Raw genomic sequence first — 144,179 nt, forward strand, 5'->3', positions numbered from 1 at the left:
TATATACTTTTCTGCAACTGAACTCAATTGAATATGCAGAATACAGAACTGCAAAATATGTGGCGCTCTTTAAATATATGTTAATAATAATGCTGCCTCCCTGGAGGTCATCTTACTAGTACTGTCTCTACTTACTTCCACAAAGGCCTTCCTGTTGACACCAATTTACAAGGACCTTTCTACCCGTGATCCTGTATTGGTGGAATTCCCACCATGGTGCGGACCCCACTATGTCCTTGGTGGAGCCCAAGCTTGTCTGTCTCCATCTATTCTTAAAGCAAAGTGGCCTTGATAGTACAAATAATAGTCTGATCAGCTTTCCCCTATGCATATCCCATACCTCCCAACAATTTTTATCAATGCCCATTTTTGTGGCCACACCCCCTAATTACCATGTTCATTTTACACAATTTGGCAGGTTATGAAAGTTTGAACATATTCCTGTGGTTTTCTTTTCAGTTATTACAGTTTTGCTAATAAAGGTGAATTGCTCTTTAAGCTGTGAGTCTAACTTCTCCCAAGGGACCTGTTATCTTACATTGTTACAATTACTTATTTGCTTATCTCAAAACTTTTACAAAAGTATCTTATCTGCAGCTGTGGCAAGTTTTGGTTGCATTAAATCCAGGTGTACTGCCAAACAGAGCCTCCTGTAGTGTACCAGTTAACATAGGGGCCACCAAATATCCAATTACAGCCCTTATATGGCACCCCAGGAACTTTTTGCATGCCTGTGTTGCTCCCCAACTCTTTTTTTATTTTTGAATGTGGCTCACGGGTAAAAAAAGGTTGGGGACCCCTGCTCTAGAACCTTCTACTCTATGGTGGATTTTATGTCCCACACTGCCATCTAGTACTGACAGTTGTAACTACATTGAAATTTAAATCATACTAGTTGGTTATGGGTAGTGATGGGCGAATTTCGCGAAACGGCGAAAAATTCGCAAAACGTCGCCGACGTCTCGTTTTTGACGCCGGCGCCCGTTTTTTCGAAAAAAATTCACAAATTTATTCGCTGGCGGCGAAACGCGCAAATTCGCCGCGAATTCGCGCCTGGCGAATAAATTTGCCCATCACTAGTTATGGGCACAGATTTGGCACTGGGCCCCCTTCCCCAACATGCCAGAAATGTACCAATGCAGCATTAGGGAACTTGCATGGTTGTGGCTTTCTTTTGCACCAGTGCAGTCATGCCCCCCCGTGTGCAATTTTAATAGCACAAAATAAGAGTGAGTTTGGGTTTAATGTAGAGCCCAGGCTCAGGCCAGGGTTTATACCTTTGCTTTATGAATAATACAAAGGGCAATTGTTGTTGGGTCCAAGAGGCATTACTATTTAATTACTGTCTTGGCTGTATTTATGGGTGCAATACGGCCCTTACAGAACAGGGCAATATAGGGAGTGTTAACACTAATCATTATATAGTATAGCACTGCTGCCTGATATTTTCTGTTGAAGTACAACTCCTACCACCTACTATTGCCACCTACTGGCTCCTGCATGGAGTTGTTGTTCAAGGACACCTACAAGGCCATAGATTGGAAAGTCCTATTTTATACAAATTGATGATGCCCTTGTCACAGCTGCATGTAAAGAAAGCCACGAATGAACATGAACAGCCCCGTTGGTTGAACCAGCCTTTACTGTTAACTGCCACAGGTCACTAAAAGCAATTCCCTTAGAATAAGATTTCTATGCATATATTTAGAATTGCCCGGGTGTGTTATGGCAATGATAAATACAGGGTCATACTGTCCGACAAGGAGATGTTGGGAGTTCTAGTTCAACAACAGCTGAAGGGCCCCAACTTAGATGGTCTGATTGTTGTTATTCTTCCCTCCCCCCACAGATGGGGTCACAGCCTTTCCTTTCTACCTCTGTCTTTTTACAGCTGTACAAGATTGTATGTTTCTTAACCTTTGGGTCCCCAGATGTTGCAGATTTACAGCTCCCAGAATCCTACACAATATAATCAAACATTAACTACAGCAACATTCAGGAACCCATAGGGGCTATGGAGCTCTGTTGGAATATGGTTATAATAATATCACTGGTGTATTTTTTAAAATTGACCACAAGATGGGGGTGTGAGACTGGAATTTCACTTACAGTGAGGTTGTGCTATAAAATGCCAAAATATATTTATATAAACTTTTGCTCTAGCAATTTATTTTTCGACATGAAATATATTTGTTTGAATTACCATCGGAATAGCCATCAGGTGGAACTCTGACCCGCAGAATTGAGAAATAAAACACTGAAACCTATTTCAGTAAGTGAAAAACAAGAACGGAGATGGGTTTAAGCAATATTAATAAAAAGTAATTTACCAAGAAAATGGCCAATGAGCACAGGGCAACCTGAGTTCCTCTGTGATTTCAGATAGTTATTGGGCAGCCCTGCAATATCAATATGAGGCTTTTAATGAATAACTGCCCTACTTTGATAATAACAGTGATCATTTACCCGTGGCACAAGTGTGCACCCCTAAGTGCTCTTCTAACAGACTCTTGCACTTGTAGGAAAGCTACACTCCATCCCTGGTCAGGCACGAGGAGCAAGGCAGGATAGTTAGGGTTCATATGTAAGATCTTCGCCCAGGGCCCCCCAAGGTATTAAATGGCCCTGAGCTGAATAGGGAGCTCGAACACTCAATGATGAATGGAGAGGGCACATATATATATATATATATATATATATATATATATATATATATATATATATATATATATATATAAAAAAAAAATATATATATTATATATATATATATATATATATATATATATATATATATATATATATATATATATATATATATATATATATATATATATAGTTCACTGACAAAAAAACGCATCAACCAGGACTTAGTGTGAAAAATCAAATATCAAAATTTATTATCAACGTTTCGGCTCACCCCCCACACATGTCCCGAGGGGTCCTTTATTCCCAATTCCTGCGAGTTATTAGGAATAATTCTAACACAGAGACTGCAATCAAACAACTTGACGACTTGGCCTCCCAATTTGTATCCAGGGGCTATTCGCCAGGGCTCATACAAGAACAGCTACAGAAAGCGAAGTGGAAGTCCCAGAAGGAATTATTGACAGTAAATAAAGAAAAGAAACCAACTCCAGACATAATTTTCACGACTACTTGGACCACTATCAGTGGACAACTCAAGGACTCTCTGACTAACAGATGGGAGATTATTAATTCAGATCCACACCTCCCCTTTCTAAATAAAAAAAGGCCCTTACTAGCCTACAGACGAGGACGCAATCTTGGGGATTTGTTAGTAGTCAAGGATGTGCTCCCAGAACAAAAAACCAGGGGTACATGGCTGGACAGACCTTTGAAGGATGGCTGCTACAAGTGTGCAGGCTGCCTAACCTGCAGTGGGATGTCACAGGGAACTTTCTTCACCCATCCCAGGACAGGAAAAAAGTTTTTCATCAAGCACAGATTATCGTGCCTATCAGATCATGTAATTTACTTAGCATGGTGCCCTTGTGGTCTATACTATAAAGGCAAAGCCTCAACGACGACATATAGGGAACGTATGAATAATCACAGGTGTGCGATTCGAGCCGCCCTCTCTACGGGCAGAGCGGACCAACCTGTGGCGAAACATTGGTTAAAATTGGGACACTCGCTGCCCCAGTTTAGACATATGCTAATTGACCATATTCCAATCCCTAGAAGAGGGGGCAACAGGGGTTTACTGTTGTTACAAAGGGAATCCAGATGGATCTACAAATTGGATGTTCTAGCGCCAAAAGGACTAAATGAGACTCTTCCGATGTCGCCTTTTTTATAAACCTTCGGCTTTTTCTTAATAATGTATCTGTTTTCTCCCACGAAGAGCTTTGAATTGTTGGTTCTCTTGTCTTATCCTTAACCCCCCCCACCCGCCCCCTTCTTTTTTCCCCAACCAGGCAAGCCAATAAGGACAGGAGAGTGAATCTGGACTGCCAAATTGAAGTTTATTGTTGTACACACCATTGATGGAACTTTATAACCTTCTTGTGGCTGCAGTCAGCAAAACGATACAATTATGCTACTCTGCATGTTATTTCACCAATTAAGTGATTATGTATACATTTTCAGTTACATTTATGTAAAAGTGTCCTTCTATAAATACTCCCAAGAAAAATTGATATAGTAGTTTGTGAAGGGTGAACTGGCTTCCCTGTGAAGATTCAGCAACAGCAAGATCGAAGGACTTTTTACGATTGTGCTGAGCCTCCACTTTTCTGGCAACATCTCTAACCGTTTCTAATCTTTCTTCCCCTCTTTGATTTTTTTGTCATCCTTATTTTTTCCTTCATTTTTGGTTACAGTTCGTTGTTTTACTCCCAACTGTTCTCCTTCAGGCGTTTTGACACCGATGGCTGTGGGGAGCATCTGGCGCTAGGTAGGCTACGGGCCTCTTGCAGAAGGTCGGTCGGTGTGTGGCAGGATCTGTTGAAAAAGATTAACATGATTTACCTGTAGACAGGCTCAGAGTGCGCTAAGACAGTAACGGATACCACCCCTCTTATCCACTAACATACCAGGGTTAGGTATGCCCAGGTGATATCGCACAGCCGCACCACAAATAGAATATTGCCAAATAACCAGCTGACTGGTCTCCTCTTTTGGTGCGAGACTCGCCAAGCGGTTCGGGCATGAAATAACCCAGTAAGGGTTAATATGGGAGAAGTGTGCGGCGTGCCCAATGGGAAGCGGACAAGACTGATGCGGTCCAATGGGGTGCCGGTATTCCATGTGCGGCTGGTGCCGCAAGCGCTGGAATCTTTGGCTTGCGACAGGTTGGAAGGCACGGACAGGGTTCATCAGTACTGCCCTTCTCCTACACCTTCCGTATCTGCATAGAGAGGCGACATGGACTAAGGTAAGCGCCGATTAGATGCCTGACAGCCTGGTGTACGATTATTGCCCCACTTCCCTGGTTAGGGTAAGCTGGGGGCATGCGATGTTTTGATTTTATTTTCTGTATATGACAGCACAATTGATTACCACTAGCAGAACGCGGGGATTTCCCCGATCACACTGGTGCACATACTCTGCTCTGTAGAGAGCTAACTATGGTTGGGAATATGTTATTGTTTAAGCAGCAAAAAAGTACCTAATACGTCACCATGGGGGTTGCCACGAGCACATACGTCACTCTCACTTTTTGGCGGGCTCAGGGGGATTTAAATCTGTATGTTTGTACACAACTCTTTGTGTCCTGAAGACGGCTCAAGCTATGGAGCCGAAACGTTGATAATAAATTTTGATATTTGATTTTTCACACTAAGTCCTGGTTGATGCGTTTTTTTTGTCAGTGAACTATGTGATTGTTGTAAACCAGCACACGGGCATTGGATCGTTTGCCGTGTGCACCAGCTACAAAGTATATATATATATATATATATATATATATATATATATATATATATATATATATATATATATATATATATATATATATATATATATATATATATATATAATATATATATATATATATATATATATATATATATATATATATATATATATATATATATATATATATATATAGACAAATACAAGATTCCTCTGCACTCAACCCATTATCAATATATTTAAGACAGAGACATTTTGTGCATACTGCTACTGAAAATGCCTTACCCTTTAAACAAAACAGGGATTGTTTGTCCATATATTGCAATATATTTAAGCTGGCCAACTACGTCAAAGTCATCCCATATCTGGCCAGTCCTATGCTCAATTTTCATCTGATTCATTAAGAATTCTATGGTTTAATTATACATTTTATAAAAGGGACGAATACGTTTTACCTGCAACTTACTCGCTGCTTTCAAAGTAAAACTCCCAAACTTGGCTGCCCTTTTATTAGACACCAGTGGGATCACCTGACTATAGTTGGAGGGGGTGGGAGCTACAACATGGAGCTGGTCACTGCTCTTGTAGAACTATAACAAACAAGGGAAAGTTGTGCTCACCACTAGTTTTACTTTGAAAGCAGCTAGTAAGTTGCAGGTAAAACGTATTCGTCCCTTTTATAAAATGTATAATTAAACCATAGAATTCTTAATGAATCAGATGAAAATTGAGCATAGGACTGGCCAGATATGGGATGACTTTGACGTAGTTGGCCAGCTTAAATATATTGCAATATATGGACAAACAATCCCTGTTTTGTTTAAAGGGTAAGGCATTTTTCAGTAGCAGTATGCACAAAATGTCTCTGTCTTAAATATATTGATAATGGGTTGAGTGCAGAGGAATCTTGTATTTGTCTATATGTATTTTGTGGTCACACCCTCATTGCACCCCCGCCTAATGTTTTTTAAAAACTAGTGGTGAGCACAACTTTCCCTTGTTTGTTATATATATATATATATATATATATATATATACTGTATATATATATATATATATAAATGAACATTTGGACAGCACCACCTTCCATTAAGTTGCAAAGCTTAGGCTGCCCCTGTGCATGGAGAAGCAGTGCATGTGTATATATCTGGTGCTGGTATTCTCTCTCTCCTTCTAAATTCCACACAATAATAAAGCCACGGAGAGGTAGGGAAGTAGGGAAGCCAGACTTTTCCTCCAGTTGGTGTTACCCTTGCAAACTGTAAGATCCAGGCGTTCCAGTTCTAAGGATAAGAGCTGTCCTTCTAGTTCCATGGGAGTAAAAAGAAGTAAGACATGGAGCGGCCTGCAGAGTCTTTTTCTTTTGCATGTCAGACGGATGCAGTTGCACATGAAGAAATTCCTCAGTAGGGTTGGGGTTGGTCAGGAACACTTTTCCCACCATTGCAGGGCTCCTTGTACATTACTGACCACTTCACTTTGTCCATCCCCAGATGAGGTGAAACACTGTCCTTGTGATGGCTCTGCAGACTATGGCCAAGGAAGGTCAAGTCTGGGCCATACAGTACCAGTGTTTTCCACTTAATGGTAACATTGCTAAGGCTCCAAATCCCAGTCTTTTATCATACTTGTATCCCAGAATTTCAGGGTGTCACCCTCAACACTAAAACAAACTCCAACGATTTTGATGAAGTCCAACTTGATGCAGAAGGGGATGGTGTCCAAAGTCAGGTTCCATTCACCAGAGGGCAGGGTTTCAGCACAGAAGATGGTCAGATAGTCCATGTACACAAGCAGGGCCGCCATCAGGGGGGGGACAGGGGGGACAAGCGTACCGGGCCCGGGCATGAAGGGGGGCCCGGCAGCGCTGCATTTTTTGAAGATCCGGGCCCCCCTTACGAGCGTCCGAGCCGTACGTCTTGCCTCTTGCGGAAGTGCCGAAAAGCCGAAGCCGATGCGCCGAAAAGACCCGAAGTCACGGAAAAAGCCGAAGTCCCGAAGTCACGAAGCGCCGAAAAAACCCGAAGTCACGAAAACAGCCGAAGCCGAAGTCCTGAAGCGGTGAAAAGACCCGAAGTCACGAAGCGCCGAAAAGACCCGAAGTCACGAAAACAGCCGAAGCCGAAGTCCTGAAGCAGCGCAAAGACCCGAAGTCACGAAAACAGCCGAAATTGAAGTCCTGAAGCGGTGAAAAGACCCGAAGTCACGAAAGGAGGCGAAGTTGAAGTACTGAAGCCATGAGTTCAATTCTACTGAACACCAGTTTGTGGTTTTTTTTTTTTTTAATCCCCTGGCCACCAATGTATTATTTTAATATTCTATAGGCCCCTGCCACCAATCTTTGTTTTAAAACTTTTTTTTTGGGGCCCCAATTTTTTTTTTAACTCGTAATGGGCCCCTTGCCACCATTGTATTTTTTTGTTTTTTTTTTAAAAATAAAAATTAATTTTCTTTTTGGTGGCCCCAAATTTTTTTAACTTGTAAGGGGGCCCCTGCCACCAGTTTTTTTTTTTTTTTCAAAAAAAAAATTATTATTTTTACAAATTTTTTTTTGGGGCCCCAATTTGTTTTTAACTTATAAGGGGGCCCCTGCCACCAATGTTTGTTTATTTTTTTAGTTTTTTTTACATTTTTTTTGTTTGTTGGGGCCCCGAGTTTTTTTTAACTTATAAGGGGGCCCCTACCACCAATGTTTTTTTTTTAAAAAAAAACAAAAAAAATTTAATTTTTTTTTTTTTGGGCCCCAATTTTTTATAAGGGGGCCCTGACCATCAATAGCTTTTTACAACTTGTGTAGGGGGGGGTTACTTTTTTAGCGCTGATGTCTATGTGGTCTTTTAACTGCGATGTGGAGTGGGCGGGATATGGGTTGGAGCTTGGTCGTCAGTGTGGGCGGGGCCCAGGGGGCCCCAAAAATTTTGTTGTACGGGGCCCCGTGATTTCTAATGGCGGCCCTGTACACAAGCACTTGATTTGGGATCTGGCTGATCCTGGTGCGCTGATCCCTCTTATCTGTGGATTCCATATAATACACTCGTCAGAAAGCTTTATGCAACAGACAAAAAGCAGAGGTGAGAGAAGGCAGCTTGTCTGAACCCAGACAAAACACAAAGGGGTCAGTTTTCCAGCTGTTCACCAACACCAAATTGAAAAAAACTGACTGGGGCTGTGTGTAGAGAGCGATCTTGTGGACCGTATATCTAATGAGTGCAAGGCTAATCATGATCCTGCAGCCAGGGATGCTGCAAGGCTGGTCCAGGTTGACAATCTGTCTGTCTTCAGCTTGTTAGCTAGTACCTTGGCGAGGATTTTGTAGTCCCCATTTAAGAGAGACATGGCACACCAATTTTTTAAATCTAATACAAGATCATGATCATTCCTTTCCTCAGGGACTTGGGCATTCTACCCACCACAGCCATCTCCTCATACAGCTAGAGCAGGTCCAGGCCAATGAGGGCCCACAGTGCTACACAGAGCTCTACTGGGAGACCTTCACTGGCTGAGGTCCTGTCTTGCTTGAAGGATCTGGTGACAGAGTTGAGCTCCTCCACGGCCAAGGAAAGATTGATGGCTGACAGACCTGAGGGATAGTAATACCAGACAGAAACCTATCAGAAATTGTCTCAAGGCAAATAGAGCTGCACCCTGGTTGGGGGAAACAATACAATATTTGGCAGGAAATACTTCTAGTGAGTGCTATGCTGCCCGTGCCGCATTAGAGTATTAGAAGTCACTGAGGGGTTCTGTGACCATATAAAGGCACAAGGCTGCAGGCTGAGTTATACAGGGAACTCTGAGTATCACTCATGTATTTTAAGGGATAATGTACCCCCCTACTGTAAATGATAAGGATATTAGAAGTCACTGAGGGGTTCTGTGACCATATAAAGGCACAAGGCTGCAGACTGAGATATACAGGGAACTCTGAGTATCACTCATGTATTATAAGGGATAATGTACCCCCTACTGTAAATGATAAGGATATTAGAAGTCACTGAGGGGTTGTTCTGTGACCATATAAAGGCACAAGGCTGCAGGTTGAGTTATACAGGGAACTCGGAGTATCACTCATGTATTATAAGGGATAATGTACCCCCCACTGTAAATGATAAGGATATTAGAAGTCACTGAGGGGTTGTTCTGTGACCATATAAAGGCACAAGGCTGCAGGTTGAGTTATACAGGGAACTCGGAGTATCACTCATGTATTATAAGGGATAATGTAGCCCCACTGTAATATCAGAAATCACTGAGCAGTTACTGTACATGACCATATTAAGATACAAGACTGTATGCTAAGTGCTTTTATACAGGTCAGGGAACTCCGAGGTGACTTCTAATATCCTCATATTTTACAGAAGGGCTGCATTATTTATTTTATCACATCTGTTTTGGTGAGTCAGGTGACATTAATTATATCGCCAATTATAACTGATGACATCACCAATAACCATGTTATAAGGATAATATTTACAAGATATTCATTGCTCTTGTATATTACAAATATATATTTTACAGGTGCATTACATTATATCATATAGAAGAGTCTTTATTTAGGGTTTAGACTAGTGATGGGAACATTTATTCGCCGGGCATGGATTCGAGGCAAACGGTTTTGCGAAACTGCGGCAAAAATATGCAGTGGAAAATTTTCCTTGACTAGTTTTGACTTTTAACTGTGTAACATTTAGGAAGAATTACCATAAGGCCTATCATTAGTATATTCCATCTGAAAAAACACTAAAGGTAAAATGCAAGTGCGCCAAAGATAGAAATACTGTATATATTTATTATTTATTATATGTTCCAGGATAATAACTTTGATTTTGAGCCAGTAGAAATTTAGCATTGCCTGTGTGCAATAATATTTGACAATTATTAAGCTGTAGGTACACATCCAGTGCAAATGCTGTTTCTTACGTTTAATCATTTTACTGAACACAATAGTTGGCACAGGTAACAAATGTATATTTTTTTATGATCACATCTTAGAAGTTAAATATGAAACCATTCTGGAGACTCAGCGTTAGGAAGCCATACAGTACACAGTCTAACAGGGAGAATTAACAGAGGTTTCCCATCTGCTAGTGACAGTCAGAGATCTGTAATGTAACCAGGAATTAAAAGTTGAATTGTCAAAATAGAAAACAGTTCCGCAGACTTGCTGCAATTATGGCTGAGCCCTGCGGGGCCTGTGTAGCTATAGAAGCACAGCTCTGGGCAGCCGTTTCAGTTCATTGTGCTCTCCATAATTGCTTCTTTTACTAATAGCATCTCGTACTCTGCTATCCTCTCTCCCGAGACTCTGACCTCAGCTGTAAGGCACGGCGCTACCCCTAGCCAATTATTGTAATAAAAGGAATAGGTCCCCAGTGACATTAGCTGCTTTGCTACTGTTTATTCCTGATTCATCTTTAGAGAGTTGGGACAGGCCAGCCCTCGATAAGTCTCTGAGCTACGTGCATCTGTAATTTTCACTTTCCTTCATTAACGTTACATACAAACAGCAGAATTATCCAGTGTATTAATAAACCCAGGCACAAGTGGTAAACAAGTCACTGACATGATGCAATGTAAACTGAAGAACTTGTTGCCGTGTATTGTAGAAAGTTTTGGAACTAAAGGTCACATAGATGGTGGTGTAGAACAATTACCTTTATTATGTTGGTAATACAGTAAGCCATGAAATCATATATACCCCACATCCCATAAAGGCAAAAAATATATACAATCATAAAACGACAATAATGACAATAATACACAGTAGTTGTAATGCCAATAGCTTAGGGCCAACTGTATGTCATTACTTATGTCATCTCAGGAGCCAGAGGTTTGAAGAAGCCTTTTATTACCGCCAGCAAGTATAAGGGACCCTTGTTCCCAAGCAAATTTAGTATTTTGTCTCATGCATAATAGAAGGGAAAAGTGGTAGTCTGGTGCATGCCCCAAGGATCCATTTAGTGATGTAAAAACAGAATAGTCCTCTAGTATTTGGCCAACTTTGAGGGACTAATTAATGTTTGGACAGCTAAGGGAGTCCTTAGAAGGGAAGTACAGTAAGCCCTTGTTTCCTGGGTCTAATTATGACCCCAGAGTTCTCTATTTTGGCCTCTAGATGGCAATATGTCAAAGTATAAGATTTTGTTAGATCCTTTTCCTAAGCAGGCAGGATGGGTGCAGGGGAACCTAGACAGATCAGTTACAAAAAGGGATAGACTACTCACTCTAATAGATCAATCTAGGAGTGATAGATAGTCAGAGCTATTTAGCCAAGCAGCACAGGCTCAACTGAGGAGTGTGAATGGGATTAGATTCCAGGGTGTATCATTACCCAGAAGTAAGGACTAAGTGTTTACAACCAGGGACTAGAGATATACCCTTGGGGTTCCATTTAGGTTAAAGCCTGAAAGCTAGGCGTGCCTTTGTGTAAACTGTTTGTTCTCTATGCTTGCCCTGCAGGGATATACACTGACCATTGGTATTGTGTGTATATGCTTATCTGCAAATGTTCAATGTTCCTGATTTATTCCAATAAACTGCTGTGTGGACGGGTAAGAGCCACTGGCACCCATTTATTGGGTACTTCTATATAAGACCATGCCTCCATCCCATTGCGAGGGCTCACTTCTAAGAGTCTCATCCAGAGCAATTATATGGTAAAGCTCATAGTTCAAGAGAAAGGTGCCCCTCCATTTTACTATAGCATTACACATATATTATCTGTGGAGGAAATATCTTGGTTGTGCTATAGTAACATTTCAACCCAGTTCTGGGCTGTGATTGACTTAGAGCAATATAGCATTAGCATAATATAAGCAGTGGAGCCATTTATAATCTTTGCAGAAGGAATCTTGATGTCACAGTGACGGCTAAAGTCCTAGGACACTCAATAGAACCCGTGTGCACAGATAGTAAACATGGTGCACCATTCACTTCAAAGTGATAGAAACAAAGCTGGAGGCATTAAATAGTTACTTGATAATACTAGATCCAATATCAATGGCATGAACTCTAAGGAAGAATAATGTGGAAGGGTATAGCAGAAATACGTGCCTCTGAGAACCATATTATTATCCAAACCACTGCTAAAGGTGATTTTTTTTTATATTCAAACCAAATTAGAAATTTAGCTCTTGTGCTTAAGCCCCAAGCCTGGCACTTAAAATCACAGCCAATTCCTCAGCTCATGAAGTTTTGAAAATATATTTGAAATCTCTGAGACGCTCACAGGAGTTGTTGGTGACCTAGGTGCTGCAGCCCTGAGCCCGTAGCAAGGGCAGAATTCCAAAGTCTTATTTCAATGGACGAGCATTCACCAGACCACCATTCCTTGGAGCATCATATAAAACTTTCTTGAAGTATTTTGTGTCTTGCACTTAGTCATAAGCATCTGAGTTCCGTAATTTTGAGTTAGGCATAGCTTACCGTCTAAAAGGGAAGTGAGGCATAAGCTGTCTGATCCTGGTAGTCTAGATATTGGAAGTAACTGCGTACTGAAAGATGAGCACGTTTTTGAGCCTCAAGTGTCATCTATGTAGACAGAACCATGAGAAATCCTTATAGAGTTGGTTGACGATCCCTTCATGGCATGTTTACACTGTTAGAGTACTTGAAGACATCAGGAACTTTACCCTTTGCTCTTCTGCAACAACCAGCTTTGGCTCTATGATTAATCCTCTACTGCTCAGTACACTAATTACATGTCAGAATCCTAAACTGGGACTTGTAGACCTTTCATAACCACAAGTAGAAGATTAAGTGTTTTTTGGGCAAAACAGGTCTATTGGGTTAAAATAGAAAGACTAGCAAAGTTGCAACAAGGTTCTCAAGCCCAGGAAACAAGACAAGAGTCAACAGAAACAGTCAACTCTGGAACCAGTCAGGAATCATAACCAGAGATCATGGCTTTAGTGTACCCAAGAAGAAGAGCGAGGCTAATCTAGTGACAGTTCCATTGTCCTCATAATAGTTGACACCATTTATGGAACAGTACTGTGTTCTTTATTTCTTTGATTGGGACAGTTCTAGGAAGGAAAGGAATGGATTTTTTTCAGTAGCGATTGTCAGTGAATGAAGACATCAACTTCGAAAAGCAGAAGGGCAGTAGTTAATCATACTTGAGAAAATATCAGAAAACCCAACATATTTATTTTTGTGGAGCTTTCAATACCAGAATTTTGACAGGCCACTAGCAAAGAACGGCGACAGCAGAGAAAAACTGCTGATAAAAGTCACGACGAGGGGGACTATAGCAGGAGGACTTGAGCAGGAACCATAAAAGAGTTGGACAAGAATAGGGAAGAGGAACAGAACTAGAAGCTCATGTGCCAGAGCTGGGAGAAGAGAGCCAGGGACAATTCTTCAGTGCTCAAATAAGGCCAATGCCCAGGCACAGCATGTGAGGAGGGCTTGGCTTATATAGGGCAGGGTCCAGGCCCGAACTGGGTTCTGGCAAATGCCAGAGGTGCTGCTTTAAGATGCTGTAGAAAGTGACAAGTGGGCTGGTGGGGGCTGTTTGGGCCTCTGTGTACTTGGAATGCCATCAGTGGCAGAAGTACCGGGGGAGCAGGGGTTGCGAGCGGGCCAGGGCCCGCACCCCCTCAGGGCCCCCCGGCAGCGCCGCGCGCCACTAAAATCCCTGGAATTAGTGCCGTACCGAGGGGGGCGGGGCCCGGCTGTGCGTCACACACCAGGGCCCGCCCCCCTCTAGTTACGGTACTGAATGCCATGGCCTATTTCGAATCCCAGTCCAGTCCTGGCAGGGTCATCCCTGATTGGCTGACACCAACCCACCAATAAGAAACTGGGATGAAACAGCTAAGCTAGGGACCCAGACAAAAAGGAAACAAAAACTTTCCAGCTACTCTCCTGGCCTGGGGGTTAGAGAGAATGGACAGCAACCAGCAGGTCTCAAGATCAAACCCAGCAAAGCCTAACAACAGGAGATACTAACAGATAATATCACCAAATAGAGTGAAACCCCTTTTATATTCTTAAAATATCTAGGGTATTGACATATTGAGTGTGCCTCACAGCATTTTTTTTTCCACCACTCAGACCTCACCCATTATATCGTGTTCCTGCAGGCTTCATGTTGACAGTAACCATGCACTGACCTCCATCTGTAGATACCGAGAAATGTATGATTGACAAAAATCCTACATTGCAATATATTATAGATGGATGTGTGTATGAGGTTGGTCAGTAAACCATTAACATCTTTAAGTGAGCTATTAGAAAATCCTGTTCAACCATTATTAATTTACTGGAACTCTCTCAATAGTGAAGGAACCAACGGAAAAACTCAAAGACATAGAGTATGGGTAAGTTATTTAGAGCTAAGATGTTATTTGTAATATTATACAACATGTTTATTGTATGTCTACTGGTTTTCCTCTTTCCCCACCCCTTGGGTGTCGATCATCATTGATAGGCCAGAAACAATGGTCGCAGGAAAGAACGTATTTGTTACGTATATGGCCACTTTTAGCTTCGTCAGATTGTGTGGGGGGAACGTCTACAACCTCAGCACTTGTAGATGATGACTAGTAGATATTAAACTTTAGGACTAGAATAGGAAATGTAAGAACCCCAGGGCCCTATTTTTATACATAACAGACTCTGCTGCTGCTTGTTCCGCTGCCTCTATTTAATGTATCTTTTAGAGAAAAAGTTCATATTCTTCAAGGAACTGTCTGCAAACAGTGCCTGACGCGTTTTGGTTCGGTTTCAATTACCCAAGAGATTTCTTAAAGAAACATGTGAGTCAGGCACTTTTACAGAGAGACTTTATTCATTGAACAATATTTGAGATGCAGACTTTGTAGTGCACAAGTGGCATGGGGTGCAGGAATGCTGCTGTCTGTAAGTAGAGTTTGCAGGGCAGTCCTAAGTGAATGAGGGGTTTGCAGGGCCATATTTCTTGGCAGGGCGACCAGTGGCCGGCATCATCCACCCTCACCGTAAAGAACCCCCCCCCAATAGCATGCAAGTCCATCCTGCGTGCAATAAATCCAGCCTGGGGTCTTGGGGCAAGCTACACAGTGTGGGAGACCCATATGGAAAGAGCCCACTCCCTCCACTCTGAGTTGCCATCAGTGCAGGGACTTTTTTTATATCTCATTGTAGGGCCAATGGCAACATCCCCTATTTGCCTCCTTGTTTCCCAGAATAGATATGGATAGTATGGATGCACCGAATCCTGGATTCGGCCCAGATTCTGACTTTTTCAGCAGGATTCAGATTCGGCCGAATCCTTCTGCCCTGCCGAACCAAATTTGCATATGCAAATTAGGGGCAAAACAGGGAAGTAAAAATGTTTTCCCCTTCCAACCCCTAATTTGCATATGCAAATTAGGATTCGGATTTGGTATTTGGCCGAATCTTTCGTGAAGGGTTCGGGGATTTGGCCGAATCCAAAATAGTGGATTTGGTGCATCCCTAATGGATAGCATGTCACCTGAACACACAATGTTGTGCCAAGACCTGTTATGCCAAAACACACCTTTATACCCAGAATCCCACACACTTCTTGCCAACGCCTTTAGGATGGGGGGGCCACATGGGCAGGGTATGGGATAGGGCTGCAATACAAGACCTCTATACTCTAAAGAGATTTGAGCTAGAACTGAGTTAAATTACAAAGATTGCAGCATTCCCCTTCCAAAAGGATAAAACCACCTTTATTTACACATATGGCAATTCCGGCAAAGTTTCGGACCTTTTTGGTCCTTTTTCAAGCTGTCAATCCATACTTTAAAACACATACATATTCATATGTAGCACTGCCCTCTAGTGGTACTTACACAATTATACATGTAACGGGGAATGTAATAAAAGTCGGTAATGGAAAAAATATTTGCAAAGCGAAAAGTTATGCCTTTGTGGGAACAAGTTTGCCTTTGCACAAATTTAATATAGCTTTTGCAAACCTGGAAACTATTTAGCGACCACTTCCGACAGGGGAAGAAGGTTTGCGAAGTTTATAGTTTGCCCCAGTGTGCAGTGAATTTAATAAACTTCTTACTGAAAAAGTTGTTGGGGCTCATTTATAAACTTCGAGCAGGGCAGATTGGTTCGCAAAGTGAATATATTTGCCCTGCGCATGATTATATTTATAAAGCTGAAAAAGTGTGGTGCAAACAGAATTACAATTTATTTTCACAAGGCGAATGTCTATAAGAGCTTTTTAAATATGTAAAAAATTGTGAACATTTGGGTGCACACTCTGCGACTGAATTACGCCACAGAGAAAATATTTGCAGTTTCGCAAATTGCGAATTTTAGTTACTGTCAATGCTATTTTCACGCACAACAATCTCGCACCCATCTTATTTGCGAGCCATTTGTGAAAATTTATTTTGAATGCTAATTCGCAAAAACCGGAAAGACTGGCACAGCAGTGAAATTTTTTAGCGTTCAGGAAAAAAACATGGGCAATACAAAAATTTGCAAATAAATATGCGCTGTGCAAACTTTATAAATGACCCCCGTTATGTTTGCTCTGAAAGATTACAACTCCTTCAAGCACTTCTTAAAAGTATTTTAATGCACAATTAAAGTACGCAATTAAAATTCGCAAACCAATTAACAGTTTAAAGGGGAAGTAAAGTCTAAATAGAATAAGGCTAGAAATGCTGTATTTTGTACACTAAACATAAACATGAACTTAGTGCACCACAAGCCTAATCAAACAAATGATTTATGCTTTCAAAGTTGGCCACAGGGGTCATCATCTTGTAACTTTGTTAAACATCTTTGCAAGACTAAGACTGTGCACATGCTCAGTGTGGTCTGGGCTGCTTAGGGATCGTCATCAATTATCAAAACAGCACAAGTCAAATAATATCTGTCAGAAGCCGATACAGCAAGACTGATTAATAATCAGAATATACAGACTGCACTGGGTCCTGTGTTGTCATGTAATCTAATGTGGATTTTATAGTTTTTGTATTGTTTAATACAAACTTTCTCCAACTCCGCAGAACCAGTGGCTGCAGCAAAATAATCCTCTAAATAAAATCCCAGTTTATCTGTTTAAATCTGGCTCCATGATCTTTGTCCCTGCAGCTGGAGTTGGAAACAGTAAAGGGGATTTAAAGCTAAAATAAAATCCAATACAAATCTCTACACAGTCGCCGACTGCTCTACAGGGAAACAAACAAAGCTGCTTGAGTTCTGCATGGCTGGGAAGTAAGGCGGGGGCTCCCCCTGCTGTACATAAGTATGATTGTTTCCCTGCAGAGCAGTTAGGGACCGTCTGACAATTCCTATCCACAGCAGTAAATGAAGGGAGAATTTCACTATACAGTCAGGTTTCTTATAAAAACGGTACACATTTTTTAATTAAAGCATATTGGAGATAGGTTTCTTTTTCATTAAAGAAAGTAAAAATTGTATTTTATTTTTTTGCCTTTACATGCCCTTTAAGGAAGAGTATTACATTGCAAAATGTGAATTTTTATTATTATTTCTGCAAATTGTTTTTCTCTTTGCGACTTTTATTACATTCCACCAATACTGTATTATAAATACATGCTATAAGGTTCATCCAATAGTCACAGCGCATCCCTTTAATTGTTGCATTATATCATATTGCGCACACCCCTTGAAGAAAGCTTCTAATGTGTGCTGGAGAACTGTTGCAATTCTAGAACTACATTAACCCACATTTTCCCCAGGATGGAGAATGGGGTGCAGAATGGTGGACTGGCATGGATCAGTCCAGCGGGTGCAATGGATTCTACATTCTATGGCAGTTTGGTGGTTAATTCTTATTAATTTCACATGGCTGCAAATCGTGGCACATTAATATCCCCTTGATAGCCAGTGAATAAGAAAATTAAATATCTCTTCCTTCTCTTAAAAAAAAAGAAAGTTTTCTGATAGTTTGATAAATCAGAGCCCTAATCCCCATGAATCAATTCCCAAAGTGCCTCTTTTCCACCCAGCTCTAAATTATACGTCGCAGGAACAATTTATTACCGCCTGCAGTTTTTGTTATGGAGAGAATAGCCACCCTATTTATTACTCTTTCTGACACACCGCTGTATTTTAACCGATTCTCCTGATACACACTCTTCTCTGAGATTTCCAAGGCCTAAGGTTTATTTCCCGATAAACAAAAATTTAAAATAGAAAAGGCTAAAACATTAGCCAGGGATATTCAACAAAAGTGTTCTATTGCCATCTTGTGAGCAAATCTCATCACAGCAGCCTAATCTCAGTCATATACTGTACCTGCCTAAAGAACATACAGATGAGTGAGTTCCACTGGTTCTTGACGCATAGAGGAAAATAGGACTTCAAGGGGTTGTTCACCTTTAAATTAACTGTCTGTAGGATGTAGAGAGTGATATTCTGAGACAATTTACAGTTAGTTTTCATTTTTTATTATTTATGATTTTTGAGATATTTGTAGTGATGGGCCGAATCTCTCCCAAGAAAATTTGCGGAAAATTGTGAAATCAGAAACTTCAAGAAAAAATCGTGAAATTTGAACGTTTTCACGAAAAAATAGAACAATTCAAACGTTTTCACAAAAAATTCAGTTAATTCGAACCTTTTCACAAAAAAAATCTAGCAATTTGAACCTTTTCACAAAAAAATCCAGCATTTCGGACGGTTTCATGGAAAAATCGTGAAAAATCTGAAATTGACGCCGGCGAATTTTCGCGGGAGATTTGCGAATTTATATGCCAGTGGCGAAACGCGGAAATTCACCGCAAATTCGTGCCAGGCGAATTTATTCGCCCATCAGTAGTTAATTGTCTTTTTTATTCAGCACTTCTCCAGTTTGCAATTTCAGCTGTTGCTAGGGTCCAAATTACCCTATCAACAAAAAAGAAAAAAATGTGATGAGAGCTGCAGTTTAAAAACAGTTAGGGGCACAATTATCAAGGGTCGAATTTCGAATTGAAAAGACTTCGAAATTCCAATTCAAAAAGACCAACCGAAATGAAGTCGAAGTTTTTTTTTTGGTCGAATAGGTCAGTTTTTGATCGAATAGGTCCGTATTCGGCTGAATTCGATTCGTACAAATCGAAGGAATAGCACATTCGAGTCTAAGTTTTTCCCAAAAAATACTTAGATTTTTTCAAAGTCCACCAATTGACTCAAAATAGGTTCTAGGAGGTCCCCCATAGGCTAAAACAGCAATTCGGCAGGTTTTAGATGGCGAATGGTCGAAGTCAAATTTTTAAAGAGACAGTACATGATAAATTTTGATATTCAAATTTGTACTATTCTCTAGTCGAAGTACACAAAAAATAGCTCAAAATTAATATCAGTTATCCGGAAAACCCCAGGTCCTGAGCATTCTGGATAACAGGTCCAATACTTGTATCTCCTTTTCCTCTTTATTAATAAAACAGTAACTTGTAATTGATCCAAACTAAGATATAATTAATCTTTATTGGAAGCAAAACCAGCCTATTGGGTTTATTTAATATTTACATGATTTCCTTGAAATTAAGGAGACATTCGTTATCTGGAAAATCTCAGGTCCCGAGCATTCTGGAAAACAGGTCCAGATACCTGTATTCCCTGCCTGACCCAGTATTACAGAGTCAGGGACTGCTTTACAAACATTAGGCTCTAAAATGCTCAAATGGAATTGGCAGCAATCAGTTTAGAACAGTAAACTACAAGTTGGAAAATAAAAACAGATACCCGATTGGTGCTGGCAATTGCACTTAAAGGAGAACTAAACCGTATAAGAGTATATGGCTAAAAATGCCATATTTTATATACTGAACTTATTGCATGAGGCTAAAGTTTCAGCTTGTCAATAGCAGCAATGATCCAGGACTTCAAACTTGTCACAGGGGGTCACCATCTTGGAAAGTGTCTGTGACACTCACATGCTCAGTGGGCTCTGATTGGCTGTTGAGAAGCTAAGCTTAGGGGTCGTCACTAATTATCCAGCAGAAAATGAGGTTGGTCTGTAATATAAGCTGATGCTACAGGGCTGATTATTACATTCTGATGCTAATTGCACTGGTTTCTGTGCTGCCATGTAGTAATTATCTGTATTAATTACTAATCAGCCTTAGACATTTCTATTCTATGCGTACTGTATATTGTGAGTGGGTCCCTAAGCTCAGTAAGTGACAGCAGCACAGAGCATGTGCAGTGAATCAGCAGAAAAGAAGATGGGGAGCTACTGGGGCATCTTTGGAGACACAGATCTTTACTGCTAAAGTTGCCTTGGGCTGGTACAGAAGCCCCAAACATCATGTACAACATTTCTACCTACTTCTTAAGTTAAGCTTTAAAACCTATCCCCTCCCCCAATATGTAATAAAAGGAATAATCTTGGCCTAGGAGTAACTAGTAGAAACTATTTAGTTATTTTCTTTTAAACGGCAAAAGCCAGCTGCTGATTGGCTGCTATAAGTGACTAGACCTGGAGCAAACCTGTATCATTGTACAGAGAACTTGGGGCTGTATATTATTTATCCATGCAACTGCCATTGTTCTGGTTGGACACTAGATGCCAGAAGTGCACAAGGAATTAGGCCGGGACACAATACACCACTTTCTATTTCGTTTTTGCCTCTAGTAAAATAAATCATCTCGCCGTATCAGTTCTGCGCTATTCCATAGGATTTCTCCATGGCCAGACAATATATTCAGATTCAGGCTTTTAGCAGCTAATTCAATATTCTGTGCTGGGAATTGGTAACGGTGTAGCCGATATATTTCTCTGTGAATGTTCCGGCACAGACGGGGCTGCCGGCCATATTTACATTTGTTAAGTGGGGAGGAGGGTTCCCTTCATGCAAAGTTCCGCTTCCAATTGTAAATAATGGCTTGCGGGAGACTTTCTACTGACAAACAGGGGAGCGATCAATATGGGTAAAGAAATGAAAATTTTCTATCATTACAGTTTATTGGAGAAGTAACTCTAAGCTGAATTGTAGCCATGCAAACAAGTACCCTTGCATAATAAATGTAAGATGCTTTTGATTTTTACTTTAGATCAAGCGAGTAGTGATGGGCGAATAAATTCGTGAATCTCCCGGCGTCAATTTCCGATTTTCCTAATTTTTTTTAGTGAAAACTTTCGAACTGCTAGATTTTTTTTGTGAAAACGGTCAAATTGCTTGATTTTTTAGTGAAAACGTTTGAATTTCTCGATTTTAGTGAACACGTTTGAATTGCTCCATTTTATCGTGAAAACGTTCAAATTGCTTGCATTTTTAGTGAAACCGTTCGAATTCCACGTTTCCCCCCCCCGTGAACTTTCCGATTTCCCGGTGAAGCAAAACCGGAGAAATTCGCTCATCACTACAGGCGAGGCTTGCCTCTAATTCATCATTGGGCAAAGGAGTGGTGTGTGTGCCCCTGCCAATGGTTAGCCGTCCCATGACATTTACGTAGATCTCCATGAACAGCTGTCATGCACATGCACAGAATTTCAAGTCGAGGTAAAGCTGCATGGTGATTGGATGAGCTGGAGGGGAAGTTCAAACCTCAGCTATCCAATCCCTGAGCAGCTCAACCGGGACTTAAACTCTGTGACCATTAAGGGAAAGGTATGGTTAGAAGGTACCTCCCCCTGTGCTCCCACGCTGCATTCCCGAAGTCGGCAGCTCTCAGAAAGCAGGGGGGGCCCGGCTAATCAAGTAAGTGCTGCGCGGCTGGGACCCCCTTACCCTCCGGACCCCCTACAACTCTCCCCCCTGATGGCTGCCCTGAGTCTGTATATTCTAATAATCAGTCTTGCTGTATCGCTTCTGGCAGATATCATTTGACTGCTGTTTTGCTAATTTATGATGCTATTTATGCTGTTTTGCTAATTTATGATCTTATCCCAGACCACACTGAGCATGTGCACAGGTTTGGTCTTGCAAAGATGTTTAACAAAGTTACAAGATGATGACCCCCTGTGGCCAACTTTGAAAGCATAAATTATTTGTTTAATTAAGCTTGAGGTGCAGTAAGTTCATGTTTATATTTAGTATACAAAATACAGCATTTCTAGCCTTATTCTATTTTAGACTTTACTTAATGCAATTCTGTAAACAACAAGGTTGGAAAACTAAGTAGCTAGCATTAGGCCCATGGCAATTTTCTACATGGACCTTTTTAACGTACCCTCCACAGCAAGTGGCTGGCCCCCATCATCATGGCTCCTTCCATCATGAATTGCAAGAATAACATTATATACTAAAGCTGCCTTAAAGGGGTCGTTCATCTTAAAGTTAACTTTTAGTATGATGTAGAGAGGGATATTCTGAGACAATTTGCAATTGGTTTTCATTTTTTATTTTTTGTGGGGTTTTAGTTATTTAGCTTTTTATTCAGCAGCTCTTCGGTTTACAATATCAGGCATCTGGTTGCTAGGGTCCAAATTACCCTGATTTGAATAAGAGACTGAAATATGAATAGGAGAGGACTGAATAGAAAAATGAGTAATACAAAATAGCAATAACAATACATTTGAAGCTTTACAGAGCATTGTTTTTAGATGGGGGTCAGTGACCCCCCCATTTGAAAGTTGGAATGAGTCAGAAGAAGGCAAATCACTCGAAAACTATAAAAAAAAAGAAAAGATGAAGGCTGAAAAGTAGCTTTCTATAATTCTATAACATACTAAAAGTTAACTTAAAGGTAAACCACCCCTGAAATCACTGCCGGAATGCACCTAGAACCAGACCATTAAATCCCAAACTGGAAAGCTACAGAACAGATTCCAGAATTCAAGAGCAACTGCAGATCTTCACAGAATATCACGGTCAAAGGAAAAGGTAAAATTGTAGCATTCAGTTGTCCGGAGCTTTAAAAGCACATGACTTCAGATCCGGCTCAGCGGAACACTGGATCCTGATGGGTTCCAATAACACAATAGAGTTGATGGGTAACTAGTGATACCATGGATACTGTAAAAAGAAGAGGCCAGAGACCCTTATGAGCTACAGAATCATAAAAAGAAGACCTCAAATCATCTACAAGGGCACCAAGGATTCCACTAGAGAAGGGTGGTGCTCTGCCAACAGTTCTAGAAACCTAACGGAACTCCTTTGGCCTTTGTTCATGACGTCAACCAAAATGTTCCTGGTTTGATTCTCAGCAGTTCCGCTGCTCTCAATGACACTCAGTTCCTCTTGGTTGAAGATCCTCTCCGAGAAAAGAGCGGGCAAGATGGCACCGACATAAGGTCTGGCCGTGACGATGGTAGAGAAGTTCTTCTTTATGAATTCTGCCAATGAAGACCAAGCAGAGAGTCAGATCTCCAGGGGGAAGATATTTACTGTAACACTCACAGAATATGTACACACTTGATCATCCACAAAAACAGTATATGGCCAATATATAGATCAGGATTTACTCACCTTTAGCATTTTTGGGGGCATTAAACTGTATTTTCCTTATGGAGTTCACCTACAAAGAGGATAAAAATACAAATTACCCACTGTTGGATCTCGGAGATAAGGGTGAGTCTATCAAAAATGATCAGCAAGCTATTTAAAATGGAACTATTGCAAGCTGCAGCATACTGAAAGAAGAAACTTTCTTAATACAATCAATTAAATATTCTGCATTGTTTCTGAAATAATCAAGTTTATCTTCACTATCCCTCTCTCAACATCTGTTTCTCTTCATTCTGTCTTCATGCAGCAGTTGGGTGTCAGATATTCATCGACAGTTAGATCCAATATATCTTATAGGGGGGGCTTCCTTTCCTAGCAGATGAATTAGAGCTCACTCAAATAACTGATTCCAGTACAAACAAAATCTAAAAAAATAACTGCCTTTTGCAGAAATCCTGCATGTAGAGAGACATGATGGCTTTTCAACTTTATGATCATAACTTTGTAACTAAAAACCCCTGTTTTGTAAACTTACTTTTGAGACAGGGGCCCAGGGAATGTGCATTAAAACTAGCATTTCCTTTATACTTAAATATACTATTACTTAGCCTTTAGAGTGCTTCCACACCCCTATTTTTATACATTGTAGAGAGACATGATGACTGGTGAATTTAATAGAGTGAGCTCTAATACATCTTCTAGGCAAAAGGAGCCCCCCTATAAGATATATTGGATCTAACTGTCAATAATTATCTGACACCCAATTCCTGCATGAAGACAGAATGAAGAGAACCAGATGCTGAGAGAGGGATACTGAAGATAAACTTGATTATTTGAGAAACGGCACAGAAATTTAAATTTATTATATTTAGAAAACTTCTTATTTCAGTATGATGGAAGCTTATATTAAATTTTCATTTTCACGATAGTTCCCCTTTAAACTAAACAAAGGAAAACCCTTAAAATGGCAAAACACAGTCCCTCCAGACAAAGTCGGCTGCATATTGGCCCAATGACGAGCCTGTTTGACTAATAACAGGCCAAAAAACAGGCAGATATCAAGCAGCCAGGTAAGAAAATCCCATCTTACAAGGTACATATCAGCCTGTTGGTCATAGTCCAACAGGTCTGTAGGCCCTTTAGTTCGATGACGGATCAGCCAGATTTGACCCATCATGAGGATGGCCAAATCGGGGCCAGATCCGCTAATTTGGTGAAATCGACAAACTAGTGGATCCTATTTTAAATAACCAGTCTATCTCCAGATCTCTGTAAAAAGGGAAGATTTTAAAGGAAAAGTGCATTAATGTGTGTACAGGACTTGCCTCGTTTTTCACCTAAGCAGGATCTACCCTACGACAAAGGAATAGTCACACAGCTGATGAAACATGTGAGATAGGGGGGTCCTCAGTTCTTCTGACTTTCTTTTTTCTATGCTTTGTAGGAGGGTGTAAATCAAATCTCATTAGGCTAAGGCACACAGGCTGAAGGCTTTGGATGTTGTCAGCCTGTGATTTTTGCAGCCTGAGAGAAGCAGATCTGCTCAGTGCCCCCTCTCCAATGATTTGAATCCAATCAGCCTGGATGGGGTCACACCCAGCGGAAGCATCTGTGAAAGGAGGCAGCTCTGGGCTGAACTCAGCTTCAGTTCCACTGTGTGTGACCGCACACAAGCTGATTGGATTCAAATCAATGGAGCGGGGGCACAGTCTCAGCTTGCAAAAATACGCTGGCTGACAACAGCCGAAGCCTTCAGTCTGTGTGCCCATAGCTTTAAAGTAGCCACAACACCAAAAAATGTAAAGTGTTTTAAAGTAGGGATGCACCAAATCCACTATTTTGGATTCGGCTTAACCCCAGATTCATTCGCCAAAAGATTTGGCTGAATACCGAACGGAATCCGAATTTGCATATGCAAATTAGGGTTGGGAAGGGGAAAACATTTTGTTTACTCCCTTGTTTTGTGACAAAAAGTCATGCGATTTCCCTCCCCGCCCCTAATTTGCATATTCTAATTATTTGGATTTGGTTCGGCCAGGCAGAAGGATTAGCCAAATCCGAATCCTGCTGAAAAAGGCAGAATCCTGGCCGAATCCCAAACCGAATCCTGGATTCGGTGCATCCGTATATTAAAGTAATGAAAATATAATGTATTGCTTGGGCTGGTGTGTTTGCTTCAGAAACACTACTATAGTTTATATAAACAAGCTGCTGTGTAGCCATGGGGAGAAAAGGAACAGGATACACAGCAGATAACAGATACGCTCAGTAGTATACAATGGGATTCTTAACTTATCTGTTATCTACTGTGTATCCTGTGCTTGAATGGCTGCCCCCATGGCTACACAGCAGCTTGTTTATATAAACCATAGTAGTACTTATCTGTTATCTATCTACTGTGTATCCTGTGCTTGAATGGCTGCCCCCATGGCTACACAGCAGCTTGTTTATATAAACCATAGTAGTACTTATCTGTTATCTATCTACTGTGTATCCTGTGCTTGAATGGCTGCCCTCATGGCTACACAGCAGCTTCTTTATATAAACTATAGTAGTACTTATCTGTTGTCTACTCCATATCCTGTGCTTGAATGGCTGCCCTCATGGCTACACAGCAGCTTGTTTATATAAACTATAGTAGTACGTATCTGTTATCTACTGTGTATCCTGTGCTTGATTGGCTGCCCCCATGGCTACACAGCAGCGTCTTTATATAAACTATAGTAGTTTTTCTGAAGCAGTTTTGCCAGTGCAGGACAACACTACATTATATTGTCATTCCTTTAAAACCCTTTAATTTTTTGGTGTTACTGTTCCTTTAAGCTGGGACTAAAATTCAGCTGAAGGCTTCCCCTTTCTTTCTGATTACTCTTCTCTCTCATACGGCAGTATTTTTATAGAACAGATGGAAGCAGTTTGGGTTGAATACTTATATGGAAATAACCAGAAATAGGACCTAGCCTGATGACACCCTCCTACAGAGCAGAGATGTGGCATAAGAGGTGCAGGTCCCTTTCATGGTCTTATCTGGAAATATGAGATTAAAGTGACCTACCTGCCCTGCAGTGCGCTCTACATTGTTGGAGACATCGGGAGAAGCAGAACTTACAATCGGGGGTGGCCCATCAATTGTATCATTCAGCATGCGGAGACAATGACGGAAGCCTAAATCCAGAATGAAAATGAAAGTTTAGGAAAAATACAAATGCCAGATAAAGTATTACAATAAAAGATGTTGCCGACTGACCTCCAGAAGTGCCAGTAGTTACGTTGGCAGCGCTCAAGCCCACAAAGCTGGGTCCCTGCTTCTCCTACAGAATAGAATACAGTATCTGCCATGAACATTTTATATCCATTTGCACAAACCTTTAGCATCCCTGTAACAGTATATTTGTGACTTTCCTAAACCTAACCTTATAGGATATGGGATCCATTATGCAGAAACCCATTATCCAGAAAGCACCGAATTACAGGAAGGTCTTCTCCCATAGACTCAGTTATAATCAAATCTTTAAAAAAATATTTTTTTTTTCTCTTTTTCTCTGTAATAATAAAACAGTACGTTGTACTTGATCCAAACTAAGATATAATTAATTCTTATTGGAAGCAAAACCAGCCTATTGGGATTTTCTAGTAGACTTAAGGTATGAAGATCCAAGTTCCGGAAAGATTTCATATCCAGGTTCTGAGCATTCAACTCCAGGTCCTTAGCATTCTGGATAACAGGTCCCATACCTGTACACAAATCCGCTTACCCCTGAATGCCGCGGTTATTGCTCTAATGCAAATGAATAGCAATGTGAACGTTTTATTTTCCTATTCTTTTTCATGCAAAATATATAGTTTTTGTTATTTCTTGAGCTTAGCAGGGAAACAATCAATGGAATTGTATTGGAGCAGGGTTATTTTATGAGATATATAGTTTTAAGGGTTAAATGTGTGGTTCAGTTTTAAGATAACTGAGTATGTTATTGCAACTTTTCAATTGGTCTTCATTTTTTCTTTTTTTATTATTTGCCTACAGCTTTCAAATGGGCGTCACTGACTCCTATCTAAAATCAAATGCTCTGTAAAGGTGGCCATACACGGGCCGATAAAAGCTGCCGACAGATTGGCCTGTGTATGGGGCCCTCCGACGAGCTTCCCCGATTGATATCTGGCTGAAAATCGGTCAGATGTCTATCAGGCGGGACTATAAATCCAGTCAGATCGTGGACCGCATCTGTTCCTTGATGTGGTCCCGTGATCCGACCACCCATTTACCCATCATTATGATCTGATCGTTGGGCCCTAGGGACCACGATCGGATCAGTCCGATATGTCCACCGTTTGTTTGGCGACATCGCCAAATGAGCAGATCTCTCAGTGTATGGCCATCTTTAGGGTAGAACTAAACGGATGACTTCTAGGAGTTTTCGGCAGATCAGACGTGCTGCGCCAAAATGCAGGAGTCAAATCGGATGCGACAGAGAATAAGGTAAGCAATAGCAATGTTGGATGGTGTCTTAGCGTTTATCCGACACAACACGACTTTCGGATGCAGACTCTGCAAGCTGCGTCTGCATCCGACAGTCATGTCAGAACGCTGCGACAAGATCCAATATATGTATTCTTATTTTCCATTGCATCCGATTTGACGCCTGCGTTTTGGCGCAGCGAGTAGGATCCCCCAGAGACGCATTGAAGTCGCCCATGGAGTTCTAACCTTAGGCTATAAACGTATTGTTATTGCTACTTTTATTACTCATCTTTCTATTCAGACCTCCTATTCATATTCCAGTCTCTTATTCAAATCACTGCATGAGATTGCTGACATTGCAAACTGGAGAGCTGGTGAATAAAAAGCTAAATAACTACAAAGTATAAAAAATGAAACACAATTGCAAATTGTCTCAGAATATCACTCTCTATACTAAAAGTCAATTTAAAGGTGGACATCCCCTTTAATGCTAGCGAACTGAACCATGAGTTGTGGGGAAGGTGTGGATACCAGCATGTCCCCCCTTTTACAACCTCAAGATCTGAGTATGTGTTTTAGGCTTATGAGTCTGTGCAAGACACAAAACATAGTAACAGTTTGTTAGGTTGAAAGAACACACGTCCATCAAGTTCAACCTATTATATGTCTATATATAACCTGCCTAACTGCCAGTTGATCCAGAGGAAGGCAAAAAATCCCCATTTGAATCCTCTCCAATTTGCCTCAGAGGGAGAAAAAAATCCTTCCCGACTCCAAGATGAAAATCAGACCAGTCCCTGGATCAACTTGTACTATGAGCTATCTTCCATAACCCTGCATTTGCCTTGGTGGTTCCCATACATAGGCAAATAAGCTGCTGACTTTTATCAGCCCGTGCATGGCGACCTAAATGCTTTTGCCAAACAAATTAACATTATTATTATTAACATGTATTTATAGAGCGCCACCATATTGCGCAGCGCTTACTACGCATAACATGCCATTGGAGTAAAGGTGGCCATAGACACACAGATCCTATCGTACGAATCGAGGATTCATACGATTTTCGGATCTTGTGTGGCGTTTGCCGACATCTTTCGTCCGGCGGAGATCGGTCGCCTGGTCGATCGGTCAGGTTTGATTTTGACCCGACCATTCCCGCCGGAGCCCATGGCACATCGTAATTGAATCGTTCGGCCATATGGCCGATCAGATTACCCCCGATATAGCCATGCTATATGTTAATGGCATATCGGGGAAAAATCCACTCGTTTGGCAATGTTGCCAAACGAGCGGATCTTTGCGTCTATGGCCACCATTAGGGTCAGGTGACTATTGACTTATGTCTGTCATCCTTGGTTTGCAAATCAACAAAAACAAATTAACATAAAACTGTTTAGAGTAACATCATCCACACAGTTGGGGGTTTACTAAGGTTCTGACTATGAAGACAGTGTAAACAAGTCAGCATTACACAGTAAAGATAATGTGCCTAAAGTTGTGGGCAGTAGCAACAGATAATATTATGTACAGGACAATTAAATGGCATGATATCCAGTTTACTAGCAGAACCTCCCTGTTATGTTACTGTAAGAAGAAGCGGCATGTTTAAATTAACTGGTAAAGATCCAATTAGCATTCCGGCAGGGCAGATTTATTCTACTTCACTTTTGTATATAAAGGATTTAGAAATGACTTTTTTTTTCATGACAGAAACAAGGGCAAGCGGGTGAACTGTGTATTTATTAAGCTGCCATTATAGCTAAATTTAAAGGGGCCCGTCACCCAAAAAAAATGATTCAAAATCCTATTTTATCACATTAGTCAAGCAAAATAAACTTTAATTACACTATATAAATTATTTGAATCTTGTTTCCATCAGTCTGGGGACTCATAATTATAGCAAGCAGGCAGGAGCCATTTTGTGGACACTATTATTAAGATAAGCCTTGTATCATCTCAGAATCTTGTTTGTGAACCAGAATGTGGGACCTGATGTCCATCCCCATGCCCTGGATACACAATTAAATGGTGAAGAGAACGGGGGGAATGTGGGGGAGAGCAGTGACTTCTAGGAAGTGCTGAATGGAAAGTGAAAGTAATTGTCTGCCCCGCCTCTATGACTAAGGCATAGAGGAATGGCAGACAATATTTGATTGACAGCTGATATTTTTAAATGAGCTTACAACAGCTATGAATGCTTTAATAAAAAATAGAATTTGGATTTCATGTTTAATTTGAAAAGGAATTTTATCATACAGATTTGTGTGTCTGGATGACAGGTCCACTTTAAATAAGGCATAATAATTTTAGTTAACTGAGAGGAAACATCAGCAGCCGAACAAGGAAAGTTTTCTTGGAATACCTGTGTATTGAGGTCCTTAAGTCGGCTCAACGCATCTTCTACAGCCAAATCTATTTGCCCCGCGTATTCCTTTAACATGGACTGTGTCACCTGTATACAGTCTGACGTGAAAACAGATACCGTTAAAGCATGAGTAACGAAGATTCAAAAGAGAAATCTATAATAAATGTTATGTATTGTGATTTCAATTAGAATTGAAGTTCTCGCCATAGAGTAGTCACCTATGCATATAAACATAGGCCAGATGTCCAAAGTGACATGATTTTCAGACTAGTTTATTATTTAAAGGTCAAGTAAAAACATTAACCTTCCACCAGGGGTGTAACTACAGAGGAAGCAGACCCTGCGGCTGCAGGGGGGCCCAGGAGGTATAGGTGCCCCATGAGGCCCTAATTAATGTGCTATTGCAATATATATTGGTAAAACATCTGGATATTTAGGGGGGACCTAAAAATAATTTTCTGTGAGGTCCCATAACATCTGGTTATGCCGCTGCCTTCTACCCTGATCTAGGGGAGGTTAACTTTTAGTATGTTATAGAATGGACACTTCTAAGCTACTTTCTAATTGTTTTTCAGAATTAATTTTTTATTGTTCATGAATTATTTGCCTTCTTCTTCTGGCTCTTTCCAGCTTTCAAATGGGGGTCACTGGCCCCTTCTAAAAACGAATACAATTAAGGTTACACATGTAGGGGGTTATTTATCAAAGTCTGAATTTATCTCAATATTTTCTGCTACAAACTCCTACCAATCCGCTCAGATTTTTCCGCTTATTTATTATTACATCTTCCCGCAAATTTGCGGGGAAAAAAAACAACAAGATTTTCAATTTTTTTTTCCGGATTTTTGCATCTGATTTTCACGATTTTTTGGGTATTTTCACCCAAAAACTCCGAAAACTTCGGGGTATTGCATGAAACCCAGCGCAATCCTTGGGACTTCTCCCATTGACTTATATGCAACCTCGACAGGTCTGAGATGCCGGATTTTCAGATTCAGACTTTTCCCATCCTCGGGGTTTAATAAATTCTGAAAAGTTTTTTTTTTTTTTTAAAAGTAGGGAGCTAATTCACCTGCTAGGAAAGGAGACCCCCCCTCATAATATATATTGGATCTAACTGTCAAAGAATATCTGACACCCAATTGCTGCATGAAGACAGAATGACGAGAATCAGATTCTGAGAGAGAGACAGTGAAGATAAACTTAATTATTTCAGAAACAATGCAGAATTTTAAATTGATTGCATTTACAAAGTTTCTTATTTCAGTATGATAAAGCTTATATTAAATTTTCACTTTCGCGATAGTTCCCCTTTAAGGAAGTTGTCATTTCTAGGATGTGAACCTATGATTAAGGGAGTCAATCCTGAAACACATCAGGTGTGGTTGTCTTACAGCCTGTTGTAATAAACCACCGTTTGTTTTTTAATCAGGAGCACTGACTAGTAAATGCTACCTCCACTGACTGGTTGCTACAGGCTACTAGAGTAGCAACAAACATTACTTAGCAGTACATTACCCTATTCCCTTCTAAATAATGAACAGATTCAAAGCTACAGACCTTACCACTGAAGCTTGGTCGCTTTTCTGCCTGGCCATCCCAGCATTTTTTCATTAGATTGCTAGCTTGTGGGACCATCTTCTCAGCTGCCCACTTTTCCACCTCGCTCACTGGAGGCCTATGACCCCGAGGTATAAGCTTCATAATCAGGATGCTATTTACGTCTGAAATAAGAGTTCAGGTTCATAAGAAGAGATTTAAAATAAAAAAAAAAGAAAAGAAAAACAAATTCAAGTACACGGATATTTGTTACAGTGACTTTTCCCATAACAGTTCCAGAGTCTATGGGAAAACTGGCATTTAAATGGGTGGTTCAGCTTTAAGATAACCTTTAGTATGTGATAGAGTGGTCAATTCTAAGCAACTTTCCAGTAGGGATGCACCGAATTCACTATTTTGGATTCTGCCGAACCTTTGAATCCTTTGCAAAAGATTCGGCCGAAATCCTATTTTGCATATGCAAATTAGGGGTGGGAAGGGGAAAAATTTTTTTTTTTTACTTCTTTGTTTTAAGACAAAAAGTCACGTGATTTTCCTCCCTGCCCCTAATTTACATAGTCAAATTAGGATTCGGATTGGGTTTGGCCGAGCTGAAGGATCCGAATCCTGCTGAAAAAGGCAGAATCCAGAACAGAATCCTGGATTCGGTGTATCCCTACTTTCCAGTTGTTCTATATTATTTATTTTTTTATAGTTTTATTTTTTTTTTTAATTATTCGCCTTTCTCTTTTCAACTTTAAAAAAATCTGTAAGGATGCAAATTTATTGTTATTGCTACTTTTTTTATCTTCCTATTCAGGCCTCTCCTATTCATATTCCAGTCTCATTCAAATCAATGTATGGTTGCTAGGGTCATTTGGACCCTAGCAACCAGATTGCTGAACTTGCAAACTGGAGAGCTGCTGAATAAAAAGCTAAAAAACACAAGTGATAAAAAATGAAGTAGGGATGCACCAAATCCAGGATTCGGCCTTTTTCAGCAGGATTCGGATTCGGCCGAGGCCCTCTGCCAGGTAAAACCGAATCCTAATTTGCATATGCAAAGTAGGGGCAGGTAGGGAAAAAAAGTTTTTCCCTTCCCACCCTTAATTTGTATATGCAAATTAGATTTGATTCGGTATTTGGCATAATCTTTAGCGAAGGATTTGGGGGGTTTGGCCAAATCCAAAATAGTGGATTCAGTGAACCAACTGTAAATTGTCTCAGAATATCACTCTCTACATCATACTAATAGTTAACTGGAAGGTGAACAATATCATCTAGCGATTGTGTGTAAAGATATTTACCACTTCATGTCCTATGTCTAATTAAATGTATTTTAATACATTTAAATTCTCATTTGACCGCCTGTGTTTGTATTGTGTGTTTTATGCATATTTATTACATACAGCTGTCTCGGTGAAAGGGATTTTAGGAAGCAGGAGGATATAATTCACCAGGACTGTGCAAGTACTTAGCGTTGCTAAATTAAGGGTTAAGTCAGCTGTTCTGTTGGAAGAAGGTTGGTATCAGACAGAGGTGACTCAGAGTCTTATGAAATTAACATGCATAAAATAAACACACAAGACTTTAATCAAAATACAATTTTAAACATTAAAGTGGTAAAAAATGTTTATCCGGGATGAGCACCATAGCATCAGCACCCCTGGGCAGTGGCGTAACCAGGGTTGGACTGGGGGGCCCGGGGCCCACCGGGACTCCTTTTCAGGGCCAATGTCCCCTCCCGACCCCCTACTGCAACACCGCACATGCACAAAAGGAACCGTACACATACGTGAATGGCACTGCGTGGCAAATAGTTTTTTTTTCTTTTTAGGGCCAGGGGCAAGGCCAGATTCCTTGTATCACGCCCCTAGGCCGCCAGGTCCTAGAGCCGGCCGCGTTTGGTGTGCATCGCCCCCCCCCACGAGCGAGCATGAGCGCGGGCACACATTCGCTGGATAGCTGCGGCTCCCCAGTGCTCGTTATGGTGCGGCTGGGTGGCATGCTGTCCCTGAAAGTTTGCCACCCTAGGCCAGGGCCTTTGTGGCCCGCCACAAATCCGGGCCTGGCCCATGAGCGGCCATCATTTTTTTCCCGGTGTTCCGCTGTGCCAGTCCGACCCTGGGCGTAACTAGATGTTATTGGGCCCCACTGCAAATTAATTTTAGAGCCCCCCAAATATGCAGAGGTTGTCCTGTTTTACAAACACATTAAAAAGGCTCATTAATTAGGGCTTTTCGGGGCCCCCTATACCTCCTGGGCCCAACTGCAGCTGCAGGATCTGCTTCCTCTGTAGTTAAGCCCCTGTCCCTGAGCTCACATGTGTATTGAGCAAGATTTCCCAGCTTTGCAGTTCTTGCTGCCAGAACAATCTTCAGAACGGACAGAAGCTAAATATGTAAAACAATTCAGTGCGGTTCAAAAAAGACTAACCCCCATATGTAATAAAAAACCCATGTACAGTGACCATAGTTCTTTTTAGTTAAGGGTTGAATTCTCCTTTAAGGTATGAAGATCCAAATTACAGAATACAAATTATCCGGGAAAACCCCAGGTCCCGAGCATTCTGGATAACAGATCCCATACCTGTACAATTTTAATAAGTATAGGTAAAACAATTTACCTCAACATTTTGGGGTCTGAAAAAATGTTTTGCAATGGAACCTAGTAATATCTAGTTATGCCACTGAATGTTACGCTATGGACTGGGAATTAAAGGGGTTGTTCACTTTTGAGTTAACATTTAGTATGATGTAGAGAGGGATATTCTGAGACAATTTGCAATTGGTTTTCATTTTTTATTATTTGTGGTGTTTTGAGTTATTTAGCTTTTTATTCAGCAGCTCTCCAGTTTGCAATTCCAGCAAACTGAAGAGGTTCCGAATTACCCTAGCAACCATGGATTGCTATGAATAAGAGACTGGAATATGAATAGGAGAGGCTTGAATAGAAAGATAAAAAGTAATAAAAAGTAAGAATAACATAATACATTTGTAGCCTTACAGATTTTTTAGATGGGGTCAGTTGGTTTTAGTTTTTCATTATTTCTGGTTATTTAGCTTTTTATTCAGCAGTTCTTTGGGTTGCAATTTCAGCAATCAGGTTGCTAGGGTCCTAATTACCCTAGCAACCATGCACCGATTGAGAGACTGAAATATCAATCGGAGAGGCCTGAATAAAAAGATGTGTAATAAAAAGTAGCAATGACTGTAACTCTTATAGAGCATTTGTTTTTATAGATGGGGGTCAGTGACTCCCATTTGAAAGCTCGAAAGACTCAGAAGAAAAAGGCAAATTAAAAACACGATAAAAATGAAGGCCAATGGAAAAGTTGCTTAAAATTAGCCATTCTATAACATACTAAAAGATAACTTAAAGGTGAACCACCCGTTTAATATGGAGGGTTAGTAATAGGTGGAATGAAGAAAGATTAACAGTATAATGACTAATAGGAGTAAGTACAGTATGATGCATATGTATCTGATATCACGGAACATAAGGATTATGCCGGCAAGTGACTAGACCAGAGGGAAGATTCAAACTGAATAAAAATAAGACAAACAAACCCTACTCTGCTGAACTTGATTGACAGGTGTCTAGGCGATGAGTTCAAAAGAGAGAAAGGATTTAAGTGGCAGAAAGGAAACAAAAAGGATGAATATTTGAAGAGGAACGTACCAGAATATGGTTCCTGACCTGACAATACTGACCAGGTTAAGATGCCAAAGCTGTAACACAATGAAATGGGAAAATCAAGATCTTCTCTATGTCTCACATGGCATAATGTAAGGTCACCAAATGAGCGGATCTTAGCCAGATTCCGCCACGCACACGGTATACCTCCTAACATTTTGGAAATAAAAAGGAGGGACAAAAAAGTTTTGACCACGCCAATTTTTGTGGCCACACCCCCTAACCACCATGTTCATTTTACAAAATTTGACAGATTATGAAAGTTTGTACACATTTTTTTTTTCAGTTATTAAAGTTTTGCTAATGAAGGTGAATTGCCCTTTAAGCTGTGAGTCTAACTTCTCCCAAGAGACCCGTTATCTTATATTGTTACAATTACTTAATTTCTTATATCAAAATGATTACAAAGTATCTTATCTGTAGCTGTTCTGGGCTCTCTGCCAAAAGCCAATTAAGTTAGAAACATTGTTTCCTTTGCTGCCTGTTAAGTGCAGAGAAAATCAGGACTTTCCAGTACAAACAAGGGACTGCCGGTTGAGCTGTCAAAATAGTGACTGTTCCTCTAAAAACTGGACAGTTGGGAGGTATGAAGCTGGGACAGAGATAAATAGTACTGGAGGCTAATGAGGTCAGTTGGAAGAAAATTGTATCAGTACTCCTTGCCCCCACTGAATTTCCAAACCAGCAAGATACATAGTAAAGGGGTTGCACACCTTTACATTAACATTTAGTATGATGCAGAGAGTGATATTCTGAAGCAATTTGCAATTGGTTTTCATTTTTTATTATTTGTGGTTTTTGAGTTATTTCACTTTCTATTCAGTTTGCAATTTCGTAATCGGGCTGCTATGGTCCAAATTACCCTAGTAACCATGTATTGGTTTGAATAAGAGACTGGAATATGAATAAGAGAGGACTGATTAGAAAAAGGAGCAATAAAAAGTAGCAATAACAATAAATATGTAGACATACGGAGCATTTGTTCTTTAGAAAGTTGGAAAGAGTCAGAAGAAAAAAGGTAAATAATTTAAAAAAAACTATAAAAAAAGAAAAAATGAACATCAATTGAAAAGTTGCTGAGAATGAGCCATTCGCTAACATTAGGGATGCACTGAATCCAGGATTCGGCCAAGATTTAGCCTTTTTCAGCAGGATACAGATTGGCTGAATCCAAGTGCCTTGCAGAATCAAATCCGAATCCAAAAAATCACGTGACATTGTCACACAAACAAGGAAGCCAAATTTTTTTTAGTCACATACTGCGGGGTTCTCTATCCCCTTTTTTCCCCCCTAATTTACATATAAAAATTATGGTTTGGATTCAGCTTGGTATTCGGCCGGATATTTCACAAAGGATTTTGGGATTTATTTGGTGCATCACTTTTAGTGATGTGCGGGCCGGCCCGATACCCGTGGGACCCGCGAGTCGGTCGGGTTTGGGCCGACTTCACAACCCCCCTTTGCGGGTGGTGGGCAGGTCCAGGTTGAGATCTTCCTCCTGCTCTCCCCGCCTTCAACTGCTGGCTTCCGACTTCCAGCTTTTTAGCCAAACCGCCCCCGCTGATGACATCACAAAAGGGGGGGGGGATCTGCGCGGGTCTTTAAAAGGAAGCCGGAAGTCAGTTGGGTGGGCGCGGGTGGAGGGAGAACGGGTGTGGATTGGTAAAAAGCCAACCCGCACATCATTAATCCCCATCAAACATTCTAAAAGTTAAGTTAAAGGTGGACCACCCCATTAAAGCTACACCCTAAAACCTCTAATTACTGAATGAAAATCCAATATTGTTCAAAACTGAAGTATAAGTCTCACAAAGCAATAGTTTTTTGGCCGTCAGGGTCAGTGACCCCCATCTGAAAAGAGGCAAAACAGAAAGTTAACTTAAAGGTGGGTTACAAATGATTTACAAATACAAAACAATAGAACCACTCCACTCACCTGTACACATCGAATGCCTTGCTTGGCTTGTAGTTGACATCCTCTAAGGCTTCCGGAGGCATGTAAGCCAAAGTTCCACCCGTTGAGTAGGTGGATGCGGAGGTCAAAGTTTTGGACAAACCAAAATCTGTCAGCTTTAAGGGGAAAAAAAAAAAATAACAACAGCACACTTAGGGTGTTATTTATTAAAGTCTGAATGCCAAAAACTTTGGTATTTTCTATAAAATACAAATTTTTAGTGAAAAAAAAAAAAAAAAAAAAAAAAATCACATTTTTCTGGATTTGAGGATGGAAAAATTCAGAATCCAAAAATAAGACATCTCAGACCTGTCGAGGTTGTATATAAATTAAGGGAAGAAGTCCCGAAGAAATCTTCATCTGCACTGGGTTTCGTGTAGGGAGTCACCGAATCCAGGATTTGGTTCGGGATTCTGCCCTTTTCAGCAGGATTCGGCCGAATCCTGCGGTCTGGCCGATCTGAATCCTAATTTGCATATGCAAATTATGGGTGGGGAGGGAAATCTTGTGACTTTTTGTCACAAAAGAAGTAAATTGTTTTCTGTTCCCACCCGCAATTTGCATATGCAAATTAGGATTTGGTATGCGGCCAAATCTTTCAAAAAGGATTCAGGGGTCCGGCTGAATCCAAAATAGTGGATTCGGTGCATCCCTAATTTCGTGCAATAATCAGCATTTCTTATTTTTACTCACTTGGACGTCTAAGACTTTGTTTAATAGAACGTTCCGGGGTTTAAGGTCTTGATGAACAATAGGAGGAACTAATACGTGATGGAGGTAGTTCATACCCAGGGCCACCTGATGAAGAATCCGAAAGCGTAGGGCCCATGGTACATCTGGGATTTTATTAAAAAGAGTGTGGAGTGACCCATGAGGCATGTATTCCATCACTAGTCCGTATTCACGGCACTCGCCATTCGAATTCTCATAGACGGCGAGAAGGCGAAGGACATACGTGAAATTGGCTTTGTGCATCAGATCTCTTTCCTTCATGAGATCCTCCAGTTTACTGGAAATATATAAAAATCACGTCAGTGGCAGGTTGGGCTAAAACTAGAGAAAGCAACCAAAACCTACACAGTCGGGGCAAGCAAATTGCTTGACTATCCTTGGAAATTAAAGGGATAGTTCACTTTTAAGGTGGCCATAGACGTAGAGATCCCCTCGTTTGGCGGTCGCCAAACGAGCGGATCTCTCCTCAATATGCCCACATTGAGACGGCCATATCGGGCTGATCCGATCGCAGGCCCTAGGGCCCAATGATCGGATCATAATGGATCCGATATGGCGGTCGGATCGCACAGAAGCAATCCGATAGGATTTTTTAACATGCCGTTAGAGATGGCCAGATATAGACTGGGGAAGCCCATCGGATGGTCCCACACATGGGCCAAAAAGCTGCCGACTCGGTCTGTCGGCAGCTTTTATCACCCCGTGTTTGAGGGCCTTTGGTATAATGTAGACATTGATACTGTAAAACTATTTACAATTGACTTTCAATGCTTTTCGGTTTTTCATTTATTTCGATTTTTGTTCAGCAGCTCCCCAGCTTGGTATTTCAGGGGCTATCTGGTTGCTAGGGTCTTATTTACCCTTGCAACCAGGCAGTGGTTTGATTGCGAGACTGGAATATGAATAGGAGAGGGCCTAAATAGAAAGATAAATCATAAAAAGTAATAACAACAATACACTTGTAGCCTCAGAGAGCAGCAGTTTTTTTTTTGGGGGGGGGATTTTTGAAAGCTGGAAAGAGGCAGAAGTGGAAGGCAAATAATTCACAAACTATAAATAAAAAAAGAATGGCAACCAAATGCAAAGTTGCTAGGAATAGGACATTCTATAACGAAGGTGAACCACCCCTTTCAAGCAAAATGTTTAGTGTGTTGTACATGGACCCATCCAGAGCAATATTCAATGTTTTATTGTGCTAGGGACGTGGGAGGGGTGGGGTCATGAGGAGGAGTGGGTGTGGCCATCACATCCTCCAGTTACACCAATGACCCATGACCCTTGAAATACTCCTGTGCAGTTGGTCAGTTCTAACCACCAAAGGGGAGCACAAAATAGTGAAACCAGAGTGTGTGTGTGTGTGTGTGTGTGTGTGTGCCACACCCTCTAATTACCACATTCATTTTACAAAATTTGGCAGGTTATGAAAGCTTGAACACATTTCTGTGGTTTTTCTGTGTTATTATAATTTTGCTAATGAAGGTGAATTGCCCTTTAAGCTGCGAGTCTCAGTTTCCCCAAGAGACCTGCTTATCTTAAATAGTCACAACCGTTGCTTTGCTTATCCCAAGATAATAATTTAAGATAAGCAAATAAACAATTGTTTACTATATAGTTGCAATTGTTTCTTTGCTTATCTTAAATTATTACAAAAGTATCTAAGTGTGCCTGCTGTGTATCCCGAACTCTCTGCTGAAAGCTAATTGAAGGGGTGGTTTACCTTCAAGTTAACTTTTAGTATGTTATAGAACGAACAATTCTAAACAGCTATTCAATTGGTCATCGTTATTTATTGGTTATAGTTTTTCAATTATTTGGCTTTTTCTTATGATTTTTTAATGCTTTCAAATGAGGGTCACTGACCCCATCTAAAAAAACAAATGCTAAGTAAGGCTACAAATATATTGTTATGGTTACTTTTTATTACTCCTTTTTCTACTCAGGTCTCTCCTATTTATATTACAGTCTCTTATTCAAATCAATGCATGGTTGCTAGGGTAATTTGGTCCCTAGCAACCAGACAGTTGAAACTGCAAACTGGAGAGCTGCTGAATAAAAAGCTAAATAACTCAAAAACCAGAAATAATAAAAACCAATTGCAAATTGTCTCAGAATATCACTCTCGACATCATACTAACAGTTGACTCAAATGTGAACAACCCCTTAAGGGTTGGGGCAGACGAGCAGATTCGGGGAGATTTAGTCGTAGCGACTTATCGCCTCTTCTGCGTGGCGACAATCTCCCCGCACTGCCTTGCGTCTGCTTGAACGAAGAATCGCCTGCGCTAATGAACTCGCAGCACTTAGATTTCCAAAGTCGACTCACGAGGAAACTTCGGGCGACCTCGGAAATCGAAGCGCCGCGAATGTATTAGCGCAGGCAATTCTTCATTCAAGCAGACGTAAGGCAGTTCGGGAAGATTGTCACCACACAGAGGAGGCGATTAGTCGCAGGTGACAATCTCCCCGAATCTGCCCCAACCCTTAAGTTAGAAACTGTGTATCTATTTCTGGCTGTTCAGTGCAGGAGATCAAAGAGAAAGTCGGGACATTTCAGTAACAAACCCGGGACTGAGGGTTGAGCTGTCAAAATCGGGACTGTCCCAGCGAAAATCAGGATAATTGGGAGGTAATAAAGAAGTGAATGTTCCACAACTTACGCCCTGTGCTTTCCCTATGTCTCACCTCCCGTCATGCCTCTGCTGCACACACTTCTTCAGAGCGATCTCCATCCCCAGCGTCCGGCTCCATGCTCTGTACACCAACCCGAAGCCTCCTTCTCCCACCACAACCATATTGTCCAGGTCCCCTGGGGGCAGTCGCTGCATCTCCAGCCGCCCGATCCCTAGTCTCAATAATGGAACGGAGACAGCGCCGCCCTCCACTGCAAGGCAAAAAATCCATAATTACGCTGCTTTCCCTCAACCAACATGGCAGTTCGAGATCAGCGTAGAAATACTTCCGATAGGCCATTGGCTTCAAGAATTATCATTTCCCTCTACCAATATGGGCGCTCGGTGATTGTGGAGAGTTACTTCCGCTGTGTCACTTATAAGCGGCTGAGAGGCGGAGGGATTTCGGGTTGGGGTTTGCTGAAGGGAGGGGGCACGTACAAATAGTAATTAGGCCCGTTAATTAGTTTAGTGAGTGTAAATTCATTTGTTGTTACGGAGGGGATGTATATGCGTGTTATGACCAGGGCTTGAGCTAGAGAAGCTGAAGTGCACTAAGACTGAGGCCAGATATGTGAATGAAGGATGTTGTTTCTAAACTTTGTGGCCAGCTTTACTTTATGGCGGGGAGTCGCAATCCAACAAGAAGTTAAAGCTGGCAGAATAATTATATAATATGCAAGGGCTCCTGTAATGCTGAGGGCCTTGAAAATACACTGCCTGCTGACTGCTGTCAATAGCTTTATTGGGCAATAAGTGATTATGTAATAACTCCTTGGCAATAAGCTGTACAGTAATGATACACCCTGGATTTGTAGAAATTGAAAAACAGTTACTAAGGTTCGAATGAATTTTCGAAGTTAAAAAAGTTCGAATTTCGAAGTAATTTTTTGGGCACTTTGACCATATCCGATTTCGACTTCGATTCAAAGTAAAAATCATTTGACTATTCGACCATTCGATAATCGAAGTACTGTCTCTTTAAAAAAACCTTCGACTTCAATACTTCGCCAAATTAAACCTGCCGAAGTGCTATGTTAGCCTATGGGGACTTTCTAGAGCAGTTTCCTACGTTTTTGGCATCCGAAGGAAAATCGTACGATAAAATCATTCGAATCGTACGATTCGAAGTACGATCGATCGTAATGCGATCGTACGATGCTAAAAATCCTACGAATTCGTAGGATTCAATCCAAGGTACCACCAGGTAATGATCAAGGCAAAAAGAGACAAACCACAGGGAGCAGAAATGAAAACACCCCAACGTTTCGGCACTACAGCAGTTGGGTAACTGTGGGATTACCTGGGGTTATTTGCACCTCATATACCTCCTTCTATTGTGAATATTGGGAGTGCTTTCCACCAACTTATTTTCGTGTATATTTCCTGGATTTGTGCCTTTTCATATTCACGGTTCCATACCAAAACCAGCCAGACCTTTGTACTTTAAGGGGGTTATTTATCAAAGGCTTGGGTTTAACAGTTTTTTTTTTTTACCTTGAAACGCGAATAGTATCTTATTTAAGAAAAAACGTAAACGTCTAAAATGCTAATGAATGATACCTAACCAAAAACTCTAATCGGATTCAAACACAATTTGAATCGAGTTTTTCTCCGAAAAAAAAAAACCTCTGTCTGGAAGGCTATTAACGTCTTCAAATGGGTCAGCAGACCTCTGCCATTGATTCCTACATGCAGCAGGTTTTAGGTGGCGACCTATTGAATTCAAGTTAATTCTATGGTAGGGGGATGATAAATCTCGGATTCGTATTCGAATTTCAAATTAGAATTTGAGCTGGTGGTTTTAAACTCAAAATTGTGAGTTTTAACCCAAAAAAAAAACAACAACTCAAAAACTCTTAATTTGAATTTACCATTCAAACCTTTTGAATGGTAACCTTTTAAATTTACCATTCAAAATCTGCCCCAAAGTATTTGCCCCTGATGCCACAGAGTCATCAGCAGAGGGGGCAATAAATGCCTGGCAATATCATTAAAAAGGAGTTGGAATATGGGAAGTTGTCACGGCCGGCACCCAATACCAGAACAAATGCCAAGGACCCTGGTCTCGGCTCGGCTTCACCAGTAGTGTGACCACCTTTGGGCTTCGGGAGGAGCCCTCAGCTTAATTGGGTGCCACCTGGACTTAACGAGGGGTACAAGGCGAGGCGTTCTGGCAGGCAAAGGGGCACGACCGGAAAGCAAGAGTCTTTGGGCAGAAGTTCAAGGACAAGGCGTCTGGTGGAAACTGTACAGACCGGATCAGGACAGGCAGACTGGATAAGGCAGAAGGATGGTCAGACAGGCTGGGTCGAGGCAGGCAGATATCAAAATAGTCAGGCAGGCAAGGGTCAAACCAGGTTGTCAATCAAAGGGTTAAGCAGGAATCGTTGTCGTAGGCAGGCAAGGGTCAGAATACAGAATGCAGAGTAGTCAGGAACAGGCAGGGTCAAACACGGATAATCAGTCGGGATAGCAAATTCAGAAACAGGTAGCAAAAAAGCTCAGGAAACCTCAGGATATGATCCTATAACGGGCACTGGCTACAGGTCTGAATGGGCCTTAAATAGGGATCCAATTGGCGCCAAAACATGCACAATTTCGCGCCGTTGCGCGCTGACGCAATCACGCCAGCGCGCCTGCGCCTTTAAGAGGCGCGCCGCGCGCACCCTAGTAATCCAAGATGGCGTGAAAGGGCAGGATAGGAGCGGCGCAGCGTTCGTCCACGCCAAGGACGCGGCGTGGACCCCGCTGCCCACTAGACCACCAGGGTAAGTTTCTTACAGAAGTGACATCACTATAAAGGAATGATTCTGTTAAAAAACAAGCCCAGCTTGGAACCAGTCCTTGGAGAAAATTAGGGTTTTTGGCTGACCTTTATATCATTACTATGCCAAAAAGCATACCTGCAAGACTGGCTGCCCCGAGTTGAGGACATTTATAAGAAAAAAGGAAAAGAAAGAGTTATAATGATTTGTTAGAAGCAGTGATCCCCACCCAGTAGCTTGTGAGCAACATGTTGCTCTTCAACCCCTTGGATGTTGCTCCCAGTGGCCTCAAAGCAGGAGCTTATTTTTGAATTCCAGGCTTTGCTTCAGCAAGTTTTGTTTTGTATAAAAAACAGTTCTACTGCCAAACAGAGCCTCAATGTAGGTTGACAATCCACATAGGGGCTACCAAATGGCCAATCACAGCACTTATTTGGCACCCCAAAAATATTTTTCATACTAGTGTTGCTCCCCAACTCCTTTTACTTCTGATTGTTGCTCAAGGTTTCAAAAGGTTGGGGATCCCTGCGTTAGAGAGTCATGTGGTGATACCATTCTGCGTTGAGTGAATACAATCGATCCCTATTTTTTTGTAACTTGTGCTAGATTTTTCCTACTTTTTAAGAGCTTGTTTTGGGGAAACCATGAGGACTATTCTACTATAGTTCCCTTTTAATATTTCTCTTATTCTTAGATCTACACTCAATAGCATTGCCTTGTAAACCTACTCTAAGGCTAGGGCAAGAAGATACAAATTCTCCGCAGGAGGAGAATCCACGGCCCAGCTGCTCCCATTCTCTTCTGTGGGCGGGTGAATCTTACAGTGTTTTTTATGAACTACAGTACAGAAGACTCCTCAAATCCTATGAGGGACAGTGATTAAGGTGGTATTGATATGAAGATCTAAATGGACCCTCAACTTAGGGACGCTATGAATGAAAGTGGATACTCTCTGACAGAAGTCTATTGGTCGGTCAGCTTCCAAGGGGGACAACATTGAATGTGCTGAACACATATCTAGAGTCTGAGCAGCCACTGTCTTCACTGAGATTTTTAAGCAGAGACACGCTATGCCATCATTTCCTTTATTCTGGCAGCTTGTTTGAATGTTTGGTACTTTTTGATCACTGCAAGCCAACAGCAACACTGAAGGAGAATGGGGCAACAACTCTCTCAAGCTAGGCACGTGTTTAAGAATTGGGCTAGTCACAATCAGGGCACGTACAATATTTACCTTCATTTTTTTATCCAACTTAAAAGACTTCAACAGCTAAAACCCAGAGTTAACATCTGTCAGTGACTAGTATTAAAGACTCATAAAGCAGGAAAGCCTGCTTCACTGATACTGTTTTTGGACCTGGGGACATTTGTAGTAGTACAAACAGGGAACATACTTCAGAAATCAGACAAGCCATTGGTGAGGCACAAGCATCGGTATGGCAAAATTGATGCTGGGCTAAAGATGAGGGCAAAAATCTAAATTAATAAATAGGCAAGAGTTAAAGGCACAAAAGACCATGAAATAAACAGCAACAAACTTGAGTAGCATCTGAATAACCAGAAGGTGCATTGGGCAAAAGCAGAATGAGAGAACCCTGAATTTAACAGGAATTTGGCACCAACAAAGGGGAAATATATAAATTACATGAACTACAAGCAATAGAAATCCCCCAGTGTCAAATTGGAGACCTTATCACATACACAGTGAGGATGCACCAGACTAGAGCAGTTCCATACAATACTTCTTATGTTAGATAAAGAGAGGTGCAAAAAATGTATACGACTAGTAAAGTGCAGAAACTGGAAGTAACCTAAAAGCTCAACTGCACATCTGTATTTGATATTGAACTTTATTAACACAGTAAAATGAATGAAAAGAGAAAATATATTTTAACTTGTTTATATCACAAAATCAACAGATATCTGTGCAAATTACCTTGAAATTTATCCTGGGTATGCCATGATTTCTTAGGATTTCCCATGTGGTTATGTCTGGGAAGTTTTAGTTTGATCATTACTGTATATGGAGGTGTTTTTCTTTTTAGGTTATCCCCCAAGGCCCAGTTTGTGGCTTGCCCACAAATCCGTGCCTGGATCTAAAATGTTTTTTTACTTTTCTAGTTCAACTTCATTCAACGTCATTGTAAATGTTCCTTTTTGAAATTTTCTTGCCAAAGACTGTGGCACAACCAAGGAAATGATTTGCACTGAAAGATTAATTCTGGCAGTTATTTTTAGCTATGCTAACTGATTAACATTAAGAATAAGCATTAAAAGATTTTTAAAAGCTGGAGTTTTTTTAAAAAAGCTCTAATTTTTCGATATTTATTATACCCCGAAACTGGAAAAAGCTTAAATCCGAAATTACTAGAGATGCACCAAATCCAGGATTCGGTTCGGGATTCGGCCTTTTTCAGCAGGATTCGGATTCAGCTGAATCCTTTTGCCTGAATCCAAATCCTAATTTGCATATGCAAATTAGGGGCGGGAGGGAAATTGTAAGACTTTTTGTCAGAAAACAAGGAAGTAAAAAAAAAAAATCCATTCCCACCCCTTATTTGCATATGCAAATTAGGGTTCAGTATTCGGCCAAGTCTTTCGCGAAGGATTCAGGGGTTCGGCCGAATCCAAAAAAGTGGATTCGGTGCATCCCTAGAAATTACACCATCTAAAACCGATTGAGGTCATGTAGATGTCAATGGCAGAGGTCCCTTGAACCATCTGAAGATGTTAATAGCCTTTTTATCGGTGGGTTTGAAAACTCTATCAATTAGCAAATTCTATTCATTGGATTATTTGAGTTTTTCACCCCGACTACAATGATTCGAGTTTTTTCCATTCAAGTTTTTTTCTTAAATTCTTAAATTAGTAACCGAGTTGTGAGTTCATTCAAGTTCATTTGAGTTCTAAAAAAGCTCACAAAGCTCTAAAATCAACCTTTGATAAATAACCTCCTGGATGTGTCAGTCTTGAAAAATGGATGTTGGATCATGAAATTCAAGTATGGGAAAAATTCACAAAGCTTAAAATGTTGCCATGAATCTGTACCAAGCAAGTAAGGGAAGGGCTTCCAAAACATCTCCTGAATCCTGTGGCTCAATGGCTCTGTAGGACTCTAGAGTCTTTGGACCACGTCCTTTCCTTAGATCTTTGGGCAGAGGCCTAATCAATCATCTGCACCCCAAAAAAAATCTCAGTAAGTGCAAACATATATAAACTGCAAAGTAACAAACAGGAGATAAAATTCATAAAAAATTAACAATACAGTACCTTTTTAAGGCTGAGGTCTTCAGCTGAATATAACATTTTTGTTGCCCAATCAAGACAGTTAAAGCTTTAAGTTGAAATTCTAGTGTTGGGTTTCCCAGTGTCTGTTCCCAATGTAAGCTTAGGCATCTCAGAGGATCCACCCCAGAGGCACAACTCCCTGAGCTTCCACGCTGTCTGTCCCTTTGGCCAGAGGATCACGGCTGATCACCCCATTAGGAGGTCATAACCAGCTGCCTTTCAATAAAAACAGATAACTTGATCTCAGCCAAAAGGCTGAGAAGTGAAATGTAATCTAACCTCATAGTGTGTGTATGGCTCTCAGTCCTATACATGTATAGGTGCTATAATGTTATTACCCAGGCCAGTCCGAGGTTTGGCTTTTGCCATTAAGTCCACTTTTGAGGAATAGTGTGATCTCAGAGGGTGCAAATCATCCCATTTTGGTTTATTCTGACCACCAGAATTTGGCATTTTTATGCTCAGCTAAAATATTATGTCCCAACAAGCCAGATGGGCATTATTTTTCTCCAGGTTTAACTTCCATTTAACTTTCAAACCAGGTTCAAAGATCGGTAAAGCTGATACATTGTCTTGCATTGAATCTGACACTTTTAAAGAGAACGTCTCACTTCCTCAAATTAACGGACAGAAGGAACAAACTAATCAGACCCTCAAACAGTATTTCTAAAAACAGGTTTGACAGGATGTAGTATGAAGGAATATGCTGTGGAAATTGTATATAAGAAAGTACGGATTATGTATTATAGATTTGAGGAAACTAGTGTGTTGCAATCCTCTGTGGTTTTACACAATGGTTGAAAGACGTATTTGAAGAAATGATGCGGTGAGAGTAACTGAATAAGTGGAATAAACGTAAAAAGTAATGGACATTTTGGAAAAAAGGAAGAAATGACGGGTGGGTGTATAGACCATACTGTAAATGAGAGTAAAGAAATATGGAAGAATGTGCGCAGTAGGGAGTTGATTAACAGACAAAAGGATTTAGCAAGAGTGAACATGGTTGCTGACCTACTAAGATTTTCCAAAAGTCCATATGCAGGGTAGAATTATTGACATACTGTATAATATGACGCTGACATAATTGGCCTACCTGGATGATTCATTTGGTAAATGATAGAAAATTACTATTCTTGGATCATTACAATTCAAGTAATGAAACTGACAATTTAATATTATTTTCCCTTACCGCCTTCAAAAGAATTATGTGTTCCTTAGTATATTAACTTAGTTTTAAATATACGTTCATTATCACTACCCATTGATTTCAGCTACAAATACAAACTATTGTATTTAATAATTGTTCCCTTTTAATGCAGGTACAGAGAAATCGTGAACATTGCAATTTCTTTTGAAAGGTTGCTAAGAACAGGGCATTCTATAACTTAAAGGTGAGCAATCCCATAAGTACCATCCTTTTCTTTTTTGTTTCATATGTTCCAACACTTTCTGCCAGATTCCAACCAAGGTGAAGACTCAACGAGACACTTTCACCCCCAGATAGTTTTGTGTGACTTATATTTTATTGAATTTTCAAACTCCGCTCATTTTTTTATGCTTATTTATTATTACATTTTCCCGAAAATTTGCTTTGCGGAAAAAAAAAAAATCAGATTTTCATGATTTTTTGGGATTTTTCACCCGAAAACTTCTACTTATGTTTTTTTGCTCGAAAACTCATAAAACTTCGGGGAATTGCACGAAACCCAGGGCACATCAAAAAAATCATTGGGACTTCTCCCATAGGCTTAAATGCAACCCCAACAGGTCTGAGATGCTGGATTTTACGATTTGGACTTTTCCATCCTCAGGGTTTAATAAATTCCGAAAAAGTTGTGATTTTTTAAAAGTCAGATTTTATTTAAAAAAAAAAAATCAAAACTTTTTTTGTGATTTTTGAATTTGTAGTTTAGTAAATAACCCGCTAAATCACCATACGTATTTATCCATACATGTATGCCTTTTAATGCAGACACCATAAATATTAGCTTTACATCTGAAAACTAAAAATCTTTAGTTCATGTTTTCCAATGAAATTTGAATCAAAACGAGTTTGTTTTCTATTTATTTCTGAAAATAAACTGTAGGGTTGATGCTCACACTGTTTCGTAGTAAAGTGCAGATCTTACATGTCATAATATGTATAATGTTTAAGATCTTTATAATTTCATAATACACAAGAGCCATGAATATCCGGGACATTATATCCTTATAAACAGTGCTTAGTGATGTCATCAGTTATAATTTGTGCTTAGTGATTTCTGTCACGTGACTCACTGTCGTCATAATATCCCCCAATTGAAAATTGAGGATATTATTGCAGTTCCATGACCTGTCATAGAACTCCTTGGTGGCTTATAAAAACCTTATAGAGGGTGCATTATTTTTTATACAGATATTGGACCCCTTATCCGGTGTCCCAGTATCCGGCACACTCTAAAAACTGTCACGCGCATGAGCCCGCTCCGAAATCCGGCATCAGCACTTTTCAAAATAGATCTGGCAACACCTGCTCCAAAATCCAGACATCTGCTCCTTTAATCAGTAAAGCCCTTACTCTTTTGGCCAACACATTAACAAGAGAACAGTCATAAAACATCCCGGATTTCAAATACACAGCAGTGGCCAATGATCTGTGGTATGTTCTAACATCTGGTTCCCTATTGTAGTAAAAAAAAATAAAGGTGGTTGTGGCCGAGAATCTAACTGAAGTAAAAACAAATTCTTGGCCACAATTGCTTGCTTTTCTTTAATTTATGTTTTGATTTACCAGGCCGATGCCTGGTAATTATTGGCATGGTGTCTGGAAAGGATACTCGTGCTTTATTAGGTGTGTATAGGATGGCTTCCCTTTCAAGGATTTGGTGTAGCTATGGCCCAAAAACACCATCCTCACAATATCTTTAGGCGTTCTGAACATTAACATGATATTGGGATACTGGCATTACCCAAAAATAATGTGTGCCGGGCCAACATAGCCAGAAAATACATAGTTGAAAAAATACACCCATGCATCATGCTTGAATCATTGTCTCACATCTCATAATTTCTTTGATTTAAGAAGCATGAAACAGCACCAAAACGTTGCACTCATTGTTTCTGAAAATTACATATATTGTGTTTGAAGTTAAAAACACACATATAAGGCAACTGTTACCATCATCACTTTTTTTTCAACTTTTAAACAAACAAGTAGCTAGTGCTCTGAATTACAGAAAAAACCCTTATATAGGAATAGCCTAGGCCCTGAACATTCCGCATAATAGATCCTATACCTGTACAATAAACACTGAACTTTTTACCAAGCCCTATACACATACCATACACATATCAGGTTGCAAAAGGGCAGTGGAAAGAGGATGAGTGCTCCGAGCAACACTGGATGGAAATGCAAGGTTGAGTATATATCTTCTGAAAAAGTTTTTATCAATACTGAAGGTTTTGAAAATAATCCAAGACACAGAAGGTTCTAGTTATGTCCTATGATCATTATTTTTTCTTTGTGATTTCATTCGATTTCGGTATATAATACATGCACATTATTTTGGTGCCTGAATATTGCAGAACATCCATGCATAGAGGATATGTAGAGTCTCGTGGAAACATGAGATGTGGGGATGTTGCTTCATCCAGCCAGTTAGCTTTGTAGACAGCCACCAACTATGAGCTGCAAGCTTATCTTACTGGTACTCAGTAAGGAGAAAATGTACTAAAATAATTTCCTTATGGGTTTCCAAAGCTCTGAAACTTTTTCTCTGGTTATTTCACCTCTATAGTCTTTGTAAACTTTCCCAATTTCGTGTCCACCTTTTTCCACGGTCTTTCCAATGTCTTTAGCACAGTGTATGATACGGTTGTAATCCCGAGATTCCTTTATGGCTTCTATAGCATTGCTAATTGCATCTCCTGTCGGATAGTGAAAAAAAAAAACAAATTGTGAAGAGAACATCAGAAGTGGTTCATAAATGATTACAGTAGGTGAATTTAGTGGGCCTATAAATGACAAGAAAAGGAATATAATCAGGACACAGAAATGAGAAATAAGAATGCAGTGTTAAAACAGTTGGAAATGCAGTTTTTACTAATAAGCAGAATCTTCAGAAGAACCAAGGACAAAGATAAAAAATATAAATCAAGTCCAATCAATGAGGTATTTTACCTTAACAAATTTTAGTCAGATGTGAACAGTGGGACATAGTTTATGGCTGATCTTTTATTATTTTTGGCTACAAACTCGGAACTCGGGTTCCAAGTTGCTTCCGGTTGATTTTCTCAAATATTGGATTTGCTTTGGGATTCCATTAAATATTTTGTGCCAGACCTGATGTTTGGCCAAAAAATATGACCTGATGGAAGTATTATTAACAGTACAGTTCTACCCTCAGTTGCAATGCACTTTCTGGTTGCTTACATAGTCCAAAAATGAAACAAAAAAAGATGACCACGTGCATATTGTCTCAGAATAATCATTATCCTATCATAAAAATTTTAAAAAATTGTTACAAAGCCTATGGGGACCTCTTCCCCATAGGCTAACAGGGCACCTCGGTAGGTTTTAGGTGGCGAACTAGGGGGTCAAAGTTTTTTTTAAAGAGACAGTACTTTGACTATTGAATGGTCGAGTATTCGAACAATTTTTAGTTCGAATCGTTTGATTCTAAGTCGTAGTCGAAGGTCGAAGTAGCCAAAAAAAACATTAGAAATTCGAAGTTTTTTTTATTCTATTCCTTCACTCGAGCTAAGTAAATGGGCCCCTAGCTGTAAGTGCTTTACCACATGATCTTCTCTGCAACTTACAACTCAGAGCTAAGGATTCAGACAATTCACACATTTTTAAGCAGTAGATGTTTTTTTTACAGAACCCCTAAAAATATTGAAGATTCAGAAAATGTCCCCCATAGGCTGATTTTACGGGGTTATTTACTAAACTCCGAATGCAAAAATCACAAAAATGCGTGATTTTTTTTTTAATAAAATCTGACTTTTAAAAAATCATGAATTTTTCGGAATTTATTACACCCCGAGGATGGAAATGTCCGAATCTGAAAATCCGGCATCTCAGACCTGTCGAGGTTGCATATAAGTCAATGGGAGAAGTCCCAATGATTTTTTGATGTGCGCTGGGTTTCGGGCAATACCCAAAGTGTTTGGGTGAAAATTACGAAAAAAAACGTGAAAATCGGATGAAAAAGTCAGAAAAATTTGTGAAAATCTGATTTTTTTTTACAGCAAAGCAAATTTTCAGGGAAAATGTAATAATAAATAAGTGTAAAAAACCCGAGCGGATTTGATCGGGGTTTGTTGCAGCAAATATTGAGATAAATTCAGACTTTGATAAATAACCCCCCTAATGTGAATATGTCTCTTTCGGTTAAGGCAGCCATAATAGCACAGTTTTGCTTGTACAGTTTGGTGTACTTTTTAACAATCTGGACATCTGCACTTTGGAGGTTTGGATTCAACAAACAATTCAAATGAAACAGGCATGTTTATTAATGTGTTACTAATGCAGTCAGGCCTCATCTTAATACAAGTATGGGACCTGTTATCCAGAATGCTCGGGACCTTTTGGGATAACGTATCTTTACGTAATTTAGAACTTCATACCTAAAGTCTACAAGAAAATCATGTAAACATTAAATAAACCCAATAGGCTGGTTTTGCCTATAATAAGGATTAATTATATCTTAGTTTGAGGTACTGTTCATTACTGCAGAGAAAAAGGAAATATTTTTTTAAAATTTTGGATGATATGTATTAAATGGAGTCTATGGGAGACAGACTTTCCATAATTCGGATAACAGATCCTATACCTGTAATAGGATAATAAAGGTTTGTTAGTTATTTGTACCTCTTTCCTTCTTAATATGAATGGTTCAAGCCATCTCCAAGGCCTATGTATGGACAGATGAAGAGTAGAAATGTTCTCTACTGCAACTGGAGAAATCAAATAGAAGGGAATCCCTGCTTGTGTTATCTATTGTTTGTTGATGTAAATGCTAATTACCTTTGTCCGATGGCTCGTTGTCCTCCTGAATAATCTCTGTTGTTTCATTAAACACTGCAACTGTCTGTGTCTGTTTTGAAGAAGGGAAAAAGTATTGAAATCTGATTTGTTCTAAGCTAAAATTTAAGTAAAAAATAGTATTTTGTTTAAACCATTAAAATCTTACAAAAATCATATTTGCAGTTTTATTAAGCTTGTGAATAACAAATTGCACCTGAAACCTAAAACATTTAATATTGTGTTTTTTTAAAAAAAAATAATTGAGAGGAGATTCAATTTGAGATGCAATTCAATTCAGAAAAACATATCTCAATGTTTATAACGGGAAAACTATTGAAGACTGAAGGAAAAAAACTGGAACTGAATTTGGAGAAAAGTTTGTCCTGCTCCAATTGAATCTCGTCCATGAGTTTTCATGTGATGAACCAGGAGGTCACTTTTTCTCTCAATGAATTGAATTTGGCCCAAAATCTGCACATCAAGTAAATAGTTTGAAAATGGACCTCTAACCTGGAGGGGGTTATTTATCAAGGTCCGAATATCCGAACCTCAAATAATTTGTGGTTTTCGGAGGAAAAAAAAAACTAAACATTTTTCAGGATTTATTAAAGTCCGATGGTCTAAAAACTCTGAATCCGAAACCCCGGCATCTAAAAGCTCTCGAGGTCCTGTATAGGTTCCAGTGTCTGCGCTGAATTCCGTACAGATATCCGATGAGTTTGTGGTTTCTGCCCAAAAAACTCAGGGTTTTTGCACAAAAACCACAAACAATTCGGAGTTTTCAGGGAAAGCTCCGAAGTGTGCCCGACCCTATTTTTTAAAATAAATAAGGTCCATTCCGGCAATCGGAGTTGCTCGGATTTCTAACTTAGAAATAAATTCTAACTTGATAAATAACCCCCTGAGTGTTATATTTCTTGCAGTGCCTCAATCATTTTGTTGATGTATATAAATTACTTATTCTTATATAGAAACTCTTTTCTGACCTGCATAGTGGCCTTGCAATATCACAATAATAACAGAGATTGGATATCACCAGATTCACTCATTTAGGTTAGCCAGTATAAATAGTTCTACTTCTGTCTTGCCATTGCTTAGCAGGCATACATTGAAACCCACCAAATCTTAAGATAATGTAAGGATATAAAGTGAATAAAGTTACATAGTTACATAGTTACATAGTTACATAGTTAAATTGGGTTGAAAAAAGACAAAGTCCATCAAGTTCAACCCCTCCAAATGAAAACCCAGCATCCATACACGCACCCCTCCCTACTTTTAATTAAAATTCTATATACCCTTACCTATACTAACTATAGAGTTTAGTATCACAATAGCCTTTGATATTATGTCTGTCCAAAAAATCATCCAAGCCACTCTTAAAGTGAACTGAATCAGCCATCACAACATCACCCGGCAGTGCATTCCACAACCTCAATGTCCTGACTGTGAAGAACCCTCTACGTTGTAGAGGGTTCTATCCCCTCTTGTAAAATATAAGGATATTATAAGTTACCGAGGAGTTTCATGACCATATAAAAACACGAGACCGAAGGCCGAGTTTTTTTATACAGGTCATTGAACTCTGAGGTAATTTCTAATATCCTCATATTTTGCAACTGGGGGTATTTTATTTATTATAATACACAAATTTCAGTGAGTCATGTGACAGAAATGACATCAGAACTCACCGTTTATAACAGATGACATCAGAACTCACTGTTTATAAGGATATAATTTACAAGATATTTATGGCTTTTGTGTATTATATATATATATATATATATATATATATATATATATATATATATATATATATATATATATATATATCAGTTTCAACAACTTCCTTAATAACAAATCCTGACTTTTATCTAGAAATGAGCAGGAATTGTATGAAAGAGGGCCTAAAATTGATCAAGTAATGGATGATAAAGACTAACAAAGAACATCAATTAGCTCACTAGTATAACAATTAACATACAAAGAAAACTGTTTTCAAGGCCCTGTCAACCACCCCAAGACACACAATTTGTCTAGTGTCAAATGTATGTGCAAGCTACACTAAAATGATTAACTATGGTCAGGATCCCTTTTCTAAAAACACAACAGAAAAATAAAAGTCAATGGAATCCTATGACAGCCTATTAGAATACGTAAGAAGTAAGTTGCCTCTCCCTCTTGCCCAGTTGTATATGTACGTTTAATAGAATAGTTTGATGTAATTTTTCCCAGAAGTGCTAGTATTAATGGAATATGGGCACACATAGATTGATTTTTATATAACTCATCATTTCATATTTCTCTACCAGAAGATCAGTGGATCTTAAGAAATTTCATAAATATAGAAACTTCATGGTTAACTATATAAAACTGAAGGTATGAGCTTGATGTTTACCTCAACAGCCTCAGTAAGATGAAGTCAAGCTTAACTTTCAGCTAGAACCATAATTATATCAGATATGTATCTAAAAAATTAATGTTTCTTATGGAAAACTAGTCCCTTAACCATGAAAACTGCTAAGTAGAATATCAAGCTCCACGCTTATCAGACTTAAGGGTGGAGGACTGGACTTGCCAGGCCTGAAAACGTCTTATCAATCCACTTATTTTTATTGCACTATGAACTTCATTGAGTGGACTGGCAATATCTCAACAATGATAAAGATTGGGACAAAAGGGAAATTCTGAGCAGATTGCCATGCCATTGCCTTAATTCCTGCTAATCCTGCTCAAAATACTGAGAACACCCAGTTGTACCGAATGGTACTTGTCAGAGCAGAAAAAAAACCTTCTGATGAATTGATACATATCGGCATTAATAAATGTTCCAGTTCAACTTGCCAGTTCAACTTGCTACTCACCTCATCTTTTTTCATTTCTTGGGAATCTTCTTGAATTGCAGCTATAACTAAACATAGCGAAATGTTGTTAGTTTTGTCTATGTGCCCATCATTGGGCCTTCATAATGCTCCAATATAGAGAAGGAACAACCCTCCTATGATGTATAATATCACATTGGTTGTCCCTTTTAATAACTCCTTTATAGTACAGGTATGGGACCTGTTATCCAGAATTCTTGGGAGATGAGGATTTCTGAATAATGGATCTTTCTATGATTTGGACATTCATACCTTAAATCTACTACAACATCATGTAAACATTAAATAAACCCAATAGGCTTCCAATAAGGATTAATTGTATCTTAGTTTGGATCAAGTACAAGCTACTGTTTTATTATTACAAAAAAAAGGAAATCATTTTTAAAAATTTGGATTATTTGTATAAAATGTAGTCTACGGGAGATGGCCATTCCGTAATTCGGAGCTTTCTAAATAAATGCCATACCTATAATATGTTCATGTGCTATTCTTTATTAAAAGGGATGTTTCCCCTAAAATGATGTTTAGTAGACTATAGACAGTGATTTTGTAAGACTTTTTTTCCATATAGTTTTATATGACATTGCTGTGGAACATGTTGGCACTTTATAAATAAACGTTGTTAATCATAATAATCTGAACGTATACAGACTGCTTGGTTCACACCTAAGTGAGCAACCAGCCACACTGAAAGATGAAAACGAGAGGGGCTAATTTGAAAAGAAAATTATTGACATACAGAATGTAGCCTCAGAAGGTATGGCAAGTGTTTTCTCTACAAAGATGCAGAATGGAAAGAGAATAATTATGAAAGAAAGATCAAATGCACATACTATCTATAGTGTATGAGATATATGGCCCACACATGCTGCTCTGCAACGTGTATTTTACTATTTAAGTCTCATCATAAACTGATCTAGACATCTAAATAAATAGATTTTTTTAGTTACAAAATAGTACTATTTAAAGTTTATGGAATCCATGGAGTTACAATAATCTAAATATTCAACTGAATAATGGAAAGTGAGGTGGAATCTTGACAAGGATAATAGCGTCGTACTCCACCTGTTTCAGTATTTAATCTCTTCAATAGACATCTTTAATTGTATATTGAATTAGTTTAATATTGCTTAACATCATCGTCAATTATAATTAATACTTGTCCACTTTGACAACAGTCAATTCATTCTTGGCATTTCACTGACCTTGATTTAGTAAACTGTCTTGACAGGTGCTGTCATATCCCGGGTCTTCTAATATCTGTAAAACATACAAAACGGAGGTGTTTATAACAAAATGTATCCCCCTTTCAATTCATCCACCCCCACATCATCTTTGTAGCTTCAGGAACAGACTAGAGTTTAATTAAGTTTAATGTTTTAGATCTATATAGGTTAATAGGATGCACCGAATCCACTATTTGGGATTTGGCCAAATCCCCAAATGCTTCGTGAAAGATTCGTCCGAATACCGAACTGAATTCAAATCATAATTTGCATATTCAAATTAGAGGTGGGAAAGGAAAATTAAAAAATAACGTTTTACTTCCTCAAGTCACGTGATTTCCTTTCCCACACCTAATTTGCATATGCAAATCAGGATTCGGATTCGATTCGGCCACACACAAGGATTCCGCCAGAATCCTGCTGAAAAAGACTGAATCCTGACTGAATCCTGAACCGAATCCTGGATTTGGTGCATCCCTATTGATAATACACAAGGCCATTATAAATAATGATGGGTGAATCTGAACCGTTTCACAAATATTCACTGAAAAAATTCACTGAAAAGCATTACGACATGGGTGACAACAGTTTGTTGACGCATGACAAATTTTTTCACCTATTGGCGTCTATGGGAGTCATTTTCACTGTGAAATTCGTGACAACATTTCTCTCATCACTATTAGGGGCTGGTTCACTAACTTCGAGTGAAGGATTTGAAGGTAAAAAACGTCGAATTTCGAAGGTTTTTTTGGGCTACTTTGACCATCGAATGGGCTACTTCGACCTTCGACTACGACTTCGAATCGAAGGATTCGAAGTAAAAATCGTTCAACTATTCGACCATTCGATAGTCGAAGTACTGTCTCTTTAAAAAAAACTACGACCCCCTAATTCGCCATCTAAAAGCTACCGAAGTCAATGTTAGCCTATGGGGAAGGTCCCAATAGGCTTGGCTAACTTTTTTTGATTGAAGGATATTCCTTCAATCGTTGGATTAAAATCCTTCGAATCGTTCGATCGAAGGAATTATCCTTCGATCATACGATCAAACTATCTGCGCTAAATCCTTCGACTTCGATATTCGAAGTCGAAGGATTTTAATTCCTAGTTGAATATCGAGGGTTAACTAACCCTCGATATTCGACCCTTAGTGAATCGGCCCCCTAATGTTATTAAAGTATTTATTATTTTACTCCAGCACATTCATTCTTCTATAGTTTCCCATTATTCCACTTGCTTCCACCATTCCTATGTTTCCATAGGTATTCCAGATTCCCTCTTTGTTCTGCTCCCCATAAGATAAATATCTTTGACCACTCTGCTTGCCATTCTCATGCTCATGACAAAAGGTGGTTTGAATTTCAGTATTGGTTTGGATACTTTGCTTGGATTAATTCTTGTACCCTTCAATGCCCATTTAATAAAGGTCAACTTTTAGTGGTTTTGGGAACGACGATTAGACTCTAAAATCATGAATGCCATGATGGTTATTAAAAGATCCGATTATAAAAAAAGACGAATGCTGAGAAATGCAATAATAAATATAAATATCTATAAAACCTCTAAAATTTTTAGTTTTTCAGGCAATTACTAGTGAAAAAAATTCCAAAAACTTCTAAAAGTCTGAATAGTTAAAAAAAGGTCCTGTAGGATCAGCACAGCTCCCATTGACTTCTAAAGGACCTTGGATACTTTTACTTGCTAAAGTTTTGTCTTCAAGTTTTTCGTGGTGTTTATACTTAGGGGGTTATTTACTAAACTCCGAATGCAAAAATCACAAACAATGTGTGATTTTTTTTTTTATAAAATCAGACTTTTAAAAAAATCACGATTTTTTCGGTATTTATTAAACTTTGAAGATTGAAAAGCCCGAATCTAAAAATCTGGCATCTCAGATCTGTCGAGGTTACATATAAGTCAATGGGAGAAGTCCCAATGATTTTTTTATATGCTCTAGGTTTCATGCAATACCCCAAAGTTTTCGGAGTTTTCGGTTGAAAATTCTGAAAAAATCCTGAAAATCGGATGAAAAAATCCTGAAAAGCAAATTTTCGGGAAAATATAATAATAAATAAGCGGAGTTTATAGTAGGAAATATTGAGATAAATTTGAACTTTGATAAATAACCCCCCCTGATAAATCTCAATTCTCTAGAGTTTTAGAGAAATTTAAACAAAAAATCTAATTTTTAGAGAATAAATACTATTTGTGAAAAAAACGAGAAATCTGAATTTTAGTAAATTAGCCCCATAAAACTTTCAACACCTACATTATAGTTTAGGTTTTAACTAAAGACAAAACAGAATAACTTTAACCAGTCAAACAAGTCTCCAGGAGGAAGAAAAACTGGTATGTGTGGGTGGGGAACACTTTTAATGAAAACATTTTTTTGCCAACAACTTTGACAAGAATGGAATTATGTCTCAGCACTGCACAAGACGTTGCGCAGGAGCCAATTACTGAACTAGATTTGCTGACAGATGATCTTATATGCAGTACCTCATTTTGTAAATGATGTTTCTGATCCTGCACTGTACGAATGGCATCTTCTATCTCATTGCTGTACTCCTCAAACATGAGTCTTGTTGAATGGCTACACTCTACAATGTAGATGGATAAATGTTGATTTCAATTTGGCATTTATAAGAAGCATCTTTAATTCTTATTCCATTTCACACAGTCACATACCTACACATTTGTTATATATGGAAACATCACAGGTGGACTATGTCCTCTTTATATCCAACACTTCTATCCACATGTGTTTGGTTAGTGTGATTTTCTCCCATTATGAACAGACTATAGTTTAATAATGTTTAAAGTTTAAGATCTTTATAGGTTAATAATACACAAGGCCATGAATATCCTGTACATTATATCCTTATAATCTACAGTCTGGTCATTTCCCTATGGGACCAGACTGTAAATTATATCCTTATAAACGGCGCGTTCTGACGTCAGAACGCGCCATTTATAACAGGGGCCACTGCCGCGGAATGTGAGGCTGCGCGTTGGAATTTGACGCCGGCGACCACAATTTCAACGCCGACCCCCCCACAAAATGTAGATTATAATGCATAATGTACCCCCTACTAGAAATGTATTAAGATATCAGAAGTCACCTCGGAGTTATGTGACCTGTATATATGGTCACATAACTCCTCGGTGACTTATAATATCTTTATAAATTACAGTAGGGGTTACATTATCCACTATATAATACACAAAAGCCATTAATATCTTGTAAATTATATCTGAGTTCTAATGTCATTTCAGTCACATGACTCATTGAAATTTGTGTATTATAATAAATAAAGTACCCCCAGTTGTAAAATATGAAGATATTAGAAGTAACCTCGGAGTTTCATGCCCTGTATAAAAACACTCGGCCTTCGGCCTCGTGTTTTTATATGGTCATGAAACTCCTCGGTAACTTATAATATCCTTATATTTTACAAGAGGGGGTACTTTATTCACTATATAAATAATAATGGGAACATCACAGGTGGACTATGTCCTCTTTATATCCAACACTTTTATCCACATGTTTTTGGTTATGAAATTAAATTATTCAACATATTTCTATTGGAGTTGTGCCACACATATTTCTATTGGAGTTGTGCCACACAAAGTGGAAAAAAGAAAGAGGAGAAAGAAATGTCTTTCAACTTAGGGTTGCCAAAAGTTAGGCACCCCCAAGTGATCACATGCTCCTATCAGAAGAAAACTGCACTGGCCTGGAACATGCGCAGTAGAGCGAACAGCCGAAGTTTAACGAAAAAGTTGGCTTTTAAGGTACCCTACAGGCCAAATGAACAGATACCATTGGAAGATGTGTGTGACTACCTTTGTATTATATTCTCAATTTGAGTTGTCTGCTTGAATGATCAGAACAACAGGAGGTAAAGACAAGCCATGGAGCTCCTGCTCATCTTCACTTCCTTTTGGCCATTTGACTGAAATTTTCCACCAGGGGCTAAAATCATCAGTCCACAAGGGTTGAAGAATTATTGTTCTAAATACCTATCTATGGTCAGATTATTGAACAGTATGGACGAAATCATCCAAAATACCCAACCAAATCTGGGCATGTATGGCAAGCTTTAGGAGCACAGTATAACAGTGACAGATAAAAGTATGCAATTTGCACAGAAATTTGGAAAAAATGATTATTTTAAAACTCTCTTTTGCTCTTTAAACGGCACACACAAGGGCCACGAGCAGCAATGTTGCATGAATCACTTTTCTACCTCTGGGAACCAGATGTGTTCAATATAAAGCAACAGCCATGTTGGTTTTGACTAATGCTTTGGCAAATCCATTAAATGAGTTCACCTTTGTTTACCAAACAGCTACTGAAATTAGGATTCAATGCATTTTATCAGCGATACAGGGACATTTTAGAGAAAATGTGCCCACTCTTTTCTTAATTATAATTATAAAGAGGAATTCAGCAAATATTATAATAATGCCCCAAGGCATTATTATCTCTCTTGTCCATCCACTAACCGAGGAAGCTGGGCCTTTCATCAGGATTTCCACTCCAGCACTTTATCATTAATTCTTTGGCTTCTGGCACCATTTTAATGTGGCCCAAGTGACCCAGCACTTCCAGACTAGGCCTCTGTCCTTTAGATACTCCAAAATGAATCAATGCTGGGTGTGCATCTGTGGAGCAAAAACCACAAATGATTATTGTTCTAGCGAATTGGTGACTTAAAGCCAAAATCAACAAAGGCAAGTGTACAATTATAGTTGTCAACACAAGGACTTAATTAAAGGGTACCAATCATGCAAAAATAGTTTTCCGTATTGGATGTGCTGCTAATAGAGCCAACACTCTAGTTATAATATTGGTGGAAACAATTTTATTTTGCTAAGAAAACCCGCCTTATGAGGGCTAAACTGGGAGCTCCAAGTGCGAGTGGCCTTGTTGGGGCACATGCATGAACCTAATGAGCGAGCTAGGGCACTGGGGTATTTAAAAAGGTATGATATTTAAGAGCAGCAATGTTTTGTTATTTTATGCTATATTATGCTATTTCCCTGATACAATTGCCATTGAGGCTTGCTATAATTATAAAGCTGCACATAAATAGTACTTACTAGGGAAGGGTTCTTCACCAGAAAGGACTGTCCAAATCAAGATGCCAAAGCTGAAAAATGTTAAAATAAAAAACAATTAGCAACATTGCACCAATTAGAGGAGGGGATTAGCTGATTCAATGAAAACCTCTGCTAAATGCAGGGATCCCCAACCTTTTGAACCCTTAAGCAACATTCTAAAGTAAATACAAGCATGAAAAATGTTCTTGGGGTGCTAAATAAGGGCTGTGATTGACCATTTGGTAGCCCCTATCTGGATTGTCAACCTACATTGAGACTCTGTTAAAAATAAGCACCTGCTTTGAGGCCACTGGGAGCAACATCCAAGTGGTTGGAGAGCAATCACTGGCTAAAGGTAAAGTCTCCAATGGCTATGCTTAACCGTTTTATTAATAGAATCTACAGCATCAGTATAAAAGAACCATAATAATAATGCCAGAAATTCTACACACAGCACACTGCAATACATCGTAGCCCGCAGGTAAGAAAGCAGTTGGCAGATCCACTTGTTTACAGCAAACCTTGCAAAACTTTGTAGAACTTATAACCTATTTAATGACAGTGATAAGTATTTATTTATACTAGAGGGGACAGTAAACTTTTCAGCTCTTATTGCAACTGGTGTTGATATAAATGACTGAGTCATTGGGTTTATCTCTTAAAGGAAGAGGAAAGACAATTTAACCACCTCACTCTAATGAACAATGTGGTTGTCAGACTGTGCAGCACAAACACATAACTAGTAATGCTATTGTTTTACCATAATTCATCAAAACAAAATGCAATCAGCAGGTAGCAAATACATTTAGGGGCCAATTCATTAACTTCGAGTGAAGGATTCAAAGTTAAAAAACATCAAATTTCTAAGTGTTTTTTTGGCTACTTCGATCATCGAATGGGCTACTTCGACCTTCGACTACGACTTCGACTTCGAATCGAAGGATTCAAACTAAAAATCGTTCGACTATTTGACCATTCAATAGTCGAAGTACTGTCTCTTTAAGAAAAAACTTCGACCCCCTAGTTCGCCACCTTAAAGCTACCGAATCCAATGTTAGCCTATGGGGAAGGTCCCCATAGGCTTGCCTAACTTTTTTTGGTCGAAGGATAATCCTTCGATCGTTGGATTAAAATCCTTCGAATCGTTCGATTCAAAGGATTTAATCGTTCCATTGAATGATTATTCCTTCGAACGTTCGCTCGAACTTTTTGCGCAAAATCCTTCGACTTCGCTATTCGAAGTTGAAGGATTTTCATTCCCCAGTCGAATATCGAGGGTTAATTAACCCTCAATATTCGACCCTTGATGCATTTGCCCCATAGTTGTAAGGAGCACGGACCAGCGCGTCTATCCCCGCCGGCGTTCAGTCCAAAATGGCGGCGCCCAGGGCGGGCCACGTGGGAAAGCAACAATGGCGCCTCGTCTGGACGCAGCAAATTTGCGCCAGCGCCAAAACGGGCAGCGTCAACGCGCAGCGTCAGCACGTGACGCATGACATCACTGTGCACGTTTTGGCGCCAAAGATTCGTTTAAAAAGCCAAATGAGACTCTCTGCCTTTGCCCGTGTATAGGTTCTACCTCATTGTGTTCCTGGGTGCTATTATCGTGTTTTGAATTCTTGTTACCGACCTCTGCCTGTTCCTGTTTATGACTACCTGCTGCCTGATCTTCTGCCTGGCTGACTACTCTTTCTCTTGAACCCATCTTGTACTGCGAACTGTGTTTGGAAACCTGCAAGCTTCCTCCTTGGTCCGTTACTTCAAACTGAGCCTTCGGGTCTGACAATAGTTTTAGTATTAACAGACAGAGTTGTGTCTTTTGCTTCCACACTTCTTCCTGTTACAGTTAGAGTTGTAGTATTTCTGGTCAGGTGATCTCTGAGGCAGCACACAGACCATCACAAAATGGTGGCTCAAGGCAAGAGATGTAAAAGGGCAAGATTTACTTAAATATATAGAACAGTTTGGTAAGATTCTTTAATATGCCACTTAATATAATGTAAACTATCTGTTGATTTGGGGGGTTATTTATCAAGGTCTGAATTTATCTCAATATCGGCTGCTACAAACTCCGATCTAAGAAGCTCAGGTTTTTAACGCTTATTTATTATTACATTTTTCCCGAAAATTACCTTTGCGGGAAAAGCTCAGATTTTCATGATTTTTTTGTAAATTTTCCCCGAAAACTCAGAAAACATTGTGAAATTGCCCAAAACCCCAAACACAACCAAAAATCAATGGGACTGTTCCCATTGACTTTTATGCAACCTCGACAGGTTTGAGATGCCGTGTTTTTATATTCAGGCTTTTTAGCCCTCGAGGTTTAATAAATTCCGAAAAATAAAGGTAAAGGTAAAGAGTTAGGGGCAATTACAGAGGGTAACACCAAGGCTGGGGGGGGGGCAAGGATGGGGTCTATGTAGGGTAGGGGATGTTAATATAAAGGGTTTGGTTTTCCCTTAAAGGTTGCTTGAGCCAAAAAGCTTAAGCAATCTCAAATCAGGTCCTAACCTACCATTAATTTGAATGAAATTAAACATTTCTTTAACCTAGACCCACTTGATACATAACCTACCACCAGTGTAATAGTAAGGGGGTCATTTATCAACGATCTAGTTGTGTTTTCCTGAAATATTCAAGTTTTTCTAGGGTAGTTTTCAGCCAAAAACTTGAATTTTTGGGTAAAAAATATTTTTCTGGGTTTTATTAAAAAAACATCAAATTTTTTGGGGTTTTATAAAAACAGATTTTTGATCCTCCAAATTTTTAATTGGAGCAATTTTAGTTTTTGGGTTGTTGATTCTGAATTCACTTATTCGAGTTTTCTTAAATTAGAAAACATTCGAGTTGTGAGTTAATTTGAGGTATAAACAACGTACAAACCTCTAAAACTCGACCTTTGATAAATAAGCCCCTAAGTGTAAGTGCAATAACCTCCTTGCATTACATAGGTTTTCATTTAAAAGGGAACTCTCCCATAATGACCCCTACTATTTCAGTGCAAATTTATTTAAAAGCAGGTATTTTCTTCACATTATATTAGAGGTTCAGATGCCATATCTTATTTGTTAGTATTCGCTGTGCTCCTACAGTATAATACAGGCTGTTCCTTCTACATTGTCTCTGAATATTAAAATATTTTAAAGGATAAAATGAAGGCAGCAATAAGGAAAGCCTCATAAAACCTAGAAATGTCTGTAGCAAATAACTCCCCCCTCTCCTTTTTTGCTTAAAATTAGTGATGAGCAAAATTTTTCGCCAAGTTTCGCTGCGAAAATGACGCTCCTTAAACTCTAATGGGTGAAGAAAATTGTTGCGCGTCAAAAATGTGTGGCTCATCCAAAAAAATGTTGTCACCCATAGACATCAATGCATTTTGCAAATTTTTGGCAAACCGAAATTGGTCAGATTCTGCCATCACTACTTATAATTTATGCGGTTGCCTATATTTCTGGCAAATTAATATAACTATTCAACTTAAATGGCACATTGATACAATCCATACAGCAGGGTTTACTTTAAAAGATGAAGGCTGCTTCGCTCACCTGTACACATCGTATGCCATGGTGGGTTTGTAATTCAGGTCATCAAGAGCTTCTGGAGCCATGTAGGATGGAGTTCCAGCAAAAGAGGAAGTTGCTGAGGTTGTTGCACCAACAATTTTGGATAAACCAAAGTCTGTGATCTTAAAAACAAAAAATAAACACCTCAAGGTTTTAACCGTATCTGGAATTTCTATTTAACTGAGAAGTACAGAATAATGTACATTTTAAGCTTTATGAAGACACAAAAGGAACTCTGAGGTGTCTTCTTATTTCCTTACATTTCTCAGTTATTGGTAAGTTAACATTAAGGGACAGATTTATCAAGGGTCAGATTGAAAATTCAAATTTTCACTTTTTTATGGCTACAACTGTCAAATTTGACTATGGAATTTTTCAAATTTGACTCGTTTTTTTTCTTTGAATTTGATTTTCGAGATTTATCATACTCTGACACTTTAAGAACTTAAATTTGACTATTCCCCACCTGCTGAATTGCTGTTTTAGTCAATGGGAGACATCCAGAGATCAATTTGGAGTTGTTTGCAGCCTTCCTGACATTCGGAGAAAAAACTCAAATCGACGATCCTGTTCACCCGAGTTTAACAAATTCGATTTTTTTTTATTTAATAAATTTCGATTGGTTGAATTTCAAGTTCATTGGAGTTTTTAAGAACTCACATGAATTCAAAATAGACCTTTGATAAATGTGCCTCTAGGGGTCAGTTACTACTATCCGGAGCAGAAGTCCAAGAGCACTATGGGCTAGAAAGAAAGCTCACCAAGGTACTCCTTTAGGTTTAGATTCATAGCACTCACCTGAACATCATAGTGCTTATTGAGAAGAACATTGCTTGGCTTTAAGTCCCTGTGAATGATGGGAGGATCAAGTGTGTGGAGGTAATTCATTCCCAAGGCCACTTGGTGGAGCATCTGAAATCTTAGAGCCCACGGCACATCCGTAATGTCAAACAAAGAGCGAAGACTTCCATTGGGCATGTATTCCATGACGAGGCCATGTTCCATAGCTTGCACTTCCCGTCTCTCATACATTCCGAGCAGACGAATGACGAACGGGTTGCTAGCTTTCTCCATCACTTCTCTTTCCTTCAATATGTCTTTCATTAGCTTATTAATGCTGAAACTGGAAAAGGACATAGGATTGTTGAATGTTAGAATTCCCTCATATGTCTTATGTCCTACCACTATTGTTCAATGCTGTGTTGTTCTTACTATTGAAGCCTTTGACTAAGTGTCCTAGTGGCACGAAACGCGTTAGGCGAGATGGTGTATTTTAAAAAAGCTTAACTACCCAAAGCTTCATTCCTTCTGTTCCTTCAGCTTTCCCCATCCCCTTATATTAATGATACCACTTCTGGCTTTCTGAGGGATGCAAGTTGTTTTCAGTCAACTTGGGTGCCAAACCAATAGCTCTATTAGATTAAGCTACTGATACCAAGCATATCACATATCACCTATGGCGAAAATGTAAATTTTTAGATAATTTTGCATTTAAACGACTGTTTAGGTCACATTCTCGACAAACTGGTTGCCTCAAAGTTAAACACACATAGTTTGAACATGAATTCCGTGTGCATGACTAAACTTGTACTTTATACCCTTTAATCCTGTGTGTTTGGCACACTACTTTTAGACTTTTTGGAAATAAATAGGGAAAACTTTGCCTTGTTATACAACCCATAGTAACTAATCAAAAAGTTGCTTCCAGATAGCTAATCAGTATATTCTACCCGCTGATTGGTTGCAGAGAGTCACTGGACTTGTATCAAACTTTGCACCTTCCATTACTTTATTTGCTTAAACTATTAATTAAAACATTTGGCTGTATTTCAGCATTGCACAATGCAGAATTTGCTCCTACATGGTGTGTGCTCTTTGGCTGCTCCTTCTGGAGAAAAATAAACAGGCTGAGCGTACAATCAGCACCTTGAGATAAGATAAAAGATATAAATTCATGTTATTTTGCTTGTTTATATGTTTTTTTTTCATTGGAATAAGAAATATAAATGCAAAAGCAGTACCCAAACAGTGCACCACCAATAATCTTTTGATTCGGGCCTGTGGCTCCTTTAGCAATCATTAAACTACTAACTTCCAACTCGGGCAAATTTTCTGAAGAACAAAGTGACTAAAGCTAACGAAAATTCGCCAGCGTGACGTCATTTCGGTACTTCTCAGATTTACGGGCGCATGCGTAACTTTGTTAGCGAAAGAGACTCATTCACACTCAATCGGCAGGCGAAGTTGCGCTCTGGTGAAGGGACGTAACTGCGCAAATTCACTAAGATGCAGATTTTACTGAACGTTACATCTTGCGCCAGACTTGCCTTCGCCACCTCAGACCAGGCCAAGTGCAATAGAGTAGATGGGATTTCCTCAAAATTTAGTTGAAAATTTTTCTAAGTCCCAAAAAACTCTGGCGTCTTTTCCTTTTTTCAGGGTGATAGGCTGCATGAAATTTTTTTGGGGTAACTGGCTCCCCCCCTACATTTCCTAACATATGGCACATAAACTAAACACTGGGCACATGTGTAGGGCAATATAACAACTTTATTATTTTATTAAGCTTCCCTGGGCTTGTGTAGTGTAATGTATTTTCTGCAACATATACGTCCATTCAACTTTAACTTCCCTCTGTATGCAAATTATTCAACGCCAGCGCAACTTCACTTTACTTGCTGAATTAACACTAGCGCAACTTTGCCAGCGTTCGGCGCCCTGGACGCAACTTCACATGTTAGTGAATTAGCGTTGTCTGAGCGAATTGTTGCGCTGCCTACGAAGCCTTCGCTGGCGAATGTTCGCCTCTTAGTAAACGTGTCCCCTGGCACGTGACATAGGTTAAGGATGCATCAGCCAATATTTTATTTGTAAAATAATAAATTATTTTCATGACTCTTCTTTGCAAGTGAAAGTATGGCCACTGTGGGCACTATTTCATTCTAAACCAAGATGACTAAAGCTAAACCCTAAGTCCCAAGCATAATAGATCCAATAGCTACATAATATTCTTTCCTGGCAAAGGACCAGGCACTAGCCGGCTTCACAGTAACAAATATATAAAATAACAATGGGCACAAAGGAGAAACTGTTTGCCAGGAAGGCACAGGATGTTGACGTAGCAATTTTTCCCCTGTTACTTTTTAATACACCCTATCTTGTGACTGCCATAAACATTCTACATTTTAATATTATACCTTTGTGCTCCTTCAATAGTTTTCAGGGCGACTTCCATGTTCAGACTCTGGCTCCATCCCTTATAAACCGTTCCGAATCCCCCTTTCCCGACCTGCTGCAGACCCTTTAGGTCCCCGGCTGGAAAGTGCTTCATGTCTGGCTGAGCTGTAACTGCACTAACTGCAAGTGACTTGTGCTCACGCTGCTTCACAAGGAAGGAGGCGGGGTCTATGTACAGGGCCAATGGGGAATTTCCAGTCCGATGTAATGGGAATATTCCAAGAGCTGTCATTGTTGTCTGTAGTAATTCTGCTGGTGAGTAATATTGGAAGTATTCTCTGCAAATAAGTTTGTGCTCAGACAGCCATTAATGTGTGTATTTATTATATGCACATAGCATTCTTTCTCATTATGGAGCATGCACATATGTTTCTCTCTTCTTCTGAAGTATTATAACATTATACTACTGTCCACATACAGAATAACTACTGGCCAGGCAGAACTATCACTGGGATGTTATTTTTAGGACCCAATAAGCCTAGTTTTTTTTCTTTCTCAGATCCCATACATTCCAGTGTAAAAGAAAGTACAGGTATGGGACCTGTTATCCAGAATGCTTGGGAAATGGGGTTTTCTGGATAACGGATCTTTCTGTAATTTGTATCTTCATACTGTAAGTCTACTAAAAAAATATTTAAACATTAAATAAACCCAATAGGCTGCTTTCACTTCCATTGAGGATTAATTATATCTTAGTTTGGATCAAGTACAAAGTACTGTTTTATTATTACAGAGAAAAAATATTTTTTATTTAAATTTGGATTGTTTGGATAACATGGAGTCTATGGGAGATTGCCTTCCCATAATTCGGAGCTTTCTGGATAATAGGTTTCTGGATAACAGATCCCATACCTGTACATGTTAAGTTGTGTTAGTGTGTGCACATTACAGGTATGGGAAGGGATCCATTATCCAGAAACCCATTATCAGGAAAGTTCCCGAATTACAGAAAGGCCATCACCCATGGGGGCAAATTCACTAAAGCATGAAGCAGCTAATGCAAATTCGCCAGCGGGATGTAATTTCGTTACTTCGTCGATTTACTAACGGATGCTGGCGTAAATTTGCTAGCGAAGTGGACCTACTCTAGCGCTACTTCGCACCCTTACACCAGGCGAAGTCGCTATGGCGAAGGGACGTAACTAACTAATTCACTAACTTGCGCATTTTACTGAACGTTACATCTTGCTCCAGACTTGCCTGGCGCCCTGGCGAAGTGCGGCAAAGGCGTCGCTAGCGTATTTTCGATGCTTAGTGAATTTGCCCTATAGACTCCATTTGATCCAAACAATCCAGATTTTTTCTCTGTAATAATAAAACAGTAGCTTGTACTTGATCCCAACTAAGATATAATTAATCCTTATTGGAAGCAAAACCAGCTTATTTTGTTTATATAATGTTTGCATGAATTTCTAGTAGTCTTCAGGTATGAATACTGTATCTAAATTACTAGGTCCCGAGCAATCTGGATAACAGATCCCAAACCTGTATGAATCATGCACAATTTGCAGCAAATGCCTTTTTCCCTTACCGCCCACTAGCAGGAAGAGAGCGGGGGATGTGAGGGTGGTCCTGGGAGGGATCTTCTGTTGTGCTCTTTCATGAGACTGTTGTGGTGAGGGGATTGGCTAAATCTTATCCTCCCTAAAATGTCATGGCTTGGGGCCTTCTGCTGCATGTTTCTGTCTCTTCAACTCTTGTAATATAAAGCCAACCATAAACATACTGATAAGAATCCATTTTGTGTGATGTTTTTGCTACCCAAACCCATTTACCATCTGTCAAAGGTTAATTTAGAAGATACCTGACTAAATGCATGATGCCAATGATAAAGTTTGGTAGAGAAGGAATAATGATCTGTTTATAATGGTCTGTTTTTCCATGGTTTGACCTAGGCCTCCAGTGAAATCAAATATTTGGGTTACAGCATAACATGACAATTCTTCCTATTAAGTGCAACAATTTGAGGACGGCTTCCTGTTTTGGTGCAATAATGTTCCCTTACACAAAACCAGGTCTATGCAGAATTGGTTTGCGGACATGGAACCTTAATAAAGACCTGATCTCAACCCAACCGGACCTCTGTGAGATTAATTAGAACCCCAGCTGTGAGGCAGGTCTGATCCCCAATATCAGTGTCCAAACTCACTATTGATTGTGTGGCTGAATGGAACCAAATCCCACCAACATTGTTTCAACATCTAGTGGGAGCCTTCCCATAAGAGTAGGGTCTGTTAATGGAATAAAGATGGGACCATTTTCAAGTGTTCAGATACCTATGGTACTAGAGGGTATAGTTTATATATTTCCAGTCACCTGGAGACACATCTGCCCAGATAACAGAAAAGAAGGAAACTATCAGAAGAACAGCTTTTTATAGAACTACATTATCACTGCCCATTGCTTTCCACCACAACTCCAAACTTTATTTAATAATTGTTCCCCTTCAATGTACAAGTCAAGTCAAGAGTCAAGACTGAGTTTATTGTCATTTCATCCATATAAGTTTGTACAGTACACAGTGAAATGAAACAACGTTCCTCTAGGACCCTGGTGCTACACACAACATACAGTAGATGTACCCGACAACAGACAAAAAGTGCAAGTGCAAAAATATGCAACTCCTGCAAGACAGGACAGCACAGTGCAGGGACAGGACAAGGCAGTGCACACTCAGCAGATGTAATATGTTAAGTAAATAATGCTAAACGTCAGACATGATGGGTGTATAATTGTGATATGACAGTAGCAAGAACATGATAAAGTGCAGACATGCTCATGGAGAATAATTGTATCCAATGGCTATTTAATTATACAATGGCATACAGTGGCTGTGTAATGTTGTGGTATATAGTAAGGTCAGATGGAGTGTGTTGCACTCCATGACAGTTCAGTTCCCAGCCCAGACAGTGATACAGCTGCTCAGGATGCTCTCGATAGTCCCTCTGGCTCACTTGAGTATGGATGGTGGGAGATGGGATTTCCTCAGCTTGCGCAGGAAGTAAAGGCGCTGTTGGGCTTTCTTGGCTAAGTAGCTGGTGTTGTGGGACCAGGAGAGGTTCTCCGCCAGGTGGACGCCACGGAATTTGGTGCTTTTGGCAATCTCCACATTAGAGCCATTGATGTACAGTGGCAGGTGGTAAAGAAAGCACCTTGTGATCCAGAGAGGCCACTGCAATCTACTGTAGCGCCGCCATCTTGTTCACCACTAGGTTCACTATCTCCCTCAAGGTGCCCCACATCACCAGGCCAGCAGTCTGCCCTGCAGTTCAGGCCCCAGCTCGGTCCCGGGTACCTTTACTACTCGAGTCCCGGCTTCTGTTGAGGAGGTAGGCCCCATTTTGTTCTCCGGCTCTGTGTGTGCTAGAGAGCCAGTTTTTCCTCCTTTAGGCAGCGGACCCTTTTAGGCTGCTGGTGTGGGAGATGTTGGTAGAAGGGGACTTGTAAAGCACAGATGGGTGCAGATTTTAACAGTGCCCTGGGAGCCCTTGCAAAACAGTAGGTGCAGCAAAAATTAATTCCACAAGAAATTTAGAAATCTTGAATATTAGAGGGGTCATTCACAAAACCCCATGCAGTGTCCAGAATGGCTACATTGTAAAACAGAATTTAGTTTACCCTATCAAACAGGCAATGGTTAGAATAAGAGATGGGAATATGAATAGGAGGGGCCTGAATAGAAAAAAAGGTAATAGAAGAAACATTAACAAAAAATGTGTATCCTCACAGAGCAATCATTGTTTGGCTACTGGGGTCATTGACCCCCCATCTGACAAATGAAAAGAGATAGAAGAAGGAGACAATTTAAAAAAATGAAAAGAAAGCCAGTAGCACACTGAGTCAGGTTGCAGTTGTGTTCAAAAAGAATTATTTTATTAAGCCCATATGCAAAAAAGGCAACGTTTCGAGCCTACTAGGCCCTTTCTCAAGCCCAAGGCTTTTCAAACAAAGGGATATGGATTTCTATACAGATTTACCCATTTGTGATATCCCGTTTAATGTAGTCGGCATGAATATTTTATTTAAACATGAAAACAATATTATGGGGCAGATTTTTTTAAAGGTCGAGTTGTTTTTTTCCATGGAAAATGTGAGTTTTCGAGGGTATTTGCGTTAAAAAGAACTCAAATTTTTCGAGATGTGTTATACCCCAACCATGGAAATAGCTTGAATCCTGTCTAGGTCATGTAGAAGTCAATGGCAGATGGCCTTCATGACATTCAAGTTTTTTTTCGGAGGAAAATTCAATTCGAGTTTCGTTAGTATTTGATTCGAACACAATTCAAATTTTCGGGTCCTTCCCATTCGATCGTATTTTAGACGTTCAAATTTTTTCATAAACAACCTCACATTCGAGTTGAGTACATTCGAATTTATTAGAGTAACATAAAATTCACCTCAATTTGAAATTTGACCTTTGATAAATCTGCCCCTAAATGTCTAGTCAATAAATCAGTAATCAAACAGACTTATTTCAATGGAATTCATTTGAACAGTTTTTCTAATTATTTCTGAAAATAAACTGAAGTGTTGGTGCTTGTATTTGATTCTCCTTGTGAGGTTTATATAATGCTATGTTTGTAATCAGGGACAAACTTCCTATATAAGCACCTGAGGGTCTGGGTATAGAAAAAAACCTTAAAGCCCTTTAATCTGCTTGTATCAAGTGACATTATCTCTGCCTCCCCAGCATAACAAATGAAACAGTATAGAACTTTTTTGCATTCATAGACTCTCTGTTGTTTCTTCTTTCTTGGGGGCAAATTCACTAAGCGCCGAACGCTAGTGTTAATTCGCTAGCGTTTGGCATTTTCGTTACTGCACAAATTCACTAAGGAACACTGGCGTAGATTCGCTAGTGTTACTTCGCACCCTTACGCCTGGCGAATTTTCGCTACGGACGTAACTACGCAAATTCACTAATGTGCGCAGTGTACTAAACGCTACCTTTTACGCTAGACTTCCTTCGCCACCTCAGACCCGGCGAAGCGCAATAGAGTAGATAGGGATTGCTTCAAAAAAAGTCAACATTTTTTCTAAGTCCCAAAAAAACGCTGGCGTGTTTTCTACATTATGGGTGATAGGCTGAAAAAGATCGAAAAATTTTTTGGGGCTCCCCTCCTTCCCCCCTACATTTCCTGACTCATGGCAACTTACCTATACAGTGGGCACATGTTTAGGGCAAAATACATTTTTTATTTGATGTTTTGAAGGTTTTCTAGGCATTTGTAGTGCTGATACGTATTCCTCCATTGAAATTTGAATTTGGCGCCGTATGCAAATTAACCTTCGCAAGCGTAACCTCGCTTCACTTAGCGAATCAACACTAGCGCAACTTCGCAACCTTACGCTACCCCTGTGCGCAACTTCGGATTTTAGTGAATTTGCGGAGCGCTGGCGAAACTACGCCTGGCGAAGTGCGGCGAAGCGCGGCAAAGTTGCGCCTGGCGCAACTACGAATCTTAGTGAATTTGCCCCTTGGCCTCCAATACAAAACTATCTATAAATAAAGAATTTACAAAATAAGTTTGCTGCTTAATTTTCTATGGTAACTGTAAACATATCCAGGGGGCACTGTGCTGTATTCGGAGAGGGTGTAATATATTTTGGAATCTGTTATACAATAATCTATTGTAACTAAAACTGTGTCCTCTGAAAACCTTTGTTTCATACTGAAGGTGTGAGAACAATTCAAGGTCCAGCAGATTCCATTGAAGTCTTACCATCATCATCATCATTAAATTGTGGTATGTTATACAAGCACATTATTTTAGTGCCTGGATATTCCAGATAAGCAGTGCATAGAGGATATGTAGAGTCTCATTGTGGGAACATGCAATGTGGATTGGTGGCTAGATCCAGCCAGTTTGTTGAATTTGTAGACAGCAACATGTCCTGCAAGTGTATCTTTTTGGTAAGGTGAAGAATTATTAAAATAATTTCTTTATAGATTCCCAAAGCCCTGAAATTTTATTTCGGCTTATTTCACCACTATAGTCCTTGTAAACTTTTCCAATTTCTTGTCCACCTTTTTCCACAGTCTTGCCAATGTCTTCGGCACAATGTTTGATACGGTCATAATCCCGAGATTCCTTTATGGCTTCTATAGCATTGCTAATTGCCCCTCCTGTAGGAAAGTAACAAATAATGAATGAAGAGAACATCAGAAGTGGTGCATTATGGGTCAGAATCAATTCAGTGAGAAAAGGGTTATCACGTGATAAGTCATGGACGAGATTGAATTTGAGAGGCAATTCAATTCAGAAAAACGTATCTCGTGAAAACTCAATTGAAGGGAAAAAACTGGAACTGAATTAGGGTAAAAGTTTTTTTCTACTCTAACACACTTCCAGTTGGTCTTTTATGCTCTTTGGTTTTTGACTTTTTTAAAGGACGGTGAAAGAAAATTACTCTGGGGTACCAAATTATTGTTCACAATTAATTTTTTCTCAAATTTGAAGGTACCAATGATGGTTTAAAACTGGTTTGGGATTCCACTGAATATTTTGAGGAAGGTTTGATTTTTGGCCGAATTAAAAAATAATGGATTTATTGCATCTTCAAATATTAATAGCAATAAAATACCTTTAGGAATTCCGGTTTTGCCAGGGTCAGTTGATTAAAAACTGAGATTTTTCAAAAAGGACACAAAAAAATTAAGACCACTTGCTAATTGTTTTAGAATATGACTGCCTACAACAAATGTAACAAACTGTATCTTTATGTAAATGCTAGTTACCTTTGTCTGACGGTTTATTCTTATCCTTAATAGGATTTGTAGTTTTATTGAATGCTGCAACTGCCTGTGGCTGCTGAGAAGAGAAGAAAAACATATTAAAATGTTATTGATCATTTTGGTCAATTTTATATTTAAAGTTAAAAATATAACACAATGTTTAATTTACTTTAATAACAAAATATTTCCAATTATTTAAGCATAGGAATTACAAATTACCTCAATCATACCTACAACAAGCAAAAGCAATTTCTCCCTTGCCATTTGAAACATTAGCTCTATCAGGCCTCCCACAAAAGGGCTTAATCTCAAAAATTTAGAAATTGCAGACTCCTTGATTAGACACCAGTATATGAACAAATGGAACAGAACTTTTACACAGCAACCAACCGACGAAGATTGGATTTCGATTTGGGCCAATGCAAAAAAAATACTGACCTGTACCAAAAAAAAGAAAGCGCATACAAGGTGCTTATGTTCTGGTATCATACTCCGGACAAACTACAATGTTTCCTGACCATCCCAACACTTGCTGGAGAAATTGTGAGGAGAAGGGAACTTTTCTCCATATTTTTTGGACCTGTCCCAAACTACAACACTTCTGGGATGAAATAGCCAAGTTGCTAACTACATGAACTACTCATACTCTGCCAAAAGATCCACTAACATTTTTACTGAGTAGACCATTCCCTTAGCTCACCAAACATTCGCAGACACTGGCTAATCAGGTCTTCACGGCCGCACGACTGGCCATAGCCAATAACTGGAAATCTGTCAATCCTCCAACGCTTTCGGAAGTTTCGAACAGAGTAAACAGTAATAACGTTTTTGAGGGGCGGATGGCATATTTACAAAGCAAAACAGACCGATGTTTGAAGGTCTGGTCTATCTGGGAACTCAGGGATGTATCTACCTAAACACCGACAGAGCTTAACAGTACTAAGGGAAAGCCCAAATAGTCACAAACAGGCAAAACTATTATTGGATCATAGAAACATGGAGATAGCAGGCTGACACATTGCTACTAACAACTACTATTTCTCTTTTCTGTGCTCTTCATCCCCTCCCTCGACCTACCCTTCTCCTATCCCCTTTCACCAGCCCAGTTCAAACTCTCTTTCTTTTTATGTTATGGAATTTTCTTTCTGTAAACTAAGATTCTTAACACTATTGTAAGAAAATGATAATGCTCAAATGTGTATACGTTTAAATTGTCTCAATAAAATTATGTTACAAAAAAAAAAAAGAAATTACAAATTACTTCTGAAACAAACAACTTACATATCTAAGAGACATGGTTTCTATAGCAGGAGGGATAGTTATTCTAGTTGAGTTTTGGGGAGATTTCACAAATTTTCGAATTTAGATTCATTGGGGTAAAATATGTTGATATGGCTGAAGATATATGAACTGTTTTGGAACAATTATGTGGAAAGTGTGTATCTGAAACTAATGACCTCTTTGGCCCTGATCAGGGGCCACCAGGAGAAAACAGAACTGGCACACAGGTAGGCAGGTACTTGAAAACAGAAGAAAGCTTTACTGTAAACACTAGCAAAGTGGGCAAGGAAAGAAGGTAGGCACTGGCAAAAATAGGGTAAAGAGGGTTTCCCTTGAAAACTCTATTAATTCGAGTATTTCAGTTTTTCACCCCGACTACACTGATTCGGGTTTCTTGCAATCTAGTTTTTTCTTAAATTAAAAAAGTTGAGTTGTAAGTTCATTCAAGTTCATTTGAGGTCTAAAAAAGCTCACAGAGCTCTAAAATTTGACCTTTGATAAATAACCCCCTATGGGTGGATCAGAGTGGACTGGCAATATCTCCACTTTGACAAAGATTGGGACAAAATGATGCAGTATACTGCTAGGGCCACTCATTCAGGTGATCCAGCACAAAACGGACATAATTCTCCCTTACCACTGAGAAGCAAGCACTCATGCATCCATGGGATCAAATCATCACACAATTTGGGGTATATTGCACATCAGTTCTCATGACTCCCTCAATGGGAAAGCCTAACTTTTAACCAAAAATTCGCTAAACGGCAAAAAATTCATGAAACGCATTGAAGTCAATGGACGGCAAAATAATTTTGGCGCCCGTCAGTTTTTATACACGCAACAATTTTTGGTGACGAGGCAGATTTTCCCCCGTCGAACTGTTGCTTCAGTTTCGTGAATTAATTTGCATGCAGTGGAAATTCACCACAAATTCACGTCTGGCGAATTTATTCGCCCATCACTGGCAAAAATAACAAGGTTTCTTGAGACATACTATGGAAGAGGACCTGAGAACCCATCAGCTAATGGGAAATACATTTCTGCCACCTCTTAACAAACGTTTCTCTTACAGAGAGATAAGATTCAAAGATAGTCAATTAGCCTTCTTGTTTAATACAATTGAAAGAAAAACTCAGACTATGTCAACCTCCTATGGACCTAACTCCTAAAAATGAACACTTATCTTAAGGTGGCCATACACAGAGAGATCCGCTCGTTTGGCGATGTCGCCAAAGGAGCGGATCTCTCTCCGATATGCCCACCTTGAGGTGGGCAATATCGGGCTATCGTGGGCCCTAGGGCCCAACAATCCGATCCTAGCGAACGGGCAGTCGGATCGCGGGACCGCATCAACGAACAGATGCGGCCATGATCCAACGGGATTTTTACATAGTAACATACATAGTAAGTAAGGTTGAAAAAAGACACATGTCCATCGAGTTCAACCTTTTTTTTTTTTTTTTTTTATTAACTACCTATCTGCCAGTTGATCCAGAGGAAGGCAAAAAACCCATCTGAAGCCTCTCCAATTTGCCTTAGAGGGGGAAAAATTCCTTCCTGATTCCAAAATGGCAATCGGACTAGTCCCTGGATCAACTTGGACTATGAACTATTTCCCATAACCCTGTATTCCCTTACTTGCTAAAAAGCCATCCAACCCCTTCTTAAAGCTATCTAATGTATCAGCCTGTACAACTGATTCAGGGAGAGAATTCCACATCTTCACAGCTCTCACTGTAAAAAACCCCTTCCGAATATTTAGGCGGAACCTCTTTTCTTCTAATCGGAATGGGTGACCTCGTGTCAGCTGGAAAGACCTACTGGTAAATAAAGCATTAGAGAGATTATTATATGATCCCCTTATATATTTATACATAGTCATCATATCACCCCTTAAGCGCCTCTTCTCCAGCGTGCACATCTCCAATTTGGGCAGTCTTTCCTCATAGCTAAAATTTTCAATACCTTTTACCAGCTTAGTTGCCCTTCTCTGTACCCTCTCTAATACAATAATGTCCTGTTTGAGTGATGGAGACCAAAACTGTACGGCATATTCTAGATGGGGCCTTACAAGTGCTCTATACAGTGGAAGAATGACCCCCTCCTCCCTTGACTCTATGCCCCTTTTAATACAGCTCAAGACCTTATTTGCCCTTGATGCTGCTGACTGGCATTGCTTGCTACAGCCAAGTTTATCATCTACAAGGACTCCAAGGTCCTTTTCCATAATGGATTTGGCTAGTGCAGTCCCATTAAGGGTATAAGTGGCTTGGATATTTTTACATCCCAGGTGTATGACTTTACATTTATCAACATTGAATCTCATTTGCCACTTAGCTGCCCAGATTGCCAGTTTGTCAAGATCATGTTGCAAGGATGTCACATCCTGGATGGAATTAATTGGGCTGGATAATTTTGTGTCATCTGCAAACACTGATACATTACTTACAACACCCTCCCCTAAATCATTAATGAACAAGTTAAATAAAAGTGGACCCAATACTGAGCCCTGGGGGACCCCACTAAGAACCTTACTCCAAGTAGAGAATGTCCCATTAACAACCACCCTCTGTACCCGATCCTGTAGCCAGTTTCCTATCCACGTGCAAACGACTTCATTAAGCCCAACAGACCTTAGTTTAGAAAGCAGTCGTTTGTGGGGCACAGTATCAAACACTTTGGCAAAATCCAAATATATCACATCTACTGCCCCCCCACTATCCATAATCTTACTTACCACATCATAAAATGCAATCAAATTCGTCTGACATGACCTATCCTTCATAAAGCCATGCTGATTGTTGCTCATAATGCCATTCATTAGGACAAAATTTTGAATGTGATCCCTTAACAAGCCTTCAAATAATTTGCCCACCACAGATGTCAAGCTTACTGGCCTATAATTGCCAGGCTGAGATCGTAATCCCTTTTTAAATATTGGAATAACATCAGCTTTTCTCCAATCCATAGGCACCATACCAGATGACAGTGAATCTGAGAAAATCAGAAATAAGGGCTGGTCTAAAACTGAACTAAGCTCTCTTAGAACCCGGGGGTGTATGCCATCAGGCCCTGGAGCCTTGTTTACATTAATTTGTATTAAAGCTTTTTGAATCATATCCTGAGTCAGCCACTGACTAGATTGAGCTGAACCATTCGTGCAGTTATTAAGCGACCCTGTGAACCCAGACTCCTCTATTGTATACACTGATGAAAAGAACTGATTTAACACATTTGCCTTATCTGTATCTGTTACAACCATACTGGTACCATTATTTAATGGAGCAACACTCTCAACCTTCATCTTTTTACTATTAATATATTTAAAAAACTTTTTAGGGTTAGTTTTCACCTCCACCGCAATTAACTCTTCATTTATTTTCTTAGCCTTCCGGATTGCTGATTTACAACATTTATTACAGTGTTTATATTCATTAAATGCAGCTTCTGTCCCTACAGATTTGTAGTTTTTAAATGCCTTTCTCTTCTTTCCCATTAACTTCTTTACTTCTGTATTAAGCCACACAGGATGATTCTTAGAGCTTCTACGTTTAGTCCTTAAGGGAATAAATTGAGAACAGTAATGATTTAATATCATTTTAAAGGACAACCATTTCTGTTCTGTGTTTTTAGCTGAAAACCTAATGCCCCAATCAATGCTCTGTAGGGCAGCCCTCAAGGCACTAAAATTAGCTTTTGCAAAATTCAGTATATTTTTGTTTTTTGCACCAGACATTAAATGATATAACATTATGGTCACTATTACCCAGGGGTTCAATGACTTGCACATTTGCTATAAGTTCTGGGTCATTTGAGATCACTAAATCAAGAATAGCATTTTTTCTGGTAGGCTCCTCAACAACCTGTGCTAAAAAACTGTCGTGCAATAAGTCTATAAACTTGTTCCCATTAACTGATCTGGCAGTACCGTTGCTCCAGTCAATATCTGGGTAATTAAAATCCCCCATTATCATTACTTTACCTAAACTAGCAGCCTTTTCTATTTGCATTAGGAGCTTTGTCTCTTCCTCCTCACTTACATTAGGGGGTCTATAGCATACGCCTACAATTAATTTGCTGGATTCTTTACAATTGGTGAAGAACTCCACCCATACGACTTCTGCCCCCTCATTTTCTAACATAACCTCCTCCTTTATATGAGCTTTTAAATCCTGCCTAACAAACAGACATATCCCTCCTCCTTTTCTATTGCCTCTGTCCCTCCGAAACAAAGTATAGCCACTGATATTTACTGCCCAGTCATGCGACTCATTCAGCCATGTTTCGGCCACACCAATCACATCATATTTTCCTTCCATCACCAGCAGCTCCAGCTCTCCCATTTTACCAGTCAGACTTCTTGCATTTGTAAACATACATTTAATACTGGCACCATATTGAACATATGACATGTGCTCCTCCCTATCCTTAACAGTATCCCCAGCCAAATCTCCTCCCCCATTTTCCCTTTCTTTGCCCACTATCTCATCTAACCTGTCTACCACTGAATCTTTTACGGAACCCTCCCCCCCACACCTAGTTTAAAATCTCCTCCAACCCTCTAGCCATCTTCTCTCCCAAAACAGCTGCACCATCATCATTGAGGTGCAGCCCATCCCTAGCAAAGAGCCTGTAGCCGACTGAAAAATCAGCCCAGTTCTCCAAAAACCCAAAACCCTCCTCCCTACACCAATCTTTCAGCCACGCATTAATCTCCCTACGCTCCCGCTGTCTCCTTAGCGTTGCTCGTGGCTCAGGTAATATCTCTGAGAAAATTACCTTGGAAGTCCTCGCCCTCAGCTTTGAACCTAGTTTTTTAAAATCATTTTTGAGGACTTCACCACCTCCTCTAACTTTGTCATTGGTACCTATGTGTACCAAGACCGCTGGGTCTTCCCCAGCCCCTCCCAATAATCTGTCCACTCGTTCCACCACATGCCGAACCCTAGCACCAGGCAAGCAGCAGACTGTTCGGCATGTAGGGGCCTTGCGACAGATTACCCTATCCACCTTTCTAATAATTGAATCCCCTATAACTAGAACCTGCCTTTCCTTCCTTGCACTCCCCCCACCACCCGTATTAGAGCCACTGCCTCCCGGGGTGCTCCGAGAGTCAGCCTGCTCCATACACGCCAGTTCGGAGTTTTCCTCCCCAGCATCTTCAGCCAAAACGGCGAATTTGCTGTTTTGGACAAACTGTGGACCAGCCCCCCTACTCTTCTGTCCCCTACTTCCCCTCTTGACTGTCACAAACCTTCCTCCCTCATTAGCCTCGCCTGCCCCTTCTCCTCCCCCCACTCCACTAGCCCCTGCCAGTGGTTGCTCTGCGAGCCTCCTTTCCTCCCCCTCGTTTGCCGATGCTCTCAGTGCTGCAAGTTCACCCCTTAGAGTCTGCAGCTCAGATTCCAAGATGAAAACCCACCGACATCTCTCACATGTAAATACTGCATGGAACTGCTGCTCCAACACCACATACATGTGACAAGACACACACTGAGTAATACCAGCAAACCCACTCATATTTACACTGGGTACTTACAGTCTCCCAAATGTAATTCCTCACCAACACCTTTTCAGTTTTAAACGCCTTAAGGTTTTTAACGCTGCTTAACACTTAATTCACATGCAACACTCGCTAAGCAGCTCCCACACTCGCTTTGCCTTCACAAGTGTAAGGTTTCAACCAGAGCACACAAAGCCTGTTCAGAATTTACCTGATTAACCCCTCCCCCTTAACTAGAAGAAAGAGGGAAAGGAGAAAAAAAAAATGCTATTTGCTACCAGCAGTAAATAAAAACCCTTATTAACTTTTTTTTTTTTTTTTTTTTTTTAATGTTCCCCTTAGACCTCTAAAGCTAAAACACAAAAAGAAAGTAAATGCACTTAATCTATCAACTAGTTTACCCCAAAGAGAGAAAAGAAAAAGCTGTTTGTCTCAGTCAGATAACTCACAGAACACACAGCAGTCAGTTATTTGCACTTACTCCCTCCTTGCACCCAGCACTCCCAGCATGCACAGCAAACACCAACGCCTTAAGGTTTTTAACGCTGCTTAACACTTAATTCACATGCAACACTTCGATCACATGCAACACTCGCTAAGCAGCTCCCACACTCGCTTTGCCTTCACAAGTGTAAGTCCCATCCGATCGAGATCTGGCCGACTTTCGCCCAGATCTCGATCGGGGAAGCCCGTCAGGGGCCCCCATACACGGGCCAATAAGCTACTCAGTCTGTCGGCAGCTTTTACCGGCCCGTGTATGGCCACCTACACTGAGAAACTTGTATCAACCCAGGTCATACAGACAACATTTGGGTGGCTTGTGAGCCTCTGGCACCTCAAAAATCATTTAGTATTTTTTTTTTTCAATACAAAAAAAACAAACTCACCACATTTTTTTTCTTTTCTTCTTTATCAATTGCAGCTACAACTAAACACAGCAAAATACAGTTAGTCTTGTCCATGTGCCCATCATTCTACAGAAATGTATAATGCATAAGAGCCAGATGCTGAACCTTTCTAATGCTTCTATATACAGACTTTTTAAAAGGGCGCCACTCTCCTGTGATGTACAGTACTATAACACATTGTCTCTCCCTTTTAATATTCCTTCTCTATAGTAATTTATTAATATGCCGGTCTTTCTTAAAAATTAGGTTTCCCTTAAATTAAGTTTTAGTATACTACAGACAGTTGTAAGACTATATTTAGATTCTAGTTTATATAAAGTATTATATAATAGTGCTGAGGACCGTGTCGGTTGTTTATAAATTAAGTATTTCAATGAATAATCTGAAGGTCTCCTGATTGCTAGGTCTGCCCTTAAATTAGCATCCAACCACTGGTTGGCAACACTGAAAGGTAAATATGGGGAGGGACGGAAAAGACACTTAGGGGCAAATTCACCAAGGGTCGAATATCGAGGGTTAATTAACCCTCGATATTCGACTGGGAATTAAAATCCTTTAGCGCAAAAACTACGATCGAAGGAATAATCGTTCGATCGAACGATTAAATCCTTCGAATCGAACGATTCAAAGGATTTTAATCCAACGATCGAAGGATTATCCTTCCACCAAAAAAACTTAGGCAAGCCTATGGGGACCTTCCCCGTAGGCTAACATTGGGTTCGGTAGGTTTTAGATGGCGAACTAGGGGGTCGAATTTTTTTCTTAAAGAGACAGTACTTCGACTATCGAATAGTCGAAAGATTTTTAGTTTGAATCCTTCGATTAGATGTCGTAGTTGAAGGTCGAAGTAGCCCTTTCGATGGTCGAAGTAGCCCAAAAAACACTTCGAAATTCGAATTTTGTTTACTTCGAATCCTTCACTCGAAGTTAATGAATTGGCCCCTTATTGAAATAAAGAATCTAGCCCCAGAATGAATGGTAAGTTTTGTTTTATTTTTTACAGAGATGCAAATGGAAATAGAAAAATTAAAAAGAAAAATGTAATTCATATACTACTAAATTTTAGGGGATATGGCCCTCGTGCTGCAACATGTATTTTACAGTTTTAAGGCCCAACATAAATTACTGTAGGCATCTAAAGAAAGATGATTTTCTAGTTAACAAACAATACTATTCAAGGTTCATGGACTTTTATGGAATCCATGGATTTACAGTAATCTTACACTACAGATTTGACTGAATAAATGAAGGTGAAGTGGCACTGTGGATTCCTATGATGGAAAATAGTGCCTTTCTGGGTTCAGTTATCTCTTCCACTAAAGGGCTCGTCTTCAATTTTGCACTGAATTTCTTCTCCTTAAAATCATTGCTATGAGTTATAATTAGTTTTTTTTCCACAGCCAATTCATTCTTGGCATTTTACTGACCTCTCTTTACAGTTCTCTTTTTAGAAAAGCTGTCATATCCTGCATCTTCTGATCTCTGTAGAGCAAAACATAAGTACAATACTGAGGCATTTATAAACAAAAGTGTATCGACCTATCAACTCATCCAGCCCCACACCACCATTGTAGCTTCAGCCCCTAATTAAACCTTGCATAGTGCCCTGGCTATATCACAACATTGATAAAGATTCCGTTGAGCCCACTCATTTAGATTATCTAGCACAAATAGTTCTAGTTTTGTCTTATACATTCAGCGATAAATGTGTCACTTTTAAAAACTGTCCTGACTGTCCTGAAATTGAATTTTAGTGAATCTGTTCCATTTTTATTGCTGTCAGATGATGTACAAAGATGACGATAAAGGGAGTGCATGGGTTGGGTATAGTTAGGGTTGCCACCCAGCCAGTATTTTACCGGCCTAGCCGGTAAAACACCTGCCGGGGCCGGTATTACAAATTTACTGGCAATGTAGCTGCCGGCTGCCGGCCATTTACAAAATCCCCTGCCCGCCGATGAAAACGTACATTTTTGTTGGCTTCGGGCGGTAACCGCTTTTGTGACGCTACTCCACATGTTCCCTCCCCCTTTGTGACGCTACTACCCCATGGCTCCACCCATTTTGTGATGCCCCTCCTCGGTTCCACACCCGCCCCTTTCTTTTCTGCCCCCCACCATGGCTGGTAATTTTTTTTTTTTAAAGGTGGCAACCCTAGGTATAGTATATTCTAACCTATAGCTCCTTGTATCTCACCAGCAGATGAAGGCTGTCGGTGTGATAAAAACAACACTTTGGTGGCTTATGGACCCCTGGAGTATCGAATAATATTTAGGGGGTAATTTACTAAGATCCAAATTTATAATATAAATAAAAAAAGCTTGACTAACTTCCCGATGTTAGCTTATTTATTAATAAAAAAAACTCGACTTAATCTGATCGTGAAAATACTTGATAAAATCAAGCAAAAACTCGAATCGTACAAATTTTTCTAGCTTTTTGCCGAATGGCTGTATTTTTTCGAGTCCTTGCCCTAAAACCCCAATAAGGTTGGATATCAGGCAAAACCCAGTGCACACCACGATAATGTCAAATTGGTATAGGTGCCGCTTCCATTGACTTATACAGGACCTCAACAGGTCTGAGATGGAGGATTTTTGAATTCTGGCTTTTTGTGGCATCGGGGAAAATAATAATTTTTTTTTTAATTTTAGTTTTTTTCCCACAATCTGATCAAGTCAAAAAAAAAACAAAAAAAAACTTGATCAGAAAATTGAGTTTAGTAAATAATCCCCTTAGTGTTTTTCTCAGTTCAAAAGAAAGGAGGGGAATACTTTCAGTCTGTTACTCACCTCAGCTTTTTTCATATCTTCGGAGTCTTTTTTAATTGCTGCTATAACCAAACATAGTGAAATGCTGTTAGTTCTATCCAGGTGCCCATCATTCTACAGACATTCATAATTTTTAATTTTGCATTGAATTTCTTTATCAGTTTAAATCTCCTTAAAATCAGTTATAATTAGTTGTTTTTTTTTTCTACAACCAATTCATTCTTGGCATTTCACTGACCTTTCTTTACAATTCTCTTTTTAGAAGAGCTTTCATTGTCTGCATCTTCTGATCTCTGTAGAGCAAAACATAAGTACAATACTGAGGCATTTATAAACAAAAGTGTATCGACCTATCGACTCATCCAGCCCCACACCACTATTGTAGCTTCAGCCCCTTATTAAACCTTGCATAGTGCCCTGGCTATATCACAACATTGATAAAGATTCCGTTGAGCCCACTCATTTAGATTATCTAGCACAAATAGTTCTAGTTTTGTCTTATACATCCATCGTATACATCCAAATGTGTCACTTTTAAAAACTGTCCTGACTGTCCTGAAGTTGAATTTTAGTGAATCTGTTCCCTTTTTATTGCTGTCAGATGATGTACAAAGATGAAGATAATGGAAGTGCATGGATTGGGTATAGTGAGGCTGCATTCAAAAAATCCAAATTTAGAATAATATAAATAAAAAAAGCTTGACTAACTTCCTGATGTTATTTTATTTATTAATAAAAAAAACTCGACTTAATTTGATCGTGAAAATACTTGATAAAATCAAGCAAAAACTCGAATCGTACAAATTTTTCTAGCTTTTTGCCGAATCGCTGTATTTTTTCGAGTCCTTGCCCTAAAACCCAGATAAGGTTGGCTATTCGGGCTAAACCCAGTGCACACCATGATAATGTCAAATTGGTATAGGTGCTGCTTCCATTGACTTATACAGGACCTCAACAGGTCTGAGATGGCGGATTTTTGAATTCTGGCTTTTTGTAGCATCAGGGAAAATAATACATTTTTTTACATTTTTGTTTTTTTTTCCACAATCTGATCAAGTCAAAAAAAAAAACTTGATCAGAAAATTGAGTTTAGTAAATAACCCTCTTAGTGTTTTTCACAGTTCAAAAGAAAGGAGGGGAATACTTTCAGTCTGTTACTCACCTCAGCTTTTTTCATATCTTCGGAGTCTTTTTTAATTGCTGCTATGACCAAACATAGTGAAATGCTGTTAGTTCTAAACAGGTGCCCATCATTCTACAGACATTCATAATTTTTTATTTTGCACTGAATTTCTTTATCAGTTTAACTCTCCTTAAAATCATTGCTATCAGTTATAATTCGTTTTTTTTCTACAGCCAATTCATTCTTGTCATTTCACTGACCTTTCTTTACAATTCTCTTTTTAGAAGAGCTTTCATTGTCTGCGTCTTCTGATCTCTGTAGAGCAAAACATAAGTACAATACTGAGGCATTTATAAACAAAAGTGTATCCACCTATCGACTCATCCAGCCCCACACCACTATTGTAGCTTCAGCCCCTAATTAAACCTTGCATAGTGCCCTGGCTATATCACAACATTGATAAAGATTCCGTTGAACCCACTCATTTAGATTATCTAACACAAATAGTTCTAGTTTTGTCTTATACATTCATCGATAAATGTGTCACTTTTAAAAACTGTCCTGAAGTTGAATTTTAGTGAACCTGTTCCATTTTTATTGCTGTCAGATGATGTACAAAGATGAAGATAAAGGAAGTGCATGGATTGGGTATAGTGAGGCTGCATTCAAAAAATCCAAATTTAGAATAATATAAATAAAAAAAGCTTGACTAACTTCCCGATGTTATTTTACTTATTAATAAAAAAAACTCGACTTAATCTGATCGTGAAAATACTAGATAAAATTAAGCAAAAACTCGAATCGTACAAATTTTTCTAGCTTTTTGCCGAATCGCTGTATTTTTTCGAGTCCTTGCCCTAAAACCCAGATAAGGTTGGATATTCGGGCTAAACCCAGTGCACACCACGATAATGTCAAATTGGTATAGGTGCTGCTTCCATTGACTTATACAGGACCTCAACAGGTCTGAAATGGCGGATTTTTGAATTCTGGCTTTTTGTAGCATCAGGGAAAATAATACATTTTTTTACATTTTTGGGTTTTTTTCCACAATCTGATCAAGTCAAAAAAAAAACTTGATCAGAAAATTGAGTTTAGTAAATAACCCTCTTAGTGTTTTTCACAGTTCAAAAGAAAGGAGGGGAATACTTTCAGTCTGTTACTCACCTCAGCTTTTTTCATATCTTCGGAGTCTTTTTTAATTGCTGCTATAACGAAACATAGTGAAATGCTGTTAGTTCTAACCAGGTGCCCATCATTCTACAGACATTCATAATTTTTTATTTTGCACTGAATTTCTTTATCAGTTTAAATCTCCTTAAAATCATTGCTATCAGTTATAATTCGTTTTTTTTTCTACAGACAATTCATTCTTGGCATTTCACTGACCTTTCTTTACAGTTCTCTTTTTAGAAGAGCTTTCATTGTCTGCGTCTTCTGATTTCTGTAGAGCAAAACACAAGTACAATACTGAGGCATTTATAAACAAAAGTGTATCCACCTATCGACTCATCCAGCCCCACACCACCATTGTAGCTTCAGCCCCTAATTAAACCTTGCATAGTGCCCTGGCTATATCACAACATTGATAAAGATTCCGTTGAGCCCACTCATTTAGATTATCTAGCACAAATAGTTCTAGTTTTGTCTTATACATTCATCGATAAATGTGTCACTTTTAAAAACTGTCCTGACTGTCCTGAAGTTGAATTTTAGTGAATCTGTTCCCTTTTTATTGCTGTCAGATGATGTACAAAGATGAAGATAAAGGAAGTGCATGGGTTGAGTATAGTGAGGCTGCATTCAAAAAATCCAAATTTAGAATAATATAAATAAAAAAAGCTTGACTTACTTCCCGATGTTATTTTATTTATTAATAAAAAAAACTCGACTTAATCTGATCGTGAAAATACTTGATAAAATCAAGCAAAAACTCGAATCGTACAAATTTTTCTACCTTTTTGCCGAATCGCTGTATTTTTTCGAGTCCTTGACCTAAAACCCGATAAGTTTGGATATTCGGGCTAAACCCAGTGGAAACCACGATAATGTCAAATTGGTATAGGTGCCACTTCCATTGACTTATACAGGACCTCAACAGGTCTGAGATGGCGGATTTTTGAATTCTGGCTTTTTGTAGCATCAGGGAAAATAATACATTTTTCTACATTTTTGATTTTTTTTCCGCAATCTGATCAAGTCAAAAAAAAAACTTGATCAGAAAATTGAGTTTAGTAAATAACCCTCTTAGTGTTTTTCACAGTTCAAAAGAAAGGAGGGGAATACTTTCAGTCTGTTACTCACCTCAGCTTTTTTCATATCTTCGGAGTCTTTTTTAATTGCTGCTATAACCAAACATAGTGAAATGCTGTTAGTTCTATCCAGGTGCCCATCATTCTACAGACATTCATAATTTTTTATTTTGCACTGAATTTCTTTATCAGTTTAAATCTCCTTAAAATCATTGCTATCAGTTATAATTCGTTTTTTTTTCTACAGCCAATTCATTCTTGGCATTTCACTGACCTTTCTTTACAGTTCTCTTTTTAGAAGAGCTTTCATTGTCTGCGTCTTCTGATTTCTGTAGAGCAAAACATAAGTACAATACTGAGGCATTTATAAACAAAAGTGTATCCACCTATCGACTCATCCAGCCCCACACCACCATTGTAGCTTCAGCCCCTAATTAAACCTTGCATAGTGCCCTGGCTATATCACAACATTGATAAAGATTCCGTTGAGCCCACTCATTTAGATTATCTAGCACAAATAGTTCTAGTTTTGTCTCATACATTCATCGATAAATGTGTCACTTTTAAAAACTGTCCTGACTGTCCTGAAGTTGAATTTTAGTGAATCTGTTCCCTTTGTATTGCTGTCAGATGATGTACAAAGATGAAGATAAAGGAAGTGCATGGGTTGGGTATAGTGAGGCTGCATTCAAAAAATCCAAATTTAGAATAATATAAATAAAAAAAGCTTGACTAACTTCCCGATGTTATTTTATTTATTAATAAAAAAAACTCGACTTAATCTGATCGTGAAAATACTTGATAAAATCAAGCAAAAACTCGAATCGTACAAATTTTTCTAGCTTTTTGCCGAATCGCTGTATTTTTTCGAGTCCTTGCCCTAAAACCCAGATAAGGTTGGGTATTCGGGCTAAACCCAGTGCACACCATGATAATGTCAAATTGGTATAGGTGCTGCTTCCATTGACTTATACAGGACCTCAACAGGTCTGAGATGGCGGATTTTTGAATTCTGGCTTTTTGTAGCATCAGGGAAAATAATACATTTTTCTACATTTTTGATTTTTTTTCCACAATCTGATCAAGTCAAAAAAAAAACTTGATCAGAAAATTGAGTTTAGTAAATAACCCTCTTAGTGTTTTTCTCAGTTCAAAAGAAAGGAGGGGAATACTTTCAGTCTGTTACTCACCTCAGCTTTTTTCATATCTTCGGAGTCTTTTTTAATTGCTGCTATAACCAAACATAGTGAAATGCTGTTAGTTCTAACCAGGTGCCCATCATTCTACAGACATTCATAATTTTTTATTTTGCACTGAATTTCTTTATCAGTTTAACTCTCCTTAAAATCATTGCTATCAGTTATAATTTTTTTTTTTTTCCTACAGCCAATTCATTCTTGGCATTTCACTGACCTTTCTTTACAGTTCTCTTTTTAGAAGAGCTTTCATTGTCTGCATCTTCTGATCTCTGTAGAGCAAAACACAAGTACAATACTGAGGCATTTATAAACAAAAGTGTATCGACCTATCGACTCATCCAGCCCCACACCACCATTGTAGCTTCAGCCCCTAATTAAACCTTGCATAGTGCCCTGGCTATATCACAACATTGATAAAGATTCCGTTGAGCCGACTCATTTAGATTATCTAGCACAAATAGTTCTAGTTTTGTCTCATACATTCATCGATAAATGTGTCACTTTTAAAAACTGTCCTGACTGTCCTGAAGTTGAATTTTAGTGAATCTGTTCCATTTTTATTGCTGTCAGATGATGTACAAAGATGAAGATAAAGGAAGTGCATGGGTTGGGTATAGTGAGGCTGCATTCAAAAAATCCAAATTTAGAATAATATAAATAAAAAAAGCTTGACTAACTTCCCGATGTTATTTTATTTATTAATAAAAAAAACTCGACTTAATCTGATCATAAAAATACTTGATAAAATCGAGCAAAAACTCGAATCGTACAAATTTTTCTACCTTTTTGCCGAATCGCTGTATTTTTTCGAGTCCTTGACCTAAAACCCCATAAGTTTGGATATTCGGGCTAAACCCAGTGGAAACCACGATAATGTCAAATTGGTATAGGTGCCACTTCCATTGACTTATACAGGACCTCAACAGGTCTGAGATGGCGGATTTTTGAATTCTGGCTTTTTGTAGCATCAGGGAAAATAATACATTTTTTTACATTTTTGTTTTTTTTCCACAATCTGATCAAGTCAAAAAAAAAAACTTGATCAGAAAATTGAGTTTAGTAAATAACCCCCTTAGTGTTTTTCTCAGTTCAAAAGAAAGGAGGTGAATACTTTCAGTCTGTTACTCACCTCAGCTTTTTTCATATCTTCGGAGTCTTTTTTAATTGCTGCTATAACCAAACATAGTGAAATGCTGTTAGTTCTATCCAGGTGCCCATCATTCTACAGACATTCATAATTTTTTATTTTGCATTGAATTTCTTTATCAGTTTAACTCTCCTTAAAATCATTGCTATCAGTTATAATTTTTTTTTTTTTCTACAGCCAATTCATTCTTGGCATTTCACTGACCTTTCTTTACAATTCTCTTTTTAGAAGAGCTTTCATTGTCTGCATCTTCTGATTTCTGTAGAGCAAAACATAAGTACAATACTGAGGCATTTATAAACAAAAGTGTATCCACCTATCGACTCATCCAGCCCCACACCACCATTGTAGCTTCAGCCCCTAATTAAACCTTGCATAGTGCCCTGGCTATATCACAACATTGATAAAGATTCCGTTGAGCCCACTCATTTAGATTATCTAGCACAAATAGTTCTAGTTTTGTCTTATACATTCATCGATAAATGTGTCACTTTTAAAAACTGTCCTGACTGTCCTGAAATTGAATTTTAGTGAATCTGTTCCATTTTTATTGCTGTCAGATGATGTACAAAGATGAAGATAAAGGAAGTGCATGGGTTGAGTATAGTGAGGCTGCATTCAAAAAATCCAAATTTAGAATAATATAAATAAAAAAAGCTTGACTAACTTTCCGATGTTATTTTATTTATTAATAAAAAAAACTCGACTTAATCTGATCGTGAAAATACTTGATAAAATCAAGCAAAAACTCGAATCGTACAAATTTTTCTAGCTTTTTGCCGAATCGCTGTATTTTTTCGAGTCCTTGCCCTAAAACCCCGATAAGGTTGGATATTCGGGCTAAACCCAGTGGAAACCACGATAATGTCAAATTGGTATAGGTGCCGCATCCATTGACTTATACAGGACCTCAACAGGTCTGAGATGGAGGATTTTTGAATTCTGGCTTTTTGTAGCATCAGGGAAAATCAAAAAACCTCGACTTAAGCTGGTCGTGAAAATACTTGATAAAATCAAGAAAAACTCGAATCGTACAAATTTTTCGAGCTTTTTGCCGAATCGCTTTATTTTTTCGAGTCCTTGCCCTAAAACCCTGATAAGGTTGGATATTTGGGCTAAACCCAGTGCACACCACGATAATGTCAAATTGGTATAGGTGCTGCTTCCATTGACTTATACAGGACCTCAACAGGTCTCAGATGGCGGATTTTTGAATTCTGGCTTTTTGTAGCATCAAGGAAAATTTTAAAAATTTTAGTTTTTTTCCACAATCTGATCAAGTCAAAAAAAAAATTGAGTTTAGTAAAAAACCCCTTAGTGTTTTTCTCAGTTCAAAAGAAAGGAGTCTGTTACTAACCTCAGCTTTTTTCATATCTTCGGAGTCTTCATTAATTGCTGCTATAACTAAACATAGTGAAATGCTGTTAGTTCTATCCAGGTGCCCATCATTCTACAGACATATGTAATACATAGGAGCTAGATTCTGTACCTTCATAATGCTCCAATATACAGGGCTTTTAAAAAGGTACCACCCTCCTGCGGTGTAATATAACACATTGGTTGGCCCTCCCCCTTTTTGTTATTCAAAGTTTATTGAAAATAGTTTCAGTTAAAACAAGTTTCATGAATTTGTGTTTCAAAGTACATAAGATGTAAGTACCTATTATAGACTTAAAGTATTATTGTTTTTTCAAATGGTTTATATTATGAAGTCCATAAACAAAAATCAATAATACAAGAGAATGCCTACGCAGAGAATATTCACCTAGAATGAACAGATTCAGACACAGAGGGTAAAAGGAAAAAACACATTAGAAAGGTCCAGAAGCTATATATGTGTAATCATTCCAATGTGTTAAAGGAACAGTGACAATGAAAATGTTTTAAAGGAATTGTTCAGTATAAAAATAAAAACTGGGTAAATAAATAGGCTGTGGAAAATAAAAAATGTTTCAAATATAGTTAGTTAGGTAAAAATGTAATGTATAAAGGCTGGATTGACTGGATGTGTAACATAACAGAACAGAACTCTACTTCCTGCTTTGCAGCTCTCTTGGTTTCCACTGATTGGTTACCAGGCAGTAACCAATCAGAGACTTGAGGGGGGGGCACATGGGCCATAACTGTTGCTTTTGAATCTGAGCTGAATGCTGAGGATCAATTGCAAACTTACTGAACAGTTATGTACCATGTGGCCCCCCTTCAAGTCGCTGACTAACTCAGAGTTAGAGAGCTGAAAAGCAGGAAGTAGTGTTTTATTTTGCATAACTTATCTATTCCAGTTTTTATTTTTATATTGAACTGTTCCTTTTAAAGGATTGACAATATAATATAATGTTGCTCTGCACTGGTAAAACTGGTGTGTTTGCTTGAGAACACAAGTAGAGATGATATAAACAAGCTGCTGTGTAGTCATGGGGGCAGACATTCAAGCACAGGATACACAGTAGATAACAGATAAGTACTACTATAGTATATATAAACAAGCTGCTGTGTAGCCATGGGGGCAGCCATTCAAGCACAGGATACACAGTAGATAACAGATAAGTACTACTATAGTTTATATAAACAAGCTGCTATGTAGCCATGGGGGAAGCCATTCAAGCACAGGGTACACAGTAGATAACAGATAAGTACTACTATAGTTTATATAAACAAGCTGATGTGTAGCCATGGGGGCAGCCATTCAAGCACAGGATACACAGTAGATAACAGATAAGTACTACTATAGTTTATATAAACAAGCTGCTATGTAGCCATGGGGGCAGCCATTCAAGCACAGGGTACACAGTAGATAACAGATAAGTACTACTATAGTTTATATAAACAAGCTGCTGTGTAGCCATGGGGGCAGGCATCTACATAGTAGATAATGGATATGTTCTGAAGAATCCCATTGTATAATTTGGAGCTAATCTGTTATCTGCTGTATATTCTGTGCCTTTTCTCCTTTTTCATCTTTCAATGGCTGCCCCCATGTCTACACAGCAGCTTTTCTATATAAACTATAGCTATGTTTCCGAAGCAAACACACCAGTTTTACCAGTGCACCCAACAGTACATTATATTGTTATTCCTTTAAGACACTTTCATATTTTGGTGTTACTGTTCCTTAAGGTATGAAGATCCAAATTATGGAATGATCCCTTATCCGGAAAACCCCAGGTCACAAGCATTTTACTCTAAAGATCCAACTGAATAAATGGAAGGTGAGGTGGTGCCGATGCATAATGGTACCTTACTCTACCTGATCAGCTATCTCATGTGCAAAATATCTTTAATTTTACATCATTTGAATCAGTTTAATTCTGCTTAACATCATCACTATGAATTATAATCACAACCGTCAATTCATTCTTAGGATTTCACTGACCTTGATTAGCATCTTGAGAGGTGCTGTCATATCCTGGGTCTTCTAATATCTGTATATAAATTGATAAGTACAAACTGAAGTCTTTCTAAACACAAGTGTATCTCCTTTCATCTCATCCACCCCCATGCCATATTTGTAGCTTTAGCCCCTATTTTGGAACAGATTTTATCAAATATCAACTATAGAAGATGTCATCAAAATTCCATTTATCCTTTTACTTCTGATCATTCTTCTATAGCTTCCGTATGTGTGGGTGGGTTACCCTATTAAATGGATGACAAGTATACAAATGTGTCTCAGCATTGCCCAACGTATTGCAGAGGAGGAGCATTATTCAATATACTGGAAGAGATCTGTTGGCTGGGTTTGCCTAACGCATAATCCCCATCAAAACTCTAGTCTTGCTACTGTTGTATCTTTAACCCCCACTTATACAATACCTGATCCTGGGAATGATGTTTGAGATCTTGCATTGTCCGAATGGCATCCTGTATCTCATTGCTGTACTTCTCAAATGTGAGCCTTGTCGAATGGCTGCATTCTACAATGTAGATAGATGGAGGTTGATTTGGTGAGGCACATTTTTAATTCTAAACTCATTTCATGTAGCATCACTTACACGTGCCATGTAATGAAATGTCCGGGTAGACTATGTCCTCTTTATGCCCAAACTCATCCACATGTTGTTATCAAATTGAATTATCCAACATATTTCTATGGCACTCAAAGTGAAAAAAGTAATATTTCTATATGTCATATCCCTTAATTTGACTCACAGGTGAAATGAACAGGTACCATAAGAGGGAATGTATGGCCACCTTTGTATTGTTCTCTTCGTTTGTGCCAACCTCTTGAGGAATGAAGCACCAGGAGGTGAAGATAAGCCACGGTACTCTCGCTCATCTTCACTTCCTATTGGCCATTTGACAGAAATTTCCCACCAGGGCTGAAAATCCTTGAACTAGGTCTAAGGGGCAAATTCACTAACCTCCGAAAATTCGCTCACAACGCAACACTTCGCCAGGCGTAGATTCGCCAGGACAATGCTAATTCAGTAAAATCCGAAGTTGCATCCAGGGCGCCAAACGCTGGCGAATTTGCACTAGCGTTACTGCGCGAAGCGAAGTTGCGTTAGCGTTGCCTAATTTGCATATGGTGGGAAGTTAAAGTTGAATGGACATATATATGTCGACCGTTAGTAAATCGGCAAAGTACTGAAATGACATCACGCTGGTGAATTTTCACCCAAGTTAGTCACTTTGACCTTTAGTAAATTTGCCCCCAAATCCCCCAACTGGTCATATATGGCAAAATGATTGGGCAGTGTTGGCAAAAGCGTACAAAATACCCAACCAAATCTGGACATGAATGGCTAGCTTTAGGAGCAAAGAAGTGTCAGCGACAGTGAGGCAATTTAGTTCATTGTTTTTACCAAGTCTTTAGCAAACAGTTACTGAAAGTAGGATTCAATACATTTTATTAGTGTAGGGATGTGAAAATCTTAGACAGCCTTACACATTACAGACAGGCACACCCCTAGTAATATGGACACCTCAGTGGGTCCTTATGGGGACCTTGTGCTTATGTCATCCCTGCAGTTCTCACAGTGGATGCTAGATGGTACTGTGGTATAATATAAAAGGGCTTGAAAGCCATGAGGTAGAGGCCATTGCTGCTGAACCTTTCCTCTGTTAGGCCACAGAGGTTAGGGGTGGTGGAACTCAGCCTGAGTTTAGTGAAGTGATAGTTATACCCTTTAATAGATCACTCTAGGAGTGATAGATAGGGTATGTAGTTGAGCAGCTCAAAGCCCCGACGAGGATATTAGAGGGATTAAGATCCCGGGTATTACTGACCCCATAGTAGGGCTTACGTAAGTGTTAAGCTCAGGGAAGAATGAGTTTCTGAGTTCCACTTAAGGTAATCCTGAAGATTGGGGAAATACCTTCCAACAAGCTGCATTGTTTTCTACATGTACTCCTTACTCTTCAGAGAGTTGTTCTATATTCATACAGTGAGTATGCCTTGTTACCTTGATTAATCTCTGTTTTATTCTATGTTCCATGCTCCATGGTGAACTCTAGTTTTGGTTAATAAACTCCGTTCATTGTTCAAGCAAATAAAACTACTGGCGCCCAATTTCTTGTGCATCGCACACAGTTACAGTTACACTACACCCTGCCTCCACCCCGCTGCGAGGGCTTACCCCTGAGAAAGAGAGCTCATCTGTGGTCTCAGCCCACAAAGGAAAGTAGCGTAAACTGCCCTCTCATAAAGCAGTTTTCTATAGCGCTACATTAGTAACAAAAGTGACATTTTAGAGAAAATTGGTTCACATTTTTCCTTCTATAATTTTAAAGGGGAAATAAGCAAATGATCTAAAACTTCCACAAGAGTGTATTTAATACCACTGAGCAGTAACTCAGACCAATGAAATTCTCACAACAGACATCAGTAATCTCACTTGTAATCCATTTACCAAGGAATCTGGGCCTGGCATCAGGATTTCCACTCCAGCACTTTATCATTAATTCTTTGGCTTCTGGCACCATTTTAATGTGATTCAGGGGATCCAGCACTTCCAGACTAGGCCTCTGCCCCTTTGGTACTCCAAACTGAATCAATTCTAGAAATGCATCTATGGAGCAAAAACGCAAATGTTTAATGTTCTGGCCAATCAGTGAGTCAAAATCAACAGAGTGTACAATTCTACTTGTCAACACAAGAGCTGGATTAAAGTGTATCCTACTGGAAAACAATGGAGCCCTCACGCCAGTTGGAGGAAACATATTATTTTGTAAAGAAAGCCCACCTTGTGAGTTCTACACCACGTGCACCGGGAGGGAGCTTCAAGCATGAGTGGCCATGTTGGGGCATAATAAGCAAACTAGGGAACTGGGGCATTTAAAAGGTATGATATCATTTAATATTTTACTTTTTCCCAAATACAATTGCCATAAAGACTTGTTATAATTATAAAGTTGTGCAGTACGTACTAGGGAAGGGCTCTTCACCAGAGAGGACTGTCCAAATCAAGATGCCAAAGCTGAGAAACATTAAAATAAAAAACAATTAGACATAGTCATAAACAAGCGCGCACCAATTAGAGGAGTGGGCGACCATAATCTCATGAAAGTCATTAGCTTAACTGAACATCAGCAATAAGTATTATTTTTACTAAAGGGCACAGTAACATTCTCAGCTCTTGTGAAAACCCAAAAAGACTGTTGCTGATATAAGTCACTGGATTTATCTATTAGCAGAAGAGGAAACATAATTTCCCCACCTCACTCCAGTCAACATTGTGGTTGTCAGACTGTGCAGCATAAGCACCTAAGTAGTAATGATATTGTTGTACCATAATCCATCAAAACTGAATGCAACCAGCAGGTAGCAAATACTGGGCATCTGTTGGAAAGCAAGTACAGGTATGGGACCTGTTATCCAGAATGCTCAGGACCTGGGGTTTTCCAGATAATGGATCTTTCTGTAATTTGGATCTCCATACCTTACATATACTAGAAAATCATATACATTAACATAAACCAAATAGGCTGGTTCTGCTTCCAATAAGGATTAATTATATCTTAGTTGGGATCAAGTACAAGCTACTGTTTTATTATTACAGAGAAAAATAGTTTTTATAACTTTGGATTATTTGGATAAAATGGATTCTATGGGGCAAATTTACTATAGGGCGAAAATTCGCCAGCGTGACGTCATTTTGGCACTTCGCCGATTTACTAATGGTAGCTGGCTTAATTTCGCTGGCGTAATTTCACCAAGGAGATAGAGTTTGGCGCAACTTCGCACTCTAACTCCAGGCAAATTTTTGGTCTTGCGAAAGAGCGTTGCTACGCAAATTCACTAAGTTTTTGATTTTACTGACCATTACCTCTATTGCCAGACTTGCCTTCGCCACCTCAGACCAGGCGAAGTGCAATAGAGTTAGATAGGAGTTCCTCAAAAAAAAGTTGAAAATTTTTCTAAGTCCCAAAAAATGCTGGCGTTTTTTCCTATTTAAAGGGCGAAAGACTGAAAAAGATCGTAATTTTTTTTTGTTGGGGGGTACCCTCCTTCCCCCCTACATTTGCTAACATATGGCACCTAAACTATACTGTGGGCACATGTGTAGGGCATTATAACAACTTTATATAATTTTATTAAGGTTCCCTGGGCTTGTGTACTGTAATGTATTTGCTGCAGCATATACACCCATTGTACTTTAACTGCACGCCGTATGCTAATTAGCCAACGCTAGCGTAACTTTAAACTTATGAGTGTAATTTCGCTGGCGTAATTTTGCCAGCGTTCGGTACCCTGTGCGCAACTTCGGATCTTCATGAATTAGCGTTGTCCAGGTGAATTTACGCCTGGCGAAGTGTTGCAATGTGCGCAAAGCCATCGCTGGTGAATTTTCGCCGGTTAGTGAATTTGCCCCTATGAGAGATGACCTTTCCGTAATTTGGAACTTTCTGAATAACGGACCCCATACCTGTATAGGATTGGTTGCTGTGGGTTACAAGACCTAAGCAAGCTTTGCCCTTGAAATTACATTCCTCATTTGAAGCTTAGGCATAATGGGATGCTAGGGCAAATCTGCAAAACTGACCCTTAGCATGCTTTTCAATGCAACTGCCATTTCTTTAACCAAGCACCACTTAATGCAAAAATCTACACCAGTGAAATAGTATTTGTAAGTGTAATAACTTTCCTGTGTTAAATAGCCTTGCATTTAAATTGGTGGTTCACCTTAAAGTTAACTTTTAGCCGCCATTTCTAAGCAACTTTTCAGTTAGTCTTCATTATTTATTTTTTCAATTATTTGCCATTTTCTTCTGAGTCTTTCCAGCTTTCAAATGGGTTCACTGACCCCATCTAGAAAACAAATGCTCTGTAAAGGCTACAAATTTATTGCTATTGCTACTTTTTATTATTACTCATCTTTCTATTCAGGCCTCTCCTATTCATATACTGAGACAACTTGTAATTGGGTTTCATTTTTTTATAATTTGTGTTTTTTGAGTTAAATTTAGCTTTTTATTCAGCAGCTCTCCAATTTGCAATATCAGTAATCTGGTCCAAATTACCCTAGCAACCATGCATTGATTTGAATAGGGCCTGGACCAGGTTTTTTAGCAGTAAGGAAGGGATTTTTTTGCATTGTTACTTTAAAAGAAGCGGCATGTTCTGGTAAAGGATGCAATGCATGCTGAGAAGGTGGCAATATAAGCAGGTAAAGTGGACCTGTCACCCAGAAACAAAAAGCTGTATAATACAATTCCAAAAACCTTCAAATTAAACATGAAATCCAATTTCTATTTTTTATTAAAGCATTCATAGCTGTTGTAAGCTCATTTAAAGATCTCAGCTGTCAATCAAATATTGTCTGTCCCTCCTCTATGCCCTGGGCATAGAGGCGGGGCAGACAACCACTTTCACTTTCCATTCAGCACTTCCTAGAAATCACTGCTCTCCCCACATTCACCATTTAATTGTGTAACCAGGGCAAGGGGATGGACATCAGGTCCCCCATTCTGTTGCACAAACAAGATTCTGAGATGATACAAGGCTTGTCTTAATAACAGTGTCTACAAAATGGCTCCTGCCTGCTTGCTACAATTATGAGTTCCCAGCAGGTCCGGACTGAGAATTAGAATAGGCCCTGGCATTTCAGGTACACAGAGGCCCAAACAGCCCCCACCAGCCCACTAAATACTGAATTTTTATGGCACCTTATAGCAGCCCGTCTGGCATTTGCCAGAACCCAAAGATTGCCAGTCCGGGCCTGGTTCCCAGACTGAAGGAAACAAGATTCAAATAATTTATATAGTGTAATTAAAGTTAATTTTACTTGACTAATGTGATAAAATAGGATTATGAATAATTTTTTTTTAGGTGACAGGTCCCCTTCATCATGTTAAAAGAGAACTAAAGCTTAACTAAAGAAGTAGCTTTAAAGGGGTGGTTCACCTTTAAGGTAACTTTTAGTATGTTGTAAAATGGCCAATTCCAAACAACTTTTCAATTGGTCTTCATTGTTTATTTTTTTTTTTAGAGTTTTAGAATTATTTGCCTTTTTCTCCTGACTCTTTGCAGCTTTCAAAAACCAAATACTCTGTAAAGCTACAAATTGTTATTGCTACTTTTTATTCCTGATCTTTTTATTCTCTCTCCTCTCCTATTCATATTCCAGTCTCTCATTAAAATCAGTGCATGCTGATTGCTTAAACTGCAAGATGGAGAGCTGCTGTCTCTCTGCTCTCAACTAATTTGTTAAAAGGGTAATCCACCTTTTTGCAAAGTCCTTTAGTTGTAAGACAAAACAAATAGTTTTTTCTAACTGAAGTCATTGATACCAATATAATATTTTCATGGATAAAATGAAAGCAGCTATTAGGAAAGCCACAGCCAGAAGGGTTTGTAGAAAATAACTCTTTACCCCTGTGTGCTTATCACTTATTGTATTGCCTAAATTGCTGACAAAGTATTATATATTCAAATTTATGGTCACGTTCATATACTCCATACATCAGGATTTGCTTTAAAAGATTGAGGCTGCTTCACTCACCTGTACACATCAAACGCCATGGTGGGTTTGTAATTAAGGTCAACGAGAGCTTCTGGAGCCATGTAAGATGGAGTTCCAGCAAAAGAGGGCACTGCCGAAGTTGTTGCACCAACGATTTTGGATAATCCAAAGTCTGTGATCTTAAAAGCAAAAAAAGCACACTGTGATGTTAACCGTATCTGGGATAGGGTGTCTCTTAACTGAGAAGTTCAAAGAACAAAGCTTCTAAGCTTTATGAAGACATGAGGACTATTTCCTTAAAATTTTCAGTAATTGACATTAGGGGTCAATTACTATCACCCAGGGCAGAAGTGCAAAAGCACCAAGGGGTTCAATGAGGCCTTCAGGCCCTTTATGGAAACATTTGGGAAGAATGTTCTGCAAGATACTCCTTTAGGATTAGTTCCATGGCTTACCTTAGCATCAAAGTGCTTATTGAGAAGAACATTGCTTGGCTTTAAGTCCCTGTGAATAATGGGAGGATGAAGCGTGTGAAGGTAATTCATTCCCAAGGCCACTTGGTGGAGCATCTGAAACCTCAGAGCCCACGGCACATCCGTAATGTCAAACAAAGAGCGAAGACTTCCATTGGGCATGTATTCCATGACGAGGCCATGTTCAATAGCTTGCCCTTCCTGTCTCTCATACATACCGAGAAGAAGAATGACGAATGGATTGCTAGCTTTCTCCATCACTTCTCTTTCCTTCAGTATGTTTTTCATTAGCTTATTAATGCTGAAACTGGAAACAGACATAGGATTGGTTAATTTCAATTGCCTTGTTTCCTCCTGCCATTGTCTTGTGCTGTTTTGTTCTTACTGTTGGAATCAAACTGCCATGGCTTATTAAGTAACATACAGTAGACGCTTAACTGCACTGGAGCAGTTTTCCATAGCAACCATCCAGAAGTAGAAGTAGTAAACTCACTGTACAATAGTATTTTTAAATAATTTAGTACTATTCATTGGCCAGGTGTTGCCCAGCCAAGGGATAGTCCTGCAGTCAGGGTCGTAACAACAGAGGAAGCAGACCCTGGTATAGGGGCCCCATGAGGTCCAAATAATGAGCAATTTCAACATATATTGGTAAAACAGGACAACCTCTGAATATGTTGGGGGCCCTAAAATTAATTTGCTGTGGGGCCCAGTAACATCTAGTTACGCCACTGACTGCAGTTATTTCTCTAGACTAAAGTTAGACAGGCACAGATTGATCATGGATATGCTTGAACATGGACCCCTGTAGTGTTTACCTTTATGGGGTTTATTTATTAAAGTACGAATGCCAAAAACTTTTTTTTTTTTACTATACAATTTTTTTGTGGGAAAAGAAGATGGAAAAAGTCTGAAACCAAAAATCTGGCATCTCAGACCTGCCAAGGATGTCCATATGGGGTCCCTATCCTATTTGGAAGTTTCTGTAGTCTGCACTGGAATTAGCCTGAAAATCCGAATATTTCTGATTTTTCGGGCAAAAAATGTAAAAACAAATTGTACCATTCGGGAAATTTTTTTTCGGATTTTCTCTCGACTTTATCGAGTTTGTCTTGATCCAATTAAATGGTGCTTTTTTATTAATAAATAAGGTCATGTCAGTGGAGCAGGGGTTGCGAGCGGGCCAGAGCCTGCACCCCCTCAGAGCCCCCTGGCAGCCCGCGCGTCACTGAAAGTACGGAGGGGGGCGGGGCCCAGCTGTGCACCAGGGCCCGCCCCCTCTAGTTACGCTACTGGGTCATGTCATAGATTCTAGTTTTGTTGGAATTTTTTTATATAACAAAAAAAATCAGAATAAATTGGATTTTGATAAATTACCCCCTATGTGTTTGGCACTCTAATTTTAGAATTTGTGTTAATAAATAGGGCAAAGTGTTACGTTCAGAAGGTTGCTTCCTTCCAAATTGATTATCTGTACAGTATAGCTGTTAATTGGTTGCTGGACTTGTAGCAAACTTTGCACCTTTTATGACTTTATCATCTTAGGCTATTCATTAAAACAGATTTGGCCATATTTCAATGTTGCGCAATCCAGAATCCAAGCAGTAGTCCAATCAGGGGTCCAGTCCAAAAGAGGAAATCCCTGACTTTGCTTTAGGCAAATCAGAGAAGGGTGGGGGCAGATCAGAGGTGTAGCTAGGGGGCATAGGGGCAACACTGTGGCGCATATTCATCAAGGGTCGAATTTCGAATTGAAAAAACTTAAAAAATAGAATTCAAAAAGACCAACCGAAATTAAGTCAATTTTTTTTTTTTTTTTGGTCGAATAGTTCCGTTTTCGATCCAATAGGTCCATTTTTGGCCGAATTCAAATCGTTCAGATGGAAGGCATAGCGCATTCAATGAATTAGATTAGAAGTCCACATATTGACTCCAAATGGGTTCTAGGAGGTCCCTCATAGGCTAAAACAGCAATTCGGCAGGTTTTAGATGGCAAATGGTCGAAGTCAAAGTTCATGATAAATTTTGATATTCAAATTTTTTAATTTCTTTTCAAATTCTAATCGAATTTGGACTATTCCCTAGTCGAAGTACACAAAAAAAGCTCGAAATTCGAATTTTTTTCATTCGAAAATTCACCTCGACCTTTGATAAATCTGCCCCTGTATGTTTGCCCCTGAAATAGAGGATTCACCTAACAGCCCTAGACACTGACCATCCATATCCCTCTGCAAAATATGATTTATTAAGTTTTGGTTGTAGTAGGAAAGATTGCTGCTTTCTTCATGAAGGCCAACGTTTCTCAGCAAGTTTTTTTTTGGCCCACCACCATGTTCTTTGGAAAGCAATGTGTGATACCTACAACCTCAAATGTGATCCATGATACACCCCCCTGCCAATCCTTACTGCTTCCCCTATACACCACTAATCCGACATGTTTCACTTTCAGCAATCATTAAACTACAGTATGAGATCCTTTGATCCGGAAACCCGTAATCCAGAAAAATCAATATTATGGAAAGGCCGTCTCCCATAGACTCCAGTTTATCCAAATAATCCAAATTTTTCTCTGTAATAATAAAAACAGTAGCTTGTACTTGATCCCAACTAAGATATAATTTATCCTTATTGGAACCAGAACCAGCCTATTGGGTTTATTTAATGTCTACATGATTTTCTAGTACACTTAGGGAATGCAATCCAAATTACGGAAAGACCCATTATCTGGAAAACCTCAAGTCCGGAGCATTCTGGATAACCGTTGCCATACCTGTACTAACTGTCAACTCCAAGTACCACCAGATAGCCTATTGCTTTGTAGCAGCAGACAAGCATTCTGCCACTTTCCAAACTTGACCACCGTGGGCACTATTTCGTTAGTTAGATTATCTAATCCGAGTCGCTCTCTTAAATATGAGAAAAACAAAGACCTGCAGATGATTAAAGCTAAAACCGAACTCCATTCCGCGTGATACCTTTGAGCAAACCCAAAACTGCATGATATTAATTTCTTCCTGCGGACAGGCAGCTAAATTCATTGGCAGGTTCACAAAACGAAATATATAAAATAAAGGGAAATGGGCACAGAGACTAAATAGGTTGCTCCGAGGGTAAATATGTACATATGGCCCTTTTCCCATTTTATCACATTCCATGTCCCATCTGCCATAAAAATTCTGTATTTTAATATTATACCTTTGTGCTCCTTGAAAAGTTTTCAGGGCGACTTCCATATTCAAACTCCGACTCCATCCTTTATAGACCGTTCCGAATCCCCCTTTCCCGACCTGCTGCAGCCCCTCTAAATCCCCGGCTGGAAAGTGCTTCATGTCTACTGTAACTGCACTAACTGCAAGTGACTTGTGCTCATGCTGCTTCACAAGGAAGGAGGCGGGGTCTATGTACAGGGCCAATGGGGAATTCCCAGTCCGATGTAATGGGAATATTCCAAGAACTCTCATTGTTATTTAAGACCACAGCTGCTGGGTGATTGTGTAATATCGGAAGTATTCCCTGTCTGTAAGCACTTTGTTGCTTGCCCTTACACAGCCAGCGTGTGCTCCTTATATACACAGAGGATTCCCTTTATTTGCTTTCAGGCTTATACGTCCTATTTCTGATGAAAGATTATTTGTTGTCATTTATCATATTATACCACTGTCCACACACACAATCATTATTGGACAGGCAGAACTATCACTGGGTTTTTTTTTAGGACCCACTAAACCTCTTTTATGAATTGTTTTTTTTTTTAATTTTGACGTGTTTTTTTACCCACAATTTATTTTAATGCTTAAAAGCATTTGGGTCCTAAACTGCTTCCTTTACGACTTGTGCCCCATGCACAATATATTGAATCACATACAAATTAAAGGGAATTGTTCACCTTTAAATGAACTTTCAGTATGATGTAGAGAGGGATATTCTGAGACCATTTGCAATTAGTTTTCATTTTTGTATTATTTGTGGTTTCAAGTTATTTAGCTTTTTCTTCAGCGGCTCTCCAGTTTGCTATTTCAGCAGCCTGGTTGCTAGGGTCCAAATTACCTTAGCTACCCTGCACTGATTTGAATAAGTGACTGGAATTGAATATGAGAGGCCTGAATAGAAAGATGAGTGATAAAAAGTAGCAATAACAATAGCAATAGCAATAACAATATATTTTACAGAGCATTTACTTTTAGATGGGGTCAGTGACCCCCATTTGAAAGCTGACAAAAGAAAAAGAAGAAGGCGAATAATTCAAAAACTATAGAAAAGATTAAGGCCAATTGAAAAGTTGCTTAGAATTAACCATTCTATTACATACTTAGGGGCAAATTTACTTACCTTCGAAGTTGAGCCAGCGTTGGCTTTGCCGCACTTCGCCAGGCAAAGTTTCGCCAGGGCGCGCTAATTCATTAAAATCTGAAGTTGCGATCAGGGAGGCGAAAGGTAGTGTAGTTGCGCTAGCGCTAATTCGTCAAGCAAAGCGAAGTTACGATATTGATGCCTAATTTGCAAATAGCGCCAAGTTAAAGTACAATGGACGTATATGTAGCAGCAAATACATTACACTACACAAGCCTGGGAAAGCTTCATAAAATAAAATAAAGTTGTAATTTTGCCCTACACATGAGCCCACTGTATAGTTTAGGTGCCATATGTTAGGAAATGTAGGGGGGGAAGGAGGGTACCCCAAAAAAACTTACAATCTTTTTCAGCCTATCACCCTTAAAAGAGTAAAAGATGCCAGCGTTTTTTGGGTCTTTTTCAACTTTTTTTTTTTTAAGCAATCTCTATCTACTCTATTGCACTTTGTCTGGACTGAGGAGGCGAAGGCAAGTCTGGCGCAAGAGGTAACGTTCAGTAAAATCCGCATCTTAGTGAATTAGTGTAGTTACGTCCCTTCGCCTGGCGCTAGAGTAGATCCACTTCGCTAGCGAATTTATGCCAGCGCCCGTTAGTAAATCGGCAAAGTAACGAAATGACGTCATGCAGGCGAATTTTCGCTATTGTTAGCCACTTCGCCTTTTAGTAAATTTGCCCCTTAAAGTTAACTTAAAAGTGAATCACCCCTTTAATAACAGAATTACCATGGTTATACCAATATAGGGGTTCAGTTATCCTTATTAACGCTCAGGGGCAGATTTAAGAAGGGTCGAATATCGAGGGTTAATTAACCCTCGATATTCGACCAGGAACTAAAATCGTTCGACTTCGAATATCGAAGTTGAACGATTTAGTGCAAATCCTGCGATCGAACGATCGAAGGATTATTCGTTCGATCGAACGATTAAATCCTTCGAATCGAACGATTCGAAGGATTTTAATACAACGATCGAAGGAATACCCTTCGATCAAAAAATCACAGGCAAGCCTATGGGGACCTTCCCCATAGGCTAACATTGACTTCGGTAGCTTTTAGCTGCAGAAGTAGGGGGTCGAAGTTTTTCTTAAAGAGACAGTACTTCGACTATCGAATGGTCGAATAGTCGAACGATGTTTAGTTCGAATCGTTCGATTCGAAGTCGAAGTAGTAGTCGAAGGTCGAAGTAGCCCATTCGATGGTCGAAGTAGCCCAAAAAACACTTCGAAATTCGAAGTTTTTTTAATTTGAATCCTTCACTCGAGCTTTGTAAATCTGCCCCCTAGTGTTATCTTTTTGTACTTGAGTTTGTAAATAAGGTTCCCTGTGTCTCATTTACAAAGAGTGGCTGGAGTCCCATGGTGCAAAACAGACCCATGGTGCAAAGCAAATCCATAGCAGGATTCTACCATTGCACTTCCATGTTTCTGCTATAGATTGTAGGGCAAAACTAACATTGCACTAGGCGCAGCGTGATAGCTACAAGAAAATCCAGTACAGGTATAGGATCCCTTATCCGGAAACCCGATATCCAGAAAGCTCCGAATTATGGAATGGCTGTCTCCCATAGACTCCATTTTATCCAAATCATCCAAATTTTTAAAAATGATCTGTAATAATAAAACAGTAGCTTGTACTTGATCCCAACTAAGATATAATTAATCCTTATTGGAAGCAAAACCAGCCTATTGGGTTTATTTAATGTTTACATGAATTTCTAGTAGACATAAGGCATGAAGACCCAAATTACAGAAAGATCTGTTATCCGGAAATCCCAGGTCCCGAGCATTCTGGATAACAGGTCCCATACTTGCACTTTATACCTCATAACAGACAGATATTAATTAAACATTTCTCTTTGTGTATTGCATCCCAGCATTTGGTGAAATGGAAGGAACGGGAGAGAACCTTCATGCCCTGTCCATGTAACTATAATAACAAAGTGCATTTAACTTTACAAATAGATGTAAGAATTGCCCCTGTTCTTCAATTTTAGATGGGATTACCACATACTGGAGACCACAACAGTTCACGAGAAATCTCATCCACAGGGACATCGGCAATTCACTGGCGTAGAGGACAATTCGCTAGCGAATTTTACTGAACGTTACTTCTTTCGCCAGAGTTGATCTCAGACTGATAAAACAAAGCGACATCTTCCTCAATCTTATGTCAGTGACATCATATCCTGTATGCTGGAAATACATTAAAGTTGCAAAAAAAAAACGCTGGCGACTTTTCTTTTTTTAAAGCGGGATTGCCTTCAAAAGTCCAAACTATTAAAAATATATGTGTGAACAATTTTTAAAACTAATTTGAGGGGCATGCCGCATTTGTTTAAGGGTGGGCTCGTGTCTAGGGCATGAGGGTATTTTTAGTATTACCATTTATTGACCTCGTGTAAGACAAAACTCAGTAAAGGAAAACCTTTAGTAATAGTCAGGCAATTTATTCATACATAATACAACATAACAGTTTTGTCTGGGTAAGCTGTTGGAGTAACACACAGAATGTCACCCAAGGACTCACCAAAGACCCACCTCTTGCTCCAAGCGTTATATAGTTTTCAGAAGGAATTAACAGTAATTGTGACAAGGGGTACAAGGAAATACCATACATGGTCTGGCGAGGAGACTTGCTGACATATACATTTATACATTCCTGTAAGATGTGCAGTTTTGCAACATAAAAGTTTTCTGGTTCCAACTGTCCACAGCCTCGTAAACATCTGTTGGCTAAACATAGCCATTGTGGTAAAGCCAGCTATTGAGCAACACTTCTGCAAAAGGGCATAAGAGACATGCTGACACTATGCTGACACTCTGGAATCTAAATAACAGAGTGGAGATCATTTATTTGGATGGCCTAGTATAAGTTATATGAGTGACCATTGTCCCTTATAGTCCATCCCTGTCTTGGGCCTGGCGCTCGTAACAGAGGATTGGGGGGTTTCAAATAATAGATATAGACCCTCTGACACTAGCCATTCATCCATCATAGGAAATAGACCGTTCCAGATATAAAAGATATAAAAAATATAAACAGGCATTAGAGGATCTCCTCCGTCTTTATTAGGGCTCATTGGAAATGTGTTTGATAAAGTGGGCACTTCAAGCATTTGCACCGACATTATTATTAAAGACGTCCATACGACCAGTGCTTGAATTGGGAACAAAAAGGTGAAGGGATGGTGTGTGAGGCATATAAAGCCCCGCCGACAGGAGAAAACACGCCTATGTTTTTCAAGAGGCCATGCCCCCTTTTGTGGTCACGCCTCCTACTAAAGCTGCCAAGGGAGGAACAACCTTGGGGTTTCAAATACTCTTGGTAACTTCTTGTTTAGTTTACCAGTGACCTGGCGCAGCATGTGCCTGACTACTGCAACTTTCTGTGAGAAAGGAAGGAAACTACTATCGGGTTACACTTCCCTTTGCAAAAGAAAATTATGTTTTGCAGAACTACTCTACTTGTATTATTACTGCCTATTGCTTTCAGCCACTAATTCAAATGTGATTCAATAATTGTTCCCTTTAAATGTAGGTGCAGCTAGTATTCATTCCATGAGAGGCAGAAATTGTGAACATTCCATGTTTTCATGCTGGTTAATGAATGAACTGATATAGTTTTGGGTTTCCCTCCCCCATACTGATCAACTTGTAATGTTTCTTCTTAGTAGAAGTCAAATCCCAGCTTCTGCTTTTCCTGAAATGCACAGTTTGCATGTGGTAAATACTGAGTATGGGCTCTCAGTCTGCCGCACCCTTTTACTTAACCATTTCCTTCAGTTTTCTAAGAATAAATCAGCTGGCACTGTGATAATGCATTTCCTGTAAAGAGGTTCCTTATTGTTTGCTTGCACCTTTCAAGCAGTTTTTCCAATGGGGCTGTACTCACACAGGGGCGTTTCGGTGCCAAACGCAGGTTGAGACGCAACATGCTGCATTTTTCCTGCGTTTGGCGCCTACACATCCATGATAATGTGTTAAACCTACAAAAAAAAAACCCAGGTGCTAGTCGTTTAAATTTCTATCAAGAAACCCAAAACTACCCTGAAAATCCATCAGTGTATCAGAGTATCAATTACCCTCCAACCATTAAACTAAAGGTGGTCATAAACGGCCAGATAAAGCTGCCGGTATCTGTAGTTTGGACCAATTTGACAGCTTATCTGCCCGTGTATGGGGGCTTCCGACGGGTCTTCCCGATCGATATCTGGCCACGATATCGATCGGGAAGGTTTGATTTTTAACCGACCGACCTGTCGGAGCCCCTTGGCGTATCGTAATTGGATTGTTCGAATTACCCCCGATATAGCCATGCCGTTAGTGGCACATCGGGGAAAAATCTGCTCGTTTGGCGATGTCGCCAAACGAGCGGATCTTTGAGTCTATGGCCAGCTTAACACCGTTGCATCCAGTGTCGGACTGGGAAACCAGGGGCCCATCCAAAAACCTTTGACCAGGGGCCCACCAATAAATCTTAGACAAGGGGCCCACTATTATTCTACCTCTATTCACTCAACCTCTAATCTCCTAGTCTCTTTTCTTTACATACTATAATCTATTATTCCATCTATTTAGCCTCTTTGTTCTCATAAAAATAGGGAATGGCCATGAAATAGGCCAAATGTTTACCAGCATGAGGGCCCACTGACACCTGGGCCCACCGGGACTTTTCCTGGTTTCTTGGTGGGCCAGTCCGACACTAGTAGCATCCATCCAGCGAATAAGATCCGCACTCTCAGGTCTTAAAAATAATAAAAATGTATTGTTCAATCACAGACTAAAGTTTCAGGCCGAAACGTCAGTCTGTGATTGAACAATACATTTTTATTATTTTTAAGACCTGAGAGTGCGGATCGTATTCGAGATATAAATATATATATATATATATTTAAAGTCTTACTGAATTGCCAGAGCCCCTTCTTTCACCACAGAGGGGGATTGGTTAATATAATGTCCTACACATGAGCCCACTGTAAAATGAATGTTCCACATGTTATGAAATGTCTGGAGAAAACCAGTTACCCAAAAATAGTTTGCAGACAATTCCGCTTCAAAAAAATGAAAAGTCGCCAGCGTTTTTATAACTTTAATGCATTTTCAGCTCACAAGATATGATGTAAGTGACAGAAGATTGAGGAAGATCGAGCTGCTTTTTAGCACTTTGTCTGGTCTGAGGTGGCGAAGTCAACTCTGGCGAAAGAGGTAACGTTCAGTAAAATCCGCACTTGTGAATTTGAGGAGTAGCGCCCGTTCACCGTAGTGAAAATATGCCTAGCGATAGGGTTCGAAACTGCACTAGTGATGGGGTGGTTCGCTAGCGAATTGTCGCTTGCGTCTGTTAGTGAACTGGCGATGTCCCTGCAGGTGGCAATCGTAGGGAATTGACGCTAGTGTTAGCCACTTCGCTCTTTAGTAAATCTGCCCCATGGACTCTAATGTATAGTAAATAAAAATGTTGCATGGTTTGAAAAATGTTGCACAAAAAACAACCATGGACTTAAATGCATTTGCCAATTTCTTTGCCAATTTGTGGGTTTTCTGCAAAGCAAAATGGGTCCGATTAGACCATCACTAATGAGAACGTCCTGAGCACAATGATTGCGTATTACTTGTACACTTTATGTAAATGCCAACTGTTGGACTACTTTTAATATGTCTCCCAGCATCCCTCACCAATAGATTTATTAGGCTTTCAAAAAAGGCTGTAGTTAGTAAAGCCCAATATGACTAGAATGCATGCTCCTATGAGCAAAGACTCTCTGTTCTCTTGTTTGAGCCCATTCCTGCTCTTACCCATCACACACTTGCATATGTGGTACAGCCGAGCTTCTAGTTCAATCTCCAATAAACTGAAATGATTTAAAACTTACTTTCTTGACTCATAATGATCGCTCCCCTGTTTGTCAGTAGAAAGTCTCCCGCAAGCCATTATTTACAATTGGAAGCGGAACTTTGCATGAAGGGAACCCTCCTCCCCACTTAACAAATGTAAATATGGCTGGCAGCCCCGTCTGTGCCGGAACATTCACAGAGAAATATATCGGCTACACCGTTACCAATTCCCAGCACAGAATTTTGAATTAGCTGCATATGAATACTGTATATTGTCTGACCATAGAGAAATCCTATGGAATAGCGCAGAACTGGTACGGCGAGATGATTTATTTTACTAGAGGCAAAAACGAAATAGAAAGTGGTGTATTGTGTCCCGGCCTAATTCCTTGTGCATTTCTGGCATCTAGTGTCCAACCAGAACAATGGCAGCTGAATCGAAGCGTTGGACAAAATGCCTGTTCTATAATCTTAGGTATTAAGCTTCTGCACCATCCAAAGGCCATCACAGTAGTGAATATCTGCTCCTCTAAATATGCCACAGTATCATCCCCATTCTGCTGATCCATAGCACTTGCACTGAACTGCTGTCACTTCCCTAAGCTTAAAGGGCTTGTTTACCTTTGAGTTAAATTAATATGATGTAGAGAGTGATATTCTGAGACAATTTGCAATTAGTCCTCATTTTTAATTATTTGTGTTTTTTGAGTTATTTAGCCTTTAATTCAGCAGCTCTCCAGTTTGCAATGTATGTGATCTGGCTGCTAGGGTCCAAATTACCCTAGCAACCACGCACTGATTACAGTAAGAGGCTGGAATATGAACAAGAGAGGCCCTGAATAGAAAGGCTTGTATTAAACCTGTAAATGTAGCCTTAGAGAGCATTGTTTTTTTTGAAAGTTGAAAAGAGAAGAAGAAGGCAAATACAGTAGTTAAAAACTATAAAAAAGCAATTGCTGGTTATTTAAAGGTCTCTAAGTAAATCAAGATCAGCCATTGATTGCTTGATTACAAAATGTAAACAAAGATCTTGAAGAATGATCCAATATGTCCTTTCAATATGTGCAGTCAAAGTAATTGTATGCTTTTAGGATGCTTCCAATTATGCATTACCCTGATCATTGCTGGCTTTCTCGTGTTACCTTCTAAGGTTGCTAGGACATAGCGATCGCCGTGAACCTTCCACGTTTCGAGGGTGACAAAAATGTTTGAGAACTCCCGACAAAAAAACGCCTTGTGGCTCCTATCTCTTTATCTATTCTTCAAAAGATTTTTTGAAGCCCAATGGTCTAAGTTGGACTTTTTTGATTCTGTGGTACACTGGTGGGAGGGAACTTAAAAAGAAATCTGAACCTTTTTCACAAAACTATCTGTTAAACGTGGGGTTTAAGATCAAAAAAATAGAAGTTTCGACCTTTAATGCGTTGTTAGTCCTAGTGTTAGTTAAGATCTTTAATGAATGTTTGGAGAGGGGTATGCCTGAGTCAATGAGGTGTTCTTCTTTAATTTTGCTGTCAGAGGGGAAGGATGATGAGAAGGTTGAGAACTGGAGGCCGATTGCCCGTCTCAATTCTGACAGAAAGATTCTGGCGAGGATTCTTTTTCACGTTTGATTTTATTTATTATCGTCCTGTCAGTTCTGCATGTTGCAGGGGTGGAGCATCTTTGGGGCCCTCCTTACTTTAAGGGTAGCCTTGGAGTCATGCAAAGCTCATGGTTGGGGCAAATATCTGTTGTCTTTAGATCAAAGGAAAGCTTTTGATAAGGTTAACCATGACTATCTATGGGCTGTTTTGTCTAAATATGGCATCCCGGGTAAATTTATTAGATGGTTCAGGAATTTGTATGAAGGGGCAAAAAGCTTCCCACTAATTAATGGTTGGCAAGGTGAAAGCTTTAAAGTTGGGGCCGGGGTACAGCAGGGCTGCCCTCTGAGTCCTCTTCTCTACGTATTTGCTCTGGATCCCTTCCTGAAGATGCTGGAGGAGAAAGGCATGGAGGGGTCTGTGTGCCCGGCAGGCAGCCACTCAGGTTTGTAGCATACGTGGATGATGTGTCAGTGGTTATTTCTAAGCAGGCGGAGGTTGAGGTGATCACTGATTGCATCAGAAGCTACTCAAGGGCCTCTGGCTCCCCAGTTAATCATGAAAAGTCCAAAGCTTTTTGGTCTCTAGAAGGGGAACCGGATTTTCAGGCCAGAAATTTCCCAGCCCCAGAGCAGGTTTCTTGGGAGTGAAAGTTGGGGGGCATGATAATAGCAGACTAAATTGGGAAGAGAAAGTGGATGCTGGTTTGGCAAAAGTTCAGCGTTGCAGATCTAGGAAGCTGACCTATAGAGAAAGGGTTAATCTGATCAAGACCTTTTTTATCCCGTTGTTTCTTTTTGTTGCTTATGTGTTTCCCTGGCCAGAATCTCTCTATGCTCGGGTCTACAGTCTGTTCTTCCAGATGCTTTGGGGGAACAGACTGAACCCAGTAAAAAGAGGGGTAACATTCCTGCAGAGGAAAGAGGGAGGTTTAGGGATGGTTTGTCCAATCGCCTTCTTTGGCACCATTTTCCTTAAATTCAACCTGAGTCAAAGGACGTGTTCTATGTGGGAAAACTGTGTCAGGTCCTGGGTTTCGCCTTTTGTCAGAGACTTGTTTTAGGGCGGTAGAGTGAAGGGGGTCCAGCTAAGGGAGGGTGGGTTTCCGCAGCATATTCTTCTGGGGTTAAAACTTCTTTTATGGCCATAGGCTTCCTGGGAAACTTTTTGACAATGCATGGCTGGTGTTGCAGGGAAAACTTTTCTTAAGAGGAAATGTGAGCTATCTCAATATTGTTGAAAGATTCTGTCCTTCAGGATGTGGAGAAGAAGAAACTACAGACCATTTTTTGATAAACTGCTCGGTTTCCCTCAATCTTTATGATCATATCCTGACAATACTGGGTATTAAGGGCCTTTGTAGGGGAACTTATGAGGAAAGGGCCTATGGTATCATTTGCCATTAAATGTTCTTAGGTCAAAGAGGAGTTCCCTTTTTCCTTGTATGTAGGTTTTTTGGAGCCTGGGATGTTCCTGCTCTGAAAACTTCTCAGAATATCCTCTAAAGGGCCAACTTTAGGGGTTGATGCCACCTGCCTGACAAGCTAAACATCATTTATATTTAATGTATTTTTATTCAAAATATATTTCACCTCTTTAAACCCTGCTGATGTGCTCATTCTGTTGGTCTATTAAAGGAATCATTCATGCCCACTCCCCAGTGTCCTCCTCCAAACCCTCCCTCCTCCAAACCCTCCCTCACATCATGTTGCCTATTGATTAATTGGTGCCCCATTAATAGGAACACACTACACCCTATAGGTAAGATTAATCTTTGACGTTTTGGTGTTGGAGTAAGAAAAATACCAGTTTGGTGCTGATGGGGTAAATGTAGGGCCGCCATCAGTGGGGGACAAGTGTCCCACGCCCGGGCATGAAGGGGGCCCCGGCAGTGCTGCGCTTTTGAAAGAGCCGGGCGCCATTTGAGAGCACAAAAGCCGTGCGGCCATTTTTGAAGTCCTGAAATGCTGAAGTGCCGAACAGCAGAAGGACCCAAAGCCACAAAAACAACCGAACTCCCGAAGTGGCGAAAAGACCGAAGTCATGAAAACAGCCGAAATTGAAGTCCTGAAGTGGCAAAAAAACCTGAATTCACAAAAAAAGTCAAAATTTAAGTCCTGAAGCGGCGAAAAGACCCAAAGTCACGAAAGGAGGCGAAGTTGAAGTCCTGAAGTCAAAATTCTACTGAACACCAATTTTTTTTTTTTTTTAATCCCCTGGCCATCAATGTATTATTTTAATATTTTATAGGCCCCTGCCTATAGAATGTTTTTTTTTTATATATTTTTTTGGGCCCCGTGATTTCTGATGGTGGCCCTGGGTAGAAGTATTCACTTTTAAACCTAAAGTGACATCCTTGGCAATCATTGTCACAACGGCATCCCACAAATGCCACATCCATTATTCTTAGCAGGTTTCTCTAGTGTTTTTCTAGTGTCTAAAATAATAGTCATTAATTCTGAAATAAATTATTTAAACACCTAAGGTGACCCTTTATACAGTATATTCCCTATGAAAGGCGTGGGCAGGTCTGGACTGGGAGTCAAAATAGGCCCTGTCAACCAAGTACACAGAGGCCCAAACAGCCCCTAACAGCCCAAACAGCCCCCCACCAGCCCACTATATGGTAACTTTCTATGGAACCATACAGCAGCCCCTCTGGCATTTGCCAGAACCTACAGATTGCCAGTCCGGGCCTGGGCGTGGGTTTTCTCATGCAACCAAACTTTGGTGGCATCAAAGGATTTTGTTATGTCACTTGTGCCGCAACACAACCTGAGTATAATAAGAAATGATTTTCCAGCGAGGTACCACCTGGCCGATAAAAATGCTGTTACTACTGAAGAAAGATACAACTCTAAATGCTGCAAGCAGATCCAGATTTGGATACATGATGTACCATAAAGATATTATTAAAGGGGTGGTTCACTTTTAAGTTAACTTTTAGTATGTTATAGAATAGCTAATTCTAAGCAGCTTTTCGATTGGTCTTCATTTTTTCTTTTATAATTTTTTTTATATATTTTTAAATAATTTTTAAATTATTTGCCTTCTTCTTCTGACTCTTTCCAGCTTTCAAATGAGGGTCACTGACCCCATCTGAAAATACAAATGTTCTTTAAGGCTACAAATTTATTTTTATTGCTACTTTTTATTACTCATATTTCTATTCAGGCCCATCCTATTTATTTTCCAGTCTCTTATTCAAATCAATGCATGGTTTCCAGGGTAATTTGGACCCTAGCAACCACAGCCAGATAGCTAAAAATTGCAAACTGAAGCGCTGGTTAATAAAACTAAGTATCTTAAAAACCACAAAAAATTTAAAATTAAAACCGATTACAAATTACCTCAGAATGTCAATCTCTACATCATATTAATAATTAATTTAAAGGTGAACAACCCCTTTAATATAATAAGCTTAGTGTGGAGAGGACATGGTTGCCACCTGGCTGGTACTACCTAACCACTAAAATACCAGCCAAAGTCAGGGTCAGTATTACAGATTTACAGCTACTTGTCAGTATATACAGTATGTAATACCCCATTGTTCTACCTGGACCTGCCCCAATTCATGCTCAGTCTCCCCTTCTCTGTCCTGAACATCCAGAATCTGTCCATGTTCACCATCAGCCCACCCATTTATATCATCAGACCACCCATTTACATCATCAGACCATCCATTTACATAATCGGACCATCCATTTACATCATCAGCCCACCCATTTACATCATTGGTCCACCCATTTGCATCATTGGTCCACCCATTTGCATCTTTAGCCCACCCATTTACAACATCAGTCCACCCATTTACATCATAAGCTCACCCATTTACATCATCGGTCCACCCATTTACATCATCAGCCCACCCATTTGCATCATTGCCCACCCATTTACATCATCAGCCCACCCATTTACATCATCAGCCCACCCATTTGCATCATCAGCCCACCCATTTACATCATCAGCCCACCCATTTGCATCATCAGTCCACCCATTTACATCATAAGCTCACCCATTTACATCATCGGTCCACCCATTTACATCATCAGCCCACCCATTTGCATCATTGCCCACCCATTTACATCATCAGCCCACCCATTTGCATCATCAGTCCACCCATTTACATCATAAGCTCACCCATTTACATCATCGGTCCACCCATTTACATCATCAGCCCACCCATTTGCATCATTGCCCACCCATTTACATCATCAGCCCACCCATTTACATCATCAGCCCACCCATTTGCATCATCAGCCCACCCATTTACATCATCAGCCCACCCATTTGCATCATCAGACCACCCATTTACATCATCGGTCCACCCATTTACATCATAAGCTCACCCATTTACATCATCGGCCCACCCATTTGCATCATCAGCCCACCCATTTACATCATCAGCCCACCCATTTGCATCATCGCCCACCCATTTACATCATCAGCCCATCCCTTCTATGTCAGCAACACACCCCAGTGGATCTTGGCCCATATTCTTTCATTTAAAAGGTTCCAAACCCAGGATAGAAATTTCTTTACTGGGCAACTGGGTGATCATTTTTTGAATCATTTTCTGTTTGGTGAAACATTTAATTAACAATAGCAAGCAATGGGCTGCACCTATACATTATATAGTGAATAAATGTATAGGTGTATCCTTGTAAAATATAAGGACAGGTCATGTAACTCCGAGGTAACTTCTAATATCCTCATTTTTGCAACTGGGGGTACTTTATTTATTATAATACACAAGTTACAGTGAATCATGTGACAGAAATGACATCAGAACTCACCGTTTATAACTGATGACATCAGAACTCACCGTTTATAAGGATATAATTTACAGGATATTCATGGGTTTTGTGTATTATATAGTATTTATATCAGCCCTGACACCAGCTGGATTGTCCTGGGTTCTTACCCCCCTGGCTATCGAGCTGCCAACATAAAACACTTTATTTGTTTTAACTTGTAATGATGCAACAGTAATTAAATATTCCCTTATTATTAGTTGTCATGATAATTTTATACTATTAATATATAAATAACTTGAATACAGGTAAGGGATCCGTCTCAGCAGCATCTCTGGAGTATTAGCAACTATCGTATCAATTCTAACAGCCGCGTGTAAGTAAACTCAGGGATTCTGCTCAGCAGCGACAAAGATAAGAAATTTATCAACTAAATGTATCAATTTAGAACAGTTTACAGGATCGGTGACCCCCCCTCTCCCAGAGCTGATTTAGAAGGTGAGAAATTACACTTTATACTTCAATAGTGATGGCCGAATAAATTCACCTGGCACAAATTTGCAGTGAATTTCCGAATCTCCCACGAAAATTCGCTGGTGGAAATTTCCTATTTTCACGATTTTTTCGTGAAAACTTTCGAATTTCATGATTTTTTCGTGAAAACTTTCGAACTGCACAATTTTTTCGTGAAAATGTTTGACTTTCACGATTTTTTCGGGAAAACGTTTGTGAACTTTCCAATTTCAAGATTCTTCGATGATTTTTCGATATTTTAGAACGGTCACACATAGAAAATAGAAAGTAATTGGAAAACGTCTTTATTTCGGTTGAACTATCTGAAAACAACTGAACTGAAAAAAGTGTTGGAGGGTGAACAATCCCTTTAAGGGATGAAGATCCAAATTAGGGAAAGATCCGTTACCTGGAATGCTCCTGGCCGGTAAAAATTATTCTTAAGCCCAATGTTATTAATAGGGGAAAAAAGATAAATATATAGGAAGGCAGGTATTTTTTCCAGAAAAGGTGGCAACCAATACCTGCACAACCTTGTATCTCTTTATGTAAATTTCTCTTGTAGTTGCCATCTAACCGCCTGCAGGAGGCGCACTATGTCTTTTCTTCATGCTTCTTAAGCAACAGCAGAAATGTACAGTAATAGCCGGGCTTCAAGCCTCACTACATCTGTATTCCGAATCTGAACAGCAGGAGGCAGCATTCAACAAAGAATCCCTTCCCGTTTAAAAGCAGTTGGTCTGATATAATCTTGTTGTTTTGTCAGTCCTTCTACATAAGAGGATAATTGCGTATTCCCTCAGCCCATAATAACATTACGCTTTACACCTGTCTAATCAGTTTCAAAACATTGAGTTATCTGCATAAAGGAACTGTTCTTTTATTTATGCGCAACATTGTTAACCCCTTGTTCAGCCAGAAAGGGTGCGTTTAAAATGTATCCCTTGGGAAAGGGTTAACCGTTCCAGGTCTTTTCAGATGTGGGAATTCTGAATTTGGGAATTCTGGTAAATGCCAAAGGGGCTGTTGGACGAAGCCATAGACAGTCACTATTTATTGGGCCTGTTAAATCTCTGTGTACTTGAAAATGCGAGGGCCTATTTAAAAATTCTATTCCGATATCGGTACTCCACAAAAAACATCTTTGCTGGGCCCCACGTGACCCCCCCCCCCCAAACACTCCAATCTCTCATTTGTGGCAGCATTTAAGCCAAACAAGTGGCTGGGGAAGGGCCTAAATAGGCAAATATGTTCTATATATAAAATAAGTATATTCAGAGCACACAATGGAGCAGATTTACTAAAGGGTCAATTATCGCCAGCGTCAGCTTCGCACCCATCGCACCACTTCGCCAAGGGGGAAATACGCTACAAATACGCTAATTCGCTAGGAAGTTTGATCCCGGGCGTCAAACGCTGGCGATTAGTGACATTCCCATTCACTAGTGAATTGGCGCCTGCTCCTGTTAGTGAATTGGCGATGTCCCTGCGGTTGGCGGGTGTCTGGGCCTGACCTGGGGAGAGGGGGATGATTAGAGAAGTGATTATCTTAAAAGACACTTTGGAAAGGTTATGGGTGTTGCAAGGGTGAAAAAAAGAGATATTTTTTGTATTAGATGTGTTTAATTCAAGGTGGAGTTGAGACATCCAATTGGGAATGGCTGACAAGCAATAAGAAACCTGATTGAAGAGAGCTGACTTGAGGAGAAGTTGAGCTTGAGCTGAGGAGAAGTATCATCAGATTGGGATTGGAGAACACATGGCTCAGTAAACTGGTCAAGGGAAGAAGTATACAGGTATAGGAACCATTATCTGGAAACCTGTTATCCAAAAAGATCCAAAATTATGGGATGGCTATTGGGAGAAAGAATCCAAAGGCACACAGGGTCAGTGCAAGCAAGCTGCTTTGCGTGTTTATTGCAAAATGCAACGTTTCGGGGTCACGCCCCTTTCTCACGCCCCTTTGACAATAAACACGCAAGGCAGCTTGCTTGCATTGACCCTGTGTGCCTTTGGATTCTTTCTGCTAAGACTGTTTGTGAGGCGGCCGATCCTCTACCTCTGTGCACCAGGTATCGTTCTACTAATTAGCAGAGGGTGTGTGGGAGCCAAAGTTGAATTACTAGGAGCTATTGGGAGACACTGGGCACCTGGAACAGCTTAGTACACTGCCTCCACTTAGTGGCTTTTGAAATTACACAGAATAGGGATGTAGGCTAGAGTCCTGCAGCGGGTCAGGTACCCGTGGGTTACCCGCAAAAAAAAAAGGGCACCCTGCGAAATGAGGGTAGAATTTTCAGATGCGGGTCTGTGGGTTGCAGGTCGAGTTGCGGTTTGGGTCACGAGCTGCGGGTTCGGGTCTGGTCCGGGTCTTAGAAATACGTTCTGCGCAGAACTCTAATGTAGGCAATGCAGAGGATGCTGGGAATAGTTTATAGTTTGACATTGGCTGAAGGGCCCTGCTGTAGACCCAGCAATTATTTTATACAGTATAATGATACATAATTAGTATTTGTACTCATTTTTCACTCACTTGGCTTATAGCCTCAGCCTTCAACATGTTCCCCTTCCCATCATCCTTATATAAGCGGTGCTGCTGGAGTCGCTCGTTTGGGAGGTGTAGTTCTGCGTGACGCTAATCCTTGGTGTGCAGAGTAACCATGGAAATGTGAGACTTTAGGAGCAGAACGTGACAGCCCCAGATAAGAGTCACCTATTGTGTTTAAACACAGACTCATTCACAGGCACAAATTACACACACAGACACACAAAAGGCTCATAAATAAAGGGAGCAGACACAGCCGGTTCATCCACTAAACATTATACTAATGAATTCCACAGCTCAGATGGCAGGTGTTAGTTCGGCGAGCAACACACAGTTAAAATCAAAGCATCTAATCACCCATTGGCCTTTAGAACCCATTAGAAACTATAAGGCTTTCCCCCCACCAAATTCCTACCAAGGATCCCCTCTTCTCCCTCCCTCGCCCCCTCTGGGCACACTTTCAAAATTATGCTGATCAGATAAACGCAGATATGCTCATTAGCGTAATTGACGTGATTTGAAATGCTAATTCCTGAAACGGTGAGAAAATATTTGGCGGCACGTGCCTCGGTGCTACGGCTCAGGGTGGGAGTTTGGGAAACACCCCATTAGGGACCATCAGATGTTTACTAGTGGGTTAATTCTACAGGGGGACCTTATTGCTATGTGGATCAGTACGACCTAGGGGTACAACTGTAGAGGAAGCAGATACTGGGACTAGTTTATTTGGGATCAACAGTTGGGAGGGGGGTTTTTTACTTAACTCCGAATCATGAAAAATTTGTGATTTTTTTTTATAAAATCAAACTTTTCAAAAAAAAAATCACACATTTTTTCTGAATTTATTAAACCCCAAGGATGGAAAAGTCAGAAACTGAAAATCAGGCATCTCAGACCTGTGGAGGTTGCATATGAGTCAGTGAGAGAAGTCCCAATGATTTTTTGATGTGCGCTGGGTTTTCTACGTTTTCGAGTGAAAATTCCAAATTTTAGGGAAAATGTAATAATAAATAAGAGTAAAAAACCAGAGCAGATTTAATCGGATTGAGATAAATTCAGACTTTGATAAATAACTCCCTTGGTGTAAGCGTAAGGAGGAATTTAGTGAATAATCCGCTAAATTATGGGTTTGCCTCTTCTTATTGCTCATTTACTCTTCCTGGGGATCATTTATCAACACTGGGAAAATGTGGGGGTCATTGACCCCATCTAAAAAAACAAATGCTCTACATATTATTGTTATTGGTACTTTTAATTACTCCTCTTTCCATTGAGTCCCTCTCCTTTTCATATTCCAGTCTCTTACTCAAATCAATGCATGGTTGCTAGGGTAATTTGGACCCTTGCAACCAGATTGCTGAAACAGCAAGCTGGAGAGCTGCTGAATAAAAAGCTAAATAACTCATAAACCACAGATAATTAAAAATGAAAACCAATCTCACTCTCTACTACTTACTAAATTTTCATTTAAAGGTGAACAACCCCTTTAATTCCAGAACCAGCAAGTGTATTTTTTTAATTGTAATATTGATGTGTAGGAGCATCTCATGTCATTTTGCCTGGTCATGTGCTTTCAGCACTTTAGGATGGAACTGCTTTCTGGCAGGCTGTTTTTTCTCCTGCTGAAGGGGAGGATATCACTCCAACTTGCAGTACAAGAGTGATTGGAGTTTATCAGAGCACAAGTCACATGACTGTTGGCAGCTGGGAAACTGACAATATGTCTAGCCCCACGTCAGATTTTGAAATTAAATACAACAAAAAAATCTATTTGCTCTTTCGAGAAATGCAGCATTCTGCTGGATCAGCACTATTAACTGATGTGTTTTGATTTTTTTCCCCATGACAGTATCCCTTTAATTTAAAGCTGTACACCCCTTTAAATAATGCTTATAGGGCTTGTAGTTAGAATAAAACAAAAAGAGCACATTGATATTGGATATGAAATGCTCCTTTACTAAGATTGGGCCTATGTACCCCCTGTTGTCAGTAAATCAGTAACACCTAATCGGAGGTCTGCTTTCATTATTTTATCTGCTGTAGACTGATCAAAGCCGATTGCTGATTGGCTGCTAGGGGTCTCTGCATGGTGCAGATTTGCTTAGTGTTACTAAAGAGTACCTTTGCCGTAAAAATGGTGTTCAACATGTGTGTGGCCAGGGCATAACATTAAGGAAATGATTGATGAACAGGGGGGGGAAGCAACAGCTATCACAAATACCATGCATTACATTCTGAACTCCAGGCATTGTCCTCCATTCAGACTTTCAGCAGCTACTTGAAATAATTGCCATTGAGTGTGTGGGTTATGGCAGGAATGAGGTGGTGTAAGCTAATGGTGTAAATCACAGTGTTGTGGCATTATGATTAAAGTACACATACTGTATATTTTTTGTATCCATGGTAAAGTGTAATTTTCCGTTTGGCCAGTAGATGGAGTCATAAGGTTGATCATGTATGGGGAATTCCCTGGAAGTTTCTAGGGTGGGGGAGGTCTTCCTCAATATAACCTATACTAGGTGGTGAGAGTGCTGAAGAGCCTCTTTGGTCTGATGTATATCAAGCCATATAGTTGTATACCAGTGTTTAAACACAAAGCCACCTTAAAGGAAAACTATACCCCCAGAATGAATACTTAATCAACAGTTTATATCATATTAAGTAGCACATTAAAGCATCTTACCAAAGTGGAATATAGATATCCATAAATATTTTTTTTTTTTTTTTTTCAAATCTCTGTTTATTGAAGTTTTCAAAAGAAAGGGGGGGAAGGGGGATACAGAAAGAAAGAAAGGAGGGGGGGGAGGACAATAAAAATTCACATTTACACTTCCATAGCAATAATAATAAGTACAGGGTTATTAACAAGTCATTTCTCCAGTACATCGAGTCTGGTACAACAATGAAATCCTAGACTGGGAATAGTGAGCACAGTATAGCTATTGGGGAACATCCTTAGCAGGGTAAGACAAAGGAGAAGTTCAGATCAAGTTGTTAAATTCTAACCAAGGTAACCAGGTCATCCTATATCGGTTCAGGGAGTCTTGTACCAACCCAGTAATCTCTTCCAGTTTCCTAGTCTCCTCTACTAAATTGGTCCATTCCCGAGTAGTGGGAGGGTCTTGTGACTTCCAATTCTTGGGGATAAGGGATATAGCTGCCCTTAGTAGGTGTTGAGAGAGGATATCTGGAATTAAACTATTGGATTTCCTGTCTAAGTGAAATAATAATAGAGTGTGGTCATCATGGCCGTATTTGTAGCCTGTAATATTGTAGATAAGGGTACAAATTTGCTCCCAATACTTAGTTATTTTCGGGCAGGAAAACCAGATGTGTTTAAACGTCCCTACACCTGACCCACACCGCCAACACTTATCCGTAGAGGAGGGAAAAATGCTGTGTAGATATCCATAAATATTGCTCTTTTTCATCGATTACCACAAGCCACCATTTTGTGATGGTCTGTTTGCTGCCTCAGAGATCACCTGACCAGAAATACTGCAGCTCTAAGTGTACCAGGAAGAAGTGTGGGAGTAAAAGACAGAACTTTCCCTTTCATTGGCTCATGTGACCTAACATTTATGTGTGCCTTGGTTTGTTAGTGTGAACCATGAATTGTATGAAATGGCAATTTTTTATTTAGGATTACCCAATGGCACATACTACTAAAAACTTATATTTTAATTAAAATCACTTATTTAGATAAAGCAGGGTTTTACATATGAGCTGTTGTATGAGATATATTTAACCCGAGACCTGCATTATTCAGGGGCATAGTTTTCCATAGAAATTCCACTGGTAGTTAAGAATTGTATGTAGTAGTACAGTATATAGTATCTAAATACACTGAAATGTACTATAATCCAGTCCAATAGTACTCTACCAGTAGGTGTCCAGCCAGAATACAAAGCCCTCACAGTTGAGCTCCTTTGCAATCTCTGAGCCTATCCACTTAATTTCCTTGTGCTGGTAGGTGTCACTTAGGGTAATAGAGCTAATAAATGAGCTAGCCCCCATCCACTCTCCACCACCAAAAAGTCTGAATTTCCCATCCTTTATATAGACTAGCTGCAGCTATTCGTGATGTAAGTGTCAGGAAAAACTCAACCAGCACCCGACCCTAACCCGCTAAGCCGTGACCTGTACCCGACCAAAACCTGCAAGAAGTTGTCATTGTAGGACCCGCACCCAACCCATACCGTCATTATCTTGCTCTGTACGCTACTTCTGTGCACCTTTTGGTTCCAAGAAAGGGAATCTTCAGGAGCAGTAGAGGGGTGGACTTCACCAGTCTGACCTACGCCCAACCCTAATACCGCAATGATTGGCCAAAATCAACTCAAACTCGCCCCAACCTGTGGTCAATCCATGGGTCAACACAGGTTTTAAGTCAACCCACTCATCACTAGTAGTTACCTACCACCCTGAGCCAACTCCTCCAGGGCATGCCTATCCTAAATGTGGAACACATTCTTCTACACATTCTTTTACAAACTCAGCCCAATAAATAGGGCTATGTAGGGTTGCCACCTGGACACCCTGACGGCCAGGTTTTTGGAAGGGCTGCCCTGGTGAAATGTTCCTGTTCGGATTTCAAAATTAGGAAATCTGGACAGGACATTGAAGTGAATGACATGGCAATCAGCCAATCGCTGATCACCATGTCATCAGTCCTGTCCCGATGTCACCGCCCTGCCCCCAACATCACTGGCCCTCCCCCAATGTCACTGGCCAGCCCTCTACATTACAGGCCCGCCCCTGCCTGTTTTTACCTAATATATATAGTAGGGTGTGGTGTATCTGCAGAGGTGTTCTTCCTTGTCTCTATCTTTTTTTGGCCACACACCAGTTCTTCCTTGTCCTCTCTTCAGAACTTCTGTATTAATTAGTTATAGGTACAATATTGACTGCGTGTTTGCTAGTTCTAGGTGTCAGTAGAGCTGCACAGTAGAAATAAAACCAAAGGAGCCTTCACTGAATAGATTCTTCTCCTGCTAAAGTGGATACACAGACACATTATTCTAGTTTAAAGCCTTTCAGGTGTGGATCTCATTTCTTAACACAAATTAACCAGTAAAACTTCTTCCCGTTAGCCCTCGGACGCAAACGCATCCTGACACTATTGAAAGCACTCGTTGTATAAGCGCCGCCAATTACAGCTGTCACTGTCTCTCCTTGTAAACACGGAGCAGGGCCGGCTCGTCATTCTCTGGAGCAGTAAAACCCGGCAATTTGTTTATCCCTGACGTCTTTCAGAACAATGCATAAACATTGAGATTTGCCTTGTATTCCAGATTTGTTTTGTATGCTTAATGGCGTGCAAATTTGCAACATTAATTACGTCTATTTAGAATACATAATACAAATTCAAGAAATTGCTAATTGCAATATTCATATAATTAATCCACCTTTATTATATTAAGCAGCTCATGGTTGCAATTGCCAATACGATTAGAGGAGCGTGATCAAGGGGAAGCAAGGGAAGTCCTTAGCTGATATATTTTATATGATGTGAACAAGGAAAGAGTAAAAAGAGTCAAGCCAATAAAAATGACAAATTTTAGGGGAGCTTTTTCCATATAAGGACCAAGGTGAGAGCAATGATTGCCCTCCTGGTTGAAAGAATGACTCATTATAACAGGGATAACAGAAAGCAGATACCACAGCTGCCAGAGGTTGAGGCTTATATAAGGACCAGTGGGGGACCCTGATAGTTCCAAAATATGTGTGAGAAATAGACCAATCTCATGGTGGATGGAGATTTGTAGGTCAATGACATTGCGTTACATCACTGCTAACAAGATCTCCTTGACTGTGCACCATTGGCAACTCTTCTTGAGTCCATAAGAATATTCCACTACAGGTATGGGACCTGTTACCTCGAATTCTCGGGACCTGTTATCCAGAATGCTCAGGCCCTGGAGTTTTCCGAAAAATGAATCATTTTGTAATTTGGATCTTCATACTTAAGGGAGCTGATTTATCAAAGGTCGAATGCTAGAGTTTTTTTTCTCTTAATGAACTCAAAACTGGAATGGTATCTTACTTAAGAAAAAACTCTAATGTGAAAAACCAGATTCTGTGAGTTCGAGTCCAGCAACCTAAAAACTTGAATTGATTGAGTTTTCGGTGGAAAAAAACTTGAATCGCTCTTGAACCGTTTTGGGCAAAACCCTCCAAAAAAACTCGAACATCAAGACTGTTAAACTCTTCAAATGGTTTAAGGGACCTCTGCCATTGACTTCAACGGAACCTAGACAGGTTTTAGATGGTGTATTGTCTGATTCAAGCTATTTCCAGGGTTGGGTACAATAAATTTCAAATTTCCCAGTTCTGTTGTTTTAAAAACTTGATTGGAGGTTTTTTTTTAACCTGAAAATTTGGGTTTTGACAAAAAAATACAACTCCAAAACTCAAATTCTCTTGGAAAAACAACTTGAACCCTAATGAATCTGACCCTATGTCTACTAGAAAATCATTTAAACATTAAATAAACCCAATAGGCTTATATCTTAGTTTTGATCAAATACAAGGTACTGTTTTATTATTACAGAGAAAACAGAGAAAAAGGAAATCATTTTTAAATGGGAGATGGCCTTTCTGTAATTTGGAGCTATCTGGATAACAGGTGTCCGGATAATGGATCCCTGGATGGAGAACTGAATGCGGATTCGGTCACAGTGACCCACTTAGCCTGCAAGAGCAGCTAGCATACCTGAAGCTGAAGTACAAGAGATATGATGAGCAATTCCAGGTGGTGTCCGTAAGGGAAAGTAACCATTGATCAAGGTTGCTCTTGTAGTAACATTCTAAATGGTTCCAGGATAGTTTTATAGAAAAATCATTGGATGTAGCAGCTTGAAATAGTCATACACAGACATAGACAACAAAATAGCAATGTTTAATCCTCTTGCTAACCCTTAGGCAATAACCCATACTCTAGAACCACTAAATATCTTCTAACACCTTCTCCCAGACCCTGAGAACTTGTTATGGCTCAAAGAGTACCCAAGAATGCCCTTAGAATGTCCATTAATGCAATCCAACCATTATATCCATGTTCATTTGGGACAGTTTTTAATGCTTGACCCCATAACTATTTTGGGCAAGCCTAACCCTTTGGGGAAGCCCTACCCCTCTGTTTGGTGAAGTACAGTACACGGACATGATTATTATCTTGCCCAAGGACTTGCAACTCAAAAATTACTGTTTGATTCAAAAAGCTATTATCCTAGTTCCGCTTAGACCTTCTCTTACTCATCTTTCATAAAAAAAAAAAAGAATCCAAGTTACTGGGAGTTCAGAAACATCCAGACAGCAATAAGATGAAAGCCCCGATACTGTGCAATGAGAACTTTCCCTGTCACGTGTCTATGAAGATTTTCCTTCATCCAGGTCATTTTATAGACTGAGTATCTAGAACAGGTATTGATAAGTCTAAAGCAACTGGACTTGCTGAACAGAGGATATCTCACCACTTATACAGCTCTCTGTAATAGCATATAATTCTGTGACTTCCTAGAGACCTCATTTTCCTAAAAATGTATGTTTTAAAAATGATCCTACTTTTGCTTACTAGATTATCTGGTTCAGCTACCTCCCACAGCTGGTAGGATATATGTTTTTCCAGGAACATATATCCAGGAGGAGTCAGGGCAGTACTTGCTTTGAGTGCTAGTCAGTAGCGTATTCAGGTTCGGTGTTGCGCTAGGCACCAGACCTGCAAGCGACCCTGCGTGATGTCAGTTGATGTGATGTCACAGCACAACAAACAGATGTCACTATTGCCATGCGAGGAAAGATGGGCCCTCTACCACCCACCTCTTCTGACAGATTTTGCAGGAAAGCATCCAGCAGTAGGCAAAGTAGGAGATTTTTCCACTGCAAAAATGTTTTACCATATTGACATTCGAGGGCGACCCCCTTAAAGCTGCCACCCTACGCACAGGCCCTCGAGTGCCTATATGGTAAATACGCCCCTGGTGCTACTCCTTGCTCACTTGCATAGTATTAAATATATTGGCAGCCAAAGAGTGAGGAAGATGTGGATCATGCACAGGACTCTTCTGACTGGGCATGAACATACAGTAGGTACTGCTGGTCCCCTATATCTGGTAGACACTTACTTAGATTAAAAACTTAAAGAGCAGTACCTATTTTTAAATAAATCCCAAAGGGAAGCATCTAGGCACACCCTGTGTACATGTATTGTACGTGTAAAATATTGGCACCATACAGTAGTGTTGTTGATTCCTCCAGAAGTAAATAAGTTGACCTCCTCTACATTCAGGCCCCGAGCAGGTTGCCAGTCAACCCAAGCTGCAAACATCATCCTTCAAAGCCTGGTGCCCTCTTCTCTGCATTGCTGCCTGGCACTTCATAAAAATGACTGGCCCAGTCAGACTGCTGGATGTATGTTTTATTCATCAGGAGAAAGCTATCATTTCTAACGATAAATCATCTGTGTGTGAGAGACAGGAAGCAGCATGGAAGAGAACATTGATTTTTCACCCTTACGCTCAAGGCGGCGATTCTGGGCGCAGCAGAAACCCACAAGCTGAGCCCAGTCGTATATTTGTTAACAGCCAATTTTACACTTCACCCATTAATATAAATATTCATCATGCGACTGGAACAAAGGAGAATTGCAGGTGACCTGTGGGCATGGAGAGGGCCTTCTCATGTCCCAGATTCTGACACCTCTACAAGGAGAGCGATAGAAAGATAACTAGATAAGCAGACACTTAGAGATAAATAGATAGATAGAAGATAGATAGCTCAATAGATAGATAGATAGATAGATAGATAGATAGATAGATGATAGATAGATAGATAGATAGATAGATAGATGATAGATAGATAGATAGATAGATAGATGATAGATAGATAGATAGATACTAATTAGATGATGGACGGATGAAGGATAGATGATGGACGGACAGATAGATAGATGATAGATAGATAGATAGATAGATAGATAGATAGATAGATAGATACTAATTAGATGATGGACGGATGAAGGATAGATGATGGATGGACAGATAGATAGATGATAGATAGATAGATAGATAGATAGATAGATAGATAGTTAGACGGACAGATAGATGATTGATAGATAGATGATAGATAGATAGATAGATGATAGATAGATAGATAGATAGATAGATGGATGGATGATAGATGATGGACGGATAATCGATAGATGATGAGTGGATTGATAGATAGATGATAGATAATGGATGAATAAATAGAAGATGGATGGTTGGATGGATGATAGGTAGATTATGGATGGATAGATACTGTAGATGATGGATGGATGCACGGATAAAAGATAGATAGATGCAACGTCCTTGTATGTGAGTAGAAAAAAGACAGGTGGAAACAGAAGAAGAGGCATAGACATAGCTGAACAGACTAACAGATACAAGAAATATAATTTGAGTTTATTTGTGCTCTTTTTTTTAACCAGATTTGCTTAACCAGCAGACAGTAAATACGACAGCCATGGAAATTGGAGCACGGGAGAATAATCAGCCTGAGCATCCATCTCCTTCCCACAGCCTTTTCTCTGATCTCAAGAAAGACCTTCAGGGCAATTGAGTTTCTCACCAATATTTTTGTGAGGCCGGAATGTGGAGATGTGAGGCTACTGAACGGAGAGCCAGAGCGGGTATATGTGTGAAAGCAGCAGCAGCAAACAGGTGGCCATTAGGCTGAGTGGAGCCACATACACAGAGAAGGGTATAATTTCCTCGCAGCAGCATGGACAGCAGGAGCAAAGGCCTTTAGACTGCACAAAGTGCACAGCAAATATGTCCCCTCGCTGGAAATCAATATGTCTCTCGGCAGGGTTGGTGCTACATTGTGTATTTGAGGCTTAACAATGTGGCCAGAAAAAATTAAGACAGGATAAAAAAATGTATTTAAAGGGGGATGCAAGAGAATATTTGTTATTCTTTAATTATTGTAAAGGGCATCACCACCTAAAACCAGTTTTTTAAGATAATGAAAGAAAATGCCGATTTAAGCAACTTTATAATATACATCTATTAAAATATGTAATGGTTTTAAAGTTAATTTTGTCAAAGGTGGCATTCTGAGTTATTTATACCTATGGTAGTGAACCTTCTCTTCATACATCCTCCAATTCCTACCCAATGTCAGGAGTTGCTGCAGGAAGTGCTGCTCATTGGGGACCACTATTCGACTCGGTCTCTGTGCCCTGATTATGCAAGGACTGGTGTAGGCCATTTATTGGTGCTTTTAAATGTGGCTACATATTAGATATCTGCACTACACATGGTCAGAGGTCACAGGAGTAGGAAGCCAAGCCTGCTGCCATTCCACTTAAGCTTGCCACAGTTCCTACCATCAGCCTCATCATGATAACTTCCTTACTTCTGGACAGCTATCCCTGCATGAAGTCATAGCTTGTTCCACTAAAGTAACTGGGCAGGAAGGTGATGTCACCAGGGTGGAGAATGTTTGGATCAGGGGCAGGGCCTTGAGGATGGAGGGGATCTACCCATTATGGAGATTGGGGTGTATCAAGGGTGTACCTGGGTGTGTTAAGTAATTACTGAGTGGACCAGGAGCAGAAATAAATTGCCAGTAAATCTGTAGTACCGGCCCTGCACCAGAACTGGTACCATTTATCTCTATTACATTTTTAATGGGTCCAGGACAGTTTGGGATACTATAGAGGGCCCGTGTCTAGGGTGATGAGATAGATAGATACAGTAGATAGATAGATAGATAGATAGATAGATAGATAGATAGATTGATTGATAGATAGGTAGATAGATAGATAGATAGATAGATAGATAGATAGATAGATAGATAGATAGATAGATAGATAGATAGATAGATAGAGAGATAGAGAGAGAGAGAGATAGATAGATAGATAGATAGATAGATAGATAGATAGATAGATAGATAGATAGATGTCACTTGTGTCTTATTTACAGCAGGCTTCTCTTTACAAATCAAGTTTCGTTGTGCCCAACATCGGCAACCAAAACCCACTGGTCCTGTAGCCATCTAGATATGAAGGAAATCTGATTTTGCCTCAGTCACTAAAAGGACAAATTGTTCCAAAAAAGATTACAGACACTAAAAGATACAGTAAAACCAAAAACTTAAAGTGTTTCAAAGTAATAGAAATATAATGTACTGTTGCCCTGCATTGGTAAAACTGGCATGTTTGCTTCAGAAGCACTAATATAGTTTATATAAACAAGGTGCTGTGTAGCCATGCAGGCAGCCATTCAAGCTGGAAAAAGGAGAAAAGGCACAGGCTACATAGCAGATAACAGATAAGCTCTGCAGAATACAATGGGATTCTTCATTCTGCTTGTATGGCTGCCCCCATGGCTACACAGCAGCTTGTTTATATAAACTATTGTTTTGTTTCTGAAGCAAACACACCAGTTTTACCAGGGCAGGGCAACAGTACATTATATTGTCATTCCTTTAAGACACTTTCATTTTTTGGTGTTACTGTTCCTTTAACTCACATTTTTTTATCTCCAGCTGTGCAAGCTAGTCTCCCACTTTGTGGTTCCTGCTTCCAGAAAAGACAACAGTTTTTCCCAGGTGGTGCCACCTCAATTCCTGTACTTCCTTCTTCAGCCTGAGTGAACACAACCCCTGGTATTCTTCTCATCTGCTTTGTCTCATATAAGAAGAAATTCCAGTGGCACACTGAATGCTGAAAAAAGTGTTTAGTTTATTCACCCAAATACATACAGACAAGGGCAACGTTTCGGACCACTCGGGCCCTTTGTCAAGGCTTGACAAAGGGCCCGAGTGGTCCGAAACGTTGCCCTTGTCTGTATGTATTTGGGTGAATAAACTAAACACTTTTTTCAGCATTCAGTGTGCCACTGGAATTTCTTCTATGTATCTACATGACCCACACGGCAGGAGTGGGTTCTCCGGTGTAGCACCTGGTACCACAAAGGGTACATGATCAGGGGTGGAAGCACTCTACCATACTGTTGTCTCATATAAGAGACATACCTCCCCTCACAACATATTATATTATGGATGTGCCTACAGGGTACATTCAAATTCAAATTTGATTTGTCACATACACAACATACAAAGTACGACATGTAGTGAAATGCTTGTTGCTGTGCAAAGCAAAGTCCGACCATAATAATAAGAATTACAGTAGAAGAAAAAAAAAAGGAAAGAGTTACATAGTAGATAAAAATTCCTGACGTGTATTAGTGCCGTATATTATTGTTAATGTAAATGTTATTAAAGTGCATGTGCATTGATGTGATATATGAGATATATATATAAGAGAGAGTCCAGTCCTATAGTCCTACACTTGGTTCAGGGACCGAATAGCTTGAGGGAAGAAGCTCCTCCTCATTCTCTCTGTATTAGCCTTAAGGAGCGGAAGTGCTTTCCTGTCCTCATCAGTGAGAAGAGTCCATTATTGGGATGGGAGAGGTCTTTCATGATCTTCTTAGCTTTTGTCTTGCACTGCTTGGTGTAGATAGACAGCAGGTCAGGAAGCTCAGAGCGAATGATGCGTTCAGCCGAGCGCACCCCTCTTTGAAGAGCTCTTCTGTCCTGCTTAGTGCAGTTCCCATACCAGGTACAGATATTTCCCGTCAGGATGTTCTCGATGGTGCATGTATAAAAAATCTTAAGCACCCTCAGAGGCAAATGGAAATCTTTTAGTCTTTTGAGGAAGAAGAGTCGTTGACGGCCTTTCTTCGCCAGGGTGTCGGTGTGACAGGACCATGACAGGTCTTGTGTGATGTGAACACCCAGATACCGGAAACTGCTCACTCTCTCCACTGGCGCTCCACAGATGTATAAGGGCTTGTAATTCCTCACCTGCTTTGTGCTAAAGTCCACAATCATCTCCTTAGTCTTGCTGACATTTAGGAGGAGGTTGTTCTCCTGACACCAGTTCTCCAGGTTCCTTATCTCCTCCAGGTAGGTCTTCTCTGAGTTGTCAGAGATCAGGCCTACCACAACAGTGTCATCAGCAAACTTGACAATGGAGGAGGTGTCTGATGTCGATACACAGTCGTAAGTATACAGTGAGTATAGAAGAGGGCTTCAAACACAGCCCTGAGGTGTTCCAGTACTGAGCAAGATGGATTGGGGTCTGTCTGTGAGAAAGTTGAGGATCCACTGACACAGCAATGAGCTGAGTCCTGAAGTACATGTACTTCCGAGAGGTCACCCCAGGACATATGAAATGCAAAAGAGAAACAAGACTAAATTAAAAGTTACTTTCATATATCTATCTAAGTATGCGGGTTTTAGTCATCGACTTCATTTCAATAAAGCCCTTGTCTGACCCAATAAAACACGTCACTGTTCAGCACTGAGCTTCCATTTAGGCTCTTGTGTGCACGCAAACCGTTCAACCTATTTTTAACCTGTTTACTGCACGAAACTCTCACATTTAAAACTATTTCTACCATTTACGGCGCGAAGAAGAAAAAGTTTGGATGAAGGTGGATGAGCCCTTCATATAATGTGAGCAGGGTTTTTTTATTCCCTTCCTTTCATGCAGTAAAGAAATAGCACCTTCGGATTTCAGTTAACTTGAATTTTAAGGCTCTTGGCATCCCGCTGGAAACCTTACTTTCGGATCAATAGGAAATCCTTTTAGGTACAAACGGCTACACTTTCAAGAGGAGAAATATAAGACCAACAACAGGCAGCAGAAAGAGCGGGCCCCGTGTAAGAACCTTTTTATAGCAGGATGGAAAATGTTCAGTACTGCAGCGTCAAAGGGATGGAGGTTTTGCTTCCAAGTTGTCAGAAAATTCAGAGATTTAAAGCTGGGTTTTCTCTTTTCCATCAGTGTTGGGAAACCTCAAACAACAGCTACAATGTGGCCCCTTATGCATCAATATCGCCTGAAGAATAACAGCGAATTCCTACTTACATGACTTTGTACCATCGCAGCAAATAAAGCTGCAGTAATAAACCATAGGGGTCATTTGTTGACAAACTGGAGGCAAGTACACTTAGGAGCGCAATACCTCTTTCTGCTTATTTAAATGGCACTTCCATTTGTAGGTCTAGCTGATAGGACTCTGTGCTACCTTAAACACCAGAGCCATGAACCCTGTTTACGAAAATAAACATGCAATCATTGGTGTGTGGCTCCGTCCTTTGAACACAAAATAAAAAAATTAAAAATGATAAAGAAATATAGGTTATAAAATGGTCCTGGACAACCCCCAGTCCTGGACAACCCCCAGTCCAAGGGATGGCAGTCAATTTTCTCAATGTGGAAGATGCCAAGTGGGATGAGGCCCGTTTTTTAGTAAAGCAGTAGCTGAAGTCTTGATAAGTTAAAAGACTTTATTCGGACATACATAAGCCTTATCTTGCCTTATCTTGCACAGTTTATATCGAACATGCACCTGTCACACAGGGGAGTTCTCACCTTTCCTCATGTGGGTAAAATCAGTCTCTCCTAGTGCATGAGAGTACGTACAGAGTCCTAAACCCAGAACTAGCGCCAAGGTCCCGGTTGTGGCTCACTCTTCTGCCTATAACAACCACCTTTTGGGAGGAGCCCTCTGCTACTCTATGCTGCCATGTCTTAATGTGAGAGGACCAAGGAGAGAGTTCTGGGCAGGCAAGGGAACCGAAGGTTGAGAGATGTTAGTACACGGGCAAGGGTCAGGACAGTCAGCAAACTAGACAAGGTCAGGGACAAGCAGGATCAAGAACAGATCAGGAACACACAGAAAACACATCCAGGAACTGTAGAAATAGACCTTCCGTTGGGCAAGGAAAATTGGACGAGGCCCCTTTAAATATTCTATATTTGCGCAAGCGCAATGCCGTCACATGCAACGCTTGCGCCAAAACTCAGAAGTGGCGTGAGTGTGCGTTATTTGTGCATTGGTCCACACCGCGGGACCACCAGGTATCCTTACACCACTAGCAGTAGCGACGCGGCTCCTTTGGACCCCCTTCGGCATGAGATAGGTAAGGAGTGGTGGGGAGAAGGGGGCGGCATTACAGGAGTCTGGACCGAGGAGGAAGCCAAAAAAGGGTTAAAGTTCGAGTATGCAGTACAAATAGGAATCACAAACGTTAGTAAAAGTCCAAGCAAGCGTTCAAACAGGCAGGCAGATACGGATCAGAATCAGGATCGAAGCAGGAATCAAAACCAGGAATTGGACAAACAATAATATACCCAGGTACTCACAGAATTGAAGACCTATAATTGGGCAGGGTTTCAGCGTCCAGGGCACCCTTTTATTACAAAATCCTGGCACCAGCGATGGCGTCATCATGCAGTGACACAGCACCCATGTGTTCAGCATGGGCGCTGCCATCTTGGATTTTTATTGTGACCGCTGGGAAGGTAAGCAGCGGCACTCCTGACATACAGTCATCCCTGGGCACCCGTCCCAACCCTTCTGTTCCGGTGTCGGGATTAATTTTCTGCACATTCTTACTTTACCACCTAAAGGCTGCCCCCTGTAAGTGCCTATATTGGAAATATGTCCCTAGAAGGGCACCTAAATGCCTGCCCTCATGAATACAGAGCGTAAGGTAGAGCAGGCAAAGCTTTATTCATTAGTCTCTGCACCCGTACTTCAATTTATCTATGTGCCTAGCAAATGTGGCTTTTTTAACACTTTGTACCTTGCCCAGGGGCGATCCTGTCCCCTCCACCATCTGAGGCAGCAGCAGTTGCTGCCGCCCCCCCTCCCTCATGCACTTAACTTTTTGCGCCTGAGGGGGTCCAGGGGGGTCCACGAGGGCGGCAGAGAGGGCCAGTACGCTAGTGCAAGAAGAGCCGAATTTCTAGAAATTTGTCTCTTAAAGTACCAGGAGCGGCATTTATGCCACCCCTGGTGTCTAGTGGGGCGATGCCGTCTGAGGCGGCAGCCTTAACTCGTCTCATTGGCGAAGCTCCCCTGAACTTGCCTTGCACATAGTGAATGACCCTTCAAAAATAAAAGGTTGCCCCAGAAAGAGGGAGAGGGGGCCAAACAGTGGATCAGCTTGGGCCAAGCTGGAAGATTAAGGTGAGATAAGGGGCAGATTCCATAAAGGGCGAAGTGACTAACGCTGGTGAAAATTCACGTCATTTGACGTCATTTCGGAACTTCGCCGATTTCCTAACAGGCGGATTTTACTGAACGTTACCTCATTCACCCGACTTGCCTTCGCCAGCTCAGACCAGGCGAAGTGCAATGGAGTGCAAGGGACTTCCTCAATTTTTAGTGAAAAAATTTTCTAAGTCCCAAAAAACGCTGGCGTCTTTTCCTTTTTTCAGAGTGATAGCCTGCGAAGGTTCATACATTTTTTTTTTGGGTAACCGGGTTCGGGTTCCCCCCCATTTTCTAAAATATGGCACATAAACTAAACACTGGGCTCATATGTAGGGCATTATAACAACTCTATTTTATATATTAAGGTTCCCTGGACTTGTGTAATGTAATGTATTTGCTGCAACATACTGTATACGTCCATGTAACTTTATCATTTCCTGACGTATGCAAATTAGGCAACGCTAGCACATCTTCACTTTAATTGGCGAAGTAACGCTAGAGAAAATTCACCAGCGTACAGCGCCCTGGACGCAACATCGCACTTTAGTGAATTAGCGTTGTCCTACTGAATTTACGCCTGACGAAGTTTGCGATGGCTGCAAAGCCATCGCTGGCGAATTTTCGCTGGTTAGGGGATTTGCCCAGGGTGACTGTCCTGGATACTACTGGAAGCCAAGATCTGGGGTAAGTAAGATCTGGGGAAATGCTTATTATAGATACTAGATGCCCCAAATCTAATGCTCCAATATATCTATAACCTTGTTATTAGTACTTGAGGTTGCCACATTCTGGATGATAAAAGGGGCCCCAAACCCAAAAAGTCAGAAAACTACTGTAGTAAAACAAAGTGTTGAATATACCTTATTCAAGAGCAGAGTCTGCAATAAATCTGTTTTCCTGTGAATGAACATCAACAACAAAAAAGCAAATTTGGCACAGAGTGGGATATTCTGCACATGGCCCATTATGTCTCTGCGTGTTTGCATTTATTCATGTGAATGGGAGCTGCCAAATTCTGACGAGATGAAATGTTGGCATTTACTTTTGCCATAAAAATGCGAGTCTCTGTGACATTTATTCCACAACTTTTTAGAATGCCTTTATATTTGTTCCAATAACTCTGTCTAGAATGTTGTATGTCTGTGAGTAGAGGCCCATGAGATAGAGAGAGAGAGAGAGACAGAGTAATGCTGCCCTGTGGATAGTGGTTAAAGGAAAACTATACCACCAAACAACGTGGGTCTTTATAAAAAACAAAAACAACTCACATGTAAAACCCTGCTTTCTAAATAAACCATTTTTGTAAAAATTTAATTTTTTAGTAGCATGTGCCATTGGGTAATGCTAAATAGGAAATTGCCATTTTAAGTACTAAGCACCGGCCCCTGGGATTACACGATACACACAAACAAACCAAGGACACACATACATGTTACGGTAGGTCACATTAGCCAATTAATAGGCAGAGTTCTGTCTTTTACTCCCACACTACAGTACTTCCTGTTACAGTTAGAGCTGTAGTATTTCTGGTCAGGTGATCTCTGAGGCAGCACACAGACCATCACAAAATGATGGCTTAAAGGAGAAGGAAGCCCTTTAGAAAAAAAAACCATACCCCCCCACCCCACGTAGACCCTCCCCCCCATGCTAACTGCCCCTCGTGGAAATGCCCCATACTTTATTCTTACCCCACGTCACAGGGGTTCCTTCTCCTTTAAGGAAAAAGATGTAACAGGGCAATATAAACTGAGCTATATTCCAGTTTGGTAAGTTTTTTTCATAGGTCACTTAATATGAAATGAAATATTTGTAGGTTAAGTATTCATTCTGTGGGTATAGTTATCCTTTAAGTATCTCATTCATTATGTTGGTGCACTAATCCTTGAGGTAAGTTAGGCCAGGAAAAGATTGTTTTCATAGACTCCTCACTGTTGATGGTGGGGTATTGTACAATGATCTTTCTCTAGGGGTTCCTCAACGGGGCTGTAGATATGGGGGTGCAGCTGTGTCCGGACTCTAGATACATATATAATCTGACCTTCATCTGAGATGAGAAATAAATGGTACGAATTCAAAGGACAAATTCTTAATCACACATAAATTTTTAGGCATATAGATGCATCATCTCTAGATGTGTATTTGAGTTTAAAGGGTAACTATACTGCACATTGCAGGTCTCTTTAAAATATAGCATATAAAACATCCCGTATGTAAAAAAGTTCTTCATATAAATAACGACTTTCTTCTAACAATATATCCACCCTCTAGCTATGGGATCCCCCATCCTTTTTTTACCTCTGAGCCACATTCAGATGTTAAAAGAATTCGGGAGCAGGGTGGGACTGTACCGGGCCCCAACCCTCATGGGCCTCCGCTGGCCCAGGCCTGCTCTCCAGACTGGCCCATAAAGACAAGCGATGTGTCTTTCGCACGTGTGCACGTCTTTTGCAAATGACACCTGGCAGGGCCAAGAGTTTGGAGGTCGGGAGGGGGCCCCCAGGGACTGCCAGGAGGGCCCTTCATTTAGCAGCCCCAAGGCTCCAGTCCGACCCTGTTTGGGAACAACGCATAAAAGAAATGTTCCTTGGTGGAGCAAAACAAATACTGTGATTGGCCATTTGGAAGCCCCTGTGTCAGGGATCCCCAACCTTTTTTTTTTACCTGTGAGCCATATTCAAATGTGAATAAAAGTTGGAGAGCAATACAAGCACTCAAAACACTCCTGGGGTTGCAAGTTATGGACTGTGATTGACTATTGGTAGCCCTTATGTGAACTGTAAGCCTACAAGAGGCTTTGTTTGGCAGTAGATCCCTGTTTTTATGCAACTAAACTTGCCTCCAAGCCAGGGATTCAAAAATAAGCGTTTGCTTTGAGAGCAACGTCCAAAGGGTTAGTGTGCAAATTGTTACTCACAAGCCACTGGTTGAGGATCACTGCTCTAGCTATACTCCTGCATTTTATCATTATCTATGTAGTACATATATGGATTCATTTCTTAGTTTAACTTAGCAACCCAATAGCCATAGAAATAGCCCCATTCTTGAAGAATTGTATCCCAAAGGCAGGTCCTCGGGTTGGCCATCATTATGTTGAAACAGAAGGACATTCAGCCAGCGCCTCTCTGTGCAAGAGTGCTTGTAATAACATCAGGTACGGGGCCTGTGCTTTCAGCAAGGCTTATCTTGTGCACTTACAGACAAGCATTATTGCTGGAGCTGTTCTGTGGAGCAGAAATACAGCAGTTAAGCCGAGAGAGAGAAGTTTCTGGGAGCAGTTACAAAAAGCAGTTAGTTTAGTGACTACTTATGCATAGCAGGTGTGCAAGCCGTTATGCCGTATTATAGGGAACAATTAGCTTAAAAACATCTAGGAAATATAGCGAGAGAGCCTGTATTATAGCAGTTAGACAGGGAAATTACTTTGCACAACACTGAAATATTCCGGAGTGGTGGGATTTTGCTCTTTATCTGAAAATGATAGTAAACACCACTTAAAAAGAGCGGCGATACGTCATAGCCAGAGCCTTGTTTTCCCCCCTGGAATATTGCAGCTTTATTGAATGCTTCAGCTGCTGCAAAGGCTCCTGGGTAATCAGATGCAAATTGCACCTCCAAGCAGAAATGCAAAGGGAAGCATAAAAACTGTTGTGACACTGGAACATTTAACATGTGAATAAATTAGTTTTTTTTTCCCCTCCTTTCTTTTACTTATTAGAACTCCACTTTGTCTAATCACAAATTCTAGGTCCCGGCGTTCATTCCTCAAGGATATTAATGGTCTCTTTTCAGCGTTACAGTTCTATTAGAGAGATGTTTACGTGGGTATAATTCTCAGCTCAAATGACGGGGATATTGTTTATCTTGAGCAGTCTAAATCTGTCAAACCTCAGCGAAAGACCGACGGCTTACCCAGCGCACAATATACGGCTCAGGAATAATATTGATAAACGACGGTAAATCAAGCGGTAATTCCACGCTGAAAAGCCGCAGTCGTGGTGACGAGAGGATTTTATTATATGAAAGGGTAAAGTTTAATGATTGCAGTAATGTAAGTAAAAAAATGTTCAGCCTTGCCAACCGCTAACGTTCGCTCATCGCACCCTCAATAAATTGCCCTGATGTCTCTTAAAGCACAACTAAAGCTCAATACAGAGGTAGGCTAAAAATTAGAAACATTAGGGCTCATTTCCAACGCTGCACAAAAATGAAAACCGGCAATTAAAGGGGTTATTCACCTTTAAATTAACTTTTAGAGGGCTATTTATCAAAATATGTTGTTTTAAATAAAAAAAAGTCAGACCAAACTAGAATCCACAATTTGCCCTAATTTATTAATAAAAAAAAACTCGAAGAAATCAGATTGGAAAAAATGTCAACTTTTTTCGGGTTGTTGCAAGAAAACCACAACCTTTTTCAGATTGTCGCATGAAAAACTGCAACTTTTTTGGATTGTTGCAAAAAAAATCAGAATTTTTTTTGGATTTGATGCCCGGAAACTCTTAATTTTTCATGAAATCGGCAGAAAAGCTGAAATGTTTGGATTATTATACAAACCCAGAGCAGACAATAATATCTTCAAAATTGCAAATAGGACCTCTGCCATTGACTTTAACAGGTTGAAGATAAAGTATTTTCGGATTTGGACTTTTTCGGGGTATAATAAATCTAAAATAAAAAATTGGAATTTTTCAAGTTTTTAGCATTCAGACTTTAATAAATAACCCCTTAGTGTCATATAAAGAGTGCTGTTCTGAGAAAATTTACACTTGGTTTTTATTTTTTATTCCTTGTAGTTTTTGAGTTATTTATCTTTTTATTCAACAGCTCTCCAGTTTGGCAGTTCAGCTATCTGGTTGCTAGGGTTCAAATAACCGTAGCAACCATGCACTGATTTGAATACGAAACTGGAATAGGGATATGAATAGGAGAGGCCTGAATAGAAAGACGAGTAATAAAAAAGTAGCAATAACAATACATTTGTAGCCTTACAGAGCATTTCATGGACACAGGGAATCCTACTGCCACGTTGAAGCTGGTGGTACTTCCAGGGTGCCACTGCAACTTATGTCAACAGGCACCTAAAGAATCAGAATAATAGTCACTCATGAATTAAAAAAAAGAATATATCATTTGACGGAAAGGATTTGACCAAAACTTGACATTTTCAGAAGTGGGAGAAATATTCACCTTAGCCATTCAAGCTTTAATAAATCTGCCTTTATGTCTTACCATAGTTTTTTACTCCCATTTCCAAGCCCTTCCTATTGTATCTGCCTGTACATATTTCCACTTCTCTTATTGTGTACAAAAATGCATCTTTTACACTTATAGTCAAAGCGATGCTCTTGGGTCCACTTGAGGAGCACTTGGTGAATAGAACACCAAGGAAATATCATTGTAGCCCACGTAAATTTATACCAAGGGATCAATCAGAGCCAACAGAACTAAAGTCGTGGAAATCCACATATTAATGATGATGCTGTGAACTATTTCTCCTCCCCTTGTTTCCCCTTCCCCCCATATACTTGGCCCAAGGGCATCACTTAGTATCCACACTTCCCCACAATCCGAACAGCTGTATACAATAATATTTTACAAATTTGCCTGTCTCTGTTTTTTTAGTTGTTTTTGCTCCCGTTCCATATTGCCTGATGAAGCAGGAAATGCCTGCGAAACGCGTTGCAATACTGTTTTGTGAATAAATTTTTATTATTGAAAATGACCACTTTCGTTGGTGTCTGCTTGGAGGAGGTAAGTTCATTACTACCTCCTCTGAATTACCCATTGGGTTTTTAAGTGCTTTTAGCTATTTTTATCCTTTTGGCGCCTCTGTTTTGTCTTACTACTATATCGAGTCCACCCCGAGTGGAGTGGTATCATCCCCTTTTTCTTCTTCTACAGAGAGCGACGTTTTATTCCTGAGTGGGGTCAGGATAATCTCCCCACCTGCCTATACAGTGGTTGCCTATCGGTAACCCTGGTTTGTGAGTATTAACTTGTTTACTCTACCATTACTCCCTGTAAAAACATATTACACTATTGGGGCTCTT

At 39.8% G+C, this 144,179-nt stretch overlaps 3 protein-coding genes across 20 annotated transcripts; all 3 read right to left on the reverse strand.

The window, feature by feature from the left end:
* Window positions 1–22,836: 22,836 nt before the first annotated feature.
* On the reverse strand, window positions 22,837–41,473 carry LOC108699326 (receptor-interacting serine/threonine-protein kinase 2). Of its 3 annotated transcripts, none has more exons than XM_018231331.2 (10): window positions 41,124–41,472; window positions 38,403–38,718; window positions 37,692–37,825; window positions 35,741–35,790; window positions 32,086–32,244; window positions 30,518–30,618; window positions 26,941–27,004; window positions 26,749–26,858; window positions 23,715–23,763; window positions 22,837–23,581 (listed from the first exon to the last, which is right to left on the reverse strand). In XM_018231331.2, exons 1-10 carry the CDS (start codon window positions 41,264–41,266, stop codon window positions 23,328–23,330), a joined length of 1,380 nt encoding a protein of 459 aa, XP_018086820.1. In that variant the 5' UTR covers window positions 41,267–41,472; the 3' UTR covers window positions 22,837–23,327. The 3 variants fall into 3 exon arrangements, with proteins under 3 accessions (XP_018086820.1, XP_041429375.1, XP_018086821.1); XM_041573441.1 differs by having other exon boundaries at window positions 41,099–41,472; XM_018231332.2 differs by lacking the exon at window positions 32,086–32,244 and having other exon boundaries at window positions 41,124–41,473.
* Window positions 41,474–49,215: 7,742 nt separating this feature from the next.
* Window positions 49,216–69,447, reverse strand: ripk3L.2.L (receptor interacting serine/threonine kinase 3-like, gene 2 L homeolog). Its single transcript, XM_018231334.2, has 10 exons — window positions 69,148–69,447; window positions 66,749–67,073; window positions 65,933–66,072; window positions 62,388–62,437; window positions 61,791–61,949; window positions 59,781–59,881; window positions 57,261–57,315; window positions 56,038–56,084; window positions 53,174–53,243; window positions 49,216–51,072 (listed from the first exon to the last, which is right to left on the reverse strand). Exons 1-10 carry the CDS (start codon window positions 69,417–69,419, stop codon window positions 50,876–50,878), a joined length of 1,416 nt encoding a protein of 471 aa, XP_018086823.1. The 5' UTR covers window positions 69,420–69,447; the 3' UTR covers window positions 49,216–50,875.
* Window positions 69,448–74,664: 5,217 nt separating this feature from the next.
* Window positions 74,665–106,365, reverse strand: ripk3l.1.L (receptor interacting serine/threonine kinase 3-like, gene 1 L homeolog). Of its 16 annotated transcripts, none has more exons than XM_041573449.1 (24): window positions 105,681–106,365; window positions 102,468–102,792; window positions 102,052–102,191; window positions 98,477–98,526; window positions 97,960–98,118; window positions 95,921–96,021; window positions 95,481–95,529; window positions 93,465–93,511; window positions 92,312–92,366; window positions 92,090–92,130; window positions 91,175–91,229; window positions 90,952–90,992; window positions 90,036–90,090; window positions 89,814–89,854; window positions 88,899–88,953; window positions 88,677–88,717; window positions 87,770–87,824; window positions 87,549–87,589; window positions 86,625–86,679; window positions 86,408–86,448; window positions 85,043–85,097; window positions 83,595–83,635; window positions 75,927–75,996; window positions 74,665–75,314 (listed from the first exon to the last, which is right to left on the reverse strand). In XM_041573449.1, exons 1-24 carry the CDS (start codon window positions 105,944–105,946, stop codon window positions 75,118–75,120), a joined length of 2,076 nt encoding a protein of 691 aa, XP_041429383.1. In that variant the 5' UTR covers window positions 105,947–106,365; the 3' UTR covers window positions 74,665–75,117. The 16 variants fall into 16 exon arrangements, with proteins under 16 accessions (XP_041429383.1, XP_041429382.1, XP_041429378.1 ...); XM_041573448.1 differs by having other exon boundaries at window positions 75,927–75,999; window positions 92,090–92,127; window positions 105,681–106,364; XM_041573444.1 differs by having other exon boundaries at window positions 75,927–75,999; window positions 90,952–90,989; window positions 105,681–106,363.
* Window positions 106,366–144,179: the final 37,814 nt, after the last annotated feature.

The sequence above is a fragment of the Xenopus laevis genome, chromosome 8L (assembly GCF_017654675.1).
Source record: "Xenopus laevis strain J_2021 chromosome 8L, Xenopus_laevis_v10.1, whole genome shotgun sequence".
Classification (NCBI taxonomy): domain Eukaryota; kingdom Metazoa; phylum Chordata; class Amphibia; order Anura; family Pipidae; genus Xenopus; species Xenopus laevis.

What these genes read in the sequence shown, in the direction of transcription:
- LOC108699326 (XM_018231331.2), bottom strand. Translation starts at nt 41,266, where the DNA reads ATGCAGCGACTGCCCCCAGGGGACCTGGACAATATGGTTGTGGTGGGA. An exon ending in ACAAAGTCTTAGACGTCCAA is followed by an intron (nt 37,826 to 38,402) that starts GTGAGTAAAAAT and finishes TTCCCCTTAAAG; the next exon opens with CTGACAGATTTTGGTTTGTC. An exon ending in TAGAGCGCACTGCAGGGCAG is followed by an intron (nt 23,764 to 26,748) that starts GTAGGTCACTTT and finishes TCCTCTTTGTAG; the next exon opens with GTGAACTCCATAAGGAAAAT.
- ripk3L.2.L (XM_018231334.2), bottom strand. Translation starts at nt 69,419, where the DNA reads ATGACAGCTCTTGGAATATTCCCATTACATCGGACTGGAAATTCCCCA. An exon ending in ACTATTGAAGGAGCACAAAG is followed by an intron (nt 67,074 to 69,147) that starts GTATAATATTAA and finishes GTCCTTTTCCAG; the next exon opens with TTTCAGCATTAATAAGCTAA. An exon ending in TGAAAGGCCCAGCTTCCTCG is followed by an intron (nt 59,882 to 61,790) that starts GTTAGTGGATGG and finishes TCTACATTGTAG; the next exon opens with AGTGTAGCCATTCAACAAGA.
- ripk3l.1.L (XM_041573443.1), bottom strand. Translation starts at nt 105,946, where the DNA reads ATGAGAGTTCTTGGAATATTCCCATTACATCGGACTGGGAATTCCCCA. An exon ending in AAAGAGAACTGTAAAGAAAG is followed by an intron (nt 88,718 to 88,898) that starts GTCAGTGAAATG and finishes GTTTCGTTATAG; the next exon opens with CAGCAATTAAAAAAGACTCC. An exon ending in AAAGAGAATTGTAAAGAAAG is followed by an intron (nt 87,590 to 87,769) that starts GTCAGTGAAATG and finishes GTTTGGTCATAG; the next exon opens with CAGCAATTAAAAAAGACTCC.